Source organism: Carcharodon carcharias, chromosome 2 (assembly GCF_017639515.1).
Source record: "Carcharodon carcharias isolate sCarCar2 chromosome 2, sCarCar2.pri, whole genome shotgun sequence".
NCBI lineage: Eukaryota > Metazoa > Chordata > Chondrichthyes > Lamniformes > Lamnidae > Carcharodon > Carcharodon carcharias.
In genome coordinates, this window is record NC_054468.1 from 176,464,524 (window position 1) to 176,608,702 (window position 144,179).

The window sequence follows — 144,179 nt, forward strand, 5'->3', positions numbered from 1 at the left end:
TGTCTGCTCACTCGGAATCTTCTTGAACAGCTTCCAGACAACTCCCTTAGCTTCCCCCACAACTCCTGGCAGCCTTCAGGGAGCTGCCTCTTCCATTTTTTGAACACCCCGCCGGCTCCCCATTGGACCTGGAGTCCAACACATTCTGACCCCTGCACACGGGAAACACATCCAGCGGTCACGTTTCATGCTGGGCGGGCCTTAATTGGCCACCCAGTGTAAGATCACGTTCATAGCATGAATTCAGCCGGGAGCAGGTTTTACATCAGCTTCCAACTGCGCCAACATCAGACGCACCCCAAGGGTAAAATTTTGGCCATGATCAGTGAGTTCAGCCATAATTCTCTTGTGTTCTTCTTTTGTCTTCTACTGCACACTGTCTTCGTAAACCCTTCTCACCCTCCTCCTCCACTGTCCCATCCAACAATAAGTATGAGGAGCTCACAGACTTCCTTGGCACTAAGGCTGAGATCATTTGATCAGCTGCCTCTGCTGCTTCCCTCCCTCCCACTGGGCCAAACTTCCTCTAAAGCTTCTTATAGCTTAAATCCCGAGCTCATATCATTTTTGAGTTTCTCTCCTATCTCTCCTTCTGCCCTGCATCTCCGATCTTGTCTGTAAGACCCATCTCCTCCACCCTCAACCAAATTCCCACCAAACTACTGACCTTCTAACTTCCCTTCCTGGTTCCCATGCTATCTGACATTGTTAATGTTCTCTCTCTTTGTGCGCAGTTCCTCTGTCAATATCGCCCTCTCCTCAAAAAAAACCCTCGATCCCACCATCTTGCACACTGCTGGCCCGATCTTCGAACTTTCTTTCCTCTTGAAAATCCTTGGACATGTTGTCATCTACCAAATCCGTGCCAATGGGTTAAATTTTATGGGAGGCTGATGGGGGATCAGAGAAAACATCTGTTGGAAACTGACCAATTTTAGAAAAGGCCGCCTTGCAACGATAACACTCTGCAGGTGGCCTAAAGAATCCAGGGGTTGGACTTCTGACCATCATTGGAAAGGAAGCCCTGCCAATGAGAACTGCTATCCAATCGGATTGGCTGACAGCTCTTGCAATCCCAGCAGCAGCAGAACCCAACAGTGGGTGCTGCTGGGGTTGTAAGCAGTCCCATGAAGATCAAAGATAGACACCAGACCCAGATAAGTCCCAGGCTTGGGGAAGATTTGGGAACCCTAGCGAGGGGGCGAGTGTGAGGGGAAATTGGTTTTGGAGGCCAGACGGGGAGGCACAAAGGGGGAGGATAACATCTTGGGGTAGGTGCCCCTGATGCACACAGGGCTACCCCCCTCCCCAAAGAACATAACCCCCTTCTCGCCTTTTCACTGAATTTTTGAAAAAAACAGCTTTCCCACTCTCACCCCCTCACTTTCAGTGGCATTGCAGGCAGCCATTATATAAATACAAGTTGTTGTTGATATAGATGTCATCTTCATTAAAAAGTTGTGTCAAAGAAGGTTTCCCCCCAAACAATAGTTTCTGAAGTGAACCTGTTGAGAAAACCAAGGTCATCAAGTGAGAAACTGGAAGTCAAACAGCTTATTAAAGCTGACATAGTTCATGAAAAATATTGCATTTACATTCCTGGTGTACCTCAGAGACATTAATCATACTGGATGGAATGATTTGGTTACTATAGACAGCCGTATTTATTTATAATGGATACTTATAGGGACTAAAATGAACCTCTGCCAGCCTGCACTTAATTTAATTTATTATGTATTGGATCAAGATTTACTGTATTCTGCTCATTGAATCGATGTAAATATATGGTGTGTTTATGAAGTGTCCCTATGAGACTAAAATAATTGAATAAATCTTCATTAAACAGCAATAGAATTGTAGCTAATCCTGTACTATAATCACACCAAACTATACACATTCTGTTTATGTGGGAATGAGTAGGATTTCAGAATTGTTTCTATGTTTTATCAGGTTCATCACTGTGAAAATCTCCATAGAAATGCTTATATTGGATTTTTTATTGAATGCATAACCCACACACTTTAGTATGCAAAATAGTTGTTTAAGGGATTTCAATTCCAAGTCTCCAAGTTCTCAGTCTCTAACTCTGACAATCGATTCCAGTAACTTCTCTACAACTGACATTAAGGTATTGTGTTTGTGATTACTTGGTTTCTTCTTCCATTCCTTCTTAAATAATGGAATGACACTTGCAATTTTACAATCGAAAGACACAATCCGTGAATATAGAGATTTTGCATATTATGACTAATGTGTCTGTAACTTGATCACTTATTTCTTTAAACACTCTGGGATAGAAACCATCTAGCCTGGATATTTGTCTATCTTAAGTCCCATTATTTTCTCCATTACCAATGTTAAATCCACTAAGCTCTTCCACTTATTTTTAGAATATCTGGTATTTTATCATCTTCCTTTGCTGTGAAAACAGACACAAAGTACTCATTTAATGAGTCGTCATTTCCTTGTTATCCATTATAGTCTCACCTACTTCCGCCTTCAAAAGTCCAAATTTCTCTTCACTATTCTCTTTCTATTAATGTATTTGTGTAAATATTTACTTTTAGCTATGACACTCTGGCACATTTTCTTTTCATGTTACTTTTTTGCAGCTCTCATGACTTTATTTTTATCTCTTTGTTTCTTTAATGGCTTTCCCAGTCTGTTTCGTTTCCACCTCCCCTTACATTTTGTAAATCTTTTCTTTTACCTTTATATGGCCTCTTACCTTATTTATTGTCTGAGAATGCTGAATTAAGAAGCCTATTGGATCTTGGGCTCAATTTGGAGCTAGGCTACACAGAAAATTTCTAGAAGTTACCTAAAACTATCCTCACTATAAAAATTCATTCATTTACAACTCAGCTATGTTTTGGTGCTGAGTTTTTCAGTGCCACACATGCCTTTCCCCCTTTTCTGGTATCCATAATACATTCATTGTCCCATTTAAATTAATTGACCTTCTCCTACATTGGTGGGGTCAGGAATAAAAATTACTGGCAGATGTCCCCTTGGATTGTTGGTACAATTTGTCTTCTACAAATCGTCACTGTCCTTATTTAGTCCTTGACTTTCTAAGTGATTATTAAGTTTATTTTCAATGTTTTCCCTCTATTGGTTAGGCCTAGTTGCTCTATTCTACCTTGTCCATCCATTTCTCTCTTTTTGAATGGAAGTATTACATTGGAATCCTTTAATTCTCTGACACGAAGTCCATGTCCAAGGATGTTAGCTGTAATTAGAATGAATTATTGGCTACCCCAGTCTCCTGGAACTTGTTTGATTGCCATAAGGAGTTATAGAATCATATGGGCCAGGATTTCCCAGGCGGCGAGCTGGGGATGGGGCTCGCTCACCGACGTGTAAAATGACGCGAGATGACGTTGGGTGGAACTCCCAACATCACCCCACCTCATTTCAATTTTCAGTTCAGCAAGGGCTCAGCAGAATCAACTGTACGCCCAATGACCTGTCAAAGTATTTAAAGAACTTAATGGACCTGCCCGTCCAACCTTAAGGTTGGCGGGCAGAGGCAAACCAGGAGCCCTGGTGGGCATTGGAAAAAGCATGAAACCTCTTCCATGGGTGGGATGAGGTTTCATGTAGCTTTTTAAATTTTCAATAAAAGTGTTAATGAAAGTGATGGATATGTCCCAACTCATGTGACAGTGTCACATAAGGGGTCATGTCAGTGGAATTTTTTTTTCTAAAAATGTTAACATTTTAAAATTTGGCACTGATCTCCCTGAGGCCGCACTTAGTCTCAGGGAGATGAGTGCGCTCTTTCACGCGCATGCACGAAAGAGTGCACTCTTGGTTTAGGGATTCCCCCACCTGCACAGGGAGCGCATAATGCTTCCTTGTCGATGTCATGAAGGCCCGTCCACATAAAATGGTGGCCCCCCCTCCGATCAGGGGCGCCAATCAGAGCTGCGCCTCCACGCACCTACTCCTAAACTTCCCCCCCAATGGGGGGAAAATTCTGCCCATGACGATACAGCACAGAAGGAAGCCATTTGGCCCATCATGTATGTTCTAGTTTTTTCATAAAGCTGTCCAGTTAGTCTCACTCTCTTGCTCTTTCCCCATAGTTCTGGAAATATTCCCCCTTCAAATATTTATCCAATTGTCTTCTAAAAATTATTGAATATGTTTTCACCATCCTGTCAGGCAGTGCATTCCAGATCATAACAACATGCTCAGTAAATGTTTCCCCTCATGTCACCTTTGGTTCTGTTCCAAAATACCTTAAATAGATGTCCGCTGGTTACACTGATCTTTCTGTCACTGGAAACAACTTCTATTTATTTATTCTATCAAAACCATTCATGATTTTGAACACCTCTATCAAATCTCTCCTGTAGGAATTTCTCATTAACCCTGTGAGTCTTGGTTTAAACAAACTGAGTGGAATGATAAAATAAGCCACAGATACAAAACTTAATTCTTTTCTTTTTCACATTATTAAAACAAACATTACACAATCCCAATTTTACTGCAGAGGTTAAGAAAACTTAGTAAGTAAATTTAATATAAAATTCAGCAGCCAAAAAACATACAACCTTTGTGTGGAGTGTCCTGAACCAAGAATCAAGAACCAAGCAGCCTTTTCAAACTCTGGAGATTTCCACACACTCTCCACTCCTTCTTCAGGGATGGCTTCTCCAACTCCACTATTGTTTAACAACTTAGGTAAGCACTCCTTATATCCACCCACTTTTTCACTGCTTCTTTATCACTTTCCTTGCTTTGTTGGTTGAATCTGTCTATCAGCTCTGGGCATGTGTTCTCTTTTCATTGGTGATACAGTCTCAGTCAATGGTACTTATGATGAATCTTATGATCTTATGATCTTATGATCTTAATCTTTTGTTTCTACACTTAATGTTGTTTAAATTTATATCTGGTTCAACACTTCTTTCAGTCTGTTCTGCTCTTTGTTAATCTATAGGCCGATCACACCTTGTGTTCTGGTCTCATCCCTTTGCCACATTAATTTCCCTTACACATAACATCTTTTGAATTTTGCACTTTTGTTGCACATTAAACTTCGACATGATAGATTGAAGACAGCATTACTATTGAATTTATGAAGAATGCCACTTGTTCATGGTGGATGAGCATACCATGGTTAAACACACTGTGACTCAGTATGCTATCATCCAACAAAAGCAAAATACTACAGATGCTGGAAAACTGAAATAAAAACAGAAAGTGCTGGAAATACTCCATAGGTCAGGCAGCATCTGTGGAAAGAGAAAGAGTTACCATTTCAGGTTGATGACGTTTCATCAGAATTGGGGGAGTTAGAAATGTAATTTTCCAGTTCTAATGAAAGGTTATCAACCTGAAACACTAACCCCATTTCTCTCTCCACAGATGCTGCCTGACCTTCTGAGCATTTCCAGTTTTTACTATCATTCAACATTTCCCTTTAATTGTCTTATTCAATCAATCTCTATGCTCCTGAACTATTTCTGCTCCAAAGAATACAACTTAGACTAGTCTCTTGATAATTAAAATCTTTCATTCTTGGTACCATTTTAATAAATCTCCTCTGCACCCTCTCTGATGCCTTGATATCCTAAAGAGTAGTGACCAGAATTTGCAACAAAAACTGAGACCTAATGAGTGTGTAATGGTTTAGCAGTTGGCAAAGAATTTCCCAGAACTTTTCCTAATGTGACCACGTCTATTTTGTATTTTCCAGCAGTTTGCTTGGCTAGGCAGGTAGGCCAATAAGTAGGTGACTACAACAGGTCTGGATAGGGGAAGCTTAATGGGCAGGATTTTATGGCTGACGTGCGGGTGGCAGAACAGCACGCGCCATCGCGATATTTAGCTGGACGGGCATGCTATGAAGCGTGACCCGCACCTGCCATTAATTAAAGGCCTTGTGAAGGCCCTTAACTCGGCAATCGATGCTGATTTTGAGGCATCCGTGCAATCTTCACCATGGCGCACAGGCCCAGTGGGTGGCTGGGTAAATTACTTTTTAACAAACCTCATCCATGGGTGGGATATGTGGGCAAGAGGGGTTGTTAATGTTTTATGTGAAGTATTTATTGCAGAAAGTGTTTTAAACTTGCCTGTGTGATTGTTAGCAGTTCAGATCGATTTCCAACAGCTTTCTCTGTACTTTGAAGCTTCACTCACCAATCTGCAGACAGTAATCTTTCTCAGGCCTTCAGCTTTCTGGAGGCCTCCATTTAGCCTGGGCCTATGGGTCCTGACATCTCCACTGGAGGCAGCCCCTCTGAGGAGGAAGGGAGGGATAGAATAAGGAGGAGGCCTGGAGTGGACAATCAGCCTCCAGGGGAGCCACCTTTGGGAGGCCAGGTGCAGGCACAAGGGGTGCAGGGCCAAGAGGTTGTCCAAGGTGCAAGAGGCCGCAGAAGACACCACTATCCTGCTGCCAGGGTATACAGGCAGTGAAGCAGCTACCTCAATATGACTGAGGTGCAGTGCCGAAGGAGGCTCCGACTGTCAAGGGGGACAGTGAACTATATCTGTCAGATGATTGGCCCTGAGATCTCCCCTAACTGTATGGGTGGACACCCCATGCCAGTGGCTCTGAAGGTCACAGTTGCCCTCCACTTCTATGCATCTGGCCCCTTCCAGGGCTCGGTGGGTGATCTTTGCGGTGTCTCCCAATCAGCTGTCCATACTTGTGTCAAGCAGGTCACAGACGCTCTGTTCAGATGTGCATTGACCTTAATCCACTTCTGCTGTGACCAGGCAAGTCAGACACAGTGAGCCAGAGGCTTTGTGGCCATTGCTGGCTTCCCCCGTGTCCAGGGTACAATAGACTGCACACATGTGGCCATCAAGGCGCCAGCAGGTGAGCCCGGTGCCTTCGTCAACAGGAAGGGCTTCCACTCCATGAACTTGCAGATAGTGTCTGATCACAGGATGCTGATTCTACAAGTCTGTGCAAGGTACCCAGGCAACTCCCATGACACCTACATCCTCAGAGACTCCCTGGTGCCGGGTCTCTTCAGTGCTCCAGCACAGCTGGATGGATGGCTCCTGGGTGACAAGGGCTATCCTCTCAGAAGGTTCATGACCCCTCTCCACCATCCAAGAACAGAAGCTGAGGAGTGCATAGGAGCCACATCTCCACTAGGGCTGCGGTGCAGAGAGCCATCAGTTTTCTCAAGATGCGCTTTTGATGCCTGGACCGCTCAGGGGGTGCACTCCAGTACCCCCCAGATCATATCTCTGTGATAGTGGTTGCATGCTGCTCTCTCCACAATCTTGCGCTGGAAAGGGGGGACGCAGTTGACGATGAAGACCTTGATGCAGCGGATGCGGCTGTACATGATGAATCCAGCAGTGGCTCAGAGGATGAGGAAGCACAGGGCGATGATGAGGGGCAGAACGCCGACCCGCTACTACACCAAGGCTGCAGGGACATTTGGGACACTTTAATCCAATGAACATTCAGCTAGCTCCACACACATGGATCAGCAGAACCAGCATTGCCTGGCAATTCCACATGTGACACTTAGGCGCTATATTTTCCACCTCATCAGCTGCAACTAAGGGCTTAGTACAGAAATATCAATGTCCACTCAAACACTCATGAGATGTCTGTGAAACATACAAATGCATCAAAGGAAACACCCTCAGCCATGATCAGAAATGTGGACTTTATTGCCACCAAAAAAATGAACAAACGTCGCTCTGACGTTGAGAATCAAACATTTCCTAATCTAGGGCCAATACAAAGTCACCAGTGAGAAACACGTCTTGTGCCTAACGTGCTTTATGCTTCCGTTTGCGGGTGCTACGTCTAGGTACTGCACCATCGCTCGGAGTGGCTTGTGAGACAGCCTGCTGACTCTGCTGTCCTGTTGGCCTTGATGACCTTGGTGACCGTCCTCTGGCCCGTGGAGCCTGTGATGGCCCTGTCTGGGAGGGAGTGGTCAGTTCCAGAACTGGCACTTCCCCAGTTGTCACAGCTTCAATGGATGCAATGGTCACTTGCAGAGGGGCAGAGGAGCTGCTGCCCTCATCCTGAGCGCCCTAAGAGGAGCTCGCAGCGACGACAGGCAGCTGCTGTGCCGACGTGAGGTCACATTGGACCTCCCTGCTCACCACAGATGGATGGGCACCGAGCTGGGACACTTAATGCCCAGAAAATCTCCCACATTGGGAATGACCATTTGTGGCCATTAGCACTGTGAAGGCTTGCAGGTCAGAGCGTAACCCAATCAAATGATTCTCAATCTGGTGGAAGCCCCTCTCCATGAGAGTCATCAATCTCTCAATGGAGGAAGCCTGAAGCTCTGTCCTGAGGTTCATGCCATCACTGACACTCTGCCTGGATTCCTTCACCACAGAGGCCAAGTGAAGCACACTCTCATGCAACACTGCCAGATGCTCCCATGCACCCTGCTGCTTGTCCTGCAGCTGCTGCATGGCAGATATGTCCAGAGGCACATCATCACGGCTAGACTCAGCATGTGCCTGGTCCCCTGCAGTCCTCCGGCTGCTGGCGCCATCGGCACTCTCTGTCCGTGCCATCTCCTCCAGCGATTGTGAAGTGCCCTATCCACAGTGCCCCGGGACACTAGCCGATGGTATATTCCCCACCAATGTGGTAGTCGCCGCGCCGGTGCCTGGCTCGCTGAAATGATGTGACACAAGTTGCCAGTGATGCCCCTCAGGTGTGGAAGGGGGACTCTGGACGTCCTCCTGGCAGCCATGCGGTGGTGATGTTGAAATTAACAACAAGGACAGTGCATCAGTTAGCGTTCAATCAGTAATACCTTTCATCCCTTTCCCCCCAGGCTCATTATGTGCTCAACCTTCAAGAACCTAAGGAGACCAACATTGGTGGGATGATAAATAGTCAAGAGGAGGCCCAAACATTATACATGCATACAGACAGCCTGGTCAAATGGCCTAAGGAATGCCACATGGAGTGTTTTGTGGCTAAGTATGAGGTTAAGCACTTGGGCAAGACAAACAAGGCATGGGAATACATGAGAAATGGTAGCACCATTGAAAGTAAGGACGATCATAGGGACCTTGCTGGGCAGACCTGTTAAGGTAGCAGAACAGGAGCATGAGGCGTTTAACAAGGTCAAAGCCAGACTTGCCTTTATTAGCCGAGGAATAGAATGTAGGAACAGGGAGGTCATGTTGCAAGTGCAGAAAATGCTATCGAGGCCACATCTACACTTCTGCGTTCAGTTGTGACCTGCGCTTCATGGGAGAGATGGCATTGGAGTGGGGAGAGTGCAGAGGTACCTGACAGGATGCATGCTGGCCTGGAGAGTTGGAGTTATGAGGAAACATTGCAAACACTTGCCGTGGAGCACAGAAGATTGACAGGTCACATTATTGACCTTCATATCGTTATAAGGGGCATAGAACTGGTGAACAGATGGCAACTTTTCCCCTTGGCGCAGGGATGGCTAACGTGGCAGCATTCATTTATTTAAGTTGAGAAGTTGAGTGCCATGAGGTTGACAGGTGAGGTGGTGAGGACCTTTTGGACAGAGTAATGTGGGACGCCCTGGCTGATAGGGTGGTGGAGGTACAAACCCTCCTAAGATGCAATAAGTCTTTGGATGTGCGGCAGCGATGCCATGGCATGTTAGGCCATGGGGATAGTGGTCACAAATGGGATAAAACGACTTTGGAAGGTGCTAGAGATGCGCATCCTCGAGGGGATGAGGGACCTTTGTGTATGGCCGACATGTCTGACTGTATCAGTCTGTGAATGAGCTGTGTTGCAGCATTAACGATTGCAGCAACCATCAGTGCTTTGGATGGTGGGGAGACAGAGTGGATGGGACTGTGGGCCTCAAATACCTGCACCCCAGCCTCACCAACACCTGCCAACCTGGCCGCCTGCCTCCTCCCCAGCTCCATGGTCTGCTCCTCAAAGTTGGTGACATGCTGCAGTACGGCCTGCCCACCACCAGTCCGCAAATGCTCCCAGCTGTTGTGTTCTGTTTTTGCCTGCAGAACAGGGAAGAGCATTTATTGGGGCTGCTCGCTCATGTACTCTGCGCGCGCAGGCCACACCCCAACCACAGTGGCCCATCTGAGGCCTCCAGCGGCTCCTGTCCACACTACTAGTGATCAGTCCCCAGAAGATAATATGGCTGCTCCCAACACCCACCCCCAATGGCCGCCTTGGACACATTCGGCGTCCGTCACTTTGAATAACACATGGGTCTTAGCGCCCATGGCAAGGAGGCACAACTAGGTGCGGCACCAAGGCCACCACATGGCTCTTGGCCACGACACCTTGAGGCTTCCCTTCCACCATCTCATCACCATCAATAAGACATGTGTTGAAGTTCTGAGTATGTGTCTAGCAGCCTTCCCTGCAGGTGCCCCCAGACTACTCAAACACCAATATATACTGCGGGGAGAACCCATCTTCTCCTCAACCACTAAGGCTGATGTAAGCATGGTCACTATCTGTTTGCCCACCCAGCGTACGCCAAATGCCCCATGCAGTAATGACGCTAAGATGTAGGGGGGGTCTCAAAGGCTAAGGCTGGGTAAAATGGCCAAGGTTGACATGATACTCACCCTTCCAGAGAGCAACAAATCATTGAAGCATTGCGGCACTGGGTCCTTGTGCGCCGCACAGCATCTTGAGAGCTCATGACCTCCGTCAACTCCTGCCAGGCCTGCTTGGTAACATGGGGGGCCCTCCTCCTCCCATCCTCGGGAAACAAGACCTCCTGACATTCTGCAACCGCTTCGATGAGGACAGCAAGGCAGGCATCAGAGAACCGAGGGGCACAGTGGCCCCCCGCTGGCCTACCCTGCAGCCTGTCCCCCTCCTCTGCCCTGCCCTCCTCTAGAGCCCACTGTGCAGACTGGTCACTGGCCATGGTGAACAGCCTAAAGGAGGCTGCCTGGCCTTTCTTTATACAAGACTGGCCAATTCCCCATTGGAACCGTACACGCCCACCGCACTGTGAAATTCCCACTGTCCGCGGGAGTATGCAACATTGGCCCACCTGTGCAAAATGGCGGAGCGGCCTGTTTGTCCGGCAGAGATTGGCCAATTGGGTCGGGCCTGCCCACCCGACAAGCATAAAATTCTGCCCAATGAAATAGTTGTACTTTTGCTATCCTTATTTTCCTATGTTGAAAATGAAAGGAATCCTCATGATGTTAAAACAAGACAACGTCCCTTTTCTTATGCTCCCATTACACCATAAAGTGTGTTTCCACAAAAAAGATGGATTCTTATCCTGAACAGCTTTAATGCATCAGTGCACAACACATAAGCACACATTTTATTAAACAAGAAAATGAATATCAACATCAACACAGTTGGAAAATCTATTGGATAATTCAACAGATATTGTTACATAACCACAGAAATGATAAACAGATTTTTAGCTCCATGTGAATTTAATAACATGACATTAAATGATATATTTTTATTCTGTCCATTACAAGTTAGGAATCCACTTTTTGGTAAGATGTTAACCCTATGAAAAAACAATGAAGGAAATGCAATTAAGACATTGAAAAAAAACTTCCTGCAGGGAAATTTTAACCCAGCTATGCTGATAATTGTATTACATCTTTAGGTCATCTTGCTCAATGCATTAGATAGCTTTGCTAGCATTTTATCTGTCCAGTAGCTTCCAAATTATCATGTTAATAATATTTCCTGTATAATGCTGACCAAAATTGAAAGGATCCTCAGGGGCAGTAAAAGATTATCATCTATAGTGGTGAATATCTTTTCAGTAAAGCAGGTATGAACACTCTTCAGAGAATTGTCAATCTACAGTTCCTGTGCCTTGCTAGTTTCCCCTAGCAACTGGGGTTTCCACAGTGACTGACAGGCTCCATCCATTTTGTCAGTTTTTTTTTTGCCTATCTCTTTCAAGATTATCTGCCCTTTTATGTTTAACAGGCTTCTTCTGTTGTATAGAAAAGTACCTATTTGTTCCATTGATGTGAAGATGAGGACCACTACTTCTGTTAAATTTTGGCAGTGTTGAGTATGTAACAAACATGCTTCAATTTTTATTAGCTGTATCATATAGCAATCATATATAAAGAAAAACACCAGCGGATCTATGTTCTGATGCCATTTTTGACCCATCATTAGAGATAGTATTGCATGTGTATCAGCTTAAATTGGCAATTAATTTCAACAGGATATAGAGTTTCATATTTATCAAATACAGTTTTCTATTTATCAATAAAATGATATAATTTTAAGTTATTAATTATCTTATGGAACACATTGAGGTGCCAAAGTAATGAACACTGATAGTCACTGCTGACACAAATGCTGACCAAAGTAAAGTTAAAATACATACAAATTTAACAATGTATGTATCTGCTGCATAAATAATGGCAGATGTTCTAGAACAATTGCAAAGTTTTAATCTTGATTATAAGCTGCCCAGTTCTGTCTGTTGTGATATTATTTGAACCCTTAACTTCAATCACTATTTACTGGCAAGTATCCATTTTTCTCCATATAATTGCTTTAAAAAGAGTGACATGAATTAAAACAAAATTAGTCTTGATGACAATAAGGATGCAACTTGTGGATGAAAACAAAATAATATTGTGCATTGGATCTTTATAAAGTTCCTCTCTAGCTGATCATGCACCGAGAAGTGAACTGGAGTACTGGCCTATTCGAACCTCTTTTTATGATTTTTGACATTTTCCATAAAGATATATTTTTGATTTACCTGTTGCAGCTTTATTTACAATGTTATATCCCATAAAGCTTCATAAAGAGGATTGACTACTTGCAATTCCTAAATCAATAATCTCTGAAATGAAAGCCTCTCACTCAACACTGCCAAATATTTCTGTGCAGTTGCAGAACAAGTGTTCTGAAAACATTTAAGAATTTTAAAGTGATGTAGATAAGTTCTTCGTTTTCAAGGCAGTGCAGTTTAATTGACATTTGCATCAGTTTAGTATGGACAATCTGAGGATAAATACTGCAAGAGACATTCTTTCACTTATGTCAATACTGCAAATGACTGGAAATTACATTCAGGAATAAAGGCTATTTAGCATCATTTTACATTGTGCTCTTTAAAAATATATAAAATAATGTCCATTGTGCATAGATGTTTTCTATATGGGTAAGGATAATGAAAATTTGTTAATTGTTATGATGGTTAATTGGACCACATTAATCCTTTAATTGGTATAAATGTAAAAGAAAGGCCAAGGAATGTACCTGGTTGCCTACTGAATGGCATGTGTTACGGCACAGCCGATGGTGAATGCTAAGTTGTTCAAAGCCCAAAGGGAAACTTGAAACACCTGCCATAATTTGTTTTGCAATTTGTATAAATTTCGAAATGTGTGCCTTGAACTCAATAGTAATAAGACCACCAAGTCTTAAAGGTTTTTACCAAACTACATTAAACATTTATTAATAAGAGAAATGATTTTAAATATATACATAGATCTACAAATTACTACTATGATAACTTCTAAATCCCCTACTCAATCTAACTCCCAGTTATACTTTTGTTAAGGCAACATTGAGACACAGAGATTTTAAAAGACCCAGGCAAAGTAGCACACAATAGCCTGAACCACTTGAATTCAAAGTGAGTTTTCTTAACTTAAATTCTTTGCAAACAGCAGCTTGAGGCATAGATGTTGAAGGCTTTTCACACTTGTTAGATCTTAAAAATGCCTACCCTTACACACAGCCTTTCTTCCCTTCTACATATTTTCCCCTTTGAATGCAAATTCCCACTGTTTCACTATGTCTTTGGACTTTACCTGTCTGACAATAAAAATTTCTCATAGTGCTGAGTTTTACCAATAATCTTTGGCTAAAATAAACACAAGGGGCAGAATTTTGCCCTTGGCGGACAGGCGGGGCAGTCAGGAAGCTGGCCGCCACCCTCGATCGGCACCACACCACAATTTCACGCTGGCAGGCCAATTTACGCCCACCTAGCCTGAAACGTGAGTGGTAGCGCTGAGCGCTGCCCGTGCAGGAGAATGGGGAGTATGAGCTGGCCAAGCTCGAACTTCGCACAGGTGCTTGAGTGAACGCTGCATAATCTCCCTGAGAAACAATGCTGCCTCAGGGAGATGAAGAGATATTGAAAAAAAATACAAAAAAATAAAAATGTAATAAAACAGGTCCCATTATGTGACTGTCACATGATCAGGGACATGTTATTAATGAAAAATTAAAGATTTTATTTTATTTGCTTTGGAAACCTCATCCCACCCGGGGATGAGGTTTCCAAAAAAAACACAAGGGCAGCTTGGCCTTTTCGCCTGTCCGCCAACCATTAGTTGGACGGGCAGAAAAATTTTTAATTTAATTAACAATGGTCTTAACAGGCCTTTTAATTGTCGGCGGGCGCACTGCCAGCTCCTGTGTTCGCTTGCCAACTGAACTATCGCACGACTGCGCGTTGACGTCTGCACACTCGGCCGACATCAGCATGTGCCATTTCATGCTCAAGCAGGTCAGGTGTGCGCCCACCTGCCGAACGAAAATTTCTGCCCACTGTTTCTAAACTTCACTTGACTAGGTGCAACATTTCACTCCTTTTGAAAACAAGCTAGTCTGGTTTATTTAAAACCATGCATTCTAAATGTCCCCCATGTTTACTGTGTTTACATCAAAGCCTTCAGACCAGCTGCCTTTAATCCAATTAAGTCTCACACATATACACACAGACACATATAAACACAGATACCACTATTTTATAATAAAATCGAATATCATTATTATATCTTCCTGACATTTGCTTTATGAGACCTTCCCAAAGCAAAACAGAGAATGTATCTTATTTTGTATTTGTTTTTAAAAGGTCAGAAGCAGTGCAGAAGACTCAGCAGATCTTTATTCCTGGGTTCTTAATATTCATGCAGTCTAGAAAACCTGGCCTTTAGAGACAGATTTGACCTACCTAAGGGTCAGCTAGCATCTCTGCAGATCATAATGATAAGTTATGGAAATAGTTTAATATGTGAAGCAGCCTGATGTAGACTGACTGGCAAGGAATTGTCTTTCTGCTCACATAAATATTTTTCCCTGCAATAATGGGTTGGATCTTGCTGTAAAAATAACAGTATGTACACCATTTTAAATGCACTGATCAGCTTGTGAGTTCAGAGATCAAGAAATACACTGTGATTTGCAAGTTTCCAGGACTTGCTAGTTGATTTATAACGCTCTGTTGTCTGATGCACACAAATGGCATCTCACCCTTAGCCTCTCCATTATGTTTTAACAACTTGTTGGATTTGCACAACGCTTGTCCATTAAATTCACCACAGATTGTTAAGTCTGGTAATTAATAGTGTATGTACTTTTACTTATGTGATCATTGTTAATGCAATGCCAATCAACCTCTCTAGCTCAGAAATTAAACAATTTAAATGTAGAGGTTCATTATTTTTAAATGTTGAATTTTAAATTTTGATATTTAACTTTTGATTTTTTAATATTTTCCATTGCTTTCTTTTTTGCTCTGTTTTAATGCGATCTTTCTTTGCCTCCCTTTATTTGTTTTCCTTGCATTATAAAAATAACAAAATATGTTAAAAGTAATCGAAGTGCCTTGATCTGTTAACCTTATATTTAGGAAAGTTGATAATCAGTAAAGGAAAGGAAGGCTTTTGACTCATGCTAAGGTCGAGTTCCAGACATTCCTGTTGTCCCCACTACCAAGTATTATTCATCATGCTCATTTAAATAAAGTGCACAAAAATCCACGGTAGAACATGGGATTGGATCATCATTTAGATACAAAATGGGAACCTATGGCCAGAATTTTGATATTGGTGGGCAGGCGGGTCCCACCAGCTCAGTCAAAGGGATAAGCTTTAAGGAGCATGTTAAAGAAAGAAAGAGAGTTAGGGAGGTAGAGTTAGAGAGGGAGCTACAGAGCTTAGAACGTAGGCAATGGAGAGCACAGCCACCAATGGTAGAGCAATTAAAATCAAGAATCCATAAGAGGCCAAAATTAGAGGAGTGTAGATATCTCAGAGGATGGAGGAATTTAGAGATAAGGAGGGATAAAACAATGAAAAGCTTTGAAACCAAGGATGAGAATTTTAAAATCGAGGCGTTTCATGACCAGAAGCCAATGTAGGTCAGCGAACACAAGGGTGATGGCTGAATGGGACTTGGTGTGAGTAAGGACACAGGCACCAGCGTTTTGGATGGCCTTAAGTTCAGGATGGGTAGAATGTGGGAAGCCAGACAGGAGTGCTTTGGAATACTTAGGCCCGCTCGCTGATGCGTAAAATGACGCGGGGATATGACAGGTGTGTATCCCGACATCGCCCCGCGTCATTTAGATTTTCAGTTCGGCGGGCGCGCAGCTGAATCGGCTGCGTGCCTGCCGAGTTGTCAACGGCCTATTAAGGCCATTAAAAAACTAATTAACCTGATTGATGGACCTGCCCATCCAACCTTAAAGTTGGTGGGCAGGCCAGCAGCCCAGATGGGCCTTGGAAAAAGCATGAAACCTCATCCATGGGCGGGATCAGGTTTCATGAGGACATTTAAATTTTTATCAAATGCTTAAGTAAAAGTTATGGACATGTCCCAACTCATGTGACAGTGTCACATGAGAGGGCATGGCAGGGAAATTTTTTTATTACCTTTATTTCAACTTTTGAAATGGAGCCGATATCCCTGAGACAGCACTTTGCCTCAGGGAGATCTGTGCGCTCTTTCGTGCACATGCGCAGAACAGCACACTCCCAGCTGAGGGAATCCCGCCCTGCAACCAAGGGTGTTGATCAGAGGCCCACCCGCCCGCTCCTGCACTTCCCCCCTGATGGGGGGAAAATGTTGCCCTTAAGTCCAGCGGTAACAGAGGCATGGATGAGACTTTTAGCAGCAGATGAGCTGAGGCAGGGATAAAATTATAGGTGAATTACAGGATCAATATTTATTCTCAAAAATGAAACTGCCTTTTCAAGTAAGATTGTCTCTTTTTAAATTTTTGCTGACTTCTTCGACAAGTACATTTCCAGGCTATTCCATGGAATGGTTTAATTATTTTACATATAACCAACGTTAGAGTAAAGAGCCTGGTGGTCTGTGTTAGTCCTATGACTCTTTAAATTTTCCTACAATATTTGCCTGCTTTTGTTCAGGTTAACCTCATCAATGCTTAGTGTTGGTTCTATGATGATAGCTAGCACCCTAGAACTATACCATTTTTCCCAGGGCAGTTGTTATTTGTTATTAGACCTAATTCTTTATCATGATCCTTCAAAAATAACATTTCTTGGTGCAATTTGTAGTGACACGGGCCTGGGAATAACAACTTTAGGGAAATAACAACAATTTTGATTGTGTTATGTCAGCGTTGTGTTACCAACAAAGTTGAGGGGAAGAAACTATTATTTTTCCTATGTTATTAGTGAAAATAGCACTGAGAAGTGGTGGGAGAAAAATTGCTTAAGGCTTGTAACAAGGAAGTGTTCAAAGAACTTTGATAGCTCCTGTGAAAGCAAAGGCAGATAAAAAGTAGTCAGGTACCTGGTAAGAGTTGTGCAGAATGTCAGATAAAGACATGCAAACTAGATCAAGATAGCGATCCATACTGAAGGAAAATAGAAACAACTGTGATTGTCATGGCTTAATTGCGGGTGAGATGCATGAGAGGAAAAACATGTGAGTCCAGACATCAGCTGCTGCTTTGACCTAAGGGACAGCCTTGGCAAAAATCAAACCATTGTGATCTAATATAACTGCAAGAAGAAAGTGGGGACAAATAAGATAGCATCAGTAGTATCAACAAGTACTACTTTGGACCTGATAGAAATTATCTGAGTTTGTGGTCATGATTTAGCTGTTTGAGGCAAACCCAATATCCAGCTTCAAAGTGTGGTTCCCTTGTACATGTTTACTTGCCAAAGTACAATGATGTGAATGGATTGTTCAATTGTTTTCCTTTCTGTGCCTGTCATCTACCTGCTGCTAGCATTTTGCCTACAGTGAGAGAGGTGTTGGGTGGCCCGCTCACTCATGGGCAAATTGGGGCTCTTAAGTGGCCAGTTAATGGCCACTTAAGGGCCTCCTCTTACTGCCACTGAGATTTTACTTCTGGTGGTGGGTATCAGGGCCAAATAAACCTGTAAATTGGTAAAACCTGGCAGTCTTATTGCTGGGTCATGAAGGTCCCTCCTGTCTGGGTGCCCTGTGTCCATCAAAGCATACCCCTGCGAGCCTCAGATAGTTCACCACCCATCCTCTGCCTTTACACCCCCCTGCCCTGATGAACGCAGCTCCTCCCGCTTTTGCAAGAGTCTCCCAGACTGGCCCCTTTCATGAAAGGTCACAGAGGAGAAAAGTTAACTCTGTTTCTTTCTGTACAGTTGCTGCCAGAGTATTTCCATCACCTTTTATTTTTAATGGGGCATACACATGGAATTAAGGTTAAAGATGAAATATCATAAACAAGGTAAAACAAAACTTCGGAATTTTTTTGCCACAATGGAGAAATTTGACATTCTAAAAATATAAAGTTAATCTTTCAGGATCAGAGAGGTTGTTCATAAGTAATTATGAACTAGTGAGCTGGTACCAGTGCTCTTCTTGCCTGTTACCCTGGCTGCAGGGTCAGTTATACACAGTATATTACCACATGAAGATCACGCCTTTATGCTATCCACTAGCTTGCAGTTCTTAGGTGTCTGGAAGGACAAGGACACAAGGATGGGGTTTTGATGAGGGATGGAGGGAAAGTAAGAGGTGCATGCTTAAACCACCTGTAGCTTGCACATCACAAGAGATTGTGGGATGAGAAGTAAATGCTAAGTGGGACCTGGGGTATGAAGAACCATCATCTTCAATCCCGTAAGGGCACTTTTGTTAATGGTCCCGGCTGTCCACCCCAAACATTTTATGGCATGGACAACATATTATCAGGTTCAATTAGCTTGATAATGCCCACCTGGTCCCCATTTTATGGGGCTGAGCTCAGGGGGTGGGCGGTGAGGTGGTTGGATGGGTGCCTGCCCTATTAAATGTGCCCCCCCCCACCACCCCCATGGGAAACATGCCTGTCAGCGGCATATAAAATTCAGCTCAAGTATGCAGGTTAGCTTTAAGTGGTACGAGCAAGTATCAGTTTTGGGTCCCCTGCTGATGTGTTCAGGGTAGTTAGCACTGCCATTACACAAAAATCATATAAATCAGCAGGCAGCACAAACATACTGTGATATCTGCATTATGTTGAACTTTAATCACATATTGCAGTCACTGCACCCTTTTTCAGAGGCTATCCAATTTGACCCCTATGTTTTATTAGTGTTTTTGGTTCAGGAATAACTGTTGGCTAAAACACCTTGAGAATTCCCTGCTCCTTATAATAGTGCACAGGAATCTTTTAAATCCATCTAAGAGGATACTTCTGGAATAGCAAAATACTGTGGATGATGAAAATCTACCACAGGAGACTGTGGAGGCCAAGTCACTGAATATATTTAAGAAGGAAATAGATAGATCTCTGAAGTCTAAAGGCATCAAGGGATATGGGGAGAGCACAGGAGTACAAGTTTGAGATAAAGGATCAGCCATGATCATATTGAATGGTGGAGCAGGCTCGAAGGGCTGAGTGATCTATTCCTGCTCTTATTTTCTATGTTCCTATGTTTCTATGAAATAAGAACAAAAAAGAAGCTGGAAAATCGCAGCAGGTCAGGCAGCATCAGCGCAGAGAGAAATAGTTAATGTTTCAGGTCAATGACCTTTCATCAGAATGATCTGTCATCATTCTGAAGGGAACCTGTTTCTCTCCACAGGTGCTGCCTGACCTGTTGAGTTTTTCCAGCGTGTGTTTTTGTTCTTACATGAGAGATTACCTCTGTTTGATGTTGCATCTGAAATATGAAAATAGATTGCTAATTTGTATCATTAATGGCTGTCTTCAATCATTTAGAATGGTAATTATGTCCTGCTTATAACTTTGTAAATCATGTTGTTCACATGGAATGTGGATGGATTTCATAGCTTGAGAAGGAAGGGTGAAACTATTTTTGAGTTTCATTCCTTCTGTCTTTGCCCTAATGTCAGATTGTTAAATGTCCATCAGATACTCTCAACATATTTCAGTATGGTGTTGTTAAAGAATGATACTAGAGGGAGAGTGTCATCAGGATTGAGTATGATCTCCACCAAGAGGATGCTAAAGAATTTCTAAAATTCTCCTAGGTTGTACAAAACTTTGATTCTCCTCATCGACACCTGCACTTTGGTTCTTTACATGAATTCTTTTCTTGCAAAGGATCAACTGCAGTGATAAAAGTCACAAGTCAATGTCAGACAATAGGTCCACAAAAAAAAAATCCCGAAAGTTGCATCTGCAACCAGAATGGACGCCACTCCAATAGTGTTTGAGCCAGAGAACATTAATACTGTTGGGTACACAGCAGGAAATCAATATGAAGTTATTGATGTTTCAGCTGAGATTTTCTTTAGACAATATTTGCTAATATACAGGAAAGGAGTCCTTGGCACTGAAGATGGTTTCCTTTGCTGCATTTTTTTAAAGACAATTCTGCAGTTGTAATTTGATAGTATGCTGACTCTGGATCTTCCCTCGACTCCACAAACCTGACTTGGGAGAAAGCGCCCTGGGTGTTTTAGTTTTCATTCCGCGGAGGGAAGGGGTTGGGTGGGTGTTAACTGGAGTCGGGCCTGCTGTCCCTGGAAAGAGTTTGGAGCCAGCCGGAGGGGCTGCCGGGCATTGATGTGGGCTGTGTGAATTTCATTCTAATACTTAATTACTTATGAAACACACATTTGTATTCATAGCCACACATTTATAACGACCTGGAGCTGTAAATCAAACTGTGAACCGACAGGCACCCCAATGTAATAGGTTGTAGAATAAGTTTTGCAGTACTAATCCAATAATTGTTTCTTTTAATTTAAAGGGCAGGGGATTTAAATGCCTCAAAAGCTTGACAGTTTCACAGAGCTAATCCACTTTTTACGCACATTCACATCTATACTTATAAATCCCAAAGGGCACCTTACTTTACCCAAAGGTGTGCCTTACCTCTCCCAAATGAGTACTTGGGCATATACAAAAATGGTCCTTGGACCTAGCCAAAAGGGTACCCAACCTCTCCAAATAACTCCAAAGGCTTTAGACATTTTCCTCAAGGGTCTAAAGCCCACAAGTCATGTTTTGGACATCCCACTAATGAAAGTTAGGTCTGGGTGAAGGAAGCTGCACCTTATAATGTGCAGCTGCATCCGTGAACCACAACTACAACCCACCCAGATTTCCACCCATGTCCACCTCCCCCACCCCCCACCCCACGCCTGTCCCGCCCACACCCCCCCACCCCCCTGTCCCCACTGACCCCAGTGAAAATGGTGAGTGCTGTGTTTGGCAGCAGGACTGCTGGTATTGGGGCAATTTTGATTAAGCCATAAACCCTTTTCATCCACATGAGAATTCAGACCTTAGACTCAATCAGCAGATTGGAACATGTTGTCAGATAAGAAGTCATAATCAGTGCCACATTCAATGCTACATATAGCTGGTGTTGGCTGACTGTAGTTTTAAACATACATATTTGCAGGATTTCCATTTTAACAAAGCCATGGAAAAGCTACGGTGCAGAAAGAGGCTATTCAGCCCATCATGCCTGTGCTGGCAGCAAAAAAAAGAAAAAAGAAATGAGCTGTTCATTTTAAATCCCACTTTCCAGAACCCAGTCTGTAGCCTTGCAAGTTACAGCACTTCAGGTGCAGATCCAGATGTCTTTCAAATGAGTTGAGCATTTCAGCCTCAACCATCAATTTAGACAGTGAATTTCAGAGACCTCCCACCCTCTGGGTGAAAAAGTTTTCCTTGTGTCCCCTATAATCCTTCTACCAATCACCTTTAATCTATGCTCCCTGGTAATTGACCTCACCACTAGGGATAGGTCTTTCCTGTCTACTCTATCTAGGTCCCTCATAATTTTGTACAAGTCAATTAGGTCATCCTAAGGTAAATAACCCCAGCCTATCCAATCTTTCCTCATAGCTGCAATTTTTAAGCCCTGGCAACATTCTTGCAAATCTCCTCCGTACTCTCTCCAGAACATTTATGTCCTTCCTGTAATGTGGCGACCAGAATTGTATGCAAAATTTCAACTGCTGCCTAACCAGCATTTTATACAGTTCCATTATTACATCCTTGCTTTTATATTTAATGCTTCCTCCACCTGCCACCTTCAGGGACTTGTGGATACGCACTCTAAGGTCTCTCACTTCCTCAACCCCTCTCAATATCCTCCCATTTATTGAGTGTCCCCTTGCTTTGTTTGCCCTCCCCAGATGCATTACCTGACACTTCTCTGGATTGAATTCCATCTGCCACTTTTCCGCCCACTCAACCAAACAATTGATATTATTCTGGAGACAACAGCTATCCTCTTTACTATCAACCACACGGCCAATTTTTGAGTCATCTGCAAATTTCCCAATCATGCCACCCAAATTTAAGTCCAAATCATTAATATATACAACGAACAGCAAAGGACCTAACACTGAGCCCTGTGGAATGCCACTGGAAACCACTTCCCATTCGCAAAAACATCCATTGACCATTTTCCTTTGTTTCCTGTTGCTGATCTGCTTTCATGGCAGATCTTGTCAGAAATCCTGCAGTCAGGCAATTGGCATACAGTGGGTGGATGCCTATAAGAGTGTAGATGCAGCTGGGGCATCCTGAGGGTAGGACTGATGGGGGAAGAGGAGGAATTTTCAACAGATGGTAGTTGCTTGGGTCCATTGTAAGTGGGTCTGGGAAGAGGTGGGTGTATACAAAAACTGGGAAAGTTGCTTTCTCCCTTGTTTGCCCCAAACTTCCTTGATGTAAATCATTTCAATGTCTAGGTTTGTGGCACTCAAACTGGCCTACTTAATGTCGGTAAGCCCACTTCTGCCACAATGAACTTGCCTGCCTTTGCAATAATATAGTGGGTGGAATTTAATGTAATTGATGTGGATCTAATCTACAGGTTGGAGAACCAGTGGGAAGCCTGTGTGGCTTCTGAGTGGGAGGCCCAACCAAACTAAGCAACTGTTTGGCAGTTATCCAGCCAGGGTCTGGTCTTGCCCCGGATTCAGAGCCCCGGGGGCAGAAATCCCGCCTGCCTAGAGCTGTGGGCCAATCAGAGGCCGGCAGCTTTCCATTGCTGGCAGCACCACCCGGATGGAGCAATGGCGGCTGTCAGTGTGCTGCAGGGACTTCACCAGAAATCATTCTGGGATCCATGGACCCAGGGAGGGAGGGAGGGATTGGGGTAAGGGGGACAGGGTCGCTGGAGGAGGGGCAGGGAGTCAGAAGCAAGGGCAGGGACGGTGGCTTTAATCAGCCCACCTTGACAGTTACCAGCCCGTGTGGCCACTGACACTCTGCCTCTAGGGTCAGCAAGACCAACTCCACCCTGCACCCACCCACCCGGAACAAAAATTTTGTGTCCTGGGGCAGATTTTACCAAGTCGGAAAATAAAGCAGAATGGTGAATCTATGAATGAGACTCTTTCTTAAATATCCTATGGACAAAGGTTCAGTCACTGGGCAAGAAAATAATTGCCAGAATATAAATGATATAATGCTGCTATTTCTGGAAAATTCAAATTAGCATCCCTGTAAAATAGAAGACGTAATAAAAAAAATGTTTAACTGGAGGCAGTTGAGCAAACAAGACAAGATCTGAATTTGTGATAATGCAAATATACTTCTGCTTGCAACTGTGAGATCAACCAGATTTACATTTTCAATGTCTTTTCAATCATGAAAATGCGTGTAGTGTTTTTATGCTCTGATAAAAGCAGACGCAAATTATATTTTGCAATGCATCCTCATATCTAGATTTCACGTATTTTTTTCTTTGCAAGTGACAAGAGATAGGACAAATAAATTATGTCCAATTCTTGGTGTGCAAAGTAGTCTGCAAGGAGCTTACCAAAGCAGAGAGCAGATAGGGGTGGCCAAACTGCAGCCTGTGAGCCCTTTATAGCTCTTTTACAGATGGAGTGCAGCTTTACCGTGTTAAAAACCATATTTTCTTTTAAAGTATGGAAGGACATATACCATCTGGCCACTTGGAAGCTTGACCTGGATTTTTTTGAAAGAATCATAAGTTCACCTTTGGACTGGGAGCAAGAATGCCTTTTCCAAGAAATCATCTGACCAGCATGGTACTTGACGGGGAAGAGCTGTTTGCTTGTTTTTATTGCAATATTTTAATTGATGGAAAAATGATTTAAAGGCAAAGGCTAGTGATTTACTGGAAATAACATGACAGGGATGAGCTTTAGGTTTTGGACTTTGTTTTTGGAATTCAGTTGGGACTGAACTGAGAAAGTAAAAAGCTGCCCAGTTCACCTTCTCTTGCTAAAAATAAAGTGGTTGTCAGTATCCAGCTAAGAATCCTCATCTTAGCGGAACTTGTTTGCCTTTGGAAACTCAAAAGGAGATAAGAAAGATTGATCCAGCTATATTCTCCTCCACATTGAAGCTCTGTTGGTGAGAACCTCCAGACATCTAGTAGGACAAGCAGTCTGACTTCACATGCGGGAGCTCTAGATCGACAACATCGAAACCCGTCAATCTTTGTCCTTTATTTTATAAGGCCTATCCTCCAAACCTGATTTCTGCAGAGATCCTAACTGTTTGTCCTTTATTTGTTTGTGCATGCACGTGTGCGTACACATGCGTGCGGCTGGGGTATTTTTAAAAAGGATAGTTATACTTCCAGAGTACAATTGTATGTTAACCAGATCTTGAACTTGTTTTAAAAAATAAGTTTTGTTTTATAATAAATCAATCATTCTGAGTTTATTGAAAGAAGCCTGGTTAAAGTCTTTTATTCTGGATCTAACAGTAGCGAAGGTAAATAATTGGCTATTTTGGTGAGTGAATTAAACTTTATATTAATGGTGCAATCTGTGGAGTAGTGGGGCTAACCAATCTGCACATCCCTCCCATCTCAGTCGTAATAACAGTTAAAGTGAGGTGGTCATTAAGGAGATGAATCAGGATCATTCTGAAGAACTGGGTGGGATCTGGCTGTACATGCAGAACATCCATATTCCCAACTCTAACCTGATTGGTCCAGCCTGGTTTCTTTGATTCTGTAATGCAGAGGCCACACCCCCAGTCATTGCTGCTCCCACATGCAGCCTGCAGGGTGTCTTCCTGTGCTGGATTTTCTGAGTGGTGCAGCTTCAGCTGTTGGAGTCGATGCCATTACACTCGGGTGAGAGCAGGGCTGGAGGAGGGACTGAGAGTAGGGCTGGGGAAGGCTGGGGATGGGGTGGGCTGGGGTGGGAGAATGAGATCAGGGCCGGGGTGGGTGTGTGGGAAGGCCACAAGCACAACTCAGGGTGGGATGGGGGAGGCTGAAGGCTGAGAATCTGGGCCTGGGTTTGGGCCCCAACTTCTGACTTCTCTCCACTCCAGCTCCCCCACATCCAGTAAAGGTGGAGAAATCCAGGTAGGGTGGAGGGTACAGTAGGAGAAGGGGTTGAGTGAGTCTGGGGTTGAGTGAGGGGGGATAGCATGAGTGAGTGAGTGATTGGGGACTGAGTGGGGAGGAAGGGCACATAAATGTGTGCAATAGTAATAAAAATGTGTCTGTAAATGTTGTCTGTGTCTTGGGGTTCCTGAATTTCTGGAGATTATAGAATGTGGCTCTAAGGATCAGAAAGTTTGGCCACACTTGCTACAAAAATTTACAATGACAGGAATGTGGAAAGTGTCAGCTCAAAACATTTTTTGAGGGATTGAAAATGAGGAGATGTAATAACTAGTTGAGGGAATCTACGACCTTTAGTGTGGCATGTATGGAACAAACCACTTTTTGGCGGTGTGGCTACATCTTTGGGCAATGCTGTCTTATGTGAGGAGCTATGGGAGGATATGGAATATTAATAGCATTGCTAAATTGGCTGTTTCATACCAGGAATGGCCATATTTTAGCTTACTCACAACTAGATAATTTGCCTAAAGTAAGTTAAGTTATGGAAGTCAGTTGGAATTGGAATATATCTCCATCTAGGTTAAAGACTATCAATCAGGTTTCCATTTAGGGAACGAAGCTAAGTCACATTAAACAGGAATTCTACACCGTTGAAAGATTCACTAATATCATGGGAGCAATAGACCAAATGCAAATTTACATCTGCTAACTATTTGATTCTAAGCAAATCATCTGGAACAAGAAATGGTAATGCTCAGTGAACATATGAGTTGGGATGTAATGCCAACTCTTCCAACATCAATTGTCATTTCTAAATTCCCTGGTTTATTCCATGACCCCTACATTTTAGCTAATTCAATTCGAGCTGATATGTTTAAAATAAATTAAATTAGAGGAGATTAGATTTTCAGCTAAATGGGCAGAGATTGCTTAGCCGTTGAAATGTTGTATCATTTTCCTAACCGTCAACCTGGAAGGAACAATGACGACCATTGAAACTTAGTAAAGAGCAAGCTGGGGGCATTCGCAGCTTTCAGGATCAAAGGATTTCTCTATGCACAGAAATTTCTATGGCTATGCTGGGATTATTTCCATGCAAAACACTAATAGTGGGAAAATGTTTGAAACAAAACTGAAAAAAACTGGGTAATAGATAATCCAGAGCTGGGAGTCCAAAGTTCCTCTTGGCAAGATTTACATCACATGTAACCAGAATCATCACATTACTAAGGGTTCACTAATTGCACTTTTGGCACAGAAAAAGAATACCTCCATTAATCCAATACCTCTGGGCTGCTTTTGAATATATCCCAGAGAACATGTCAAATCTTGCTTCCTGCAGAAAGATTCTATTAAATATGAATAGAATCAATCTTTAAACTATAGCAATAACATGGTACAGAGGGTTTTATGGGTTTTATTTGCTTGGAAATGTTTGTTTTTATAAATGTAAACCTTATTTTTTTTGCCAATACTAAAGGTTTTTGTAATCATTTCTTTGTAATGATGTGATGTTTGTTGTGATGAATGAATATGTGCTTCATTTTAACTTCTCGGTCTGTAAGATTTTGTCTTTGTGCATTTTTGGTTACTATAAATATCTTTAGAAAATCTATTGGAACCGTTTAAAAATAATTACACCTGCACACAACTTTTGAAAATCCAGTATTTACATTCTCCACAAAAATATATTACTTTTTATTTTCTAAATGTCTGTCCCAAAAAATAATTTTTCTTGCTTTAAATAATATCCAAGTGTTGTTCACCCATCAGCTCTGCTTGCTGATCTACCCAGTTCTCAAACATCTCTGTTTTAAAATTCTTACCCTTGAGTTCAAATCCTTCCATGGCCTTACCCTCTCTATTTTTGTAATGTCCTCCAGGCCTACAACCTTCCAGGGTTCTGCGCTTCTCCAAACCTGGCATCCTGTCTGTCCCCTTGTAATATGGACTGAAAAGCCTGAATTGATGGTGTAACTGATTAATTTTTGGCTGCATTTTTAACTATAGTTATGCCTGCTATGCTATGCCATTGTACATATGGCATGACATGTTAGGTTTGATTGGCTACAGTTGAGTGTATTAGCTTGATCTTTGTAGGAACAGAAGGGTTAAGTGAGTGAAAAATAGTAATGGTCAATTCACCTGTGTAAGCAACCATTTAAACAGACGTGCATTCCTAAAGGCAGGATAATATGGCCAACAGCCTGTATTTATAAAGTTAGGTATGGGTTATTTTGTTATTGCAGACGTTTCTAACCATACCAATTTCAATGGTTATCAAGGCACTAACAGGATGGACTTCATTAAGAAAATCCTGAAACTACTTCTGATTTCATGGGGTTATCATTGTGGAAAGGGGAGCAGGGACCCTTGCAACAGTGTGAGAGATCCACCTGCATGATGCTTATCAAACATATGGAATGTTTGAGGGTCTTGTAAAAGTCAAAAAGGACATTTTAAAATAGTTTATAGGGACTCTGTCCATGAGGAGTGACATCACTTTTGACCACTCACAGAGCCGAGCATGCAGGGAGTAACCAATCCATGATCGCCACAGGTTTTGAACACATGTAGAGACGGGTATAAGAAAGGCATACCTTCCTTTGTCTTTTGCTGTACAGCTGGATGTTGGCCAACGCCTCAGAAGTTACATCCTTTCCCCCCAGGCATCTGGTCAGCGCTGCAGGTATGATCAGGAGCTAGGGTATTGTAAGTATTGCTCAGGGACTGTGTAAGCTTTTTAGTCTCCAGGTTGAGTTAAAGCAGAGAGCTGGAGGTGAAGTGCCAGAGTTCCTGTGGGTTTAAGTAAAGAGATGAGAGGCAAGGCTGGGGACTGTGTGAAAGATTCAGCTTTGTGGATATCACCCAGATAACTGGATTTGTAAACCTTTGATCTCATAGTTTAAAGTAATACAAGGAGCTGGACCAAAGAGGCTAGTTGTCCCGTAGTTTTTGAGGTAAAGCACAAACAGGATCAGGAGGATTCAGCTTCTTTTCGGTATTAATAAAATGAGGATACAACTGAATTGAAAGAGATCATTTTGTAGGTTTTGTTTTTAATTGATATGTCCTGCCTGGTGTTGTTTGCTTGTTCATCAACTATTAGTTGGCTATTCACGTCCTTGTGATTTTGGAACATAGTTCATTAAAATTAGTTCAAGAATTTTATAATCCTGCACCTTTGTCAATGTCATTATTTATCCTATTCAAGTCTGAATCCTCATAACACTTCAAGTGTTACACCCTGCATCCTTGACCTCACCATCGGCGACCATGTCTTCTGCCATCTAGGCCATGCCTTCAGCTGCCTAGGCCCTAAGGTTAGGCATTCCTTCTTCTTCACCTGTCTCCCCTCTGTTCAGACAATCTTTAAAATCTACCTCTTCGACAAGATTTTAGCTGCCTGTGCTAATTTCTCCTGCTTTGACTCTATGTCAATTTTTGTTAACTCTCCTGTAAAGTAACAAGAGATAATTTTCTACATTAAAGTTACTATCTAAATGCAAGTTGTTGTTGTTTTCTTTCCTTGGCCTACACCCAGGTGCACTGGATAAACTGGGCACAGTGAATCTCTAGAAGCCAGGTGGGTCAGGTTTCCAACTGTTCTTGTGTTTGTTTTTATATATCTGGTGCGCTACATGTGCTTCTCAAACATTTGCTCTCCCTTTTTATCCCTTTGTTTTTCCCATACCCCCACCTTTCCCTCCCACCTACCACAGAGAGTTGGAGCCATATTTGATGCTCCATACTTTTCATTACTGTACAGTTTATTGTATTACTTGGCTCAGTAGTTGCAATCTTACCTTTGAGGCAGAAGACTGCAGGTTCAATCCAGAGACTTAAACACATAATCTAGACTGGCATTCCAGTGTGATACTGAGGGAGAGGTTGGAGGTTCTGTCTTTTGGATGAGACATCAAACCAATGCCCTGCTGCTCTCTTCGATAATGTCTATGAATGTTATAGCTTTCCTTATAGTGACCACAAAAATAAGGGTGTGTATAAATGAGTGTAGCTATTTCACTTACATCTTTTCCCATTGCAGCTTTGTTAGTTATGTTGGTTTAGACAAACCCTGATTCTCACTTATTTTCATGGAGTCTTCCTGTTCCAGGGGCGTAGGTGTTTATTTTCAGCAAGATTAGTGTCTGCCCAGTACTGCTAACAAATGGATCATATTTTCAATCAGCAATTGGACTGCCAGAAGCAAAGGAAAGCAAAAGGGAAAAAAAAACCTAAATTGCCTAGATGACGACAAGCAAAAATAATCAAAGTCGAAAGGAAGAAAATAGCACAATTTTGAAAAGAAAAAGATGCTTTTTCTTGATAGCTTGGTGACTGTCACAAGACAATCTTATCAATGAACATAGTTGAAAAAATAAGATTTGATTTTTTTTCATGGGGCACATCTCATAATATTCAAATCCATGTAGTGTTAATTTGCAAACGTAATTTAGCATTTTTCTTTAAAAATAGAAAGAAGCATTTTTATTATGACTCAAACTCTGTACAAATCACCAAAGCTACATTAGACAGTTTGTAATTATATTTCTGTGGTCTCTTAGCCAAAAAGGATTAGATGAAGGGAAGCAAGAGTATTCCCTTGGTGCAATGTTACAAGCTGGATTTCTCTACAACACAGCAGCATATGGTACAAAACACGTGGTGGAGGATTTTGTTCATAAATAATATATTGAAATGTAAAATATGAGAAAAGGATTGCTCCCTTTGGAGAATTATACATTTAAATCCTGAATTTAGAACAAAGTAAGATTACATTTTTGGCTGAGGATAATTGTAAATGCATTGACAATTTTTTACATAGCTCATGTAGGGTGAACCCTTTCTCTGGATCAGTTCAAATGACAGAGCCTGTAGTGAATCTATTGCATCTTTCACTGTATCGGCTGCTGTTTGTAAAACAGCCACACTGCAGGTGGGCTAGTAGCTACAGCAGTATTCTGCATCATCTGCCCATAGATTTTAACACTATGTCTCCTGCCAATGCAAGGTGGACGTCCAAGATGGCCACCAATACCTGCATGCGCATGTATACTTGGCCGCATATGCACCAAATCCTATATTGTCATTTGCAAGAGATGCCATGCCGGTTGGAAGCTGTTCACCCAGTTTCTGGGCCCCATGGTGGGCGGGCAATTGGGGTGCGGCCTCCCTTCAGTTTCTGAGCATTGGGATAGGGAGGGAGGGGGAGGCTTCTGATCCACCCGGTGATAGCCGCAATTGCGTTTGCAGCTCCTGGATTTGTTTCTCCCAGTACACCGTGTTTAAGCACCAACAAAGCAGGTTTAACTACACACCATCCCTTCACATTTCAAAAGGTGGGCCTGGCAAGAACCCTCCATGACCCAAGCTTATTTATTTTTGTTTAGTTTAGCATCCTCAGAAATTCTCACAGCAATATTGTCAATTAATGGTTTTATATGTTTGATTTCCACTTTCCCAGGTCTCTAAAGGAACCCAGTGTAACATCAGAGGTGGTATACCTACCAGGCATATCAGGGCAAGCCCCATGTGCTTACCGTCTGGGATCCAGGCTGAAATCACAATCTGAAACTGCAAAGAAAAGGCAGGATTTTTAAAAAGTCTTTACTGTGACTCTCTGACAACAAAACTGCCAAGTTCAATGAAGAATGCTTTCCAAAGGGCCTGGCAAGTTCCCAGCCCTGTATTCCTCAAATGGACTTTCTGGCTTCTTTGGTAGGCACTCACATTATGGATGGAATCGTCCCAGATTTGCACTAAGTGTGGCCGCTGTGGTGGATTTTCATGCTGTATCATCCCAAACCCACCGCATTGTTATGTGTTCCCGGGAAACACGCTGTTTCCAGGGTGGGCGGTCTCTATTTCGCCCTCCACATCACCACCTCGCTGCTTTGTCACTCCGGGCACCATATTTAAAGTCCAGATGTGTGCACACATCTCAGTATTTCCAACCCATGACTACTGCAGGCAAGATGTCCACAAAAGGCAAAAAGACTGCAGCCCCCAGGTTTAGTGATGTGTCACTGAAACACCTTTTGGATGCTGTGGAGGTCTGCCTCGATGTCCCCTACCCCCGCTCTGGCTGGAGGATGGGCAATGGCGAGACCAACCAGGCTTTGGAGACAGTGGCATGGTAACAGTGCCAATGCTGCATAGAAGATGTTGGCCATCCAATGTAGATGAAGGATGAATGATCTCATGCGTGCAGCCAGGGAATGGCGACCATCTTATCACTCTAAACTCACACTCAAGCCCATCACACATTCACTGGCATCTCATTCACTGTCAGCTCAAAGGACATCAACACTCACTCTCTCAGACACACCCTCACATCCCCATCTGTCCTCATCTCCTCTGGAGACTGCCTCCTCAGCCTTCACCATCTTGAGGCCACTTGCACAGATCAACATGCGCCCCCACACACACCCTAGGATACCCCTCTTCCCCAGTACAGCCCTTACCCTGCAACCTCTTCCCTTGCCAGAAGCCACTTCTCCCCCTTCACCAAACAAGGCCTTGCCCTGTAACCATTGAAAAACCACCCACAAATGGCTGATTTGGTAGGTAGAGACCTGCCATGAGCCCCCCCCTAAAAGTGATGTGGTGCTGCCTGTGAAGCCTGGCGCTGATGACTGCGAGTGCTGAGCGAAGCAAGGTAGGCAAACAAATCTTGAAGTCCCGAGTGAAGTGCAACCCTCCAGGTGCACGTCGCTTATGTGATGATGTGAAACACGTTGGCGTGTTTTCCTGCCATCGTGTTGGACGGTCCAGCGGGGGAGATGATTCCAGCGGGAAGGGTGGTGGGGGGGGACGACAATTCCAGCGGGCAGGCCTAATAATGATATGCTGATGTATTACAATGAGGTTACCGACGTCTGGTGGCGGAGAATGATTGACGGGCCGAGTGGACAATTGCAAATTGGTTTTGCGCAGTTGTGAAACCAATTGTGCCATATTGTCTGCTCATGCACCAAACAGGCCCCATGCCGGTGGGCGTGGAAAATCCTGGCCTACGTCTTTAAGAATTGCAGATATCCATGTTCTTAGCTAGAAGTAAACAGCATCTTGATCCCAGAAAGTCCCCTGATGTCAGCAGGGGAGGTTGCCAGTAGAGGCAAAGTTGGCAGCTACCCTAGGAAGCACTCTACTGCAAATTCTTTGGTCCTTATCTGTAACTCAAATCATCAATCATTTGGAAACTGGAAGAAACAGCTCTCTTCAGTCTGGCTGCTATGGCAACAGCTTGAGTACCTGTAACAGAAGTTCAAATTGCCCTTAGCACTTCTGTCATGGGACTTTTATCAACCTTACTAATCTGGCTTGGGAGATGGTGGCAGCAGTGTTCAGTGCTAATGCCCTGCAAATGAGGACAGCCACACAGTGCTGCTACAGTCTCATCCATTCTGCCAGGGTAAGTCACTTTTCTCATTGCTCTCAACTCACACACTCACAAACCCATCACAGATCCACAGGGATCTCACACCTCAAGGGACAACACCACTAACTCTCACGCACATGCTCACATTTCCATCAGGTTCAGCTCCTCAGGAGCATGTGTCCTCATCCCGTCCATGTCTCCGCTCACCATACAAACATTCCATACAGTGCCATGTGTCCTGCTCATGCTCTCTCCATCTGTTTTCATGCAGGAGAAGCCTGTTCACATCAGTAGAAAGAGGTCCCAGGCCAGGGGTGGAGTGGCTCACATTAGGCCCCTCATTCACTTTGAGGAGTGTGCCATTGAACTGACTGGTGAGGATGTGGACAGTGCCTGCTGTGATGGTAAGGTCAGTGGCAAACACCCTTGTAAGGATCCTACACCACATCATCCCTTTCTCAACGCAACTGTGAGTGCTCTCTCTCCTGCTTTTGACTCTGCTGCCATGCACTACTTATCTCTACTTTTGTTCACAGGGAGGTCTGCCAAGTGATTGACACCCTCAGCCAGCCAGTCCCTCAGCTCCAACCATGTCCAGCCAAGAGGACTCCTCCTCCATTGATGAGCTGGAAGTAAGCAGCCTGGAAGACCTGTCACAGCTCTGACCGACACCTTGCACCAGTGCAGAGACACACACTTCGGTGGGACCCAGATCTGAAGCAGGCTCAGGTTCACAATCTGGCGGTCACCACATGGACACGCAGCAGGAAGAAGCAGGTTCAGCCGAGCTCCCCGACACTTGGATGACAGCTGGGGAGGAGGCTTCTGTGAGGTCCAAGTCAGATGATGAACCTTTGGATTTGGCCTTCCAACTCATCGTGGAGAGTCCGCAGAAGATGTGGGAGCCTCACACAGAGCTGTTGGAAGCCTTCAGCAGAGTGGATCACAAGTCGGAGGAGTGTGTCCACCTGCTCTCTGATGAAGTGGTGCCCACATGTGTGTGTATGGAGATCTCCATGGGAAGGAGGTTGATGCCATGGAGACCCTGGTCCAGCAGAACATGGAGATGTGTGCAGACCTGCACTCCATTGGAGAGCCATGGGTGAGTTCCTGCAGTGGCAATGCAAAAGAGAAACAAGGCACCTCAATGACCCTCCAGGTGCTCTTTCCCCTCAAGGAGTCAGGCTGGAGCCCCCAGGCACCCAAAGAGTGGAGGAGCAGAGCTGGACACCCCTGGGTGATCCACTCAGGGATCTCAGAGGCTGTCCTCCCCCTTCAAGTCTCCTTTGCCTGTGACCCCTCAACCTCATCCTTTGTCACCACAAAGGGAGCAGCTGGCTAATGAGTGATTCTGGAGGGAGAAGTATGTGTGTGGTAGGGGCTTTCAGAGCCTCGTGCAAATACTCTCACATGCACGCGGATCCTTCACGTCATTCTTACCTCAATGTCCTGAGCATTTTCAATGCTGCCTGCTGGGGTTCACTTTCAGTTGTCCAACTGAGCTGACCTGCATCTCTGCCCACCCAATGATCACACTCCCAGCAAGCACCTGATCTCGCCCACCAGGACTGTCATTTCACTTTCGATTTGGACAGCGTGGTCTGGATTCGGTTTTTTGTGTGCTTCCCCATCTTTTCCCCTCCCCCAGTCACCCATTTCCTATCACAGTTGACCCTCCTGGCATCACCTGCCACCTCCCCTCCATTACCTACCAACCATAGCCCTTTTCCTTCAGGGGTGTCCAGGTGAAGCATGTACATTCCCTTCCTTCCTGAACATCATACCGCCATCCACATTCACCTCCCTGACCTCCTCTTCCCACCCCCTGGGACCGTATCTGCCTCTGACTCCCCACCAACCACCCTCGCCGCCCCTTCTATCACTACTTTCAAACCCTTGCCCTCCCACCCTACTGCCTCATTCTGCCCTCGGTCATTTTCACCATCCCCTCATTCCATGCCCACCCCCAGTTTACAGACCCCTCCTCACACGTTCACCTGGACATCACCCCCTGGGACCCCTTCACCCTAACTTAATCCTCTCACCCGCCCCCGGACTCCCCCCTCCCACATAGTCCCTCCCCCTTCCTAACTCCCTCAGACACCCTTACTTCTTCTGTCCGTCTTAGTCCTTCTCCTCCCCTGACTCCTTCCTCCAGCCTAATTCTTCCTCCAGTCTTACTTCTTCCTCCAACCTGACTCCTTCCCCCTTTCTGACTCCCTCAGACACCCTCACTTCTTCCTCTAGCTTTAGTCTTCCCCCACCTCTTGACTCCTTCCTCCACCCTTATTCCTTCATTCACACTTACTCCCTCCCCTCTCCACATTCCTTCCTCCTCCCCGAACTCTCTCCGCTCTCCGCAGACTTTCCACCCATACTCCCTCCCCTCTACGTGATCCTTTCCCCCTGGAGGCCCTCCCCTACCTGGACTCCCTCCCCTCTCCACATTCCTTGCCCCATGAACTCCTTCCCCCCTCCGAACTTCTTCCCTTATAGCTCCTACCCCTCAGACACCTACCTCCCCAGTTGCCATCTTCTCTCCTGTTATCCCCTCCTCCCCCATACTCCCTCCCTCTCCCAATCTCAACTCCCTGACACCTTCATTCCCAACCTCGCAACCTCACCCCTGACACCTTCGTTCCCCCCTAGCCTAACCACCCCTGATGCCTTTTCTTCCTCCAGTTGATCCCAGACCCTCCTCTGCCACCTCCTCGACTATCATCCATTGTGAGAATCAACAGTGAATTTCCAACTTGCATGAGCTGCTTTACAGCATAGCCATGTCCATGAGAATCCGCCCAGCATGTCATAGACATTCCTCCAGGATCCCATTGCTGGCGGACTCCAGCATCTTCTGCTCCTTGGATGTCTGCGATGTGAGCAAAGCTGTGACGGTAAGTCTGAATCTTGCACGTCACGGTTGTCAAGACATGTTCTGCACTGAATTGTCTTCCCACTGATGAGGGTGGACGATCCAATTTGGGGTGGGGGGGTGGGGGGGGGGGAATGATTCCAGTGTGCTGGCCTTATAATGATATGCTGATGTACTAAAATGAGGTTCCGGATGTCCGATGGCGGGTAATGCAGCCAACCATTGGTGGGAGGAGCAGACAATCGCAAACTGGTTTCATGATATCGTGAAACAGATTTTTGGGCTTCTCGCCATACTGTCCGCTCACGCCACCAAACATGCCAGATGCCAGCAGGCCTGGAAAATCCCAGCCATAGAAACATAGAAAATTGGAGCAGGAGTAAGTCATTTGTCTTTTCAAACCTGCTCTGCCATTCAATATGATCATGGCTGACTGTCTATCTCAACGCCGTACTCCTGCACTCTCCCCATAAGCCTTGTCACCTTTAGAGTCCAGAAATCTAACTATTTCCTTCTTAAATATATTCAGTGACTTGGTCTCCACAATCCTCTGTGGTAGAGAATTCCATAAGTTCGCCACTCTCTGAGTGAAGGCGTTTCTCCTCATCTCAGTCCTAAATGTATCCTAAGACTGTGACCCCATGTTCTAGACCTCCCAGCCAGAAAAAAACATCATCCCTGCATCTAGTCTGTCCAGCCCTGTCAGAATTTTATATGTTTCAATGAGATCCCCTCTCATTCTTCGAAATTCTAGTGAATACAGGTCTAGTCGGCCCAATCTCTCCTCATATGACAATCCTACCATCCCAGGAATCAGTCTAGTGAACCTTCGCTGCACTCCCTCTATAGCAAATATCTCCTTTCTTAGCTAAGGAGACCAAAACTACACAGAGTACTCCAGGTGTGGTCTCACCATGGCGCTGTACAGCTACAGTAAGACATCCTTGCTCCTGTACTCAAGTCCTCGTGCAATAAAGGCCAAAATACTATTTGCCTTCTTAACTCCTTGCAGCACCTCCATGCTTGCTTTCAGTGATTGGTGTACAAGGACACCCAGGTCTCTTTGTACATCAACCTTTCCAAAAAATTCACTATTTAAATAATACTCTGCCATTCTGCATTTCCTACCAAAGTGGACAACTTTATACTTATCCATGTCATACTGCACCTGCCATGTATTTGCCCATTCACTCAACCTGTCTAAATTGCCTTGAAGCCTCTTAACACCCTCCTCGTTGTTCACAACCCCACCAAGTTTTGTGTCATCAGAAAACTTGAAAATATTACATTTGGTTCCCTCATCCAAATCATTGATATATATTGTGAATAGCTGGGGCCCAAGCACTGAGCCCTGCAGTACCCCACTAATCACTGCCTGCCATTCCAAAAAAGGCCATTTATTCCTATTCTGTTTCCTGTCTGCTAACCAATTCTCAATTCATGCCAATATATTACTCCCAATCCCATATGCTTTAATTTTGCACAATAACCTCTTAGCATGGGACTTTATCAAAAACTTTCTGAAAATCCAAATACACCACATCCACTGGTTCTCCCTTATTTATTCTGCTAGTTACATTCTCAAAAAGCCCCAGTAGGTTTGTCAAACATGAGTTCCCCTTCATAAACCCATATTGACTTGGTCTAATCCTGTTACCACATCATTTATAATAGACTCTAGCATTTTCCCTACTACTGATGTTAGTCTAACTGGTCATAATTCCCTGTTTTCTCCCTCACTCACTTTTTAATTAATGGGGTTACATTTGCAACCCTCAAATCTGCCAGAACTGTTCCAGAATCTACAGAATTTTGAAACCAACGCATCCACTATTTCTGTGGCCACCTCCTTTAGTACCCTGGGATCTAGATTATCGAGCCCTGGGGATTTATTGGCTTTCAGTGCCATTAGTTTCTCCAGCACTATTGTTTTAGTAATAGTAATCTCCTTCAATTGTTCCTTCTCACTAGACCTTGGTTCCCTATGGTGGAGTTTTACATCAGGTTTTTACAGTCCCGCTGAAGTCAGTAGTGTTTAGAATGGCTCGCTGCACATTATGGTCCCATCCCCACCATGACAGTGCCGTATATTTCCAGCCCTAGTATTTCTGGGAGGTTATTTGTATACTAATCTTCTTATCATCAATGTCTTCCTCTTCATACTTCACCATTTCTCTGCCTTCTCGTTCAAGTTTTGTGCATGGACTAGCCCCTAACTTATTCTTTAACTTCTTCAGGAAAATGTCTCTGCGCTGTCGCTTGGGAGGGAAAGAGGTGGTGTACGCAGTCAAATGTTGGCAGGGCTGAATGCACAGTAGCCTAGCTTCACGTCTCTGGAAACATTTAGAGTTGGAAAATGGGCAACACAACCTTTTCCTCTGAACAGAGTTCACGTCACTTTCAGTAGTGGAATAATATGATTTTGACATGTGGTTTACTGCCAAAGTCAACCTTTGAAATCGGAAGTCGGCCAGAATTTCATCTTGTTTTGTGCACTGAGTTCCTAGATGACTGATGAGAGCTATTTTTGCTCTAAGTGAATGTCAACAGAAGGAACAGTACATCCCAAACACAGACTGGGAATCTTGTTTTTTTTCAAATGAGACTTCAACAAGACAATGGGAGCCACTGTAAAAGATACCTTTATGGGTGGTTTATTGCAAGGCTTTCTTACCTTAAGCATGTTGTTCCCACTTATGGATATCTAGTTTGCATTGTTCCTATAGTATAAGGGTCTGGCACATATAGGGTTAATGTGGGACTGATTACAGTACTACCCACATAGTGATGTAAGAAGGCACATGATCCAGACCCAGGGTCAGTGCGGTGTTGTGCAGAGACATGTAAAGACCTAAGCATGGAGTCAGCTCCTAGCTTGTACTCTACTGTACATGCGTAAATAGTTCTAGTAGCTAATAAAGACTTACAGTGAACCTATAGAAGACAAGGAGACTTCTTTAAGACACCCTCCCAACAATTTCAGAGTTGCTTTATAAGTAGACAACATCTCTTTCACTAACAACCATGAAATCACTTCCCACTTCTCAATCTTTTGGATTGATTTATTAAATATTCACACCAAATGTTCAGACCATCTTAGCTGTGTCTTCTTGATCAAAGTTATCTATACTTGGTAAGTTAGTTTTTAAGAACTTCAGTATCAGGTGTCGTGTCTTGTCATCTGATCTATATTTGTTGTCTTAAAAAAGCTTAGGTGACTGCAATTCTGTTTCTGCATGTGCAGCAGTACAGCCACTTAATTTTTCATATATATCCATGCAAGGCAGTGGAACAGTGCACTAAGCTAGGATTTCCATGAAGTTATAGGTCTGGTAACTTCTTGCAACACAACTCACAAAGAATGCCCTACACGACAATGGTGAGCTGTGTGCTGCGTAACTAATCTGCATTACTGTACCTCACATCGTCCAAGCTATCCACAGGCGTGGAGATAATTACAGAACAGACAGGAAACTATTCAACCTATGCCACCTTAAATCCAAGCCAGCACCACTCCATCCTCACTCATTGAGCTTCAGTATGCAATGACGCTCGGGTGTAATCTCACTCAGAAACTGTGCTCCTGGTCATTGTTGACTCCTACTCTGAAGCAAATGAGAAAGTGAACCTTACAATAAACACTAAGGCCTGAATTTTGTGCGAGATGACGTTGGATGAGCGTGATTGGCAGACTGGGAGTAGATGGGAACCGTCCATTGACCATGATCAACCCACGACCGCGATTTCATGCTGGCTGGCCAATTAATGGCCAGCCAGGGTGAAATGCGGCTGGAGAAAGGTTCAGCACTGCCAGTGGTGGCGGGAAGAGGGCGGGCACTGACATCACTACGGGAGCTGGTGAGCATTTCCAGTGAGCTCCCTGAAGGCAGACAGATGCCTCAGGGAGCTGCAGACCTCCAAATAATAAAAGAAAGCATAGAAATGCTGCAAAAAGTGTCCATGAAACACAATCAAGCACCTGAAAGCATACCTCATAAAAGTGCTGTCCCCAGATGTTTCTTTTTACTTTATATCATAATGGAGATTTCATTCCGCCCTTGGATGGTGTTTCATCAAAAATGTAAAGACTGCCTGGCCGATTGACGTGTCCGCCAGCAATAAGGTTGGACGGGTCATGGTAAGTTACTTACAATTTGGCTGTTAATGAGCTTAATTGCTCGCTTAATTGTTGGCGGGCGCTCTTCCGACTTTTGTGTGTGCCACTGAGCAAAATATCGTGCGAGTGCGTGATGACATTGAGATGCTTCACCCAACGTTATCTTACGTATTGGGTGCATTCCTGTGGGATGTAAAATTCTGGCCTATGAAAACTAAGGCCTTCTTCTGACCAGTGCCTACAGCACAACATCTGCCCCCCAGCGATTAAGATCAATGGCACGGTCCTGAAAAATGTAGACCGTTCTCCATACCTTTGGAGCCTCCTCTCAACAATGACAGACACAAACCACAAAATTCATCATCACCACCAATGTGCGTTTGGCCAACCGAGGAAAAGAGTATTTGAGGACCAGGATCTCAAAGCCGAGACTAAGATCATAGTTTACCAGGAAACAGTGATCCCTGAACTTGGTCAACCTCCAGCAGGCACCTCAAAGCAGTAGGGAAGTGGTGCCTGCTGGAGGTGGTGCCTTCATAAGATCTTCCAAATCCGGCAGCAAGAAAGGCAGTTCAACAACTGCGTCCTCTACAAAGCCAATATACCCAGAATCGACTATCTAATCACTGAAAACCAGCTTCTTTGGGTGGGACATGTAATTCGCATGCCTGACACCAAACTCTCGAAGTAACTGCTCTACTCAGAACTTGGTCACAGCAGGAGACTACCAGGAGGACAGTGGGAATGATATAGTGATAACTCAAAACACCCCTGAAGAAATTAAAATCTCTGCCAGCTCATGGGTCTCCCTGGCAACCAAGTTCTGAGAAGTGCAGTTGTTTCAAGAGTCTGGTGTCATTCATATGAATGACATAAGAGAGAGATGAGGAGAATTTTTTTCTCTCAGAGGGTTGTGTGACTTTGGAAGTCTCTGCCTCAGAAGGCTGTGGATGTGGGGTCATTGATCATTTTTAAGGCAGAGATAGATAGATTCTTGTTAATCAAGGGAATCAAAGGTTATTGGGGTAGATGGGAATGTAGAAATCAAAGCACATGATCTTATTGAATGGCAGAGCTGGGTAGATGGGCCGAATGCCCTTCTTCTGCTCCTAGTTCGTATGTTTGTGTGTTTGTATGATCTTTTTGTCTGTTTTGTTTGCCTGGTCCACTTATTGAGCAGAGACTCTGAACTCCAAACACTCATTGAAGCAGATGGACTATGGCGGGTCAATGCCTTATTAGTTGGGGATACCAATTTGAGGTGGGTGGTGGCTGACCAATGGCACATAAAGGTCCCATCCCACCATCAGAAACAGCCTGTAGCATGCATTGTCTGTGCCAGTCGAGTTGAGTGTATGAGTTTAGAGTGATAAGATGGTTGCCTGGCGGATCTTTCATCCATTTTCTGCACTGGATGGCCGACCTCTTATTAAGAACGTAAGAATTAGGACTAGGGGTAGGCCATTCAGCAGCTCAAGTCTGCCCCGCCATTCAATAAGATCATGGCTGATCTGCCCCAGGGCTCAACTCCTCTTTCGTGCCAACTCATCATAGCCCTCACCTCCCCAATATTTCAAAAATCTATCTACCTCCTCTTTAAATACTTTCAGTGATCTAGCCTCCACAACTCTCTGGAGTAGAGAATTCCAGATGATCAATGCCCTCTGAGAGAAGAAATTCCTTCGCAACTCAGTTTTAAATGAGTGATCCCTTATTCTGTAACTATGTCCCCTAGTTCAAGATTCCCCCACAAGTGGAAACATCTTCTCAACATACACCCTGTTAAGCCTCCTCAGAATCTTCTACTTTTCAATAAGATCACCTCTCATTTTTCTAAACTTTAATGAATAAAGGCCTAACCTGCTTAGCCGTTCTTGATAAGTCAACCCCTTCAACCCAGGAATCAGCATAGTGAATCTCTTTTGAACTGCCTCCAATGCCAGTATATCCTTTCTTAAATACGGGGACCAAAACTGTACACCAACACCCTGTACAGTTGTAACAAGACTTCCCTATTTTTAAACTCCAACCCCCTAGCAATACAAGCCAAAATTCCATTTGCCTCCTTTAATTACTTGCTGCACCTGCATGCTAACTTTTTGTGTTTCATGCACAAGAACACCCAGATCCCTCTGTGCTGCACTTTTTTGGAGTATCTCTCCATTATAATAATAGTCTGTCTTTTGACTTTTCCTACCAAATTACATGACCTCACACTTTCCTGCATTGATCTCCATCTGCCAAGCTTTTGCCCACTCACTCAACCTGTCTATATACTCTTGCAGATTCCTTATGTCCTCACCACAACAAGTCTTCCCACCTATTTTTGGATAGATTACATTCTGCCCCCTCCTCCAAATCATTAATATAGATGGTAAATAATTGAGGCCCTAAAACTGATCCTTGCGGCGCTCCACTCCATGTCTTTCCAACCTGAAAAAGACTCATTAATCCCTACTCTCTGTCTTCTGTGCATTAACCAATCCTCAATCCATGCTAATACATTACTCCCATCACCGTGAGCAATATCCCATTATCTTCTTGCTTATCTGATTTCTTTGGGATGTTTATAGTGTCCTCTGCCATGAAGACTGATGCAAATATTGGTTTAAATTATCTGCCATTTCCCTGTTCCTTGTTATCAATTCTCCAATCCCAACCTCCAAGGGTCCCACACTCACTTTAGCCACTCTCTTTCTTTTTATAAACCCATAGAAGCACTTGCTGGTTGTTTTTATATTTCTTGCCAATTTACTTTCATAATCAATTTTCTCCCTTTTTATCAACTTTTTAGTCATCCACTGTTGGTCCCTAAAAAATTCACAATCCTCTGGCCTACCACTAGTATTTGCTGTTTTGTGTGCCTTAGTTTTTGATATTCTATTCTCCTTGACAACCTTTGTTAACCACGGGTGGTTCAACCTTCACATCGAGTCCTTTTTGACCGGAATAAATTTTTGCTGAGCGTTATGAAATATCTGCTTAAATGTCTGCCATTGCTCATCCACTGGCCTTCCCCTTAGTCTATTTTCCCAGACCACCTTAGACAACCCTTTCTCCATACCTCTGTAATTGCCCTTATTTAAATTGAGGACACTGGCTTGAGACCTGAGTTACTCACCCTCAAACTGAATTTGAAATTCTACCATGCTGTGATCGCTACCCCGTAGATGATCCATAATTATGATTTCTCTTATTAATCCCGCCTCATTACACATTAATAAATCTAAATTAGCCTGTTCCCAGGTAGGCTCTGCAAAGTATTGTTCTAAGAAATAATCCTTGATACACTGTACATGTCTTCCATGTTACCCCTGCCAATCTGATTTGTCTAGTCAATATTCAGATTAAAATCACCCATGACAATTGTAGCACCCTTCTTACACGCCTCCATTATTTCCCTGATGTACGCCTACAGTGAGGCAACTCTTCAGGGGTACAAAGACAACTCCCACCTGTGACTTCTTCCCATAAGCTATTCCTTATTTCCACCTAAACTGATTCCATAACAAGATCTATTGCACCTATATCACTACTCACAACCGCACTGATACCTTCCTTTATTAACAAAGCTACCCCACCTCCTTTTCCTTTTTGCCTATTTTTCCAGAACGTTGAATACCCTTGAATATTGAGTTCCCAGTCTATGTTACCCTGGAACCATGCCTCTGTAATAACTATCAAGTCATATTCATTAATTTTTATTTGTGCTGTCAGTTCATCTAACTTGTTACAAATACTGCGTGCATTCAGATAAAGAGCCTTAAGCTTTGACTTTTTAACCATTATAGCTCATTCTGGTCCTGATTTCTGCTGTACTCTTCTGCTTATATTTTCTGCCTCTTTCTGTCTACAACCCTAGTTATACAGTTTGTCAGGACACTAGTCCCAGCGTGGTTCAAATGAAGCCCGTCCCAATGGAACAGCTCTCTCCTTCCCCAGTACTGGTGCCAGTGTCCCATGAATTGGAACCCATTTCCCCCATATCAATCTTTGAGCCATGCATTTGCCTCTCTAATCGTATTTACCCTACACCATGTGGCTCAGGTAGTAATCCAATGGTTATTACCTTTATGGTCTGCTTTTTAATTTAGCCCTGAGCTGCTCGTAGCCCCTCAGCAGAAGCTCTTTCCTAGTCCTACCTGTGCCATTGGTACCTACATGGACCACAACAACTCGATCCTTCCCCTCTCACTCCAAGTTCCTCTCCAGCCCAAAAGAGATGTCCTTAACCTTGGCATCAGGTAGGCAGCACGGCCTTCGGGATTCTGTCTTTGCTATAGAGAACGGTATCTATTCCCCTAATTGTGCTATCTCCTATTATTACTACATTTCTCTTTTCTCCCCCCACTTGAATGGTGCTCTGTAACATGGTTCTGTGGTCAGTCCACTCATCCTCCCTGCAGTCTGTGCCCTCGTCCACACCGGGAGCAAGAACCTCGTACCTATTGGACAAGGCCACTGGCTGAGGCTCCTCCAAAGCTAAATTTTGGATCCCCATACCTGCCTTGCTCACAGTCACACCCTCCTGTCTCTGACCACGATCCAAATTTGATGTAATTAATCTAAGGGGTGTGATTGCCTCCTGAAACAGTGTCCAAGTAACTTTCACCCTCCCTGATGTGTTGCAGTGTCCGCAGCGCGGACTCCAGCTCAGTAACTCTGAGCCGAAGTTCCTTGAACAGCCAATACTTGCTGCAGGTATGGTCACCGTAGATTGCACTGGCATCCTCCAGCTCCCACATACTACAGCTGCAACACATTACCTGCCCAGCCATCTCTTTTATTTAATTCATTAATTTGGATGTTAAATCTTTTAAAAGTGAATTTCTTAACTGTACTCTTCAGCTGCAATAATGTCTCCTGATTTAAACCACTTGGCCAATCAAAAAAGGCACAGAAGAGAAAGCCACCAATCACCAACCAGTTTTCCTTTGATGTCACACTTGGGCTCTGACAGGTAGGAACAGGTCCTCCTCTCACACTCTTCTCTAGGTGCTGTAGATTAGTTGTCCCAGGGTCCTCCTTTTGTAGTCTACTGCATTCGTTGCTCCCAATGCGGTTTCCTCTACATTGGAGAGAGTAAACGCAGACTGGGTGACCGCTTTGCAGAAAACCTTCGGTCTGTCCGCAAGCATTACCCAGACCTCCATGTTGCTTGCCATTTCAACACTCCACCCTGGTCTCATGCCCACATGTCCGTCCTTGGCTTGCTGCATTGTTCCAGTGAAGCTCAATGCAAACTGGAGGAACAGCATCTCATTTTCCGACTAGACACTTTACAGCCTTCGGACTGAATATTGAGTTCAATGATTTTAGATCATGAACTCTCCTCCATCCCCACCCCCTTTCTGATCCCCCCTCTTTTTTTTCCAATAATTTATATAGATTTTTCTTTTCCCACCTATTTCCATTATTTTTAAATGTATTTCCATCCATTGTTTTATCTCTACCTTTTAGCCTTTTTTGATTCCTTCACCCCACCCCACCCCACTAGGGCTATCTGTACCTTGCTTGTCCTGCTTTCTACCCTAAATTAGCACATTCCTTAGATAATATCACCGCCTTCAACACCTCTTTGTCCTTTTGTCTGTGACATCTTTTGGTTATCTCCACCTATCACTGGCCCTCTATCCAGCTCTACTTGTCCCACCCCCCCTTAAACCAGCTCATATTTCACCTCTCTTCTATTTATACTTAGTTCTGTTGAAGGGTCATTCGGACTCGGAATGTTAACTGTGTTCCTCTCTGCAGATGCTGCCAGACCTGCTGAGTTTTTCCAGGTATTTTTGTTTTTGTTTTGGATTTCCAGCATCCGCAGTTTTTTGTTTTTTAATATGGTTTGACATGTCTGAGTTAAATTATTATAAAAGAAGAGCAGATCTGAGGTTCAGGGCTTCAGTCAGAAGAAGGGTCAAGTTTAGTTGCCTTAACTCAGGCCTATAGTCAACACCAGATAGACCAGCCGTGTTGGGGTTTGTAAGTTTCAGCCAAATCATAGTGATACTGGTCTGAGGGTTTTGTGAAGGTTTGGGGTGAAAACTTGGTGTTTTTGCTGGTACCTCGTAACTTGTGTCAGCCAATTCTTGGTGGTATTGGTCTGAGGGTCTTTTTCTTAAGGTTTCAGGACAGGACGTGCTGTTTTGCCTGTATTTTTTGTAAGATTTAACCGAGTCATGGTGAGTTTGTGTTGGGTACTGGGAATAGACTATTTTCAATTTTGGGTTTTGTACTGTGGGATTGTGGGTGATTCAATAAAGCAATTGTGAATTATCAGAAGAAACTTGTCTCACTGGTCATTCTGTTCAGGCCATACACTTGTGAATTTGGTGCCCCCAACTTGAGTGTGAGGAGGGTCTCTGAGGGAAAGGGGGATCCCCTACAAATGATTCTGCCCCTAGTCTTGATTCTTGTTGCAGTCTTAGGTTTTTTCTCTCTGTCCCTTCCTGCCACTCACTGAGCCTCATTTCCCATGTTACTATCCTCCTTTCTTACCTTGTCTCTACTCTTTAATATGCTACATCTCTCCACATTTGATCCCTTGCTCCCAATATTTAATTTAAAACCCTGTCTAATTCCCTAGTTATGTGGTTTGCAAGAACACTGGTCCCAGCATGGTTCAGGTGTAGACCATCCCAATGGTACAGCACCCACTTTGCCTAGTATTGATGCCAATGCCCCACAAACTGGAACCCACTTCTCCCACACCAGTCTTTGAGCCATGTGTTCTCTCTAATTTTATGTACCCTATGCCAATTTGCACACGGTTCAGGTAATAGTCCAGAGATTATAACCTTTGAGGTTCTGCTTTTCAATTTAGTACCTAGCTCCTTATACTCTCTGTGTAGAACATCATTCCTAGTTCTACCTATGTCATTGGTACCTACATGGGCCATGACAACGGGATCCCACCCCCCCCGCCACTGCAAGTTCTCACCATCTCTGAACAGATGTCCCGAACCCTGGCACTGAGCAGGCAACACAGCCATCTCTTTGCTGCAGAGAACAGCATCAATCCCCTTCAATATACTGCCCCCTACTAGCACTACATTCCTTTCAGGTCCCCCCACATGAAGGCTTTCTATACCATGGTGACATGGTCAGTTTGCTCACACACCCTGCAGCCCCTGCTCTCATCCAAACAAGCTGAGAAAACCTCATACCTATTGGACAATTGCAGAGGCTCACACTCCTGCACACCTGCCCTATGGGTCCCCTTACCTGCCTTACATGTAGACACACTCTCCTGTCCCTGACCACTGACCATATCGGAAGATCCTATCCTAAGCGGTGTGACTGCCTCCTGGTACAAAGTATCCAGGTAACTTTCTCCCTTCATGATGTGTCACAGAATCTGCAGCTCAGCCTCCAGCTCAATGACTCTGAGCCAAAGTTCCTCAAGCTGCAAACACTTACTGCAGATGTACTTGCCCAGGAGTTCCCATATGCTGCAGCCTTGACACATCACCTGACCTGCCATCCTTAATGCGTTTTAAATAATTACTTAATTATAATATTCACTTATTTATGTTGCCTTTTCAATATATAAAAAAGCAACATAAATTGCTTATATTTATTTTGAACTTTACCACCAATTTGTAAGAAGATGTCAACTCTTCAATTAGCAACCTGGAAACTCAGGGCTCCCTGAGAGTGGATCACTGAAAGTAAAACATTACGCATTCATCTAGCAGAGGGAAGAGTTCAGAAGAAACACATAAGCAAGATGTAGCCTTTGCTGTGAGGATCCTGCTGCTTTTGATGATAGAACCCTCCACAAATAGTTCAGAATGTGTCTTCTCTAACTATCTCTCAGCTCAGTTAACACCATGAGTTTCTACGCTCTAATGCTGTGCTCCAATACAGACGATAATAAATACCGATCATACGACTTGGCGATCTTTGACCTGGAAGCAGTACCAGCAGGATGGAAGTTAGAATACTGCAGCTATGTAGCACACATGTGAAAAGAAGAAATGGAAGAGCTGTGGAAGATCCAAGCTTGGAAGAACTTTGTGACTGAAACTGGGGTCTAGGAGTGGACTGCCTAGAAATTCTGTTCCATGTGCTATTCCAAGTATAATCTGTAGTTCATACCAACTGTTATTTGCCTGTTAATTCATATTTATTTTATGTTGATTCTGATTCATGCTGAAGTAAAAGTTACTAAAAGTGATATTTTGTTGGTAATTTCTCCATTTAGGGGTCATTCAGTAAATGTTATTTTATTTTACAGATCTCCATGGGATCATAACACGACTTACATATTAGAACTGATGGAAAGCTTCTTAACCTTGCCCATCTGAGATCCAAGACAAAAGCTACACCAAGCCTTCATCAGAGGGTGTTCTAGACTGATGATGCCACATTAGCATTCCATTGTCAGGAACACTTTTGGTGGAAAATGAGAAGACTCCCTCACGCCTGTAAAGAGTTTGGTTTGACCATCAGCATCAGGAAGACAAATTTCATTGTCCAGGATGTTGCCATACCATCTTCAATTAGCTTTAAAAATGTCATGCATGAGGCTGTTGATAGCTTCACTTGTGTAGGTTCCACAATCATCAGCAATCTGTCACTTGATGCTGAGATAAATAAGCCCATTTTAAATGTTGCAGCTGTTATGTCCAAGAGAGTTTGGAGCAACAACAGCCTGACTGAGAACACCAAACTGCGAGTCTACCAAGTCCTTAGTATGTTCCTGTAAAATAGTGAGATGGACAACATATGTTAAGCAAGAGAAAAGCCTGAACAGTTTCCACCTTTGCTGTCTCAGATGTAACCTCATCATCTCTTGGAAGGACAAGGTAACCAAACCAGAGATCCTGGAACATACTGATTCCATGTACATGCAGTTATCGCTAAGCCATCAACACCTGCACTGGCACGACTACATTCAGCAGATTGATGACGGTTGTTTACCCAAAGACCTTCTGTATGGTAAAGTGGCCACTACGTGTTGACCTCCCGGGTGTTGATATCTCCACTGTAAGGACACCTTCAAGTGAGATATGAAGATAGTGGACAGTGACACTCACAACTGCCAATGGCTGTGACCTCTGGAGTCTGACTGTCTGTAGAGTGTTGGAAGAGGCGAGACAAAATGGAAAGCTCTGCTGGCCGAGGAGAGAGCTCAGAAAAAAATCAGAGGCCAGCAAGTTCATCACCTTTTCAGCCCTTCATCGGCAGCAAATGCAACAGAGACCACCATGCCAGAGTGGGGCTCTAGAGCCACAGCAAGTGATGTTTAACACCGAGTTGACTACTGCGGTGCAAACCATCATCCTATAAGACAGAAGGCTGCCAAAGAAGAGAAATGTAATGAGAAGTCTTATGTGAGAGGTCCTGATAAGGTCATTAAATTTCTTATGGCAGTACAGCCAGATCCTTGGAACTATGCTGCTGGTATTGAGAAGCCAGACAACTCTCTCCGCTGTTTCTTGCTAATTTACTGGGGCACTGTTAGTAACGCTGTTCCTCACTTGCTGTATGAGTATTTCTATCTTCTCTGTGGATTCGAAGGTCCCTGGTCAACATCAGCAATATGCCATCTACTGACCACTTTTGAAAAATGCAGATCCCTTTCTGGGCTTCACACTGCCTTTAAGTGGCACCAAGCGCCTGGAATTTCTTGCCCTCCCCGATAGTGATCACTGTGAGCAGCTCACCTCTTGCACACAAATGAGTCTCAAACATAAAAATTGATGAGGGCTTCTTCGCTGATGACATGGGGTGGTTTGAACCAGATGCACTGCTCACTGCCCACCCAATCTACCCTTTAATGGAAATGGTTCCAGTATCCCATATACCTCCACGTTTCTCTCTCACCGTCTTATAATTCTGTCAACTGAGATTGCAGAATTAGTTTCATGACCCATTCTCTGCACCACTTCCAGGCCTTGGGTTACTTTATTCTATCAAAATAGGTGCACATTAAGCATTTGATTGCTGTCATTCAAAGAACCCAAATATTAATGGTTATTATGTGAACCCTGAAATATGTTCCCATGTAGTTTTTTTCCCAATAAAAGATCTGATTAATATTGTAACTATCAAATGTCTCTTGTTTATGTATTACTATTATTTGGGTACTGAGAACAGCTGAGCTGTATATCTGCACACATGACTCATGACTCAAACTGAAATGTTTAATACCGGGGAATCCAGTGCCATTTGTATTATTGAAAACTTAACAATCCATTTTGGTGGTATTCAATTTAAACGTATTTCAAATATAAAACATTTAGCAACAAAACTGATGTGGATGAAGATTTTACTTTCACATGTCTACTGAGTGCTTTAATGAGATGACATGAAAATGTTTCTTAATAGCTGTGTGAGGATAAGATAACATTTGAAATATGGTTATAAAAATTGGTTTAGTTGCCAATAGAATCACAGAATTCTCACAGCATCCAGCCTGCTGTGTCTGCACTGGCTCTCCATAGAGGTAAATCACAGAGTGCCATTCCCCACAATAGGATTTCTTTATAGGTAAACCAGTTTGGGACACATATTAAAATGAGTTTTGATATCATCCAATGCAATTGTAGGATTTATCAGTTTATCTTATAACCAAGTTCCACTAGTTTTACTGGTTCAACTGGGTCTTAGTATCTGATCAAATGTTGCTCCCCAAGTCGTCAGTGTTTCATAAATATTTTCACAGCCTCATTTCTTTGATAAAATACTTACACTAGTCACCCATCTATAGTTCACTCTAAGTTTTCTTATCAGAACATCAAAGGATGGAATAAAATATCTGGACTTTGATGCCATACTCAGTAAATCTAGATGTACTATTCAAGCTCTCATGTTCTTATGTTCAGGTCAATTAGGGCAATAAGGCAGAGAGATAGTCAGACTCTATTGGCGGAATCTTGTGCCCCTCAAATGGTGAATTTGGTGGAGGGGAGCATTTCATCAGATGGAAGGGTGGTAGATGGGGAACCCATCACTTTCCCATTTCCACCCCGATTAAGTCCATGATGGGAAGGCTTATGGACGGCCTTCCCCTTCTGCTGCCAGTTAAGGCCCATAAGTAGGCAATTAATGCTTACCTAAGGGCCTCATCCCACTGCTGCTGGCATTAACCCAGCAGCAGTGGGGGAATCACCGTGTGGGGAGAATGACAAACAAATCCTAGCATGTTTGCTTGTGGGCTCCTGGGTTCGGGGTTCCTCGTTCAAAGGCACCCAGTGCCTGATAACAAGGGACCTGGGATTGGGAAGGGATTGGCTCAATGAGAGCCACCCCCTGCCCTTGCTGCTGACCTCCCTTACCCCATTCCCTGTGATCCTAATCCCGCAGCCCGTTCCCACCATAGCTCAGCTGTGCCGGGGTCCCACCTCGATCTAAGGTCTTGGGTTGGTGTAATACTGGCAACAGCCACTGCTTCCCCAGTGGCGCTGCTTAGTACAGGAGAGTTGCCTGCCTCTGATTGGCTGTTAGCTCTCAGCAGTCAACTTGATCCCAGAGGAGGTCCCGCTGCTGGCTTGTTAAGTGCCTGAGTGGCAGCGGGCCTTCTCAAAAAGAGACAAAGCGGGGGCTCTCACTGGCTAGCAAGTGGCCAAGGTCCCCCATTGCTTCCATAAGATTCCACCCTACATGTGAGAAAGGAGTTGAAAGAAGATATCAGAGGGGAGTAGTTGCAAAAGGTAATGGGGGGAAGGAGGGAAGGCAAAGAAGAGAACAAGAATGAGTGGGGTGGGTGGGGGAAGTGGAAGGGAGATGGAGAAGGGGAACTGGTTAGAAGATGGAGACGAATGGTGAATGGGACTTTGTTTGCTATTAAGTGAGGGTGGTGGGGGGTGGGGGAGGGTAGTGCCAAATTTTGAGGTGCCGGAGCACTAAGCAAATGTGTTAGCCATATAATTTCCAAACCACTATTACATTGTTTTCTTATGTATTAATCATGTGAGTCTATAAAAGTCAGTAAAACTATGCTTTTTGAGTGAAAAATATTCATGCCCCCACTGCCACCAATCTCTTTCTCATCCCGCCCTATTTTTTTTTAAGCTGGTCTGTAAGGTTCTAAGCCCAGTGTTTGGAACCGTCTGCACCACCTTATACCAGGGCCCGGTTGGAGGTGCTGGAGTGCTGCTCCGGTGCACTCTGATAGCACGACACCCCTGAGTGAGGGGGAGAGGATTGTAATGAGCTTCCTCCACACAGACCAGCTTTGGAGCTCATGGTGGGAGTGACTCATTTAGCCTAGAATATACAGATATCACTGGTGGGCGGCTGGGGAGATGATTGAAGACTGACTGGTTCCTGCTTCTTCCTTTGCCAGATGGATGTTCACTGAGTTAACAGTCTTCTCAATCTAGAAGCTGATTTCACCTTGCTGTGCGTGACTGGAGGACGGAGCATTGGGAGTTTGGAATGGGCAAGTGCTGCAGGTGAGGTTACTGCAGAGGCTGGCACTTTTAAGGTTTGGTGAGCAATTAGTGCACAGGACAATGAATACTGAGTACACAAGTTGGAAAGATGAGTGAGGAGGACTGTCGAGCACTCATGGCTATGAACTATGAAGGTAATGCTCAACAATACGACTGATCTCTTCAATACAGTCTATTTTGCCATTACAGGGACTGAGGGTTGTGGATGGCAAAATGAATACACATGGGATATCATGGGATAGCACACGTCTGGAGCAATGTAGGGCTAACAGCTGAAAAGAATGCCTGTTGGTCCAGTGATTGGAACCACAGAGGAAGGAGGTGTGATCAGATGTAAATATCTAAGGATGAAGGCACAGAGAGCAGCAGACTACGATAGAAAATCATTCTTTACTAGGAGGGGATAGGAGACAATACAGACAGTACAACAGCCCAAAATCATATTTGAAGCACAATTTTTTTTAATTGTATGGAAGGGAAAATGAAAGCTTGGCAAAATAAACATTTAAAAATACAAATCAAAATTGACAAGCCTACCCAGTTTCTTCCTTTGCAGAGTAAGAAATCAATATGGTTGATTCAGAGTTCAGCTGCTCCAAAAGCTTACTCAGTGTACCCACAGCATCACAGACTGTTAATATCAATGGGAAAATCCCATTAAAAATAAGGCAAATAGGTGCTATCTGTACAGTCAACATGAAAAGCTTCAAAGGGAATGGTGACATAGGTGTTTTGAATGGAAACATGTTAGGATAGTGGCTATAAGTTTTAAAATAAATTTACTTTGATTTGGTTCTCGTTTCTAATTAAGGGTCGCAACATACTGCCCTCTCAGCTGGATGTAATTGAAAAACTCAATACCTTTAAAGTTTTGGTTGTTTTCTAATCTAGAGGGATGGGCTAAAAATTCAATAAGGCTGGTTCAAAGGCACGGGGATCACAATGCACAATTACCCTGTGCCCAATGAAGATGATGCAGGAAGCACACTAACTGTGTGCTGCCTGCCCCCTCAATGATTGTGGCATGCAGGCCAGTGCTAAATGCACTGCTGAACAATCTACAAACTCAGCACAAGGCCCAGATGCATGCAAAGCTAAAGCAACTCACAGCTAGCCTGTACTTCTGAAAGTAGCCTACATCTCTTCAAGGGGAGCTGCATTTTGGCATTAGCAGTTGGAACTATTTCAGAAAGTGTTTCTTACAATAAATAAAGAGCACAAGCAGATCAAAGGCCAATGCCACTTTCCAATGCACTATATCCTGATCTTTCACCCATCAGAAATCTCTAGTGCTCAGGACTCATACCTCAGGCTCAGATGCTCCACTTCTCCTTCAAACACTTACCACTGCTGCAGGCCTCATTCCCAGATGTCGCAGCCTTTACATACTGCCAACTATTCATTTACAGCATATTACCCAAACATTTTGCAACATATTTACTGACACTCTTCCCTCTTTGGAGGACAATGTGACATGTAACAGCAAAGGGCAGCAGAGAACCATAGGAAGACAGACAAGCTTAAATCTCCAAGAGCCCCTTGGAGGAGATGGAGCTGTAAATTATTGATGCTGCAGTGACTGAGGCCACTGCAACTGGTGTCATCAAGAACATCCAGAACGAATGTCTATTTCTGCTGTCTTCACCTTCTCAAATCTCACTTCACCATCATCCGGTAATCTAGTACGAGCTGTGAGCTGCAGATGGTGTGACCATGCACCTCTTGCTTTGCACCCAACACCCGCCCCTCACCCCAACCTTTCCCTTCCACATTTATATTTTCAGATACTCCAAGAACTGGTACCTGGCCAGCCATTAGGGCCCGAGGATAAATGATGAGAAAAGCAGGCTTCTGACAAAGAAACAAAAATAGAATTACCTGGAAAAACTCAGCAAGTCTGGCAGCATCGGTGGAGAAGAGCAAAGTTGACATTTCGAGTCCTCATGAACCTTCAACAAAACTGAGTAAAATTAGGAGAGGGGTGAATTATAATCTGGTTTAAGCTGGAGGTGGAGGGGATAGAAGTGGGGGGGGGGGTGGGTAGTGGTGGTTGTAGGGACAAGCAAGCAGTGATAGGAGCAGATAATCAAAAGATGTCACAGACAAAAGAACAAAGAGGTGTTGAAGGTGGCGATATTATCTAAGAGAATGTGCTAATTAAGAATGGATGGCTGGACACACAAGGTACAGCTCTAGTGGGGGTGGGGTGATATAAGACTAACAGGACATAAGAGGTATAGATTTAAAAATAATGGGGATAGGTGGGAAAAGAAAAATCTATATAAATTATTGGAAAAAACAAAAGGAAGGGGGAAGAAACAGAAAGGGGGTGGGGATGGAGGAGGGAGTTCAAGATCTAAAGTTGTTGAAATCAATATTCAGTCCAGAAGGCTGTAAAGTGCCTACTCGGAAGATGAGGTGCTGAACCTCCAGTTTGTGTTGAGCTTCATTGGAACAATGCAGCAAGCCCAGGACAGACATGTGGGCAAGAGAGCAGGGTGGAATGTTAAAACGGCAAGCGACAGGGAGGTTTGGGTCATTCTTGCGGACAGACCGCAGGTGTTCTGCCAAGCGGTCGCCCAGTTTGCATTTGGTCTCTCCAATGTAGAGGAGACCGCACTGGGAGCAACGAATGCAGTAGACTAAGTTGGGGGAAATGCAAGTGAAATGCTGCTTCACTTGAAAGGAATGTTTGGGCCCTTGGACGGTGAGGAGAGGGGAAGTGAAGGGTCAGGTGTTGCATCTTTTGCGTGGGCATCGGGAGGTGCCGTAGGTAGGGGTTGAGGAGTAGGTGGTGATGGAGGAGTGGACCAGGGTGTCATGGAGGGAACGATCCCTATAGATTGTCGCCGAGGGGGTGAAGGGAAGATGTGTTTGGTGGTGGCATCATGCTGGATTTGGCGGAAATGGTGGAGAATGATCTTTTGAATGCGGAGGCTGGTGGGGTGATAAGTGAGGACAAGGGGGACCCTATCATGTTTCTGGGAGGGACGAGAAGGCATGAGGGCGGATGCGCGGGAGATGGGCCGGACAGGGTTGAGCGCCCTGTCAACGACCGTGGGTGGAAAACTTCGGTTAAGGAAGAAGGAGGACATGTCAGAGGAACTGTTTTGGAAGGTAGCATCATCAGAACAGGTGTGACAGAGGCAAAGGACCTGAGAGAATGGGATAGAGTCCTTACAGGAAACCGGGTGTGAGGAGCTATTGTCGAGGTAAATGTGGGAGTCAGTAGGCTTCTAATGGATATTGGTGGACAGTCTATCACCAGAAATTGAGACAGAGGTCAAGGAAGGGAAGGGAAGTGTCAGAGATGGACCATGTGCAAATGCTGGAGGGGTGGAGATTGGAAGCAAAATTAATAAATTTTTCCAGGTCCCGATGAGAGCATAAAGCAGCACCGAAGTAATCATCGATGTACCGGAGAAAGAAATGTGGGAGGGGGTCAGAGTAGGACTGGAACAAGGAATGGTCCACATACCCCATAAAGAGACAGGCATAGCTGTTGTTGTCTGGCGCACTGACCTCTACCTCGCGGAGGCTGAACGTCAACTCGCAGACACTTCCTCCTACCTGGACCATGACCCCACCACTGACATCAAGCCATTGTTTCCAGGACTGTCACTGACCTCATCTCCGCTGGAGATCTTCTTTCCCCAGCTTCCAACCTGATAGTCACCCAACCTTGGACGGCCCACTTCTTCCTCCAACCTAAATCTACAAACAGGAGTGTCCTGGCAGACCGATCATATAAACCTGTTCCTGCCTCACGGAACTCATTTATCGCTATCTTGACTCCCTTCTCTCTCCCCTTGTCCAGTCCCTTCCCACCTATATCTGAGATTCCTCTGACACCTTACGTCACATCAAAAATTTCCTGTTCCCTGGCCTCTTCTTCACCATGGATGTCCAATCCCTCTACACCTCCATCCCCCACCAGGATGGTCCGAGGGTCCTTAGCTTCTTCCTCGAACAGAGGCCCGAACAATCCCCATCCACCACTACTCTCCTCCGTCTGGCTGAAGTTGTTCTCACACTGAACAATTTCTCCTTTAACTCCTCTCACTTCCTCCAAATAACAGGTGTGGCTATGGGTACTTGCATGGGCACCAGCTATGCCTGTCTCTTTATGGGGTATGTGGAACATTCCTTATTCCAGCCCTACTCTGGCCCCCTCCCACAACTCTTTCTCCGGTACATCGATGATTACTTCGGTGCTGCTTCATGCTCTCGTCGGGACCTGGAAAAATTTATTAATTTTACTTCCAATCTCCAGCCCTCCATCATTTTCACATGTTCCATCTCTGATACTTCCCTTCCCTTCCTGGACCTCTCTGTCTCAATTTCTGGTGATAGACTGTCCACCAATATCCATTACAAGCCTACCGACTCCCACAGCTACCTCAACGACAGCTCCTCACACCCCGCTTCCTGTAAGGACTCCATCCCATTCTCTCAGTTTCTTCACCTCCGTCGCATCCGTTCTGATGATGCTACCTACCTAAACAGTTCCTCTGACAGGTTTTCCACCCACGGTAGTTGACAGGGCCCTCAACCGTGTCCAGCCCATCTCCCGCACATCCGCCCTCACGTCTTCTCCTTCCTCCCAGAAACATGATAGGGTCCCCCTTGTCCTCACTTATCACCCTACCAGCCTCCATATTTATAGGATCATCCTCCGCCATTTCCGCCAACTCCAGCATGATGCCACCACCAAACATATCTTCCCTTCATCCCCCAGTGGCATTCCATAGGGATCGTTCCCTCGTTGACACCCTGGTCCACTCCTCTATCACCCCCTACTCCTCAATTCCCTCCTACAGCACCTCCCCACGCAAATGCAAAATATGCCCCTTCACTTCCTCTCTCCTCACCGTCCAAGGGCCCAAACATTCCTTTCAAGTGAAGCAGCATTTCACTTGCATTTCCCCCAACTTAGTCTACTGCATTCATTGCTCCCAATGCGGTTTCCTCTATAATGGAAAGACCAAACGCAAACTGGGTGACCGCTTGGCAGAACACCTTCGATCTGTCTACAAGCATGCAAGCATTACCCAGACCTCCCTGTCGCTTGCCATTTTAACACTCCATCCTTCTCTCTTGCCCACAGGTCTGTCCTTGGCTTGCTGCATTGTTCCAGTGAAGCTCAATGTAACCTGGAGGAACAGCACCTCATCTTCCGACTAGGCACTTTACAGCCTTCCGGACTGAATATTGAATTCAACAACTTTAGATCTTGAACTCTCTCCTCCATCCCCACCCCCTTTCCGTTTCTTCCCCCTCCTTTTGGTTTTGTTTTTTTCCAATAATTTATATAGATTTTTCTTTTCCCACCTATTTCCATTATTTTTAAATGTACTCCACCCATCGTTTATTTCATCCCACCCCCACTAGAGCTACCTTGCTTGTCCTAATCTCCACTCTTAATTAGCACATTCTTTTAGATAATATCACCACCTTCAACACCTCTTTGTTCTTTTGTCTGTGACATCTTTTGGTTATCTCCTCCTATCACTACTTGCTTGTCCCAACACCCCCTGCCCCTTAAACCAGCTTATATTTCACCCCTTTCCTATTTCTACTTAGTTCTGTTGAAGGGTCATGAGGACTCGAAATGTCAACTTTGCTCTTCTCCGCCGATGCTGCCAGACCTGCTGAGTTTTTCCAGGTATTTTTGTTTTTGTTTTGGATTCCCAGCATCCACAGTTTTTTGTTTTTGTCTTTATGTTTTTGTCACTCCTATCAATACTGTCATGGACATATGCAACTGCGCCAGGCAGGCCAGTCCAGCAGCTACGCCCTTTAGGACTCGGCCAGCTCGTTCAGTAGCGGTACTACTGAGCCACTCTGGGTGGGGGACTTCAACATTCATCAACAAGAGTACACTCTGTGCCCTTGCCACCCTCAGTGCTTCCTCCAAGTGGTGTTCAACATGGAGGAGCACTGATTCATCAGCTGAAGGAGGGCAGTATGTGGTAATCTTGCCCATGTTTGACCTGATGCCATGAGAGTTCATGGAGTCCAGAGTCGATGTTGAGGACTCCCAGGGTAACTCCCTCCTGGTTGTATACCGCTGTGCCGCCACCTTTGCTGGGTCTATGTTGCTGGTGGGGCAACATGCCCAGGGATGGTGATGGTGGTGTCTGTGACATCATCTGTAAGCTATGATTCCATGAGGATGACTATGTCAGGCTGTTGCTTGATTAGTCTGTGAGACAGCTCTCCCAATTTTGGCACTAGCCCCCAAATGTTAGTAAGGAGGACTTTGCCGGGTTGACAAGGCTGATTTCACCTCTTTTCTATTTTTCCTTAGTTCTGATGAAGAGTCATTCGAACTTGAAATGTTAACTGTGTTCCTCTCAGCAGATGCTGTCAGACCTGCTGAGTTTTTCCAGGTATTTTTGTTTTTGTTTTGGATTTCCAGCATCCGCAGTTTTTTGCTTTTATCTGAGTTTGCTGTTGTCGTTTCCAGTGTCTAGGTCGATGCCAGATGGTCCGTCCAGTTTCATCCATTTTTTGAGACTATGTAACGATTTGATGCATTGTTACATCTTGCACAAGTCGCACCTTCAGCCCTTACACAGGTCCGCTCAGCACACACACAAGGCAGGCATGCTTATCATCTGCTTTAGCATCTGTCCAGCTCACAGCCTGTCCATCTGTTTTTATGCAGCAAAAAATCACCCTCAACAGCAGGAAGAGATCCTAGACCAGGGTGAGATGGGGGGTGGGGGGGATGCCGGAGCTCAGGCCAATCATCCACTTTGAGGGGCAGGCAGCAGAGCTGGCCAAGGAGGGCAGAGACCATTCCTGCACTGATGGCAGGATCAATGTCTCAAAACAAGCCAGTGAGGTTCCATCCATTAGTCTATCCACTGAAACTGAGTCCTCTTTAAAGTAGGTGACTATTCAGCCAATCACAAATTATCTCTTCTCTTTATTACAGCCACCAGTGAGAAAAGGTGGAGGCACACAGCCAGCCAGCCCATCAGCCCCAGCCTTCAGGCCACCTCGGAGGAGGATCCTGAGGACCCACTAGATGTAAAACCATCACTGTGTTCGCCTGTACTCTCTACCAGTTGTCAGTGGGATAGTTTTAGAGCAGGCCCAAGGTTACCGTCTGGTGAGCAAAGCACAGATTTGGGTCCACAGCAGGCAGAGATGGGGATAGCCAAGGTCACTGACACTCGGAGGCCAGGCTCCTCCTGAGTCCGAGTCCAATGACGAGCCTCTGGAATTGACCCTCAGAGAGATGCTGGAGCTCCAAAGACAGGCAGAGGCGCAGCAGGAAGGGTTGTCAGATTTTGTTACCAGATTGGCATAGAGGATGGAGGAATCCATACAGGTTCCATCTGATGTTGTGGCACCGGCATACCAGCGCATTGAGATCACCATTGGAAGGGTGGTGACCACCAATATGACCTTGGTAGCAGTATGTGCTGGATATGCACGTGGACCTACACACCATTGCCATAACCATGAATGGGATCCATCAGTGGCTATGTGAGAAGGGGATGGGGCACCTCGATCTTGCTCCAGGAGCCCCTTCCCCTCAAAGAATTAGGGAGGGGCCCTGGCCACCCACAGGGAGGAGGACCGTCAGCCAGACACCCTGGGCTAATCCACTCAGGATGTCCCTGGGCTGTCCAGTTGGTCCCAGTCCCCTCGGCCTGTGAGCCCAGCAACTCCAGCTGCTCAGGCCAAGTGCGCCTGCACCTGAGCAGGAGTCCCAAAGCAGGTTGAAGCCCTCCAGGCCTTGGCCCTCCAGAGGATGCCCACCAAGGTCATCACAGATAACAGGGCATAGCAGTCAGCAGGCTGCCTCTACATCGGCTGCGGATGTCAGGGAAGCACCTGGATGTAGCAGTAGGGTAAGAAAAATTAAGAAATATTGAGATCACAAAGGTGGCATGGGTTTCACTTACTGTACATACTTTGCACATCTGTAAATACATTTTGCTTGCTGAAATTCTCATCCAGTGAAAGGCTCTTCTATCTGATGCAATGTTCCGAGTCCTACAAGTGTAACAGGTGCCCTCCACTTCTCACTTATCTCCCATCATGTGCCTCAGATCTATGGTGTCTCACACAATCTCAGTACAGTAAGTTGCCTTTCTGTCCACAGCAGCGTCGTGAGCAAAACCTCTTGCTCTATTGGCATGGTGGTTGAACAATGCATATCTTAGATTTGCATTAAAGGATCATATCATGTGTCCTCATGAGTAAAGGTTTTGCAGTTTGGTTTATTCCCCTAATGCCGCTGCACTGAAGACTGGTCAACGTGGACCTTATAGGTTTTAATGGTGACCCGCATTGGAGTCAGTCTAACTCGGTGCATCTTTAAATAGCCTCCATGTAACATCTGTCAGATTTAAGTGTGGGTTACATTTCAAGTAATAGTTGGGGACCTTAGGCACTCATGGTGGCCTGTAGCTTCACATCGTGACCATGAGTACAGCTAGACATCACCCCTATAATCGTTCCCATTTTCCACCTGCATGATGCAGAGATATGGACCCAGCTAGCACTTGATGACTCCTGAAATATTTGCTCAGCAGCAACAACTATGCAAGATCAGAGGTGTGTATCTAGGCTCCTGATGCTGGGATGATGCCTTGATGGGAGGATGCCATTCTGGACTTGAAGGTCTGGCGAGCGTAGCTTGACATAATCCCTGAGCCAGCTCTCTGATGGGCAATCGGCGTGGTTACCTGATTGTGACAATGTCATCAGTGTGCTAATTATCCTTGCATATATCTGAAACTGCTGGGCTGAAAATGTGGAAGCTTCAAATGGGGTCAGAGTGAAGCTCCACTACATCTGCTGTGTGCTCTTCATTATCAACAAAGGTACTAAACAATGCCTAAATGAAGTGTTGATATTTTCTGGCCCACAGATGCCAAGGCAATGCTGGACGTGAACTTGGAAAGCTCCATAAGGCGGCTAGGTCATGGGTGATTGTCAATGATCAGACAATGATGCTGCTGAAGCTCTCTCTGTACACACAAAGGTGACCTGTCTCGCAGGCTCACATCCATATCATTGCATCCTGAAGAACGATCTCAGTATGAAGGTGAGGCCAGAACATTATTCTTGCATGAGGGATGGCCTGTGGAGAGCTGCTGCAGTCTGGATGGAGATCAGGCCACAGATGTTCGGGCGAGACCCAGTGATAGATGAGTGTCCTCCTTGAGGTGCCTTGCAACGCTGCAGGTATACTGCCAGAGTGCACTGAGCTTTGCAGCTTCTCCTGTCTCTTGAAGGCTGCATAGGCAATGAAGTGTTGGTGTGATGCTTGAAATGACTGCACCATGTCAAATTTCTTCAGTGTGCACTGGTGGAGTTCTTAACCCAAAACAGACGGTCACATGCTGCATAGGCTGCCTAGCATTACAAGGATGAAGCCATCATTACTCAAGATTGTGACTACTCATTCTGAGATTGATGTCCTTCTGAGGATAGCAAAGAAAGTGTTGATGCCGAGGCAGCATGGAGGGCACAGGTGAAAGAGGATCATATGATCTATACATCATCATCGTCCTGGAACCTTGTAGTAATAAGGATCTCACAGGCACGCCTGCCATGTCTGGCCTATGCTATAACCTCTTTCTCTGGGGCCTCAACACCCCCAATCTCATTGAGCTCATCCCTCTTGACGGCCTCCACAACAGAGGAGACGTTCAACACCTCCAACTCTCCATCTGGCAAGTCATCCCCCCTTTGGAATGCCAGGTTGTGTAGTGCGCAGCAAGCCACGATGATGCAGGACACCCTCTAGGGAGAGTATTAGAGAGCACCGCCTGACCAGTCCAGACATTGGAAATGCACCTTCAACAAGCCACACTGGGTCAAAATCCTGGAACTCCCCCCTAACTTCACTATGGGTGTACCTACACCACATTGGCTGCAGTGGTTCAAGAAGGCAGCTCATCACTATCTTCTCAAGGGCAATTAGGGATGTGCAATAAAGGATGGCCCAACCAGTGATGCCCACATCCCATGAGCAAATAAAAAAATGGTCTTCTCAATCGAGAAGCGTGTCACAGAATGAGCCACATTGTGCCTCTCCTCTGAAACACTGTGAGGCTGTTGAACAGGTGTCATTGGCCATGTCTTTTGCGGGTATCCTTTGTTATCAATGAGCCTACCCTATATGTGGAAGTGCCTGGAAAATTTGTAGCACCTGCATGTGACTTGAGATGTAAGAGTCATGAGATCTCCCAGGGTATCTCGCACAGATCTGCATAATCTGCTTTTGGCAGTTACAGGTAAGCTGCACATCCAGCGAGTGGAAGCCTTTTCTATTAATGAATCAGAGTGGCTGCAGCCAGGGAACTCTTAGTGTCGCATGTGTGCAGTCGATGGCACCTTGCACCTGTGGGATGCTGGAGATTGCTGCAAAGCCTACTGCTCTGGCAGCCTGGCTGGCTTCACCCAGGGATAGCTGCCTTCATGTTTAGGGTGTCACTTGCCACTTGGATGCATTTATGATGGGAGGATTGTGATATTCTGCAGAATACCAAAGCGGAGCTCTGGAATGAGCCACTCACAAAAAAAGTTGACTACGGCGGTCACCTTTAGAGCCACTGGCAATGGATGGCCTCCCAGTCCCTGCGGTGTCAGATCCTCTGGAAGATTGTGGCAAATGTGAGCCACTACATCCCTTCACAAGTGAAGGCATCTGTGGCTCTGTCTCTCACTCATCTGCAAGTATGAGAGGCATCTTCCATTCACCCTTGGTCATGTCAAATTCCTCCGTGGGATTGGGATCTTCTCCCCAGCCTTTAGATTTTCATGGTGCTCTGCTGGCCCACATTCCTCAGGGTCAGGCTCTTCCTTTTGCCCTGCTTGGCAATGACGGGCCTTTCTTCCCCTCCTCAGTTCCATGAGTGCCATGAAAAAGACAGCGCTGCCTGCTGCCTCCACTGTCCTCTCCTCCTCGTCTCTGCGAGAAAATTGAACAGAGACATGAGTGAGCATAACCCTGTTCTGATCATCTTCCCTCACCAAGCCAGAGAACCATTGTGAAGTCCTTGGGCTGACCTTATTCCAGGAATTCCATTCCCAGATCCTCCATTGCAGCTATCATACAGCCTTAAGGGACACTGGAAACCAAACACACACCCCCCTCCCACCATAACCCCCTCCCGCCTCCACCCCCTCCCACCACTCCCTCCACTCCCGCACCCCACCCCACCCGCACCCCCCGACTCCCTCCCCTCCACCTCTCGCCCATCCCACCGAGATGCCGTAGGTATGGTAGCGCTGTCACAGAGCAGGCTGGATCTGGATGAGTACATCCAGGTGCTATGAGCCTCAGTCAGGGCACTGTCAGGCTGCCCTAATGTAATGATTGTGGTCATGTTAGGTATATAAAGCCTGAATGTCTTAGCTGCAATGTACAGAAGTGTTTGGAACTTTCTGCATATACACTTTAGCCATTGCCCCTGTATAGTTGGATCCTTGTCACCTTTGCACATTCCTCTGAGAGGGACAAATGGCCATTCAAATCCAATCAACATTCGGCCCCAAGCTGCTATGGATTTTTGCAAGAATACACCCCATGAGTTAAGGTGTCCAAATCCTTCAATTGGCGTTTGACTCTTCCTTACATGTCTCAGCTGAGCCTTGCTCTCCTTGTCCTGAACAGGAAATTATTAGGGTGCCTCATTAATTGGCTCAGAAGTGCAGTAGTCAACTCCTCCCACAAGTCCTCAGACACCTCCCCTAGTGTTTCTTTCCCTGGTTATTTTTCAACTGTGTTACTCCTCGGCTGGTGAAATGGTGCTACTCTGGTTCTATATGAGACTAGCTTCCAACCTCCCCCTAACGCCCGTGACCAATCAAGTCACCCCTATCATCCTGGAGGAGCATCATATGCAAGTTTCCCTCCCTCCGACCACTTTCCTTCCTCCCCCTCTAATCCTGCAGCCCACTGTAATTCTTGTAGATATCCCTGTCCTCTCCACTGAACCATTTTCAGTTGATGTCCCAATGCCCCATGTCAACCTGACCCCTCTCTGTCTTGAGGCTTTTTGCACAGTGACCTACCAAGACCACCTCCATGAGACCATTGAGTGCCCCCCTCTTAGTTATGCCTTCCCTGACTGTGACTGTGCCATCTGCGGCCCAATACCAAGCAGCCAACCCCCAGGACCAAGATGTGTAAAGGACTGGCCATATCCTGCACACAATGCTGTGTATGACTGATACTGGATGGACAGGCTCTCATCCTCCCTGGACTGGGACCAGGACTTTTGTGCCAGGCACAGCCTTGTAGCATGATGCATACAGCCCCAGGACTGCCTTTGCTTTCTGGCCCCGACTATCTGGTGTGCACTGCCTTTCAATTATGCCCGCTCTTACTTTGGCCCCCCCGACCCATTCATGTGTCTCTGTCCACCCCTTCCCTCCTGTGCTCCAGTCAGTTACCTCCCCCACCCCATCAAGCATGTGCCACATAAACCACTCCTCCATCCCATCCCGCTGGTTTTGCATGAGCAGCCTTGGCACGGTCTCGGAGCAGCCCCGAACGCATCACAGTGAAAGGTAACTCTTTCGAGTAAATGAGAGATGTAACTCTTTCGAGTACAAACCCGTTTTCCATCTGTTTCAGATGAAGTTACATCATTTGCCATTGTAAGATTTGAACTCTTGATAATCTTTTAAATGAAAACCAAATCAACAAAATTGGGATAAATCAGGCACAGCCCCTAATTCAGGTCAGCTGTAAAACCAAGGACAAAGTTTAAAGGAACCTTACAAACTTTAAATCAAAATGTGATTAAAGGGCTCAACAAAAAACCCCAGTCCCCACGGTGCTCACCGAGCACGGAAGGCCTCGAGAGTGTCAGCAGACACCGCGTGCTCCCTCTCCAGGGACATCCGGCAGCGAACGTAGCCGCGGAAGAGGGACAAACAATCGGGCGGGACTCCCCCGTCGATCGCCCGCTGCCTGGACCTGTTAATGGCCAACTTGGCCAGGCCCAGGAGCAGGTTCACGAGGAGGTCCTCCTCCTTCCCGACCCCCTTCCGCACCGGGTGCCCATAGATCAGGAGCGTGGGGCTGAAGTGCAAACAAAACATCAATAAAAGGTTTTTCAAGTAACTAAAAAGGGAGTGCAGCCTACAACACCCTATGTATACATGGTCCACGGACTCCACAAGACCGCAAAAAGGGCACGTGTCCTGAGAGTCCGTGAACCTATGCATCCTCTTATTATAGGGGACTGCTACATGCAACACCCTCCAACCCAGGTCCCCAATAGAAAGGGGGAGGACACCTCCGTAGAGGGCCTCCCATCAGGGGCCTCTGCCGCCGGACGGCAACAAGGCACACCAGGGCGTGTCCGGGCGACGGACAAGGGTGAGAAAATGGAAGGTGTGCAGCAGCAGTCCATACAAAAAGCCCCTCTTTGCCGTGCTAAAAGGCACAGAGGGCATGTCCCCGAGGCGGCTCATATTGCGGGGCACCAGCACCCGAGGGAGGGTTCGGGGCTTGGGGCCAATGTGGAATTCTGTCCGAACAGGGGAACGTTCAGACGGAAGACCACCGCGCACCTGGGCCACCTCAAGACCCAAAATAACGTCGGGTCCGAGCACAACCGTTCTCAGGTCTTGGATGGCATCGGCTGCGACCTGGACACTCACAGATGCGCGTCGCGCCAACTCCTGCGGGAGCATCCAGCCCAGTCCTCCGCCACCCAGCACGTCCCTGATCCTGGTCATCCCTGTGGCCACAGCCCTCCTCTCCGCCAACCACTGAAAAGGACGGAGGGGCGGATTCCTGAGCAGTGGCACTCTGACGATAGCCGCTACTCCTGACGGGGGAGAGCTGCGTCGCGAGGTGACCACTTTCCAGACTTTGATCAGGTCCTGGTAAAAGACGGGCAACGCCTGCAAGGAGCTACCGAGGCCCAGCTGTTCTATAAACAGGAGCTGCACGTCATAATTCAGGCCGTGCACCTGATGGAAAGGTATAACTCTTTCGAGTACAAACCCGTTTCCATCTGTTTCAGATGAAGTTACATTGTTTCATAGTTTGCCATTGTGAGATTTGAACTCTTGATAATCTTTTAAATGAAAACCAAATCAACAAAATTGGGATAAATCAGGCACAGCCCCTAATTCAGGTTAGCTGTAAAACCAAGGACAAAGTTTAAAGGAACCTTACAAACTTTAAATCAAAATGTGATTAAAGGGCTCAACAAAAAACCCCAGTCCCCGCGGTGCTCACCGAGCACGGAAGGCCTCGAGAGTGTCAGCAGACACCGCGTGCTCCCTCTCCAGGGACATCCGGCAGCGAACGTAGCCGCGGAAGAGGGACAAACAATCGGGCGGGACTCCCCCGTCGATCGCCCGCTGCCTGGACCTGTTAATGGCCAACTTGGCCAGGCCCAGGAGCAGGTTCACGAGGAGGTCCTCCTCCTTCCCTACCCCCTTCCGCACCGGGTGCCCATAGATCAGGAGCGTGGGGCTGAAGTGCAAACAAAACATCAATAAAAGGTTTTTCAAGTAACTAAAAAGGGAGTGCAGCCTACAGCACCCTATGTATACATGGTCCACGGACTCCACAAGACCGCAAAAAGGGCACGTGTCCTGAGAGTCCGTGAACCTATGCATCCTCTTATTATAGGGGACTGCTACATGCAACACCCTCCAACCCAGGTCCCCAATAGAAAGGGGGAGGACACCTCCGTAGAGGGCCTCCCATCAGGGGCCTCTGCCGCCGGACGGCAACAAGGCACACCAGGGCGTGTCCGGGCGACGGACAAGGGTGAGAAAATGGAAGGTGTGCAGCAGCAGTCCATACAAAAAGCCCCTCTTTGCCGTGCTAAAAGGCACAGAGGGCATGTCCCCGAGGCGGCTCATATTGCGGGGCACCAGCACCCGAGGGAGGGTTCGGGGCTTGGGGCCAATGTGGAATTCTGTCCGAACAGGGGAACGTTCAGACGGAAGACCACCGCGCACCTGGGCCACCTCAAGACCCAAAATAACGTCGGGTCCGAGCACAACCGTTCTCAGGTCTTGGATGGCATCGGCTGCGACCTGGACACTCACAGATGCGCGTCGCGCCAACTCCTGCGGGAGCATCCAGCCCAGTCCTCCGCCACCCTGATCCTGGTCATCCCTGTGGCCACAGCCCTCATCTCCGCCAACCACTGAAAAGGACGGAGGGGCGGATTCCTGAGCAGTGGCACTCTGACGATAGCCGCTACTCCTGACGGGGGAGAGCTGCGTCGCGAGGTGACCACTTTCCAGACTTTGATCAGGTCCTGGTAAAAGACGGGCAACGCCTGCAAGGAGCTACCGAGGCCCAGCTGTTCTATAAACAGGAGCTGCACGTCATAATTCAGGCCGTGCACCTGATGGAAAGGTATAACTCTTTCGAGTACAAACCCGTTTCCATCTGTTTCAGATGAAGTTACATTGTTTCATAGTTTGCCATTGTGAGATTTGAACTCTTGATAATCTTTTAAATGAAAACCAAATCAACAAAATTGGGATAAATCAGGCACAGCCCGTAACTCAGGTCAGCTGTAAAACCAAGGACAAAGTTTAAAGGAAACTTACAAACTTTAAATCAAAATGTGATTAAAGGGGTCAACAAAACACCCCAGTCCCCGCGGTGCCCACCGAGCACGGAAGGCCTCGAGAGTGCCAGCAGGCACCGCGTGCTCCTTCTCCAGGGACATCCGGCAGCGAACGTAGCCGCGGAAGAGGGACAAACAATTGGGCGGGACTCCCCCGTCGATCGCCCGCTGCCTGGACCTGTTAATGGCCAACTTGGCCAGGCCCAGGAGCAGGTTCACGAGGAGGTCCTCCTCCTTCCCGACCCCCTTCCGCACCGGGTGCCCATAGATCAGGAGCGTGGGGCTGAAGTGCAAACAAAACATCAATAAAAGGTTTTTCAAATAACTATAAAGGGAGTGCAGTCTACAACACCCTACGTGTACATGGTCCACGGACTCCACAAGACCGCAAAAAGGGCATGTGTCCTGAGAGTCTGTGAACCTATGCATCCTCTTATTATAAGGGACTGCTGCATGCAACACCCTCCAACCCAGGTCCCCGATAGAAAGGGGGAGGACACCTCCGTAGAGGGCCTCCCATCGGGGGCCTCCGCCGCCGGACGGCAACAAGGCACGCCAGGGCAGCAGCAGTCCGTACAAAAAGCCCCTCTTTGCTGTGCCAAAAGGCACGGAGGGCATGTCCCCGAGGCGGCTCATATTGCGGGGCACCAGCACCCAAGGGAGGGTTCAGGGCTTGGGGCCAATGTGGAATTCTGTCCGAACAGGGGAACGTTCAGGCGGAAGACCACCGCGCACCTGGACCACCTCAAGACCCAAAATAACGTCGGGTCCGAGCACAACCGTTCTCAGGTCTTGGATGGCATCGGCTGCGACCTGGACACTCACAGACGCGCGTCGCGCCAACTCCTGCAGGAGCATCCAGCCCAGTCCTCCGCCACCCAGCATGTCCCCGATCCTGGTCACCCCTGCGGCCACAGCCCTTCTCTCCGCCAACCACTGAAAAGAACGGAGGGGCGGATTCCTGAGCAGCGGCTCTCTAACGATAGCCGCTACTCCTGACGGGGGAGAGCTGCGTCGCGAGGTGACCACTTTCCAGACTTTGATCAGGTCCTGGTAGAAGACGGGCAACGCCTGCAAGGAGCCACCGAGGCCCAGCTGTTCTATAAACAGGAGCTGCACGTCATAATTCAGGCTGTGCACCTGACGGAAAGGTATAACTCTTTCGAGTACAAACCCGTTTCCATCTGTTTCAGATGAAGTTACATTGTTTCATAGTTTGCCATTGTGAGATTTGAACTCTTGATCTTGGGGTTACAAATCCAGTACCATAACCACTTGGCTATTTAGGCCAAGCTCACAGTGAAAGGTAGGTGAGCGCTGCACACATAAACCTCAAAACCACAAGTGAAGTGCAGTTGACCAGGTGCACATCTGTTACATCTGGTCTTGATTCACGTGGGTCTAATTAGCCACCGGTGTGGCCATTTGATTTGGTTGGGGAGGGGGCATGATTCCAGCAAGCTGGGTTTTTAATGAGCATTCATGAGATGCAAATGCATGCAAATACAATTCCTGACATGGGACGACGGCCGTGAAGCTCGGGACCGGAAAATTGCAAACCATTTTCAAGCTAGTGGGAAACTGACTTTTGGCCGCACTCCAAATTTTCCAGTCCTACCCGCCATGATGCCTGCCGCTGGCAGGACTGGGAAATCCCGTCCAACACCTCATCCTCAAACATTGTAGCATTCCCTCCCAACTGTATTGAATTTCTAGGAAAAGTTCTGTGCTCAAGCCTCTGGAGTGGAACTTGAACCCATGACCTTCTGACTCCGAGGCGAGACTTCGACCCACTGAAGCAAAGCTAACACCTGAGCTTATCTTCTCAATAAATTACTGTAGTTGAGAATTACAGTTGCTAAAATAATTAAATGAGGTTCTGTCTATTTATTGTACACCTTTAGAACAATTCATCTGAATTGGTGCATAGGATCTAACAATATTTGACAATAGGCTTGTATGTCAGTGTACATGTTTTTAACTGTCTAACCACAGGCAAATTCAGCAATTCTCATACTGTGGGGAAAAAGAGCTTTGATGTGTAGATTCATGAGTTGCAGTTTTACACACGCAAACAATATCTGCCAGGCAAGTATTCCAGCCCTTCTGGTGTTCACTGGCACACTTAGAAAATATGTTTTCTGGGTTAAAAATTTAATCATGAGCAAGGCTCATGATGCGTGATTAACTTGCGCCAATTCAGAGTAAAGCTGAAGCACGCAAACTTTATGCAGCCTGCAAATTGAAATGGTAGCAGCATGCAGCCCAGTGGTAAACATGCTGCTGAGTAGCAGAGGTCAATGCGAACACTTTCATCCCTGAGGACCTGGTTGCAGTGCTGCAAACTTAGTGTCCTGACACAAGTGGTTAAGATCAGTGAAATGCCATTGCCATGAACCACTAGCCTCATAGATTTCTCAATTCACCACAACACCTTCACTTATTTTCTATTCAGGACAATGCATTCTTCACTTTCACAGCTTATCACACACTTAGCACTACTGCTACCCTCACACCTATATCTCACAGTTTGCATACACTTCCAGTGTGGTAATCTGAAGCTCAAAACACTTTTAAGAGAATGTAAGCAGATTGACCATGTGATTGTATCACCCAATTGCTGTGTAGCGCGGGCTACATTGTTAATCAGTAGGTTTAGAATAGAGTTTGGTTAGAGAAGCACAGTTAGTACTCCATTACTTATGTTAATAAATAGCATGTGCTTTATCTTACAATGGTCTCTACACCCCCATCATGGGGAGAGGGTGGTGGAGTAGTAATGTTGATGGGCTAGTAATTCAGAGACCCAGGTTAATGCTCTCTGGACATTGGTTCAAATCCCACCACAGCAGCTGGTGGAATTTGAATTCAGTTAATAAATCTAGAATTGAAAGTTAGTCTCAGTGATAGTGGCCACAAAACTTGCATTGATTGTCGCAAAAACCCATCTGATTCACTGATGTCCTTTAGGGAAGGAAATCTGGCTTCCTTACCTGGTCTGGCCTACATGTGACTCCAGACCCACAGCAATGTGGCTGACTCTTAACTGCCTTCTGAAATGACCTAGTCAGGTCAGTTCAAGTGCAAGGGTAAAAAATGCTGGCTTTGCCAGCAATGCCTGTGTCCCATAAAATAATATTTAAAACATCATCTTAATTACCAACTCACTCACCAGTAGATAGGCGTGTATTCGCTAAGTAAAGTGACCCAAATGAAGGAACGCAACCACTGGCGATGAGGCAAAATATGACCAGTGGATAACACCAAAGAAAACCATGGAAATTAAACAGAAGTAAATCAGCCATACTTTGACAGGTGATTGTAAGTACAGCCTTCATTATAGTTGTTGAAGTTAAATCCCTCCAGTATGCCACAGTTTGGCCATATCAAACCATTTGATCAGGTCACATTACATTGAATGCCTTGCATTCTTCTTTTTGGCCAATGACATATTGGGGGAAGAGAAGAGGTGAGCGATACTCTTATCGACATGTGGCAGTAAAACATATGGCCTAATTCGTAGTCTAATGGCATTCAATGCCCCAGATTCCAAGAGCTTTAATGAGTTGGTAAATCTTGTGAAAAGCCACTTTCAGCCAAAACCCTTGGTAATAATGCAGTGTTTTAAATTTAATTTGAGGTGTTGTGCCCCTGGAGAGACAGAAGCTTGCTATGTAGCAGCCTTGAAACAACTGCCAGAGCACTGAGTTCGGGATGTCGAATAATGACATGATAAGAGACTGATTAATATGTGGGATTAATGAAGACGCCATTCAAAAAGGTTGTTGTCAAAAACAAAATTAGATTTCAGCAAGGCACTGGAGTTGACGCTCTCAATGGAAAGTGCAGTCAGGGACTCAGAAGCAATCAAGGGAGCAGAAAATGCCACCATCCTCCATGTCGGGAGGGAAGCACCAGTTAGAAATGGCGTGGAAGCGCAGGGCTCCATGGAAAGGCGGGAAACAGCTGCCATTAACAGACCAGCAAAAAGCAATGGTTTAACAGAGAAAACCTACAATAATAATGGCAGAAATGGGACCAAACAGCCTGCAAACGAACGACAATTTATAAGAATTGAATGTTTCTTCTGCCATTGTAATGGACACGTTATGCAAAATTGTAAAGACAGATTAAGATAAAACTTTAAGCAAAAAGGTAGAAATAGTGAAATCCACATAGGTCTTCTGGTTAGAAGAAACAGAGTCAGATATTTACTCTCTATGCAACTTAAAAATGGGTAAACCAGACTCAGTCTACGTGACAGTGAAAGTCAATGGGAAACCCATTCGAATGGAGGTGAATACAGGGGCATCCATGACTGTTATAGGGGAACTTACATTCAAATATCTAAAGACATATAAGTAAGAGGCATATGCAAGGTTCAACACAATATGGAAATCAGTCTGTTAATCTACCTCTAATATTGATAGCAGGGGAGGGTCAAAGTCTATTTAATCAGAACTGGCTTAAGGAAATAAAGTTGGAGTGGACTGAGATTTTTAACTCAGAATGAAAGATCTACAAGAATTATTACAGAATTATGCCTCTGTGTTCAGGGAGGACCTTGGAAAGATTCAGGGGCCGCAAGCTAAAATCCATGTGGATCCTGAGGCAACCCCCAGATTCATGAAAACAAGGCCAGCACCCAGTACACTGTGAGAAAAAGTTGATGTCAAATTAGACAGGCTGGAAAGGTTGAGAGCCTTCCAACCTTTACAATTTTCCGAATGGGCAGCACCGACAGTTCCAGTACTAAAGCCAGACTAGTGTGTATGTAGATGCGGGGACTACAAGTTGACCCCTAACAAAGTGGGAGACAAGACAGGCATCCTATACCAAAAATTGATGAATTGTACTCCAAGCTGGCAGGGGAAGCTGCATATATGAAGCTCAACATGAACCACACTTACCAGAAAATCAAACTAGAAAAGGCCTCTCAGGACTTTGTGACTATCAACACACATAAGGGGTTACACCAATTTACCATCTGCCTCCTCCTGAGCTGTTCACTGTACCCCTGGTAGCAAGAGCTGTGTCCTCATGATGTCTAGGTTGTAGGCAGTTCAACAGCCAACCACAAATTGGGACACCATGAGAAGTCTAGGGCTCAGGCCTTCTCCAGAGCTAATCAGGCAGTGGAACACTTCAGCATTGCAATGGTCTCTTAGCAACATGACTCCCATTGTACATGTACTGGCCATGTGTGGCTGGGTTGTAGAGTGGAATCATGAGCCAGCGGTAAAGTGGATAACCCTTATCTTCCAGAAGCCACTTGCCTGCTTGACGTGCTGGCAGAAAGATTGAGGGAACAACAAAGGGGCACAGAGTGAAAGCATCATGATTACTACACCAGGATAGCAGGCATTTAGCTGCCTGATGTGCTGACTGTGGTTGCACACCAACTCCATGTTCAGCTAATGCTACCTTTTTTTGTTGCTGTACATCTCAACATTAAAATACGATGTCCAGAACAGGTGGACAGTCAATGGTATCTTCCAACATGGGGAAACCCACTATTCTGGCGAAGGCAAATGCCTGCTGTGCCTGCTTGTCCCTGTTCAAAGAAAACACAATAAGCTCCCCCTCCAGGTATAAAAAGTCTCTGTCACCTCTCTGGCCTGAATTTTACCCTTGGTGGGCACTTGCAATTGGCGGGCCTGGGACCGGTCAGAAACAGGTACCTAACTGCGATTGGCCCAGGACCGTAATTTCACGCTGGCTGGCCAATTAAGGCTCATCCAACGTGAAAGACGTCATTTAAATGGTCAGGAAGGGCTGGGCGGGAGTCGGGGCCTGTTGGGTGCCAGGTCCAATGCTGACGCAGCAGTCAGTTTAAAAATGATAGAGGCAGCTCCTTGAAGGCTACCATGGAAGAATCATATTCTGCGGTCTGGAGACTGAAGCTCTGGCCTCAACAGCAGCTGGAGACACAGGCGGGAAGACAGGTCGAGTGGGCACTCGGCCCACCCCGGTTTTTGGGGGAGTGCCTTGCAGTGCACTTGGAGGAGATGGCTGCCAGGAGGGACACCCGCATTCCCAGAGATGGCAGGAGGAAGCCACAGCACCAGACTAAAAAAGCTTGGGAGGTGGTGGCAGCCGAGGTCAACACCCATAACGTTGTGCGGTGCACATGGATGCAGTGCCGCAAAACGTTCAACGACCTGCTGCGCTTGGCAAGGGTGAGTACCGTATTGGCATGGAACAGTGTGGGGAAGGTTTAAGGGCTGGCCATCCCCTCATGGAGCTGAGGGATGTTAGAGTCTGATGCCGGAGCTGGCCAAGGGGGTGAGCCCTGGCTGCTTGGACTGAGTGCCTTGCGGCTCGAGGGCCACAACTCAGATGTGCCTTGCACGGTGTTCCTCAACTGGGGTTGGCCAGGCTGCAATGGTGCTGCAGGTAGAGAGTGGACTAATCCATACTCCTCTGTCCTTTCAGGAGCAGACAAGCCATAACCGCACAGAGGTCACGGACAGGCAGTAGCCCTCCCAAACCTCCTAATCCTGAACAGATTTGAGCAGGACGCCTTGGACCTGGAGAACTGCCATGCAGTTGTTCAGTCAGTCATGGAGAGGCAGGGATGGCAGATATTGGTAACAGTGCAGTGCGCTGAGGTGAGAGTTTCAGTTTCCTTTAACATTCTTGTGTAGTCTCAATTGATAGGAGCCTCAAAATTGAAGTCCCCATTGATCATTGAAAGATGATGGCACCATGATGCAGATCTCCATTGTCTCCCCAGTGTGCCTGTTGTGGACAGTGACAGTGTGATGGCTTAAACTAATGATATGTCCTTATTTTTCCTTAGATTCACCAGCAGGCTCTCATTCGCAGGACCCCAAGAGCCACCCCTGAAGCCAGAGGACCGCCGGGCTTCAGTCGCACCTGTGTCACACTGGCCCTCTGAACTAAGCACCAATATAGAAACCAGCATTAGATCTTCGGCAAGAATCTTAGTGCACAGGGGTGAGGGCACTTCACACTTGCTTGAGGCACAGGTGGAAGCAGAACCTCAGGGTGCCGGCAGTCGGAGGACTGCTGGAGACAGGACCAGGCTGAGTAAAAGGCAGATGATGAGCCTCTGGAGTCGTCATTTCGGCGGCAGATGCTGGATGTCCAGCGGGATGTGTGTGAAGATCTGGTGGAGTTCCATGTATGTCATGGTCTCTGTTGTGGAGGAGTCCATGTGGAGCATCACTACTGTGTTGACTCTCATGTCCGAGTGCACTGCCTCCTCCATTGAAAGAGTGGTGACTCTCATGGAGAGGAAGCTCCAGGGACAGAATCAGGGGTCCCTGGGGTTGTGCTCAGACCTGTAAGCCCTCACACAGGTGATAACCTCAGGTGGTCTGAACCAGTGTGGGAGATGGATGAGGCACCCAGTATTCCAGCTAGGTGCCCGTCCATCAATAGCGAGCAGGGAGATCCAGAGCGACCTCACAAGCTGCTTGTCGTCTCCGCAGGCTCATCTCAGGGTGCTCTGGATGATGGCACCAGTTCCTCCGCTAGTGACCATGGCAGCTGATGAGGCTGCGATGATTGGGGAGATACCAGCCGTGGCATTGGCTGCTCCCTCCCAGGCGGGGCCAACATGGGCTCCACTGGCCAGAGAACAACCATCAAGATCATCAAGGCCAACAAGACAGCACAGTCAGTAGGCTGTCTCCAATGCTGGTGCCAGCAAAGGGGGTGGGCACCAAGGCTCAGCATTTGTAAAAGTAAGTTTAGGGCACCCTGAGCACGAGAGGGACTGTTCATGGGTGCTGTTATGTTCTGTAATGTTTTGTTTATATATTTACTGGTGTGGAAATGAACACCAGAGATGGTAATGTTAATTTGTTTTGAGTGTGAAAATTATATATATTTTGCTTTTGTTGTAATGGCCTGAGTATGCTTCATCTTTTCTTTTGGCGCAGGGCACGCCAGTATACAATGCTGGATGTGAGTAGCTTTAAACTTTATTGCACAGGCACTGAGTGGACTCTGGGTTCAAATGAAAGTGTTGTTTCAGATATCCAGGATGGAGGCGGCAGCCCTGGCATGAGGTGGAAGCAGATCTTTGGCAGCCTAGCTGAAGGAACATTGAAACAAGGTGTTCCTGGTGTCCCCGCCTCCCTGTAGGATACAGAAGTCTGCCTCCACACACTCAGCATTCTCCTCACTGTGCTCCTCTTCTGACTCACTACTGGATTCATCCTCTGTCGCCTGTGGCACTGCCTCAAGATCCTCTTCCTGCAGTGGATCCCCCCTTGCCAGTTCCAGTTTGTGGAGAGCATAGCATGCAACCACAATCAGTGACACCCACTCTGGGGGGTTATTGTGGTGCTCTCCCTGAATGGACCAGGCAACGGAAGCACATCTTCAGAAGACCTATCGTTCTCTTTATCACCACTGTTGTGGAGGCATGACTCCTATTATAACGCTGCTCTGCCTCTGTTCTTGGCAGAGAGGCATCATTAGCCACCTTTTGAGGGGATAGCCCTTGTCACCCAGCAGCCATCCATCCAGTCAAGCTGGAGCACTGAAGAGCCTCGGAAACTGGGAGTGTCTCAAGATGTATGCGTCATGGGAGCTGCCAGGGTACCTTACACAGACTTGTAGAATCTGCATCCTGTGGTCACACACTATCTGCACGTTCATGGAGTGGAATCCCTCCCTGTTGATGAAGGCACCCGGCTGACCTACTTACGCCTTGACGGCCACATGTGTGCAGTCAATGGCACCCTGGTCACAGCGGAACCCAGCAATTGCTGCAAAAGCCTCTGGCTCGCTCAGCCTGGCTGGCATCATCCACACAGAAATGAATAAAAATCATTACCCACCTGAACAAAGCTTCTATCACCAGCTTGACAACTGTGTACAGCTGATTGGGAGACCCCACTGACCTCTGGAAGGAGCCAGAGGCATAGAAGTTGAAGGCCACTGTGACTTTCAGAGCCAGTGGCATGGGGTGTCCACCCACACAGTTGGAGGTGATCTTAGGCCCAATCATCTCACAAATGGAAGTCACAGTTTTCACTGGAGATGTGGAGCCTCCTTTGGCATTGCGGCTCAGACATATTGAGGTAGCTGCATCGCCGCCTGTAAACTCTGGCAGCAGAATAGTGGTGTCTTCTGTGGGCCCTTCTGCCTTCGACTTCCTGCTGGCTCTGCCTCCAGCGGAGACCACAATCCCCAATACCAGGGTAACAGAAGTCAGTCTAATACCTGGAAGGGTCCACATGGTCAAAATCCTCCGGGAGCCTTGGAGACCCCAATTAGTCCTGAACTGAAGTCTGGAAGCGCTAAGAATGAAGCTCTGAACTGAGATGAAGCCGTCAAGTTCCAATAAGCAACCAGCAGCAAACTATTTCCTAAACTTCTCACTATTCACACTGGCAATGCTGCCGACTCTTTTTATCCCCCCTTGGATGAAAGTTTTGCAAAAAGTGGGCTGCCTGCCTGCCCATCTTGCCTGTGGAACGAGCGTGAAATCGCGTGGGTAACATAAAGTCAGGATCAATTTGGTTTTTAATGGCCTTAAGTGGCCTTTTAATTGATGGCGGCAGTGGATCCAATGCCCATGCGTGCCTGTCGACCTGAGGATTGGGTGCGTGAATGCAGGATGACATTGGGGCGCTCACCCGACGTCATCTTGAGCGAGCTTACACCCAACCAGGTCGGGCATGCGCCTGCCTACAAGGCATAAAATTCTGCCCTCTGAAGCAAAAATGGATGGCAACTGAGAGATTTTAGTTATGTCATCTGCTCCAGCCTAGCAGGATCCTGATGTGAAGAAATTCAGGGGCACAGTCACATTCACAGCTACTGGCAGTACTCTCCTCACCTTGCTTTCAGGCAGCAGATCTGGTTTCAATAAATGGCAGCGTGCTGTGAGAGGCTGCTTTGTAAAGCACAGAAGATGCACACGCTGCTCCTGCCTTAGGCTAAGGTTAGCAATGTGCTCCCAGAGACCCTAGATGAATAAGGTCTTCTTCTGAAAGCACATCTTCCCCTACTCCAACTCCCACTGGCAGCAGGTTGTCCTCTTCTCTGCTGCCTCTGACCAATCTCCCTCTCAATCTGCAATCCAAGGGGATTGCAGCCTAACACCAGTGACTGGAAGCAAGTGGTGTGCTCAGAACCTTTGTAGTCACGACCAAAACCTCTCCAAATGTAGCACCACTGCCTGCAGAATTCACCAACCGGAACCAGCTCATCAAAAAAAAACAAGCACTTCCACAAACTCAAACAGAACCAGTAGAAAGCAATCAGTAAACACCCTGCAAGTTGTTGATAATCCTTTTAAATAGTATAGGTGGGGCTCCTTCCTGCTGCTGAATGCATGTGCGAGATTAAGAGGTGAGTAGCAATGTCAAAAATCCAGCATTGGAGTCAAATCAGCGTTGCACGATGACTGATGTCACAATCTGCCTAATCTGCAGACATTTGTTGCATGGTTTTAATGCCCTCGTTAACACCCTCACCAAGATGGTGTCCAGCACAGGCCACACGGAAGTGGGTGCACATGGTGCATATGTCATTTTGGTAACAAAACAGTTGCAGTAATGCCAAAACCACAGGCCTTATGTATCCCAATTTTGCAGTTTTAACCTTTTATTAAATCCTTTGATGAAACCATTTGCTTGATACAGGTACCTCTTAAATATCTAAGAGATATTCACTGATGTTGTTATAAAGCTAATGTAACTTCTGTTCAAAATAGGAGCTAACCACTTGTGGGGATAATGCTCTGATTTTGCACTGAATTTCTAATATGTATTCCCTGAGGGTGTGGCTTTCTGCTGAGGCACAAAGTCAGAAAATTACCTTGTCGTGCACTGGAAATTCCATACCCATATGTGTCCCTCCCTACAATTGTCATGATAGGTTTGCAAATACTCCTTTAAATCACAGAATAACAGTGCAGAAGAGGCCCTTCGGCCCATCGAGTCTGTACTAACACGTGAGAAACACCTGACCTACCTACCTAATCCCATTTACCAGCACTTGGCACATAGCCTTGAATGTTACGATGTGTCAAGTGCTCATCCAGGTACTTTTTAAAGGATGTGAGGCAACCCAACTCCACCACCCTCCCAGGCACTGCATTCCAGACCATTACCAACCTCTGGGTAAAAAAGTTTTTCCTCACATCCCCCTTAAACCTCCTGCCCCTCACCTTGAACTTATGTCCCTTCATTACTGACCCTTCAACTAACAGCTGCTCCCTATCCACCCTGTCCATGCCCCTCATAATCTTGTACACCTCGATCAGGTCGCCCTCGGTCTTCTCTGCTCCAATCAAAACAACCCAAGTCTATCCAACCTCCCTTCATTACTTAAATGTTTCATTCCAGGCAACATCCTGGTGAATCTCCTCTGCACCCCCTCCAGTGCAATCACATCCTTCCTATAATGTGGCGACCAGAACTGCACACAGTACTCCAGCTGTGGCCTCACCAAGGTTCTATACAACTCCAACATGACCTCCCTACTTTTGTAGTAAATGCCTCAATTGATAAAGGCAAGTGTCCCATATGCGTTTTTCATATCCCCACTAACATGCCCCTCTGCCTTCAGAGATCTATGGACAGACACGCCAATGTCCTTTTGTTCCTCAGAACTTCCTAGTGTCATGCCGTTCATTGAATACTTCCTTGTCAAATTACTCCTTCCAAAGTGTATCACCTCACACTTTTCAGGGTTAAATTCCATCTGCCACTTATCTGCCCATTTGACCATCCCATCTATATCTTCACATAGCCCAAGACCCTCAACCTCACTGTTCACCACCCGGCCAATCTTTGTGTCATCCTCAAACTTGCTAATCCTACCCCCCACATAGTCATCTATGTCATTTATATAAATGACAAATAATAGGGGACCAAGCACAGATCCCTGTGGTACGCCACTGGACACTGGCTTCCTGTCACTAAAGCATCTTCCTGTGATCACCCTCTGCCTCTTACAACTAAGCCAATTTTGAATCCACCTTATCAAATTTCCCTGCATCCCATGTGTATTTGCCAACTGCACTACCCTCATCTACACTTGGTCACCTCCTCAAAAAATTGAATCAAATTTGTTAGGCATGACCTCCCTCTGACAAAGCCATGTTGACTATCCCTGATCAAACCTTGCCTCTCCAAATGGAGATAGATACTCTCCTTCAGAACTTTCTCCAATTGTTTCCCTACCACTGACGTGAGACTCACTGGCCTGTAGTTCCCTGACTTATCTCTACAACCCTTCTTAAATAGCGGAACCACATTAGCTGTTCTCCAGTCCTTTGGCACCTCCCCCATGGCCAGAGATGAATTAAAAATTTGGGTCAGAGCCCCTGCGATCTCCTCCCTTGCCTCCCTCAGCCGTCTGGGACACAAATCATCTGGACCTGGAGATTTGTCCACTTTTAAGCCTGCCAACACCTCCAATACCTTGTCACTCCCTATATCAATTTGCTCAAGAACCTCACAGTCTCTGTCCCCGAGTTCAATACCTTCATCCTCATTCTCTTGGGTGAAGACGGATATGAAGTATTCATTCAACACTCTAGCGATGTCCTCTGGCTCCACCCACAGATTGGCCCCTTGGTCCCTACTCTTTCCCTGGTTATCCTCTTCCCATTGACATACTTAACCTATATCTTGGGATTTTCCCTACTTTTACCAGCCAGAGCTTTCTCATATCCCCTCTTTGCTCTCCTAATTGCTTTCTTAAGCTCCACCCTGCACTTTCTGTACTCCACTAATGCCTCTGCTGATTTGCTTCCCTTGTGCCTGCTAAAAGCCTCTTTTTCTTCTCATCGTAACCTGAATATCTTTGGTTCTCTGGGCTTGTTACTCCTTCCTATCACCCTAGCATGAACATGAGAGAGACATCCTGGAGATTGTCTTCTTTAAACACTTCATTGTAATTTCTTAGCCTGGTGCAATGACTAGTTCTTGGAACAATTTATTCAAATAGCCCTGTATTTGGCTGCCGTCGACAACTTGATGATTGTAAGTGTTTGTATGCTGCAGTAGAGTATTACATAGAAACATAGAAAATAGGAGTAGGAGTAGGCCATTTGGCCCTTCGAGCCTGCTCTGCCATTCGTTATGATCATGGCTGGTCATGCAATTCAAAAGCCTACTCCCGCTTTCTCCCCATATCCTTTGATCCCTTTTGCCCCAAGAGCTATATTTAACTCCTTCTTGAAAACATACAATGATTTGGCCTCAACTACTTTCTGTGGTAACGAATTCCACAGGCTCACCACTCTCTGGGTGAAGAAATTTCTCCTCATCTCAGTCCTAACTGATCTACCCTGTATCCTCAGACTGTAACTCTGGCTCTGTATATACAAACTGTAAACCACAAAAAGACCTTAAACTATAAGTGATTAAAGTAGTAAATACCTTACCCACTACTTACCAGTGAATCCTTTCCCTTGTAGCCTCTGCTGCTGCAGCACACTCTGAAGATTTAAGAAGTTGGAAAGGAAGGATTAAATGCAAAGAGCACCTCATCCCCTGTGCACCGACTTCCAGCTTTGCACCAAATTACCAATACCCACTCTGGCTATGCCCCACCCAGGATGTGCTCTCTCTCACTATCTAGAAGCACACTGTAGTGTACTTCTAGATAGTCACTTTCTTAAATAGAGCTGAGTTGACTCACCACTAGTTAAGCATCAAATAGTAATTAACACCTATTCAGGCCCTAATCAGGCTTCAGGTGATTGACAGTTAACTGTCACACAGTCAGCTGAGTCAGCTACCTTATCAACCTTTTAACTAGACTACTGAACTTACAAAAATTAAAGAGAAATTAAAGAGAAAGACTTACCAGTTCAATTCCTGCTTTGCACCAAATTGCCAATACCCACTCTGACTGTGCCACACTCAGGATGTGCTCTCTCCTGTTCGTGTGCAAGTCTTTTTGAATAATTAATCCTGAACTGACCATGCCAGTCAGCTACATAACTGATCATCCCAGAGCACTCAGATCAAGTGACTGCATTTCCAACATTTTGTAGAATACTAGGGAACTTCCCTTTAGCTACTTATCTAATTTCAATTTGTACCACTGCTGCTTTCTTAAATATTGCCCTATTGCTGCCTTCATTAAGCAATTAGGCCAAGCATCTGTACTTTCACAAAAGTTATTCATCAATTCTCAGTCTCTTCTTGGAACAAGTAACAATAGAAGATTTTCCTTTTCTAAAAAATGTAAGCAGGGTGATGATGAAAAGTTCATAAAGCGCGTTTGGATGAATTAATTATTCAGCTCAGTGTTCTAGCTCAAAATTCACCATTTGGGGTGTGTTCATTTCAGCTGTGAATACTTGCGCTGAGCCAATATTTTCACGCTTTACATTTGCTCAATTACGCTTACCTGAAGCGACATACATTCATATGCAGAGATCCATTCTCTACAAACAAAAGGAATATGTTCAAGACTTGCATCGTTTTCAAATTACCCGGAAGCATGGGGAGCCTAAAGCACCTCCTTGCTTTCTTCATGGCAACTCATCAGCCAGTCAGTGTTGACTTGCCAACCAATCAGCACCCCTTTTCTCCTGTGGTATAAATTGCTGCGATTATTTGAAATTTGGCATTCTTGTGTTTGTCATGATGATTGCAAGGCAAAAAGCATCAGCAATATGCCTCTCTTTTCAGCAATATTCAAGTTCTGCACTACCAAGCTAAAATGTGTGACATGTTGTTCCAATGTACCGCAGTCCACTAGACAGGTCTGGTTGTTGATGTTCAATACAATGCTGCATGATAACCTTGATCATGAAGGATTTTTGCTGCACCCATCAATCATTCTGTTTTCAAATCAACTTTATATTGTGAAGAAATTAGCATTTTCACTCCAAGTAATTTTCTGACAGCCTGGAGAATTTCCTCAAATCTTTTGTTTGTATTTCACTAAGAGAGTATTGATGCAACAATAGTTTTACTCTTGTTGTCACTTCATCCATTTCAAGCCATCTGTTCGTTCAGAATCAGACATCCTTCATTGATTTTTAGTTTTCTTAGCATCTTCTCTGGAAGTTCTTAACCACTACCAAAAATATCCTACTAATGAGAGAGACACCCTGGAGATTGTCTTCTTTAAACACTTCATTGTAATTTCAAAGCCTGGTGCAATGACTAGTACTTGGAACAATTTATTCAAATAGCCCTGTATTTGGCTGCCCTCGACAACTTGATGATTGTAAGTGTTTGTATGCTGCAGTAGAGTATTACATAGAAACATAGAAAATAGGAGCAGGAGTAGGCCATTCAGCCCTTCAACCCTGCTCTGCCATTCATTATGATCATGGCTGATCATCCAATTCAAAAGCCTACTCCCGCTTTCTCCACATACCCTTTGATCCCTTTCACCCCAAGAGCTATATTTAACTCCTTCTTGAAAACATACAATGTTTTGGCCTCAACTACTTTTGTGGTAGTGAATTCCACAGGATCACCACTCTCTGGGTGAAGAAATTTCTCATCTCAGTCCTAAATGATCTACCCTGTATCCTCAAACTGTGACCCCTGGTTCTGGACTCCCTCACCATTGGGAACATCCTTCTTGCATCTACCCTGTCTAGTCCTGTTAGAATTTTATAGGTCTCTATGAAAGTTCCCCCCTCATTCTTCTGAGCTCCAGCAGCTATAATCCTAACCAACTCAATCTCCCCTCATATGTCAGTCCCACCATCCCAAGAACCAGTCTGATAAACCTTCCCTCTACAGCAAGAACATCCTTCCTCAGATAAGGAGTCCAAAACTGCACACAATATTCCAGGTATGGTCTCACCAAGGCCCTGTACAGACCAGGAAGATACAGGGTAAAGCAAAAAAGAAGAGGAGCCCAGTTCCCTCACTAAAACAAGTATTACAAAACTTGTGTATGCAAAAAAGGGGATGAATACTTGGGTGAGGCCCTCATTACAAGATTGGCTTGCCCTTGGGCAGATGGCAATAGTGTTGGCTGCACTCAGTAAAACTATATTATGGGACCATATCTACCAAAATAATTTTCAAACTTACTTACCTGAATCTGGAACCACATTTAAAGAAGACAGGTGCCACCCTTCCTTACCTGGCTTCTGATACTCCCCCACCATCATGCTCTCCTTCCACCCCTGCCTCCTTAACACCAGATCCCCAAACTCCAATATACACAACAAAAACAGAAAATGCTAGAACAATGCAGCAAGTTTAACAGCATCTGTGGAGCGAGGAACAGTGTTAACATTTCAAGTCAGTAAGACGCTTCTTCAGAGCTAAAGACAAGTAAAAATGTGATGAAATTTATACTGTTGAAGAGGGGTGAGAGGTGAAGCTGGATAGAAGACCAGCAATAGATGGGGGCAAAGGAGAGATTGACAAAGATGTCATGAACTAAAGGACAAATGGTAGTGGTAAGGGCTAAAGGAGGTGCTGACGGTGGCATAAGGATAAGAAAGCAAAATGTGGTAATAGCAGGACAAGGGTAAGCACTCTGAAAAGAACAACATGAACAAGTGACAGATGGCTCTTGGGGGTTGGGGTAGGGGAGGGGATGGTGGTGGGGAAAATAGATCGAAACTAGGATAAAAGATGGGCATAAAACAATGAATAAATGAATAAAAGTGAAAAAAATTAAATTAAAAATAAGTGGATAAAAAGTAAAAAATAAAATGTAGTTTCAATTTCTCTGCTCCTCTCACCCATTCTAACCTGTCTCTTTCTGAACTTGCCACACTCCGTTCTCTTATGCCCAATCCTAACTTTGTTATCAAACCTGCTGACAAGGGTATTGCTGTTGTTGTCTGGCGCACTGACCTCCACCTCGCAGAGGCTGAGTGACAACTCTCAGACACTTCCTCCTACCTCCCCCTGGACCAAGACCCCGCCACCGAACATCAAGCCATTGTTTCCAGGACTGTCACTGACCTCATCTCCTCTGGAGATGTTCCCTCCACAGCTTCCAACCTCATAGTCTCCTAACCTTGGACAACTCGCTTCTACTTCCTCCCCAAAATCCACAGATAGGACTGTCCCGATAGACTGATCATGTCAGCCTGCTCCTGCCCCACAGAACTCATTTCTTTCTATCTTGACTCCGTTCTGTGTCCCTTTTTCCAGTCTCTTCCCACCTACATCTGCGATTCCTCTGATGCCCTATGTCATACCATCATTTTCCAGTTCCCTGGCCCTAACCGCCTCCTCTTCACTATGGATGTCCCTCTACACATCCATCCCCCACCAGGATGGTCTGAGGGCTCTCCACTTATTCCTTGAACAGAGGCCCGAACAATCCCCATCCACCACCACTCTCCTCCGTCTGGATGAACTTGTTCTCTCACTGAACAATTTCTCCTTAAGCTTGTCTCACTTCCTCCAAATAAAAGGTGTGACTATGGCTACCTGCATGGGCCCCAGTTATGCCTGTCTCTTTATGGAGAAGGTGGAATGTTCCTTGTTCCAGTCCTACTCAGGCCCCCTCCACAACTCTTTTTTCAGTACTTCATGCTCTTGTTGGACCTGGAAAAATGTATCAATTTTGCTTCCAATCTCCACCCCGCCATCATTTTCACATGGTCCATCTCTGACACTTCCCTTCCCTTCCTTGACCTCTCTGTCTCAATTTCTGGTGATAGACTATCCACCAACATTCATTACAAGCCTACCGACTCCCACATTTACTTCAACTACAGCTCTTCACACCCTGCTCCCTGTAAGGACTCCATCCTATTCTCTCAGTCCCTTCACCTCTGTCGCATCTGTTCTGATGATGCCACTTTCAAAAACGGTGATCTGACATGTCTTTCTTCTTCCTTAACCAAAGTTTCTCATCCACTGTGGTTGGCAGGGCCCTCAACCATGTCTGACCCATCTCATGCGCCGCTGCTTTCACACCTTCCTCTCCCTCCCAGAACTATGATAGGGTCCCCCTTGTCCTCACTTTTCACCCCACCAGCCTCCGCATTCAAAGGATCATCCTTCACCATTTCTGCCAACTCCAGCATGATGCCACCAAAAGCATTTTCCCCTCACCTTGATGTCGGCATTGCATAGGGACCATTCCCTCCAGACACCCTGGTCCACTCCTCCATCACCTCCAACACCTCATCCCCCTCCCACAGCACATTCCCATGCAATTGCAGAAGGTGTAACATCTGTCCCTTTACCTCCTCCTTCCTCACCGCCCAAGGGCCCAAACACTCCTTTCAAGTGAAGCAGCATTTCACTTGCACCCCCTTCAATTTAGTCTACTGCATTCGTTGCTCCCAATGCGGTCTCCTCTATATTGGGGTGATCAAATGCAGATTGGGTGACCACTTTGTGTAACACCTTCGACCTGTCCGCAAGCATGAACCATACCTCCCTGTTGCTTGCCATTTCAACACACCATCTTGCTCTCATGCCCACATATCCGTCCTTGGCCTGCTGCAATGTTCCAGTGAAGCTCAACGCAAACTGGAGGAAGAACACCTCATCTTATGACTAGGCACTTTACAGCTTTATAAGCTTAACATTGAGTTCAACAATTTCAGACCATAAGCTCTCTCCTCCATCCTCACCCCTTTGTTATCCCTATTTTCAAAATTCATATTTATTTTTTATTTGTATCCACTTATTTTTATTTTTAATTATTTATATTTTTATTCATTTATTAATCATTTTATCCCCGCCTTTATTCCTATTGTCAACCTTTTTTCCCCACCAATGTCCCCTCCCCCCACCCCACCCCCCGCCCACGAGTCCATCTGTCACTTGTTCATGTTGTTCTTTCCAGAGTGCTTATCCTTGTGCTGCTATTATCACATTCTGCTTTCTTAACTTAATGCCACTATCAGCACCTCCTTTAGCCCTTACCACTACCATTAACACCCCCTTTGTCCTTTAGTTCATGACATCTTTGTCAATCTCTCCTTTGCTCCCTCCTATTGCTGGCCTTTTATCCAGCTTCACCTGCTCCACTCCCCTTAAACAGTATAAATTTCATCACGTTTTTACTTCTCTTTAGCTCTGAAGAAGAAACGTTAATCTGTCTTTCTCTCCAGAGGTGCTGTTAGACCTGCGGAGTTTTTCCAGCATTTTCTGTTTTTTGTTTCAGATTTCCAGCATCCGCGGTATTTTGCTTTTATCTCCAATATTCACAATGGTCTTCTCCATTCAGGTGTGGGAATGCACCCTGCACATTTGAATTTCAACTCCCAGTCTTTATTCAGTGAATTCATTTCAGGAAGCTTGACAATGGGGGCTCAAGGTTACCCAACGAGGAACAGGAAAAGAAAAAGTTAGGAGTAATTATTACTGAATCATTGGTGAACATATGTTGGTGTGGATAAAAGTGATGAGAGGATCAATTTGCTGTCCCATGGCCAGCACTATTAAATAATTTGCTGACTCTAAGCAATTAGGATTAAAATTGAGGAACAGTTACTTCTATGAGATACCACAGGACAGCTAGCACCTGCAGTCTTGCAACATCAGCAGCCGCTATTGCGCCAACTTGCTATTGTAGCTGATATGAAGGCTTTGCACTGCAATTTTCAAACAAGTTGTTCTTACCTTTCATTGCATTGAACCTTATGGAAAATTCCCAGCATGGAGACTTTCCATAACAGTCATGCATAAAAGACATTGTTGTGAGTGGTATAATAAAATAATTTATATTTTATCACTCTGTGCTGCTGAATCAGAGATTCTGGCCTGGATTTTCACCGAGTTGACCACATAACCAGGTTATCTGATTTTCAGGAGTGCCTTTAAAGGATGCGGGTTGTTTCCTGTCAAAAGCCTGCATCCAGCAATCCAGACCTGGCTGGCTCCATTATGGAGATAGGCAATTACTACTCCTCTGCAATTTTCATGGAGTTGGGCAATGTTTTTAAAGGTTCGTGGTTCACGAACCCTCAGAGGAGACATGTATCCTAGCATGAATGAGGGGAACTTTTAAAAGTTAAGTTCAAAAAGTCGTCCTCCTGCACCCCATGCCAAGCTATGTCTTTCTAGCCACCGCAATGGCCCCTCATGCCCCTTATGCCTTGCTATGGCACTTGCATGCCAATTGACCCACTATATATTGTCTAGAGCAAATGAAGCCTAGAGCGTACAGTGGCATGTATAAATAAAAGCTTTAACAATTTAATTCATTCATAACTTTCTCCTATATTGCAAAAAAAGCCATTTCACTACAAGCTGATAAAATATCAATCATCCAGACCCTTTAAAGTATCAATAACATAAATCACAAACCTTTGAAACCACAACTTTGTGTAAACAAACATTGTGAAATTGCCAGCAGAGATCAGAGGGATTGAGATGTCAATGAAACAAAAGGATGTAACTTCCGAGCACCAGGGCAGTGTAACTGAAGGGAAGGCCAAAGATGTGCTGGGGAACGTCCCCCCGGAAGTTCCTAGGTAAGGATTGCATGCCAATTGTCTGGGAAGTGCAAACTTCCGATGGGCAATTGCCCTACCCTAGGAATCATCTGAAAATTGTGATTTAAATTGCAAAGTTCAGATGGCTCCAACTGTGTTATGTCAATAGTTACCCAGAAAAGGTTAGAAGAATTAAAATCAATCCTAGCTCCTGGATAACTATTGTATAGACCAATACTGACTTCTCGATGGACTCCCCCAACACCCCTGAACCGCCCCCAGGGGCACCGCCTAACCCTCCTGACTGCTCCCCCCAACTGGGACTGCTCCCCACTACAGGGCTCCCCATCCCCCCCACTGGACTCTCCCAACCACCCCCCCCAATGGGACTTCAACCTCGCTATGGTACATCCCCCAATCCCTGACTACCCCTTCCTCCTAGGCCTGGCTTAACCTGAAACCCCGCCCCCCCCCACCAACTGCCTGCCCCTTTCCCACACCTCCTGCATGATGCACCCCCTCCCTGATTGACCAATACCTCCCACCCCCACGACTGGCCAACACCACATCCCAACATGTGATTGGCCGACACCAATCTCCCCTAGATGCCTGCCACCCCTACTGACTGGTGAACACCCTTCCCGACTGGCTGACCCTCTACAGCTTCAATCCCCCCTGACTGGCTGACTCCACCCTCCGACTGGTTGACACCTCCCCAACCCCTGACTGGCCGAAACCATCCTCCCTGAATGGTTGGCCTCCTACCCCCACAACTGGCTGACACTCTACAGCCCCATCCTCCCAACTGGCTGACCACCCCCCAACATCCCCACATGACTGACTGACCCTTAACCCCTCCCCCGCAACTGGCTGAGCCCCCACCCCCGAATGGCTGATGCTCCCCCACAACTGGCCAACACCCCACCCCCACCCGACTGGCTGACCTCCGGTCCCCAACGCCCCCCCCCCAACTGTATGGTTGACTCCCCCCCCCACCCCAGAGATCTCTGATCTCTGCTGTCAAGCTCACAATGTTTGTTTACACATTGTTAAGTGGTTTCAAATGTTTGTGGTTTTTGTTGTTGATGCTTTAAAGAGTCTGGATGGTTGACATTGTTATTAGGTAGTGAAATTACTTCATTCTCAACATAGGAGAAGGTTATGAAGTAATTAATTTTTAAAAACTTTTTAAAGAAACATTCCACTATACACTATAGGGCACATTGGTTTTAGGCAGTGTATGATGGGTCAATAGGCATGGAAATGCCATGGCTAGGCACAGCGGGCAGGAGGAGCCCTGGGGATGGGGGTTGGGAGAGTTTGGCATAGAAGGCATGAGGGGCCATAGGGTGGGAGGAGCCATGAAGTGACATGGATGGGGCATGTAGAATGTTTGGAGGGTGAGGAGGCATGAGGGGTGAGGGTTGGAGAGAATTTGTGTTTTTATTTTAACTGGGGCAAAGTCTCATGGCACCGAGGCCTCCACACCCAGCAGCCCCTGTGGCTATCTCCGCACCTCTCCCTGGGTCAGCTGGCCTGACTCCAGCCTAAGCCCACTCCCCACTATCTCTTCCCTGCCGGCAATGAGGATCCCACCTTTGTGGGGAGCTTTCTCCAGCGGTGGGCAGGCTAATCAGGAAACTTTCCCAAATCTGCTACCCGCCCCGAGGATAGAAATCCAGGCCTGCATTGCAGAATGGTATAATATATGACATTATGTTAAAAGTGTTTAATTAATCATCAATGAGCAACTATAATTTATTTTTGTAGATTATAAGGCCAATGTTATCCATATGGTTGCAATCATTTAGTTTTGTGGAGAAATCTCTCAAATGTTCACTGTCAAAACAATAATAATAAATTTTGAAGGCTGTGTTACACATGGGTTATTGTGTACTGTTTTCACTTCTCGAATCTGAGCATTCATTCTGGTATAATTAGAGGTGTTCTTCTGAGGCTGTCACTAAAATATATTATTTTGGCAAAGTGAAGGCCCACATTTAGTCTGTGTCATACTTGACTGGAAGGTCTCATACTTATGGGGAGGTATGGAAGTTATTGGGGGTGGTGGGGGCTGAAAACAACCCAAGAAACTGTCAAGACCAGGACCTGCAACTCCTGCTGAAGTTCATGATGGAACCTCATAATTATTTTCTTCTTCTGTTTGCTGTCCAGTAATCCAGCCAGGTGGGAAAACCAATAGCAGGGACCTTTGGAGTTCTATCCCAGCATTTGAGAGTGTGGAAGATCTGTATTCTTGCTGCTAAGTGGAGTTGAGATTGACCACCAGCAGCTGGAAGGAGAGAGGATATTGGAATTGGAACAGAGGAGATTGGCAGTTGTGGGGAGAGAGATGTGATTGATAGACTGAGGCAGAGAGATTCCTGGAGGGGTTGGAGAAGCACTTCTGCACCTCATGGCTTACAAGGAGTGCTGTAAAAGGAGAGCTGACAGCTCCCGCCTGATCACTTTCACTGCTTGGTTTCCTGTGTCACAGAAAACCAATTACAATCATGAATTATTTATGGGTATATTGAACTTTTGAAGGATGACTTGTGTGTTTTTAAAGAAATAGAAGCAAGGACACAGCAAAAGGTGGCTGATAATTTAAAGTGACCACTTTCTGGGAAACTCCTATGCGATTACCCTGACAGACCTACAGACCTGCCCTGAGAGAGCATGGAATATCACACCTGAAAACATGTCATGGGCTCCTTCAAGCAGAGATACTTAAAAGGGGGATAGGAAAGATGCAAAAAGACTGAACTTTAATCTCCTGTGGTTGTAGAGACAAAAGATTGGTTTGCACATCTCAGCAGCCACCCAAAAATCCATCTCTTGTTGCTTTATATCTCAGAATGTGTAAATAGTTCTGAGATGGATGCAAGATGACTATTTTCCCCTCCTGGAATATACAGGAAAAAATGAGTTAAAAAACTAGCTGCAGAGCAGTTCAGTGTGTGTTGGTATGCTCTGGGAGAGACAACACAAGAAGACCAACTAGTCACGCCTGCAGTTGCAGGTGAAAGATCTCTCACTCTCTCTGTTGCTCGAGGCAAGGCTCAGCAGAAGCATAATCAAAAAAGAAATAGGACAGCCTCTTCAACTACCCTGCAGAACCAAGTATCCCCAAAGCTAACTATGAAACTGCCAAAGTCAGCTCGACCGGAATAACCTAACCTAACAGCCGCAATGTATCACCATCTACGCTTCCTGGACAAGCCAAAGACTGGTTCGTATTTTAAATAAACTTTCATTTGGACTCTTAACTTTACATTTTTGATGTGTGTGTGTGTGGTGTGTGTGCTGCACTTATATTATTTTTTTTCTCGGGTTTTAGCAACTAATAAACTTACTCTTTCTTTGACTCAAGAAAGCCTGTTTAAATTGGCTCCTTCTAAAAAACAAATACATTTGGACTGGGAAAAGGCACCCACGGGTGAAGGGATCACTTTCAAATTAACCTTGTTGCAACCAACCGGGGGGGTTGAATAAAGAAGGGGATCTAGCTCATTCCTCCTCACCTGGGATCTAAATAAAGTTGGGGCCCCATTCAGGAAGTTAGCAAACTGGGGGACCTCACCTGGGGACCTGGTCATAATGAATTGCGAGCCCAATGCCGGGATAGTTCCCACAGACAAGCAAAAGAATTAGAGTGGGGAAAGTAAATTGTTCCTTTGAAGGCAATTTTTTAAAAATGCAAAATAGTTTTCTTGAGTCTGCCCTACTAAGGTGTAAAATGTCCATATTTGATGCCAGTGTTTTTACAGACAGAAGGGGCGTTGCTTATGAAAATTTAGCAGTTCTGTCTCTCGAAAAGTTAAAAGAATTAGTGAGGCACTTAGGATTAGAATTTCGCTTGAAAGCCAGAAAACCCAAATTTTAAAAGGGGTGGCAAATGGTCAACAGATGGGAATTGAGGACGATGAAACAGATAGAGTAGTGGATGAGGAATTAAAATTGGAGCAGCAGAAATTAGAATTTCAGGAAAGAGAGAAAGAGGAAAGGGAAAGAGAGAAAGAGGAAAGGGCAAGGAGAGAAGAGAGAATTTTAGGACGGAGAGAGGGAAAGGGAGTTTAAACTAAAACATCTCGAGCTGAGGGGTAGGAATCCCACTGTGTCCCTTGAAGATGCCACTAACTCAGAATTAAGGGCTGAGGCAATCCAGTTTGCTCATTTAATCTCTAAGTTTGATGAAGCAGAGCTGGACACCTTCTTTATCTCTTTTGAGCTGTTAGCACATTGGCCCTTATTACTGCAAAGTGCACTTTCAGGAAAAGCTCATGAGGTTTACTCCCTTTTACCTGAGGAAAGTGCCACTGACTATAAGGCAATAAAAAGGTCTATTTTAAGTCCATATCAGTTAGTGCTGATGGCATATCATCAGAAATTCCACACCCTCAGGAAATGGCCTGACCAGACGTACCTGGAATTTGAAAGGCTTAAGCAACTTGCTTTTGACCAGTGGGTGTTGGACATAAAACATAAGCCACTTACTAAAGCCTCTATGAAATAATTCTCCTTGAGGAGTTTAAAAACTCCATACCCTTCCCAGTAAGAACACACCCAGAGAACCAGATGGTAACAGGATTAGGCAGGTAGCCATACCGGCTGGTGATTATGAGCTGATCCACATACCCTTGTCCCAGGAGCAACCCTCCCGAAGTCACCCCAAACTAACTGGAAAAGATAGACATGAAGAGAGTGAGAGAAAATTGAGCACCCATGGGAAAGAAGAAGGTCCTGGGGGGCCCTCCTCAGGATAGAAAGGATGGTGCTGAGATGAAAAATGAGGCCAAGAAGCCTGTGTGCTTTAATTGCCGAAAGCTAGGGCACCTCCGGGCCAACTGCTGGAGGTTAGGGGGAAAACCAGTGGGATTTATTGGGGAACATACACCCTGTGCAAAGAATGAGAGTCAGTCAGAGGGCATAGCAAACCAGGCTATGGCTCTGACTGCAGCTGCGAATCCTTGTAGATGCACTCCCAAGAGTGTGAGAGAGGTTAAACAAATCCCTGAGAGTTACAAGATTCTGTATCCGAAGGAAGGGTGGCCACATTTCCCAGGGTGAGGCGAGTAATTCTAAAGTGAGACTGAGGGATACAGGGGCCAACCAAACTCTACTGCTGGGGAAAGGCATGACCTTCCCACCAGAGAGTACAATAGGTGCCAAGGTGTTGGTAAAGAGGATTGAAGGAGGGTACACGCCCATCTCCTGATACCGGGTGCATCTGGAGTGTGACCTTGTGACAGGACCAGTGACTGTGAGAGTCATCCCCAGTTTGCCTGTGGATGGGGTTGACCTGCTCCTCAACAATGACCTGGCAGGATTAAAGGTAATAGCATATAGCATCCCCAGTGGTCTTAGAGAAACCAACGGAGGTCAGAAGATAGAACAGCTGCAGGAGAAAGTGCCTGGCATTTCCCCTGACTGTGTGGTAATGCAGTCTGTGGCCAGACAAGCTTTGTCATTGGAGGCTGAAATGGCACCACAGACAGAAGACCCTATGGCCTGGTAATTTGAAACCTTTTTCGGGAGCCTAGAAGACCATAAGAAGGTAATATATAGATCTTCTTTGGTAGTGGCCCAGCAAATACATTAGTTCAGAGTGTCCACACTGAAGCTGAGGGAGAAGCTGTCCCTGAATTCTACTACGTTAAAAATGAGGTGCTGATGAGGAAATGGAGACTCTGTCATGGACCTGAAAAAGAAGAGTGGACTGTGATCCACCAGGTAGTGGTGCACCGAGGTACCATAGGGAAATATTACAGCTAGCTCACGAAATTCTGATGGCTGGTCATGTTGGTATATGCATAACCCAAGCCCACCTCAGCCAGCATTTTTACTGGCCACACCTCCACAGGGATGTAATGCTTTGCAGAACCCAAGCCTGCAATACCACCTGCAACTATGATTCCCATGCTGGCTTTTTGGGAACCATTCAGCAAGGTATTAATGAACTGTGTGGGGCCCCTGCCCAAAACAAAAGGGGGCCACCAGTATATCCTCACCATCATGGATTTGACTGCCTGCTTCCCAGAGGTTGTTCCCCTGAGAAGCACATCTGCCAAAACAGTGGTGTGGGAATTAACCCAATTCTTTACCATATATGGCCTGCCCACCAAGATCCAGTCAGACCAGGGCTCAAATTTCATGCTCAAAATATTCCAGGAAGTCATGACTAACCTGGGCATGACCAGCTCAAGTCTTCAGCGTATTACTTGCAGTCATAGGCGAGGGTGCTAGAATGGTACCACCAGACCCTAAAAACAATGATCAGGGCATACTGTCATGATAACCCCCCTGACTGGGACAAAGGATTAGGTTTTCTTCTGTTCACTTTCAGGCACTCACTCAATGAGTCCACCAGGTTTACTCCATTTGACTTAATTTATGGGTACCAAATGGGCCTCTGAAACGAATCAAGGAGAGGTTTTTTGAACAGACGGAAGAAGTCTCCATGTTGTACTATGTTTAACAGTGTTCCTGGAGCGACTCAAGAGAGCCTGTGATGTGGCCTGAGAACACTTAAAAATCTCCCAGTTATCTTCAGCTATGATGAAACAGGCAGAAAAACATGTCAGGGCCTAAGCCTTTCAGCCAGGAGACTATGGGCGGAATTTTCCGTGCCCCCTGGCAACGGGCGTGATCGGTGGTGTGAGTGCACAATATGATGTGATGGCTTTTACGATGGCATAAAGCCAGTTTGCAATCGTCTGCTCAGCCCACTGATGGTGGGCCGCGTTTCCTACCACCAGACGTTGGGAAACTCATTGTAATACATCAGCATATCATTACTAGGCCTGCCTGCCGGAATCGTACCCCCACCCCCATCACCGGATCGCTGGTCCACGTCAGCGGGAAAACACGCCGACATGTTTCACAACAGCATGTAAGCAAAGTGCATTTGGCAGGCTGCACTTTGAGGGGAACTCGGAGACGAGTGCACAATAACGTTGTGCAGTGCTCGCCAGGGTCACCTGTTGGACTTTCAGCTCTGCCGTTGAGACAACTTGAGGGGGGGAGGGGGGGAGGGGCAAGCGCAGCCCTGCCATTGAGGTGACTTATGAGGGAGGGGGTGGGTTGGGTAAGGGCCTGCCTTTGAATATAGCGCACAAGCATGCGGGTTGGTGGGTAGGGTGGGTGAGGGAAGTGGCCATGCATTAGGGAAACCTTCTAAGGTGACCAATCCTCTGCATCTCAGACAGTTCAGACACAGCCACATGGATATGAGTCGGGTTTCTAGTTTATCTGCCCACTCAAGAAATGCAAAGGCATCAAAGTGCCACCAAGTGTTCCAAATCTTTTCATCCCATCGCACACTCCCCCACCCACAGCACAGACTGCAAAGTCATGAGCATTTTAGCGATTGCAGAACAATTGGACAACTGCACACGTTGTACAATCTCCTCGCTAAAGCTGGCTGTAGAGCAGTCACTGCTGGAGGCACTCACAGCCTCCTGCAATGTCATCAGCTGGTTTGAACCAGTCTCCCCCATGGTTCAAGCTAACAGTGCAGCCCTGTAGTGTGGGTTAGGAGAATGCCTGCACCTGAGCTGAGAGCACTGCATGTAGTCCAGTGGGCAAAGCTGCCGCCAATTGGTCGGGTGGAGTGGGGCAGAGGTGGTGGGGATTCAGGCAGCCATGCAGCACACTAATCTCTGGCCATCCAAGTGGTGGCCAGCGCCCTCCGGAAAGTGTTAAGAGGCCTTCAGACTTAACTAGGCCAGGGTGTTTAGTACTCCCAAGTTAACCATGTGTCTCTGACTTTCATCCTGCAGGAGGAGTACATCAGGATCATGGAGCCTGGTGAATTAGCTGTCAGCCTACAGAGAGTGAAGACAGTGGAGGAGAGAGTGACTGAGGCTCCTGGCTGAGCAGAGGCAGGAGCAGCAACCTCAGGAAGAAGGGGTGGCTGGGGCTCCCACACACACTGCCCAAGAGCCACAGCGAGTCGTCGCAGGCCGGCGCCTAACAACACCCAGGGTCTATAACTGACACCTGTATTTCCTGCAGATGACCGAGGACCAGTGTCGCCAAAGACTGTGCATGTCCAGGGAACTGTTGCTCACATCTGCCAGCTACTGCACGATTGGGCGTCAAGGGGACATGGAGGGCATCCACTGTGAGTGGCCCTGATAGTAACCGCGGTACTCAATTTCTACAACAGTGGCTTCTTTTCAGGGGTCCATGTGAGACCTCTGCGAGATCTCACAAGTCTCCATCCACAAATGTATACATGAGGTCACGGATGCCATCTTCAGGGGGGTCACACAACTTTGTGCATTTTACCTGGGACTGGGAAAGCTAGGAATCAAAAGTGATTGGATTCGCCCAGATCTTAGGTTTCCCTCAGGTGCAGTGAGCGATTGACTGCACTCATGTGGTGTTCAGATCTCCGTCGCAACACATGATGAACTATATCAACCACAAGGGCTTCCATTCGCTGAATGTGCAGCTGGTGTGCGACCATCAGAAACGCATGCTGCAGATGTGCACACGGTTTCCAGGGAATGTGCATGACTCCTACATTCTCAGTCAGTCACAGATCCCTGGCTCCACAGAGGCTGCAGGATTGGCTCCTCTTAGACAAGGGCTACCCGCAGAGGGTGTGGCTGATGATAACCATGCGGCGGCCTCAGACTGCAGCAGAGTAACGCTATAATGAGGCTCATGTTGCAGCTCGCAACTTGATGGAGCAAACCATCGGGATGCTGAAGATGTGGTTCTGGTGCCTGGACCGGTCTGGTGGAGCCCTGCAATACAGTCTGCAGAGGGTGCCAGACATCGTCGTCACCTGCTGCACCCTTTACAACCTAGCACTGCAACAGGGAGATGAGCTGGCTGAGGAGGAGATGGAGGTCTCCGATGAGGAGGACGCTGACGAAGATGAGGTTGAGGAGCTCCTTGTAGACAATGATGATGGGGACAAGATCCTTGCACTGGCTAGACAAGGCAGGCACGCTCAGGAGGCCCTCATAGCTGCTAGGTTTGTGGAGGATGATGCCGACATGCAGTGAGGTGACCCCATAGATCCTCACATCGCATTTGTGCAAGTTTGACTCCAGTCTGGCTTATGGCAGCATGAATACCCTCTGTGGTAATGCTCCTGTCATTGAGATACGGTGGAGGCCATAACAATCATTTATTTGCAGAAGGTTGTTGGTGACATGCAGTGAGGAGACTCCATAAATCTTCACATAGCCTCTGAGAATGTCTGACTCCTGTCTGGCCGAGGGCAGCTCGCTTGCGCTTTGTGATCAGGGTCATATCATAGAAACGCAGCTATCAAACTTTAGAAGCATCTGATTCTTTGCCCGCCTTCAGCACCTGAGCCCTTCAGGACTGGAGCACAGTGTCACTGGTCACAGATGCTGAAGAGATGGGGCCCAGCCCCTTCTTAAAGGTGCTGAGAGCACATAGAGAGAATGAGAGAACTCTATGGCTCCTGCCCATTACATCCTGACAGCAATGACCAGCACTGCTGAGGTGCCGGCATCAGTAATATTTCCAGGAAGCATGAGGCTGGACTATGACTGTGGTCCAGAGGCTGCACAGAGCACAGGGAAGAGACCCTGGACTGAGACACCTGCCTTTATCTTGTGCAGAAAGGTTTCACATCTGAGTGACATGAACACTGCTCATCACTTCAAGGAGCTGTAGGCAGGGAGACATTCTTGAGAGTTTATTGACAATAGTGAACAGTATGTACAAGTGATTAACACCCATGCCCAGGCTGTGCAACTAATTCTTCTTAACTTTACTAACCTCTATGTCTTGGTGCTCCCTGGACATCCACAACAGAGGTGGAGGCAGTCTGCTGGCTGGTGTCCTCTGGAGGGCTGAGACATGGAAAACCACAGCCTGCTTTCAGAGTTCTGCTGTGTGGCATTGGCATCCTCCCCAGCCAATGGAGCTGGAGCTGATGAGGTCACAGGAAGACGGGATTCGGATGTGCAGGATACTCTTGGAGTCACCTGGGTGGATGGCCCCGGAGTACCCACCTGCTGATCCTCCTCCCTATGGGTGCCCGAGGGCCCCTTGCTGACTACTTGGAGCTGAAAGGGTAGCTGCCCAGCACCTGTCTCGTGTACACATTGTTGGAGGCCAACTATGGCCTCAGTGATGGAGTTCAGCCCGCGCCTGCAGTGCAGGATTGACATCCTGGACCAAGGTCTCCATGGCAGCCATTGCCCTACCAGTGTTGACCTCAGTACATTGGCATGCCGGCAATATCGCATCAGTCTGAAAGCGGATGGACTCCTCCATCGTGCATTGCAATCTGAGAAGTGCAGCAGACATCCCTTCCTGGCTGTGTTTTCAAAGTCGGTGAGGACATTGATTTCAGGCATTCCTCCACCAGTCTGTGACCTCTCCCTGTTGTTGTGTGCCAGTTTGTCCTGCATGGATAGAGGTGGAGAGAGTGTAAGCAGGGCGTTTTCCAGGCCAGATGATAAGTATTCCTGGCATGTATGGCTGGTGAGTGGTCCCACAGATGGGATGAGGACAATATTGGTGTGTGTGAGACAGTGAATGGTGAAGTCCCCCGAACCGGCAGTGAGTGACGGCCCTGTGGGTGTGTGATGAATTTGTGAGTGTGTGAGTTGAGAGTGATGAGAAGAATGACTTACTCTGGTGGAATGAAGGAGATCATTCATCCTCTTGTGACACTGGGTATTTGTCCTTTTTTGAAAGGCATTGGCTCTGACCACTACTGCCACCACTTACTTAGCCTGGTTGGCGACGCTGCTGCCAATCTGTCACCAGAGTGGGGGTATAGGACATCCTGGCGGGACTCCACTGCATCCAAAAGGTGTTCCAGAAACGTGCCGCTCAAGAGAGGGGCTGCAGTCTTTTTGCCTTTTGGGGACATTCTGTCTTCCATGCAGCAGCCGTGTCTGGATGTGTGCTTATGACTGGACTTTAAATATGGCACCCGGCGTGATGAAGCGGCGAGGTGATGAAGCAGTGAGGGGATGAAGCAGGCAGTCAGATGAGAGCTCACCTGCCATCGAAGCGGCGTGTTTCCCAGGAGTGCATAAATAATGTGGGTTTGGGACAATGCGGCATTAAAACCCGCCATTGTGGCCGGTGGGTAAAACATCATTTTACCCGCTTGCTACGCACTTAGTGCAAATCTGAGATGATTCTGCCCTACATGTTAGTGCTGCTACCAATACCAGGTGAACCCTTAAAAGCCCAGTTCAGTGGCCTGTACGGAATCGTAAAGAAGCTCAGCAAAATCAACTATTTAATTGAGGCCCCAGATAAGGGATAAAAGCAAAGTCTGTGTCATGTCAACATGATAAAGCAATATCACAGCAGCGAAAGAGACAAACAGGTAACGGTCTGTCCCATTGCCACTGACCTAGGGGATGAGGGCAGCAATGGGGATGAATTGGAGAGAGACGTCGATGAGGCCCACATTGAACCCCCTACTTCCTGGTTAACAAATACAGAGATACTAGTGAACTTAGACTCCTTAATCACCCACCCAAGTGCAGAACAGTGAGCAGACTTGATGAGGCTGCTCATTGCATTTAAAGGCTTATGCAGAGACAAGCCAGGCTGCACCACACTAGCTCTATATGATGTGGATGTGGGAGAGGCCCCTTCAATTAGGCAACATCCTTATTGTCCAGGCCCAGAAAAGCTGGCCCAGGTTCGGAAGGGATTAGCTACATGCTGGAGCACCAACTAATAGCACCTAGCAGCAGTAGCTGGAGCTCTCCAGCTGTGCTTGTGCCCAAGCCAGATGGCTCCACAACGTTCTGCATTGACTACCAAAAAGTTAATATAATGACCAGAGCCGATTCCTATCCAATAACCCTCCTCGAGGACTGCATAGATAGGGTAGGTTAAGCAGCCTGCATTACAAAGAAAAAAGTTACTCAAGGGATACTGGCAGGTTCCCTTGACTACTCACGTGAAGGAAATCTCCGCCTTCGTAGCTCCAGATGGGTTATGCCAGTGTCGAGTTATGCCATTTGGACTAGGAAATGCCCCAGCCATCTTTCAAAGGCTGTTGAAGCAGGCAATGGCGGGCTTATCCAATTGCATTGTGTACCTTGACGGCCTCCTAGTGCACAGTAACATCCGGGAAACTCACTTAGAGCACCAGGAAGCCCTCTTCCAGAAAGTACAGTCAGCTGACCTAGTGGTCAATCTTGCAAAGAGTGACTTTGCTAAGGCTCAGGTGACCTATCTAGGACACATAGTGAGTCAAGGAACGACACTGCCCAGAGCTGCAAAGGTACAGCAGTAGCCCAGTTCCCCATTCCCACCACAAAACAGGAAATCATGAGGTTCTTGGGAATGTGTGGGCTCTACCACAAGCTTGTGCCAAACTTCAGCACAGTAGCTGCCCCGCTGACAGACCTACTACAGAAAAAAACAAATGTAGTATGGACTGCGAAATACCAGACAGCTTTCAAAAAGCTAAAAGCCATTTTAATTTTAAACCTGTGCTTGTAGCTCTGGGCTTTAATCAAGCATTTAAAGTAGCCATCAATGCGGGTAACATCAAGATAGGGGCTGTTCTCCGGGAAGACAAATCATAGGTAGAAAAACCAATTGGGTACTTCTCCAAAAAACTAAACTAGCATTAGAAACTGTACTCCGTGGTGGAGAAGGAAACTGGCTCTCAAATACTTTGAGATATATGTCTGAAATGGATATAGAGAGACCACAGTCTATACTGACTACAACCCTTTAACCTTTGTGGAAAATCTTAAGACACAGATTGCCATAAAAACAGCAACAATCATGTACACAGTTGGTTAAGGATGCATCCCCATTTTTTTTTCACATTTAATACACCTGACCCTCCCCTGCCCATGGTGAGGTATTTACTATCCAAGTCAAAATGTTTTCTCTTGAAACTGTGTGATAAAAATGGAAAAAATGATCCATTGATGTTGGATCCTAGTCTCCAGTTTGTTGGACCCTGTTTTCATACTTGTTATAAGGGATGGCCAATTTGGTACTAATGATAAGAGTTGAGTAGCAGATGCCTCATAGGTAGAAACTCTGTGTTTATTTACAAAGGTACTCAACAGCAACTAAATATGTGCTTACACTTCAAACTCAATCTCTACACTACTGCTACAACTAACTACTGACTACAGACTGCTGACTACAGACTGCTAACCACAGAGGTAGCCCGTGCTACTCTGCTATTGGATACTACGATCATGTGATCTTTGATCATAACATTCTTCTTAAAGGTATATTACACATCAGATTATCATACCCATCCCCCTTTACTCAGAAATACATTTTATATTTACAATTACAATTTTCCCAAAGTAGCAAAATATTTACACTGATTAGTAATTTACAAGTTCAGTCTTTCTGGAGGTTTCTTTAAGCATGTAGAGCGTCTCAGCTCTACAGCTTCAGGTGCCTTGCCAGGCACATCCTTTTCCAGAGTTGCCTGAATATCAGGTGCTTTGGTGGCTCCTGCAGATCTGTATCCTCCACCCTTGAAGGAACAACAGACACATCTGTACAAGGTTGAGTTCCCTCAACAGGAAGAACTGATCCAGTTGTGAACACTGGTGGAATCATTTCATGGTGATTCATCTCTCTCTTCCTTAGATGATCCACATGTTTGCATATGACTTGGCCTTCCACCTTCACCTGGTAAGATAGAGGTCCAGTCACTGCACTTACTTCACCCAGTAACCACTTTGGTCCTTCTCCAACATCCTTCATGTAAAACTTTTCTCCCACAGTAAATTTCCTCTCGCGATTATGTTCCCTGACTCTTTTCCACCTTCCCCCCTAAATTTGGCATTATTAAGCTCAATCTCACCTTGAGACGGTGTTTCAATAATTCCGCTGGGGTGACACTTGTTGTTGTGTGAGAGGTGGTCCTATAATGGAAAATAAAGCGTGCTAGCTTGGTTGCTAGGGAACCTCCAGTTAATTTCTTCATACCAGCCTGGAATACTTGTACCACCCTTTCAGGCAGTCAGTTTGAGGAAGGATGGTACAGTGAAGTTTTTACATGAGTGATACTGTTGAGGCTGATAATCTGCTGAAATTCAGCACGCGTAAATGCCACGCTGTGACCAGAAACTGGTAGTCAGTTAATGGCAAAACTTTGACGTAAATTCTCAATTGCAGCAGGAGGCATTGGTGATTTCACCTCATGTATGTCCATCCATTTTGAGTGAGTATCAATAATGAGCAGAAACATCATTCCCATGAAGGTTCCTACATAGGCAATGTGTAACCGCACCCCAGGTCTTCCTGGCCACTCCCAAGGATGTAATGGAGCTGGTGATGGTAACTTTTGCAGTTGCTGACATTGCGCACAATTCTTCATTAAATTCTCTATTTCGCCATCCATCCCAGGCCACCATAGGTAGCTGTGTGCTATGGTCATCATTGGGGATATCCCTGGATGTGCACTGTGTAGTTCAATTAGCAATGGCTCTCTTTGCTTTGGAGGAAGTATCATTCATGCTCCCCACAATAAGATACCATCCTGGCTGGTTATTCCTTCTGTTAAAGTACGGTATCATTTAGTCAGATACAGGCTCTTGTGACCAACCAAGAAATACTTGTTCTTGTACTTGCGATTGAGTCCTCACTTGTCCAGTCTCTGACCTATCTAGCACATACCGGTGATGAATCTAAGAAATGTAACAAAAGTATAAGTTCTTGTGGAACTGGGACTTCCATATCCTTTTCTTGTAAAGGCAAACGATTAAGTGCACCGGCATTTGCAATTTGACTACCAGGTCTGGGTATGAAAGTATGTTCGCATGCTGCCAGGATTAAAGCCCATCGTTGCATTCTTGCTGAGGCTATGGGTGGTATAACACTGTCTTTGCTGAACAATCCTAGCAATGGTTTGTGGTCTGAAACGATAGTAAAATGGAGGCTGTGTACGTAGTAGTGAAATTTCTTAACACCAAAGATGATTGACAAGCCTTCTTTTTCTATCTGCGAGTAGTCCTTCTCCACTTTGGTGAGCTTTCTTGATATGTAACCAATAGGCCGTTCAGTGCCATCGTCCATCCGATGGGAGAGCACTGCTCCCACTCTGCAGGGGGATGCGTCACAAGTCAACGCCAATTCTTTCCTCTGGTCAAAATGTACTAATAGTTTGGACGAGTGCAACAATTGTTTGACTTTCATGAAAACATCTTTCTGGGGCACCTCCCAAGACTAGCATTGGTTCTTTTTGAGTAGATGTTGTAAGGATGCCGGTTACGTAGATAAATTTAGTAAGAACTGTCCATAATAATTGATCATTCCTAGGAATGATTTGAGTCCTGAGGCGTTCTTTGGCACAGTGCCTCTCATATGGCTCTCATTTTCTCCTCAACTGGGTGGAGCCCCTGTGAATCTACCCGATGATCCAAATATATTACCTCACTTGCTTTGATCATGCGCTTTTTTAAAAACGCACTCCAGCCTGCAAGAACTGTTTTAAGACTTCTTCTAAGTTTACCATGTGCTCTTTTTCAGTAAGCCCTGTCACCAAAACATCTAAATGGACTACAACCTGGTGCAGTCCCTGCATAAACTTTCTATTGTTCTCTGGAAGATGGCGCAAGCTGAGGAGACGCCGGAAGGCAATTGAATGTACTGGTACAACCCTTTGTGGATATTAATTACAATGAATTCCAGGTGGCATTATCTAACTGTTGATAAGCATGATTCATATCAAGCGTTGTGTAGGTGGTTCTACCTGTCAGCTTGGCATACTGGTCTTCAATTTTTGGTATGGGGTGCCTGTCTACCTTAGCTACTTTATTAAACGTCAATTTGTAGCCTCCACAAATATGGACGCTCTGGCAACTCACTTGTTCTCAATTGGAAAATTTCAGCCCATTGCAACTTGATCTCTTTTAGCCAGTTTTACCCTAGGAGGCTTGGCCCTCTGGCTCCTATTACCATCAAGGTTAGCTTTACCGATTGGCTCCCAAGGTTAGCTTTACTGATTGGTCCCAGTTACACTATTTATGTCTTTGGCTTGGATGTCATCACCCATGTATGTTATTAATTGGGCAGTTGTTTCTTCCAAATTTAATTGATGTTCGCCGTTACTCAGATATTTGTAGGTATGTTCCCCAATTACTGTGGTGGAAGCTCCTGTGTCCACTTCCATTCGAACAGGTCTACCATTCACTTTCATTGTCACATAGATTGGTTCTGTCTTCCTAACCTTCAAGTTATTCCAATGCATAATTATCTGAATCTGTCGCATCAGGCTCTTCTATGTTGTAGATCTCAGTTTTTTTTTCTTTTGTTTAAAAGTCTGCTTGACTCTTTCCTCACACTGTCACATTATGATAATAAAAACATTCTAGTTTTTAAAGTGCCAATCATTAAAAAATTGCTTGTTTCTACCTCTATTGATATTATTCCTTTTTTTCACTGCAAAGTCATTTTTTTCTCATTTTCCAGCTAGCGGGGGCTGTTTCCTTGCATTTTTGTGCCATTTTTGGCTGGGGCTTCCCGCCTGATGTGGAGGATGCTGCCATTTTGTGCACTCAGTATAACTTACGAATGTCTATCTGCACTATCCATTGCCAGTGCAACCTCTGGTGCCTTCTTAAAATCCAAATTTGTTTTGGATAATCATCGCTTCTGAATCGTGTCCTCATTCACACCACACACTAAACGATCTCTAAGCATATCACAATGCTCTGTTAATTGCTTCAAACTTGCCACATAGCTTGCAACCATCTCCCCTGGGCTCTAATTCTTGGATTAAACTTGAACATTTGCATCATTATTAAGGGCTTTGGTTGGTAATGGTCCTTTATCAAGTCCACTAATTCATCAAAATTTCTCAAGTCTGGGGCATTGGGTGCCGTCAAACCTCAAATCAAACCATAAGTCTTATTCCAACATTTACTTAAGAGGATCGCCCGCCTCTTCCCTTCTGTAATCTCATTTGCTTGCAAAAAGAGCAAGAGGCGCCCAATCGTCCATTGCTGGATTGAAAGGATCAATTCTTCCGAAATATGTCATGCTGTGAGGGAATTACTTCGGCAATTTGAACAGAACTCCTACTTACAATTGCTGTGCGAGATATAGTGTTGACTTTGTTTCTCTTGATTGCTTCTGTTTAACTTGTCTAATCCTCATTGCCAGTTTTTAAAATCCCAGTCACCAATTTGTTGGATCCTGTTTGCACGCTTGTTGTAAGGGGTAGCCAATTTGATATTAATGATATAGTTGAGTATTAGACACTTCATGGGTGTAAACTCTGTGTTTATTTACAAAGGTACTCAGCAGCAACTAAACATGTGCTTAGACTTCAAAGTCTACACTACTGCTGCTACTTAATATTGACTACAGTCTACTAACCACAGAGGTAACCCTCACTATTCTGGTATTGGATACTAAGATCATGTGATTTTCCATTATAATGTTCCTCTTAAAGGTATATTACACATCAGATTACCACAATTGATTTCTTTCTCCTTGCAAAGCACATAAATCCACCCCAAAAAATTGACCTACAACCTTGTTTTTCAGTATATGCAGCTCTGACTGGCAAGCAGCACAACCAGTATCAAAATAATATCTGCAATTTTTCTGTTAAATCTGACATGGATACCAATAGAGTATTCTTAATAGGCAATGGAACAAATTAATGTACAGGCTATCCTTGACTTTACAACGTTCAAGTTATGACAAACGGCACTTACGACCTTTATAAATTAACACCCTGTTTTGACTTTTCCACATTGGTTTCGACTTTACGACACCACGCCAGCAAACAAGTTCAAATGTTCATACGTGTGCATTGACGTTCTGTGCCATCCATCTCCCTGACTCAAGATGCTCAGATGCTGTTCCAAAGCCATTAGTACAGCACTGTACTATATTTCTATATGTATTTTTAGCTTATTATGTGATTTTTTAATGTCAATATGATTGCTATTTACGGCATAAATACATTAATGTTGCTACATTATTAGTCTATATTTGATTGAGTAAAGAATCAACAGGTGAAAATAGGCGATTAGCCTTGGTTCAGAAACAAATCCCCCATTTATAACTAAGGTAAAAGCAAAATACTACAGATGCTGGAAGTCTGAAATAAAAACAGAAAATGGTGGAAAACTCAGCAGGTCTGGCAGCATCTGTGGAGAGAGACTTGCAATGTTAACTCTGTTTCTTATGGAAAATCAGTTCCGAGTTATGATGTTTTGCCTTAGGACACAGTTTTCAGGACCCAATTGTGTTGTAAGTCCAAGGACTGCCTGTATCAATTCTTTTATGCTTGAAAGTGAAATTGATTTCAGACAAGGATGTAATCATTATCATTATGCCTAAAATACAAACACAGGGCAGAATCATCTGTGCCCTCTGGCATCGGGTGTGTTCGGTGACATGAGCGGACAATATGGCAAAAAGACCAGAAATCAGATTGATGACATAATGAAACCAGTTTGCGATTGTCCCCTCAGCCCATCGATGGTGGGCCACGTTTCCCACCATCAGGTTTCGAGAACCTCATTGTAATATGCCAGCATATCTTTATAAGGCTAGCCTGCTGGACCCATTGCGCACCTCCCCACCACCAGCTGGATCGCCCGCCCACATTGGCATCATTGCACCCCAACATGTTTCACAACAGAAAATAAAAGGCGTACACTTGGTGGGCTCCACTTTGAAGGGAACTTGGAGGTGAGTGGACAATAACGTTGTGGAGTGCTCACGAGGGATGCCTGTTGGGCTTCATGGTTGAGGCGCATAATGGATGGGATGCAAAGGCTGCCTTGTGATTGAGGCAACTTGGTGGGAGGTGGGGGTGGGGGGGGGGCACACCTGCTACCAGGCTTAGTGCAAATCTGGGATGATTCTGCCACTGGTATTTTACTTTTAAATCATTACCCCCTTGTCTTCCTGGTGTGCCTCATAAATCCCATTTTCCATTTGTCTGAGTAAACATCCATCACTTCCTGTCCCTCAGCAAGGGGTGCGACATCCAGAGAACCAACAAGAAATATTACACAGGGTGCATTTTCTGATCAGTTGCGCAGTATATTTGGGTGTAAAATGGCACAACAAATCATGAAATTGGCCAGAGATTTATGATGCTTGATCTCTGTGCATATTTAGGATTTGAATTTACGATTCACTCTCAATGGCCTTGGAAGCATCTTTTGATGTCTTTGATGTCATCGTTTCATTACATGATTTTATCATTTCTGTCCAGTTACTGTTGTGTCCTTCCCTCACCTGTAAACACTGGGGGTTCTTGGTTTCTAGATGCTGATGTCGATATAGTGATCAGATTAAAGAGACTAGAACCAAGATGAAAACATTGTCAGTCAAGCTATTTCTTTTCTCTTTGGTTGCCCCTGGGAAAACATTGCTTGATTGACAGCTCTGGCTCTCTGAGTTCTTCTGTCAATTTCACAAGGTTAAATGGTTTCAAGGATTTCTGGTTCTGTGGTTGATACTTTAAAGGTCTGGATCATGGACATTTTTATTGCCTTGTAGTGAAATGATTTTTCAACATAGTGGAAAGTAATGAATGAATGACTTTATTAAAGCTTTTTTTTTACACACCCTACTGTCACTATAGGGTTCATTGCTTATATGCAGTGTGTAAGTGGATCAATGGGCATGGAAGTGCTACAACTTGCCACAAGAGGCATGATGGGCCAGAGGGGTTGAGTGGAGGGGAAAAGCTTGGATAAGGGCATGATGGGCCAAAGGAGGTGGTGGGGGGCAGAACTTGGCATGGGGAGCATGAGGGGCTATAGGGATAGGTGGGCAGCCATAGCCTGGCATGAGGAGCACAAAGAGCCATGGGGATGGCGGAGGTGCCATAGCTTGGCATAAAGGGTAAGAGTGGCCATAGGAGGTGGTGTGGGCCTTCCCCTGGCATGGGGCATGAGGCGGACCTTTGTAACTCACCTTTTACAAGTTCCCCTCATGCAGACCAGAGTTCAAGACTCCTCTGAAGGGCCGTGGACCATGACTGTTTAAAAACCTGGTCTTACTCCATGAGAATTGTGGAGGAGTAGGCCATGCCTATGCCTGCAATGAAGTTGGTCAGGTTGAGAGTGCTGGATGTGGGCTTTTGTCAGGAACCAGCCCACACCCTTTAAAGGTACTGCCAAAAATCAGCTAGCTCATGAATGTGGTTTGGAATCCCAGAACTGGGAGCCGTCCATCATTTTTAAAGGGCTTCCGAGTCATCCTGTCTCAGTGAAAATTCAGCCCAATAAAATAGTCTGTAAAAGCAAACCAGAATGTGAAGCATGGCATTTGGTAGTGTTATGTCATTCATCTTTCCTGCTATGCTCAGGCCCTGGACCCTCTTGGTGCACAGTCTCCAGGTTGGAGGGACCACACTCCTGCAGCTGACTTCCTCAGCTACTTTCATCCACACCTGCTTAATTGGAGATGTTGTCCTCTTCTTCCCATCCTTAGGGGTGGTCACCTCACTGCAGTCCCTCAGATCCCATAGCAGGACCTCCGGGTAAGAGTGAGAGGCCTGAGGAGCAGCCTCCCCAGGTCTTCACTCCATTCTTGCGGTTGCTGCAGTTTCAAAAACCCAAGTGTCGGTGAGCCCTCGTAACCCATGTTGTGATCTCTTTATTTAGAAATCCTCCCTTTGACAGAATGGACACGTCATCCCCTCCACCCTCCCTGAGTGATCAGAGAGTCAGGAGTCGGAACGTCAGTGCTGTGGCTCTGGAAAGAGCCTTGGGTAAGCCTGCCCATGAATAAATCAGGTTCACAATCCATCTTTCTGTTAGGGATTAAGTGCGGAAAATTCCACCTTTTATATCTGTCTTCATGCACCAGTAATCTCTTAAGGATATTAGTATGGGATTAAAAACTGACAAGTCCCCTGGGCCTAATGGCCAAAACTCCAAGGTTTTAAGGGTGATTAAGGAGAAAGTAAATGCATTTGTTTTGATCTTCCAGAATACCCTAGATTCTAGAATAGTTCTGGCAGATTGGAAGATAGCAAACAAAATCCTGCTATTCAAGAAAGGAGAGAGAGAGAAAACAGAGAACTATAGGTCAGTTAGCCTAATAGGAGTATTTAGGAAAATGCTGGAACCTATTATTAGGGTTGGGGTGTCAGGGAACTTAGAGAGCACATCTTTCCTTAGGTAAATAAACCAAACAGTACACGGGACTCCAGCTATGTTCATACAAAGTCATATTGAATCAAGATGCAAGGTCCTATACAATTGTAGAAAGACTTCTTAAGGAGAAAATATGTGTGGAAGCGGTGTTTTTGATTCTCTGGGGCAGGTAACAATGGACTAATCCCTGCATGGCTGGGTATCTACACCCAAGGAATCAATACAGCCTGCATAAGACAGCATTGAAGCAGCAATATGTGAACCAAGAAATGCAACAAACGTTTGTTTGATTGTTTCCTGGGATGAGAGGACAGACCCAAGAGATTGAGTAAAGCAAGCCTATATTCCCTCACATTTAGAAGAATGAGAGGCGATTACATTGAAACATTTGCAGCCAGGGCTGCAAAAATCAGTTCTGCCTTCAACTGTTGCATCTAAAGGTTGTTTCAGATTACCACTGAGGGCATAGTGAGGGTGGGATTGATCTTCAGCGATAGTGAATCAGCTGCCTAATGTGAATGGCGCATATGCTTTGTGCACCATATTCATTAACGTTCATAGTAGCTTCTCCCAACCTAAAGTTATCCTGTTAAGGTTACTGAACTTCTATATAATCTGCTTCCAGGTATAAGGTGAAGAAGACTTATCTTCCCATTTCACTTGGGCTGCTCTTTTTGGAGGCCTGCAGTGGTCAGTGCAGAAGAAGCACCGCCATCTTAGCCTAGTTCCATGAGGAGATCTGTATGCCTCCAAATGAGAATGGACATCCTGGAAAGATAAGGGTTCTAGTTGGAAGGTGACAATGAGGAGGTGGAAGGTTAAGCCAGGGCGGTTAACAGTGATGGTGGATAGGGCATGGGTGACTAGGGGAGTGGAAATGATGGCAGAATGTATGAGAAACTTGGCTAAGACCATGTTTTTCAAATCGAAAGTGAGCGGAGCCCTGTGTTGGATGGGCATAGGTGCTGCATGGGATTGGGAGCAGTGGGTGGGCGGAAATACAGGTTAGTTCAGATGAGCAACTGAACGAGAACCCAAGCCGGCAGCATTGAAAATGCTCAGGACATTGAGATGAGTGTGATGGAGGAACGCTCCACATGCGTGGGAGAGTGCTTGTTTGAGGTTCCAGAAGGCTCTGGCACACACAAACTTCTCCCTCCAGAGTCACTTGTGGTCCGGCTGTGTGCAGCTGAACTGCTCGTGGGGGTGGGCGGGGTTTGTGGCGGGGCGGGGGGAAGTTGGTAATGCAGTGGGAGGGCTCACAAAATTTGCAAATGAAGCTGCAAAACACCATTACACATTATTCAGTGAAAGTGAACATACTTTCAGATTTGAAAGTGACAAAATGTGTTCACCCATGCAACCGCTTGTGATCAGAAATCCTTAACTATTCTCAGCCTAACACTTCTTCTAGTTGCTGCCCTGAGATCCACAGGAGAGATGGAGATGGCTTGTGCAATGGTTGCCCCTGTTGCCTCTGATGACTTCAGCCTGTATCCTCTGGTGAATCAAGGCCTTGAGGGCCCTGGCTTGCTTTGGCTGACCTCCTGTGGGCCAGCTGCTCCCTCTGCAGTGGACAAGGTTGAGTGGGTCACAGGCAAAGGGGACTCGGAGGGAGAGGATAGCCTCTGAGATTCCTGAGTGGAGAACCCAGGGGTGTCCAGCTGCCGGTCCTCCTCCCTCTAGCTGCCCGAGGGCCCCGGCCTGACTCCTTGAGGGGAAGGATCACCTGGGGGATGTCGACATTGCCGGTTTCCCTCTCATGTTGACACTGCAGGAACTCGCTCATGGCTACTGTGATGGAGTGCAGGTCAGTGCGTATCTCCACATTCTGCTAGACCAGGGGCTCCACGGCATCTGCCGTTCTTCACATGGAGACCTCCATATGCGCAGATGTGGGAACCACTTCATCAGAGAGCTGGTGGACACACTCCTCTGACTTGCTTGTCACCCTGTTGAGGTCTTCCAACAGCTCTGCGTGATGTTTCCATGCCTTCTGCTGACTGTCCACGATGAGTTGGAAGGCCGAATCCAGAGGCTTGTCATCTGACTCAGACCTCACAGGTGCCTCTTCCCCACCAGTCCTCCAGGTGCCATGGATCTTGGCTGAACCTGCCTCCTCCTGCTGCAGACACAGGTCCATGTGGTGACCACCAGATTGTGAACCTGAGTCTGCTCTAGAACTGGGTCACACCAATGTGTGTATCTCTGCGCTGGTGGAGGGTGTGGGTAAGCACTGTGATGGGTCTTCCAGGCTGCTTATTTCCAGTTCTTCAATGGAGGACCTGTCCTCTTAGCTGGAGGTAAGGGACATGATGGAGATGAGGGACTGGCTGGCTGAGGGTGTCGGTCACTTGGCAGACCTCCCTGTAAAACAAAGTAGAGATAATTACTGCACAGCAGCAGAGACAAAGCAAGAGAGAGCACTCACAGTTGCATTGAGAGAGGGATGAAGTGGTGCAGGATCGTCACATGGGTGTTCACCACCAATATCACCGCCGCCGCAGGCACAGCCCACATCCTCAGCAGCCTGCATGATGGTACGCTCCTCAAAGTGAGTGAGGGCCTTAATGTGGGCCCCTCCACCCTCGGCCTAGGACCTCACCCTGTTAATGTGAGCAGTCTTCTCCTGCTTGAAAACAGAGGGAGTGGGTGTGAGAAGTACCCATGGCACTGCGTGGAATGTTTGTGTGTTGAGCAGAAACATGGACAGGATAAGGACCCGAGCTCCAGAGGATATGAGCCTGATGGAGATGTGAGGCTGTGGGAGAGAGTTAGTGGTGTTGTCCCTTGAGGTGCGAGATCCCTGTGGATTGCGAGTGTGTGAGTTGAGAGCGATGAGGTCGTTGACTCACCCTGACGGAGTGGATGAGATCATTCATCCTCTTCCTGCACTGGATGGCTGACTTCCTCTGTGCTCCAGTGGTGCTGACCACTGTTGCCACCGCCTCCCAATGCCAGATTGGTGACTCTGGTTGACCTCTTGTAGCCAGAGAGGGAAAGAGAACATTGCGGCTGCCTTCCACTGCAACCAGCAGGTGCCCCTGAGAGGCATCACTAAATTTAGGAGCTGCTGCCTTCTTTGCTTTCGGGGCCACCTGTTGCCTGGAGCAGTCCAGGCCTGGAGTCTTCATTTACGGGGTCTGGGCTTCGCTGGCTCAGCCAGCATTTATTGTCAATTCCTAATTGCCCTTGAGAAGGTGGTGGTGAGCCACCTTCTCGCACTGCTGCGGTCCCTGTGGTGTAGGCAACCCACGGTGCTGTTAGGAAGGGAGTTCCAGGATTTTGACCCAGCGACAATGAAGGAATGATAACATATTTCCAAGTCAGGATAATGAGTGACTTGGAGGGGAACTTCCAGGTGGTGGTGTTCCCATGTATCTGCAGTCCTTGACCTTCTAGGTGGTAGCAGTTGTGGTTTTGGAAGGTGCTGCATAAGGACCCATGGTGAGTTTCTGCAGTGCATCTTGTAGAAGGTATACACTGCTGCTGCTGCTCGTTCGTGGTGGAGGGAGTGAATGTTTTTGGAAAAGTTGCCAGTCAAGAGGGCTGCTTTGCCCTGGACGGTGTCAAGCTTCTTGAGCATAGTGGGAGCTGCACTCATCCAGGCAAGCGGAGAATATTCCATCTCAGTCCGGGCATGTACCTTTTAGATGGTGGACAGGCCTTGGATGACAGGAGGTGAGTTACATGTCGCAGGATTCCTAGCCTCCTACCTGCTCTTGTAGTCACAGTATTTATATGGCTAGTCCAGTTCAGTTGCTGGTCAATGGTAACCTCCAGCATGTTGATAGTGGGGGATTCAGCAATGGTATAATACCATTCAAAATCAAGGGGCAAGGATTAGATTCCCTGCTGTTGGAGACGGTGATTGTCTGGCACTTATGTGGCATGAATGTTACTTGCTACTTGTCAGCCCAAGCCTGGATATTGTCCAGGTCTTGCTGCATTTGGACATGGACTGCTTCAGTATCTGAAGGGTTGTGAATGGTGCTGAACTTTGTGCAATCATCAGCAAACACCCCGACTCCTGACCTCATGATGGGAGGAAGGTCATTGATGAAGCAGTTGAAGATGGTGGGGCCTAGGAAACTACCTTCACAGTATCACAGTATCTTTACAGTGCATAAGGAGGCCATTCAGCCCATCGTGCCTGCACTGGCTCTCTAAAAGAGCATTCCACCTAGCCCCACTCCCTGCCTTATCCCCGTAACTTTGCACATTCTCTCTGTTCAGGTAGCAATCCAATTCCTTTTTGAATACCTCGATTGAACCTGCCTCCACCACCCTTTTAGGAAATTTGCTCCAGACTCCAGCCACCCTCTGGGTGAAAACATTTTATCTCACTTCGCATCTACTCTTTTTGCCAGTTATTTTGTTTCTGTGCCCTCTAGTTCTTGATGTTCTCTTGAATGGGAACATTTTCTCACTATTTGCCCTGTCCATACCCCTCAGGATCTTGAATACCTCTATCAAGTCTCCTCTCAGCCTTCTTTTCTCCAAGGAAAATGGTCCCAACCTCTTCAGCCTATCCTCACAGCTACAGTTCTTCATCCCGGGAATCATTCTTGTGAATCTTCTCTGTGCTTTCTCCAATGCCTTCACATCCTTCCTCAAGTATGGCTTCCAGAACTGGACGCAGTACTCCAGATGAGGCCTAAGTAGTGTCTTATACAAGTTCAACATGAATTCCTTACTCTTGTACTCAATGCCCCTATTAATAAAGCCTTAGATACTATATGCTTTATTAACTGCTCTCTCAACATGCGCTGCCATCTTCAATGACCTGTGTAGGTATCACTGAGGTCCCTCTGTTCCTGCACCTCCATTATAGGCTCTCCCTTTATTTTTTTCTGTCCCACCATATCTTTCCTACCAAAATGAATTACGTTGTATGCTCTGAAGAAGGATCATATAGATTTGAAATGTTAACTCTGTTTCTCTCTCCACAAATGCTGTCAGAACTGCTGAGTTTTTCCAGCATTATCTGTTTTTATTTTGCTTGCACCTCACACTTCTCTGCATTGTCCTTCATCTGACACATGTTTGCACAACCCACATCCATGTCTATGTCCTTTTGAAGTTCAAGACCACCCCCATCACAGTTGACAACATTTCCAATCTTCATATCTTCTGCAAATTTTGAAATCATGTCCTGGACACCACAGTCTGAGTCATTAATATATATCAGGAAGAGCAAGGGTCCCAACTGGATTCAATGGGAATCAGGGGGAAAACTCTCCACTGGTTGGAGTCACACCTAGCACAAAGGTTGTGGTTGCTGGAGGTCAATCATCTCAGTTCCAGGACATCACGGAGGAGTTCCAGGGAAACTCCTGGAAACTATTGTATGGGATAAAATCAATAATCACTTAGACAAGTGCAGGATAATTAAGGAAAGCCAAGGACTGTGCAGTTGTCACCCTCACTGATCCTGTCATGGACAGATGCTTTTGTGGCAGGCAGGTTTGTGAGGATGAAGTCAAGTATGTTTTTCCCTCTTGTTGGTTCCCTCACCACCTGCTGCAGATCCAGTTGAGCAGCTATGTCTATGTTCTTTGCCTATGTTGGACCTGATGACTGGGGAACCCCACTATAAGCTTTCCTCATATCTGAAAAACAATCATTTGTCACTACTTTCTGTTTTCTGTCACTTAGCAAATTTCTTATCCAAGTGCCTACTTTCCCTTTTATTATTTCATGACCCAGAATTTTGCCCACAAGTCTGTCGTGTGGCACTGTAACAAGTGCCTTTTGAAAATACATATACATCGCATCAACAGCATTTCCTTTATCAACCTTCTCTGTTACCTCCTCAAAAAAACTTCAGAAAGTTAGTTAAACATGACTTTCCCTTGACGAATTCATGCTGGCTTTCCTTAATTATCCTGCACTTGTCGAAGTGATTATTGATTTTATCCTGTACTATAGTTTCCAGAGGTTTCCCAACCACTGAGGAACTCCTCCAGTGATGTCCTGGGACTGAGATGATTGACCTCCAACAACCACAACCACCTTCTTTTGTGCTAGGTAAGACTCCAACCAGCAGAGAGATTTTTCCCGATTCCCCTTGACTCCAGTTTTGCTGGGGCACCTTGATGCCACAATCAGTCAAATGCTGCCTCGATGTCAAGGGTAGTCACTCTCGCTTCACCTCTGGAATTCTGCTCTTTTGTCCATGTTTGAACTAAGATTGTAATGAGGTCAGAAGCATTGACCCTGGCAGATCCCAAACTGAGAGTCAGTGAGCAGGTTATTGCTGAGTAAGTGCCACTTGAAAGCACTGTTGCTGACCTACTCCATCACATCACTGATGATGGGGATAGACTGATCGGGCAGTAATTGTCCAGGTTGGATTTGTCCTGCTTTTTGTGTACAGGACATACCTGGGCAATTTTCCACATTACTGGGTAGATGCCAGTGTTGTAGCACTACTGGAACAGCTTGGCTAGGGGCATGGCAAGTTCTGGAGCACAAATCTTCAGTACTATTGCCAGAATATTGTCAGGATCCATAGGCTTTGCAGTATCCAATGCCTTCAGCCATTTCTTGATATCACACAGAGTGAATTGAATTGGCTGAAGACTAGCATCTGTGATGCTGGGGACCTCTGGAGGAGGCTGAGAAGGACTATCCACTCAGCACTTCTGGCTGAAGATTGTAGCAATTGCTTTATCTTTTGCACTGAAGTGTTGGGCTCCTCCATCACTGAGGATGAGAATATCTGTGGAGCCTCCTCCTCCTCCTTTCATTGTCCACCAACATTCATGACTAGATGTGACAGGACTGCAGAGCTTATATCTGATCTGTTGGTTGTGGAATCGCTTAACTCTGTCGATCACAAGTAGTCTGTGTTGTAACTTCACCAGGTAGACACCTCATTTTTAGGTATGCCTGGTGCTGCTCCTGGCATGCCCTCCTGCACTCTTCATTGAACCAGGATTGATCCCCTGGCTTGCTGGTAATGATAGAGTAGGGGATATGCTGGGCCATGCGCTTACAGGTTCTGGTTGAGTACAATCCTGCTGCTGCTGATAGCCCACAGTGCCTCATGGATGCCCAGTCTTGACTTGCTAGATGTGTTCGAAGTATATCCCATTTAGTATGGTGGTAGTGCCACACAACATGATGGAGGGTATCCTCATTGTGAAGATGGGACTTCATCTCCACAAGGTCTATGTGGTGGTCAGTCTTACTGATTCTGTCATGGGCAGATGCTTCTGCTGCAGGCAGGTTGGTGAAGATGAGGTCAAGTATGTTTTTCCCTCTTGTTGGTTCCCTCACCAACTTCCGCAGACACAGTTGAGTAGCTATATCCATTAGGACTTGGCCAGCTCAGTCTATGTTTGCACTACTGATCCACTTTTGGTGATGGACATTGAAGTCCCCCACCCAGAATATATTCTGCACCCTTGCCACCCTCAGTGCTTTCTCCAAGTGGTGTTCAACATGGAGGAGTTGTGATTCATCAGCTGAGGAGGGCGGTATGTGGAAATCAGCAGGAGGTCTCCTTGCGCATGTTTGACCTGATGCCATGAAACTTCATGGGGGCCCGAGTCGATGTTGAGGACTCCCAGGGCAACTCCCTCCTGACTGTATACCACTGTGCCACCTCTGCTGGGCCTGTTCTGCTGGTGGGACAGGACATATCCAGGAATGTTGATGGCGGTGTTTGGGACATTATCTGTAATGTGTGATCAAATGAGTATGAATATGTCAGACTGTTGCTTGACTAGCCTGTGAGACAGTTCGGCACAAGCCCCCAGATGTTACTAAGGAGAGGTTTGCAGGGTCGGCAGGACTGGGTTTGCCATTGTTGTTTCCGGGTGGTCCATGAAGTAGCCATACGTTTAAATATGATGCCCAGAGCGAGGAAGCACTGAGGTCACAGCGTGGCGAGCAAATCCGAGCAAGCCACCACCACCCCCCACCCCACCCACCAGCGATCCAGCATTGTGTACCCATGGGTACATAACATGCTGTGTACCCATGAATGCATAATTAATGAGGTTGGACATGCCGGGAACAGGACGATACTGCATGAAAAGCCACCATTGTGGCGGCAGGTGAAATGTCCTTTATCCCGCCTGCTACCGCACTTTGTGCAAATGTGGGACAATTCCACCCTGAGCTTTAGATTAATATTTGCAATAAATTTCCCAATGTTGCAGCATGAATTATGTTAAGGGATCACCTGCATTAAAATTTCTACTCCCACTAGCAGGATACCTCTCTGCATGCATCTAAATCTACACTTTGAACTTGTAAATAATTATGATCAGAAGCTGATCCTAGAAAATATACATTTGATTAGTTTATTGCCATTTTGAATAAATTTGCATCAATTTTTAATAATTTGGGGCCAAATTACATCAAGGATCAATAATTAGTCACAGTGGATCCAACTAATGAGCTAAAAAACATGTGAAAGAACTAGACAACATTAACCTTATGCATTTGGATGCAGGGGTTGGCCTAGGCTGCTGCTTGTTAAATATATATATATATATATATATATATATATAGATATGTCAGAAAAGGGGCTTCAATTTCCTGCTCAATGTAGAAACTGACAACATGATGATGAATGTCTCCTGGGTACCGGGTAGGTTCTTGTGGCATAGACGTTGAAGGTGGCTGTGACTTCCTCTTCCACTGGCGCTCCAATGCAGATGACTGCTAGCCTCCGTGATTAACTTGAGCCTTATCATGCACAAGCTGACACTACAAATGCAAATCTACTTGGGTAGTTTGGCTTATGAATGGTTTTCCTCCTGTCCTGCAATCCTAGATTTTCTTCTCCTATAGGAGCACTGTGACAGAGCTGGCCATTTTATCTATGTTGTGCAAGTGAAAAATCCTTTGTATAATTCCTTGTGTCCACACATGCAACTTTTGTACATTTTTTTCTAATGAGAGTACATTACATATTTTTCATATGTCCTACGGAGGACAACGTCACATCTTTGTTAAAATACAACTTTAGCAAGCTTTTCACTCACTGACAATATCCTTTCTCCTACCCTTATTACAGTTATTTCAGGCTACAGGAAAACTGAAACTTATGATAATGACTGAAGAAAATTGCATAACTGCCTAACCTTCTCAATGTAGTTACAGCAACCATTTTTGTTAGACTTTACAGATCCAGGAAAACATCACCTACGTTTATCATCTGCACATCAATATGTAATGGGAAAAGATAGATTAAACTTACTTGAAATGTCAAATCGACATAAGAGATGAACTCACACAAAAAAAGCCTCAAGCGTAATGGAATTGATTTTTCCAAAGCTGTTTTTCATGCTATGTGGTTTTTAGTTTTTCTTTCATTTATACCTTTAAGGTAATAACTTGGAGCTTTTATGTGAGTAAATGGATTTTAATATAAAATGAAATTCCAATTTCATTAAAACTTTGAAAAATGAATTTAAAAAAAATCCCCTATGATGATTTTAATATTGAAGATATGATTTTCATTACAGAAATGGTATTACAAAGATTTTTGCTAGTGCTTGTAACAACACCAGAAAAGGTTGCATATTATTTTTCGTCAATGTGAAAAACTGCAGAATTGTGCTGTACATCGCTCTGTATTTGTTAATAGATTCCTAAAGCAGTGGTGCAAGATTAATATTCCAAGGAGGGCATAAACACTTGGTTCACCGGCTTTTATACCCACCATTTCAATGAATTCATGTAATTCTGAGGTTTATTTCAGGGAAAAAAAAACAATGCTTTGTTTTCTTATTTGGTACAAATTACAAATATCTAGGATTGAACTATGGATATTTGCTTATCAGACTCAGAAAACTGACCTGAGTTGGTTTTGATTGTTTGACGGTGTTCATTGTCCTAAATCCAAGAGCCTGGGGCTGAGGTGTAATCAAAAGTTGAGGCCCAGCCCTTTCAAGTAATGGAAGAGAGGCTGCAACTTCTCACACTCTGTATAAATATGAAAAACAGACTCCTCCATTTGCAGGGACTATAGATGGCTCAAGAGTCCATAAATCAGCTGAACTATCTAGCACACAGGACTGCCGCATGCATCACACCCCATGCCAAATCCCTGCTGGGCAAAGGGAGGACTCCTCCCCCACTGGGGACCTCTACCCCCTCCTGATGGCAGGATGGAATGCCATGGTGCATCTGGATAGCCAATAAGGGGGAGGAAGTGGAGAGTGTGAAAGGGCAGACCATGCAGGAAAGCCCCCTGATGTGTCTATGTGTAACTCTTTCAAGTACAAACACTTTTCCATCTGTTCTATTCAGGTGAAGTTACATTGTTTCATAGTTTGCTATTGTGAGATTTGAACTCTTGATCTTGGGGTTATAAGCCCAGTACCATAACCACTTGACTATCAGGTTCACAACAGAATCTCCAGTTAATGCCCACCACCTGCATACAACGAAACATAATTAATATTTAATTAAAAGTGAGTGGGTTTCAATGTCATCATATTTCCTCAGATAAGCTGTGCACTCTGACATGAACACTGTAAACATTTGATCCACAAACAACATGGGATTAGAAGCAGGTCCTTCAAGGAAATCAGCATCGCTGAGGTAACTGGTACCTCATTTCTCGAAGACTGCATCAATTCAGACTCAGCCACAAACCTCCACTCTCCTGAGACTGATGTAAAACCACACAGTGCAAGAAGCTTAGAATTAGCTATGAAAATCTAAGGATGTGGTAACATGTTATGTTATGTTATTGGCCTAGTAATCCAGAGGCCTGGACCAACAATTCAGAGAGATGAGTTGAAATCCCACCATGGTAGTTGGGGAATTTAAATTCAATTCATTAAATAAACCTGAAATAAAACGCTAAGGCTAAGTTTTTACCATGGAGGTGGGAAAGAGAAGTTTTGGGATCTGAAACCCACCTTCAGTGGGAATCTGTTTAATTTTATGATTTCCGTGTGGGTAAGCCCTTAGTTAATACAGAGTCAGGTTTTCCTGTCCATTTAGAACCAGAGGGGATGTGAATGAAGGTGGATCAGATGAAGATTGGGACTCATACTAAAATACAGGCAAATGAACATATGAATTAGGAGCAGGCCATTTGGCCCTTCAATCCTGCTCTACCATTTAATAATATCATGGCTGACCTGATTGTGGCCTCAACTCTACTTTCCTGTCTACCCCACCCCCCAAACCCTTTGATGCTCCTGTCAATCAAGAATCTATCCAGCTCAGCCTGAAAAATATTCAGCGACCCTGCCTCCACTGCTCTCTGGGTATAGAATTTAAACGCATTTATACAACCCAAGGCAGCCACTACCAAGGCTACTCATTGTCCTGAAGGAGAAATCTGCAGTTTGTGCCAAAACCTTTCACTTTACCAGTTGGAAGTCAGATGTCACAATGAGGCCTGGCACCCTTCTTTCATTGATGCCAATTTAGATCTAATGCTGAAGGCCATGAGGGAGAGCAGCTAGGTCCTCTCTAGTGCGTGCAATTATTTTAAGTTCCTACTTCACTTTTGTCTTTTGATTTTCTACTGTTCTATGGATGCTTCTTTGTGTCTTCCACTCTGAAGACAGATACGAAATAAATGTTCAAAGTCTCTGCCATTTCCTTGTTTCCCATTATTAATTCCCCAGTCTCACCCCCTAAGGAACCAATGCTCACTGTAGCTACTCTTTTTTTATATAATTGTAGAGTCTTTTACTGTCTGCTATTTACATTTCTTGCTAGTTTTCCCTCGTACTCAAATTTCTCCCTCTATTATTTTTCCTGATCCTTAGCTGGCTTCTGAGATTTTCCCAATCATCTGAGCAACTGCAGATCTTTGCAATATTGTATGCCTTTTCTTTCAATTTGATACCAACATTAATTTCCTTAATTAGGCAAGGATTTTGCTCCATTGTCCTAGAGTCTTTTTTTCTTCATGGAATATCTTGTTGTTGAGAATTTTGAAATATCTCCTTAAGTGTCTGCCACTTCTTTTCCATCATCTTATTTTCCCAGTCTGCTTTAGCCAGCTTTGTCTTTATATCCTTATAATTGTTTTTATTTAATTTTAAAACAGTAGTTTTAGACCCACGTTTATCACCCTTGAACTGAATGTGAAATTCCATCATGTTATGATCACACCTAACTAGAGAATCTTTTATGAGATCATTTATTAATCCCTCCTGTAGCTGATCCTTTGAAGGATCCCGAAGCAAAGAAGTTCAAGGCCACAATGACTTTGATGACCACTGGCAGGGTATGGCAACCAGTACTATGAGTGGGAGGTCTTCAGTGACAAGGGTACAGATGTCTGTGACCATCTGCCTGGATTGTTGCAGTCTCTTGCAACACTGGTTTTTGGTTGATCCTGTGTTGAAGGTTTGGCTTCTGTTGCATTCCTGCCTTTTTTTCCTCTCCTGTACTCTCCTGGTACCTGGGGTTCGGCCCTTCCTTCCCTCAATGCCGCTGTCAAAAATTGGTTCCCCAATTTCCAGGAGATGCCTTCCTTCTGAGCAGGTGGCTGCCCAATTGTCCTTGACAGCCTTTCCCCTCGCTCTTCTGCCCCTATGATGCCAGGGGATGCTGGCCCCATTCAAAGACCAGTTGCTGAATGCCCAAGCTCCCTGCCCTGTGGACACCAAGGGCACTCCCTGAACAAGTGCCCAGTTTCCCTTTGCCCTGCGAATCCTCTTATGGGGCCAGGGCGATGGCCTGGGGCAGCCATGACTGATTCTCCACTGTGTCCCTGGCTCTCCTCAGCTTGTTATGAAATTAACAGCTTCTAAAATCCATGTTCCCCTTTAAATATTCCATCCTCCCTATTCAACAAGCTCTAAAAGAGCTTTTGAACAAGTTTCATTACACTGATTGGGCAGGAGAATGGGATTCCCGTTCTGTCCTCTTTCCAACCTGTTGATTATTTCTGACACTGGAATCAACACCTTCAAAATGAGACGCTGCCTGGGCTCCAGCATTTTTGGGGCCCCTCTGCCTCCGTTCCTGCCTTCAGGGAGCCCAAAAATTCAGCTCCTCACATCAGTAATGGTGGCCATGAATTTAAGGGATTGTCATAAAAATCCAAATGGTTCACTAATTTCCTTTAAGGGAAGAAAATCTGCTGTCCTTGCCCAGTCTGGCCTGTGTGTGATTCCAGATCCACAGCAATGTGACTTGTTATTAACTGACGTCTTAAATGGCCTAGCAAGCCACTCAATCAAACCTCAACAAAAAAATCTAAGAAGAATAAAACTAGCAGGTCACCAGACATTGACGTAGGCACCACATATGACAAAGAGCCACCCGCCCCGCTAACCTCCGGAGATTTCTGTCAAAATCAGGATAGTTTTCCCACAGACTTGTCAAGCAACAGCCTGGTGTAGTCATGCTCATAGAATTATATCTATCAACCAACACCCCAGACTTCTCTAACACTATCCATGGATGTGTCTTGTTGGAATGGCAGACCAGACTGATCAGAGGTGGCACACATGTGGTCAGAGAGAGTGACCTGGGAATCCACAACACTGACTCTAGATCTCATCAAGTCTCAAGGCATCAGGTCAAACATGGGCAAGGAACCTCCCTACTGATAATAACATACCTTCATCCCTTATTCGGTGAGTCAGTGCTCCTCCAAGTTGAACATCACTTGAAAGTAGTGCTGAGGGCAGCAAAGGTACAGAAAGTACTTTGGGTGGGGAAATTCCATGTCCACTACCAGGAGTGCCTCCATAGCACCATGCTCGACTGAATTGCTTAATCTTGAAGCATATAGCTATTAACTGTATACTAACTGTATGCAGGGAATGGGCATTAACTTGGCTTCTGTTGTGCGTCTATAAATGGACACATCAGAGGGCTTTCCTGTATGTGCTTTTTGTGTACATCCTCCACTTCCTCACCCTTGTTTCTCACCACATTCCATCCTGCCTTCTGGAGGAGGCAGATGCCCCTGCTGGAGGGCTCTCTATGGGTGAGTCCTCCCTTCGTCCTTCGCGGATTTGCCATGGAGGCTGTTGTATGGGGTAGTCCTGAGCAATTGATGGTTAAGTCAATTCCTGGGCTCCTGCCACCTGTAATTTCTGCAGCCTGGAAGAGTCCATTTTTTAAACTTATACAGCGTGTATGAGGCTGCAGCCACTCTTCCATTCCCTGAAGGATCTGCCCCTCAATTTCTGGTTATACCTCAGCCGTCCGCTCCTGATCTTTGTCCACCCAGTGTGGGGTGGGGGGGGGGAGTGGTGAGGGGCGGTTGCAGTGGTGGGCAGGCCAGAGGATCTCCTTGTTGGACTGCTTAGGCCTGGTCAAGGTGGCCATTAACATTTCCAGGCAGTGGGCAGTCAAGGGGCTTGATCAGTGCCAACCTCTTTTCTACAACAATGGTTGGCACCCGGGTGTCCCTGGAGAGGCGGCATGCAGTGTGCACTGGTACGTTTGAGGCCTTCCATGACTGGTTAGACTGGAATGTATTAGCAACCCAGGAATGCCATTTTAATTTGATTTAATTTTCCCTTTAAGTTTTGTGTTTTTGTTACAGTGGGCTGGTGGTGTACCTTTCAAATGGGTTACTTAGTTATTTAAGGTCATTTCAAAAGAGATATAAATAGACACAGTCTAAAATTGGGGTTGGGGTGTTAGTAGGTGTATTTTTGTAATGGTTAGTTCTGTAAATAAATATATAAGTGCATAAAGATTCGCTCCAGATTTATTCTTCACAAATTGGCTTTCTGGAATAGAACAATAGCTACCAGACTGGGCCTGTGGTGAGTGGTAAGTGAACCAACAATCTATCCGTCATAGATGTATCTGACCATGACAATATTGATAGGAGTGACCACCACATGGTCCTTGTGGAGATGAAGTCCCATGTTCACACTGAGGAAATCCTTCATCATGTAGAGTGGCACTACCCCTATGCTAAATGTGATAAATTCAGAACAGATCCAACCCCTCAAACTGGACATCCGTTGAGGCACCATGGAGTATATGGAGCCATGGAGGCACCATATAGTAGGAGGCAATGGCATAATGGCATTGTTGCTAGACTAGGAATCTAGTGACCCAGGGTAATTCTCTGGGGACCTGGCTTCAAATCCTGCTGTGGCAAATGGTGGAATTTGAATCCAATTAAAAAAAAATCTGAAATTAAAAGTCCAATGAAACCATTTTAGATTGTTGTAAAAACCCAGGTGGTTCATTAATGCACTTTAGGGAAGGAAAGCTACTGTCCTTACCTGGTCTAGCCTATATGTGACTCCAGACTCACAGCAATGTGGTTGACTCTTAACTGCCCTCTGAACTAGAGCAATTTGGGATGGGCAATAAATGCTTGCCTAGTCAGCAATGCCCACATCCCATGAATGAATTAAAAAAGAAACTTTTTCACCACAACCTGTGACATTATGATCTAGCATTTCCCTCATTCAAACTATTACCATCTAGTCAGGAGATCAGCCCTAGTTCAATGAAGTGCAGAATGCCAGGAACAGCATGAGGAAAATGAGGTGACAGCCTGGTGAAGCTACAATACAGGCCAAATGCATGCTAAAGTGTAGAAAAATCATGCTCAAGCAGAATTAAGTGACCCTGCAATCACTGAATCAGATCGAAGTTCTACAGTCTTGTCACAGTCAGCCAACTACCAGGTGGCAGAGATTCTATGAACATCTCCAACCTGTCATGACAGTGAATCACAGCCCCGAATTACTTACCAACATATTGAACTTTTTAAGTAAGGCATGTGTTTTAAAAAGACCTACAAGCAAAAACTGGCTGAGAGTGTAAAATAACCACTTGCTGGAAAGTTCCTATGTGAATTATACTTGATCGACCAGTTCAGAGAGACCATGGAATGTTGCATCTAAAAAGGTGTCAAGGCCTACTTCAGGCAGAGATACTTGAAAGGGGAAGATGCAATGTAAAAGACTGAACATTAATCCCCTGTGGTTACTGAGACAATGGAGGCCGATTATCACATCTTAGCAGAAACCATCTCCTGTTGAGTGATATGTCAGAATGTGGGAATGTTCTGAGTTGAAAGGAAGCATACTCTGGACAATAGACGTATTTGTTTTATTTCCCTTCCAGGAATGCACAAGGAATGGGTTAAAATGCCAGCTGCAAACCTGATCTGTGTGTTATAGTTCTGGTGCTAGTGTGTGCTGTGAGGGTGACAGCAGAAGAACAGCAACTAGGCATCCCTGCAGCTTGCAAGTAAAAGTTTCTCCTCTCTCTGTGAATGGAGGCAAGTCAGCAAAGCCACAGTCAGAAATGAAGCAGGACAACTCCTTCAGCTAACCTGCAGAACCAATTGTCTCCAAAGCAACTGCTGAACTGGTAAAGTCAGCTCTACCGGAATCATCCAACTTAACAGCCGTAACGTTTCACCATCTACTCTTCATGGAAAAGCCAAATACTGATGCGTGTATCTATTTTTAACTTTTATTTTTGGACCTAACTTCTCATTTCTGTGTGTGTGTTGCATTTTTATTAATTTTTCTTTGTTTTTCAGTAACTAATAAATTTACCCTTTCATTGATTCAAGAAAGCCTGGTTAAATTGGCTTCTTCTAAAACATAAGTACATTTGGACGGGGAAAAAGTATCTACAAGGGAAGGGATCCCTTTTAAATTAACTTTGTTGCAACCAGCCAAGTGGGGTGGGGCAGAGGAGTGCCTTGAATAAAGAAGGGGAGCCAGCTCTTTCCTCCTCACTCTAGAGCAAAACAAAATTGGGGTCCTGTTTGGGAAGTTAACAATTTGGGGCATCTCATCCTGGATCGTAACAAGTTGGGCAACTGACTGGGGACTGGTTGTAACAATTCTCAACAATGTTGGAGCCCAACACGTGAGTGAAACTAACAAGGCTAAAACATTTGCAACCACCTTCAGCATATGGCACAAGTCAGGAGTCTGATGGACTATTGACTTGCCTGGATGAGTGCAGCTCCAACAACCCTCAGGAAGCTCAACACCATTCAGGCTACAGGAGCCCACTTAACTGGCATCTCAACCATCACGTTAAACATTCATTCCCTCCACAACCGTGGTTGCAGTGTGTATCTTCTATCATCTTTTTCAACACACTCCCCAAACCCATGAGCACTATTCCAGAAAGCACAGAAAGAGAAGACTCATGGAAACACCATCTTTCCAAGTTCCCCTCCAAATCACAGACCATTCTGACTTGGAAATATACCATTGTTCCTTCATTGTTGCTGGGTCAAAATCCTGGAACTCCCTACCCAATGGCACTGTGGGTGTAACTACGCCACAGGACCTGGAACAGGTCAAAAAGGCAATGCATCACCACCTTCAACTAGGAGACTATGATGAGCAATAAATGGCATCCACATCACATGAAAAAATACAGAAAAGTTTCACAAGGGATAGTCACAATGATAGGAAGTAGTTGTGGGACATAACAAAGAACAAGATAGCAGTAAAGTTGCAAATGTTTGGCAATTTGGTTTGTTAGCGTAATATTTCAATGGAGGCTCCTGTTCCTTTTTTTTACATGGTATTTGCAAGTGTTCTGTCCATGAGAGGTTTGTAGAGGTATCGCAGAACTGGATAATGGTCATTAAGTAAGAAGGCAATGGATACAACAACAACCAATATTTATATAGCACCTTCAACATAATGAAATGTCCCAAGGAGCTTCACAGGGCCATTATAAAACAAGCATACAAATATACATCATATGAATTAGGAATTGCAGTAGGCGACTCAACCACTCAAGCCTGCTTCCTCCATTCAATAAGATCAAGGCTGAACTTATTGCAACCTCTTGTCTACCGCTTATAATCTTTCAACTCCTTGTTTATCAAGAATCTATCTGCCTGCAAAATATTCAAAGACTCTGCTTCCACTGCCTTTTCAGGAAGGGAGTTCCAAAGACTCACTACCCACTGACAGAAAACAAAATTCTCCTCATCTGTGCCTTAAATGGGTGACCCCTTATTTTTAAATAGTGACCCCTAGTTCTAGATTCTCCCACAAGAGGAAACATCCTCTCCACATCCCCACTATCAAGACCCTTCAGGATCTTAGAGATTTTAATCAAGTTGCCTCTTACTCTTCTAAAATCCAATAGACACAAGCTTAGTCTGTGCATGCTTTTCTCATAAGACAACCCACCCGTTATTGGTGTTAGTCTAGTAAACCTTCTCTGAACTGCTTCTATTATATTTACACCCTTCCCTAAATAAGGAGAACAATACTTTACAGAGTACTCCAGATATGGTCTCACCAATGCCCTGTATAACTGAATCATATCTCCTGACATTTATATTCAATTTCCCTCACAATCAATGATAACATTCTATTAGCTTTCCCAATTACTTGTTGTACTTGCTAACAAGCCTTTTGTGATTCATGCACTAGGACACACATATCCCTCTGAATCTCAGAGCTCTGCAATCTCTCACCATTTAGATAATATGCTTCTCTTTTATTCTTCCTGCCAAAATGGACAAATTCACATTTTTGCACATTATTCTCCACTTGCTAGATCTTTGCCCACTTGCTTAACCTATTTATGTCCCTTTGCAGCTTCCTTATGTCTTCTTCATAACTTACTTTTACTTTCCTACCTATCTTTGTATCATCAGCAAATTTGGCAATCATAACTTTAGTCTCATCATTCGTTATTTATATAAATTGTAAAAAGTTGGTGCCCAAGTACCGATCCTTGTGGGCACACCACTCGTTACATCCTGCCAGCCAAAAAAAACTCATTTATGCCTATTCTTCTATTCATGCCAATATGTTACCCTCTGTACCATGAGTCTTAATTTTCCACAATAATCTTTGATGTGACACCTTATCAAAAGCCTTCTGGAAATCTAGGTACAGTATACCCACTGGTTCCCCTTTATCCACAGTACATGTGACTTCTTCTAAGAACGTCAATACATTGGCTAAACGTGATTTTCCTTTCACAAAACCATGTTGACTCTGCCTGATTGCCTTGATTTTTTTTCTAAGTGTCCTGCCATAATGCCTTTAATAATAGCTTCTAATATTTTCCCGATGACAGATGTTAATCTAACTGGCCTGTAGTTTTGTGCTTTCTGTCTCCCTCCTTTTTTGAATAAACATTTGCTATTTTCCAGTCTATAAAGGCCATAATGCCTTTAATAATAGCTTCTAATATTTTCCCGATGACAGATGTTAATCTAACTGGCCTGTAGTTTTGTGCTTTCTGTCTCCCTCCTTTTTTGAATAAACATTTGCTATTTTCCAGTCTAATGAAACCTTCCCTGAATCTAGGGAATTTTGAAAAATTAAAACCAATGTATCAATTATCTCACTAGCCACTTCTTTTGAGTCCACCAGAACCAGGGGATTTGTCAGCCTGCAGCTCCAACAAGGTGTGACACCGAGTCACATAAGGGGATTTTACGTCAGATGACCAAAAGCTTGATCAACAAGGTAGGTTTTGAGAAGTGCTCTAAAGGAGAACCGTGAGATTGAGAGGCAGAGAGGTATGGGGAGGGAATTCCAGAGCTTGGGGCCTAGGCAACTGAAGGCATGGGCACCAATGATGGACCAATAATGATTGGGAATGCACAGGAGGCCAGAATTAGAGCAGCGTAAATTTTTTGGAAGGTTATGGGGTTGGAGGAGGTTACAGAGATAAGGAGGGGCAAGGCCATGGAAGGATTTTAAGATATGGATGAGAAATTTAATATCAAGAGGCTGCTTAACCAGGAGCCAATGAGGTCAGCAAGTTTAAACAGCCTCTGTCTTATTCAAAGGGATAATCAAATGTTTGTTGTTGTGCAGATAGCATGTACCGTTCTAGTTGAAGAAGTTAATGATGATCCTTGCCTGAAGGAATAAGTTACCAGTATCAGATTGACCCCTGCCAATGGTGAAATTATGGCATCTGCAACAAACCACTATGATGCTCAATCTTTTTTCTACTCTACCTTTGGTCTCCCCTGACTTATCCAGGCAAATAAACATGACCTCAGAATTCTGATCTAATCAACTATAATATTTTTAGCATTCAATAGCACTTCAATGTTTGCCACTGAAGGTGAGTGGAGGTAATGTTTTCACCTCTGTTAGTCTGTTTGTCTGTAAACAATATATCTCAAGAGCTAATGGACAGACTTCAATGAAATTGGGCACCAGATAGTGTATGACTAAAGGAAAAAAAATGATCAGCTTTTGGCAAAGATGTGGATCCAGATTCAGATCCTGTGATTTTTTAAAGGATCCATTAACGTTGGGATATAGGATAAAATAACATTTTTTTTAAAGCTGTGGGCTGTTTCTGTTTGAATGTTGTTGATTGTTTTAGAATGTTGCAGAATGTCTCAGCTGCTGTGGTGAAATTTCTCAGAGATGTCAAAATGTGAGCAAAGTTTTCGGAACAGGTTGTTAGATGTGGATTGACCTGAAGCCTTCTTAGTGAGATGGAAGCTATGAATAAAAAGAGTTTTTTTCCTCAGACTTGTGGTTATAAATCAGGATAAAACCTTAATGAAGAGCTGCGTAATTGTAATAACATTGAATTAATAGAGCGTGATGGAAGTTTGCACTCTACTGAGTGCCCACTTTAATTGTTGAATCTGTTTTTGACCTATGCCATCAGAAGATATTATTGACCATCTCAATAAAGGGCTCACAATCCAGATACCCTGGATTGCTTGAGAATGGAAGAATCATGGCTGCTTTCTGAGTTGCAATATGAAGAAAGTGGTTACTTGCATCACTCACTATCTGTAAATTCAGTGCATGAATTCCCCTCCTATTCATGAACAGGCAACACCTTTATTGTCACATAGGCAGCATGACTAACATTTGGGGAAATCCAGATACATCAGACAACATTGGTTGCTGTCTCCCTATTTCACTAGGTCCACAGGGGAGTTAATGGGCAGAACCTTCTGCCTGCTGTGCAGGCCGGTCGGGAGCAGGCACGGAGCCGATCACCACCAGCGGTCAGTTGCACGCCGCCATTTTAAATGGACGAGCCAATTAAGTCCTGCCCAGTGTGACGCACACCTGGTAGCGCTCAGCACTACCTGTGCAGGCTGGGGCAGAAGGAAGAGTTGGGGCCTGCGCGCACGAAAGAGAGTAAAAATCTCCTTGTGACTTGGAGCTGCCTCAGGGAGATAAAGTTCACTTTTAAAGTTTGTAAAAAAGGAAAGATAAAAATTATTCAGACATGTCCCCTCATGTGACAATGTCACATGAGCTGGGACATGTTTATGAAGCATCAAAACATCTTTTATTCATTTAGTAAATACTTCATGAAACCTCATCCCGCCCTTGGGTGAGGTTTCATACAAAATGCAAAGGCCGCTTGGGCTCTTCACCTGCCCGCCAACCTTAAGGTTGTAGGGGCAGCCCTGTCAATTTGGTTAATTAGTTTATTAATGGCCTTAGCAGGCCTTTGACAGTTTGGCAGGCGCGCAGCAGATTCCGGTGTGCGCCTGCCAAATAGAAGATTGGAATGACACGCGGTGACATCGGGACGCATGCCCAACATCACTGCGCATTGGCATGCGGGGTCCGACAAGAAAATTCTGCCCAAGGAGTTCACAGATGTACCAGCCAGAGCATCATTTGCCTTCCACTGCTGAGCTGCTGAGTGATATGGCTAAAGACATCAGAGGTTGCTCAGAAACATCTGGATACATGGAAACATAGGGCTGTTGTCACCGGTACACCCACAGTAAAGCTGGCTTGCCAATTGTGAAAAGGCTGCAGGCCAGGCTACAACAGTTGGCATATTTCATTTCCAGCAGGCTCCTTAGACACTTGGCCTGAAATTAGGATCAGTAGCATTAAACCATAGAATGGATACAGCACAGAAGGAGACCATTCAGCCCACCATGTCTATGCTGGCTCTTTGCAAGAGCAACTCTGCTAGTCCACTCCCTGACCTATCCCCATAGAGGAGACTATTATTGTTTCTTTAGGTGCTTATCCCATTCCCTTTTGAAAGCCACTGTCAAATCTGCCATCACTGTGCTCTCCGGCATTCCAAATCCTAACCACTTGCTGCACAAAAAGATTTTCCTCATGTTGTAGTTGCTTCTTTTGCCATTAATCACTGTAAATCAGCTTTTCTGTATCTTGATCCATCTGCCAACAGGAACAGTTTCTCCCTATCCACTCTGTATAGACCCCTCATGGTTTAGAACACCTCTGTCAAATCTTTTTTTCGGCTTCTCTTCTGAGAAAAACAACCATTGTTTCTACAATCGATTCTCATAACTCAAGTTTCTCTTCCCTGGAACCATTCTCATAACTCTTTCCCGCACCCTCACTAAGACCCATCCTTCAGATAGCGTGTTGCCAGAATTGGACACAATGCTCTAGTTGAGGTTGAACTAGTGTTTTATAATGGTCCACCATAACTTCCCTGCTTTTGTACTCTATGCCTTTATGCATAAAATCCAGCTCCTGATAAAATATGAAACTTCATCCACTGGCGGAATGAGGTTTCCTGTCCATTTTTAAAAGTCTAATAACATTTTTTTCATTTTTATTAACATGTCCCATCTTGTGTGCCAACTATGGTTTGTGCACACATACCCGCCAGATCTCTCTGCCCCTGCAGCTCCTTTAGATTATATTATCTCTGTTCATTCTTCCTATTAACGCATCACCTCACTTTTCTTTGCATTGCATATGAACATACAAACCTGTAGGCCTGAATTTTACCCTTGGCAGGCGTGCGGGATCAACCAGCTCACTACTGGTTGGGAAATGGCCCCCAACCGCGATTTCATGCTGAACGGCCAATTAAGGTCCGCCCAGCGTGAACAGCATCTTCCCAATGGCTGGAAGGGCCGGGCGGGGGCCTTTTGGCTGCCGGGTCTAATGGCAACCCAGTGGGCAGTTTAAAAATGGGACAGGCAGCTCCTTGAAGGCTGCCAGGCAAGAACGTATGTTCAGCATTCTGAAGGCCGAAGTCATGGCCTCAAATGCAGCTGGAGACGCCAGGTGGGAGGGAAGGTCAGGTGGGCACTCGGCCCCCTGGTTTTTGGATGAATGCCTCACGGTCTCCTGGAGGAGGGACACCCTCATCCCCAGAGATGGTAGGAGGAAGCCACCGCACCTTACAAAAGAGCTTGGAGGAGGTGGCAGCCGAGGCCAGCAGCCACAATGTTGTGCAGTGTACATAGGCGCAGTGCTGCAAAAGTTTGAACAACCTGCTGTGCTTGACAAGGGTAAGTACTGTGTTGGCATGGAACAGTGTGGGGAAGTGTTAAAGTCTGGCTGTCCCCTCGTGGAGTTCAGGGGTGTTAGAGTCTGAGTGCCAACTGTCAATGATGCCAGAGCTGGACAAGGGGGTGAGCCCTGGCTGCTTGTACTGAGTGCCTTGCAGCTCGAGGGCCATGACTTGGATGTGCCCTGCACGGTGTTCCTCAAGTGGGGTTGGCCAGGCTGCAATGGTGCTGCAGGTAGAGAGTGGACTAATCCATGCTCCTCTGTCCTTTCAGGAGCAGATGACCCAAAAGAACATTGAGAGGTGGCGGACAGGCAGAGGCCCCACAAACCTCCTAATCCTTTCCAGATTAGAGAAGGACACCCTGGAGCTGGAGAGTCACCATGCACCTCGGTTAACCTGCCATGGAGAGGCTGGCTGTCAGATGATGGTAAGGGTGCAATGCACAGAGTTGAGAGGTGCAAACATTATTGTGTAGTCGTATCATTGATGGGAGCCTCAAAACTGGATTTCCCATTGATTATTGAAGGACGATGGCACCATGATGCAGATCTCCATTATCTCACCAGAGTGCCTGGCATGCATAGTGACAGTGTGATGGCTTAAACTAATGACAACACATGCACCCCGCCCCAACATACCACTTCCCCTCCCCATGGCCCCTTACAGCCTCCAATGCCAACTTAATACCAACTTATAACAACTCATGCTAATGCAACCCCCATCCTTTTCCCCTACACTTCTATGTCAACTCATCCAGTATGCACTATGGATATACCTCAGGAGCCATGTTGTGATGAAATAAAATAAAGTTCTAAACATCTATTGCAGCCTTTGCTAGATTAAGAAAAATATCCCCATTCATGAAAGCACATTTAAAACTTTAAAATTCCATCTTGTTCTTAATCCCTTAAGAAACAAACAGACTTGTATTCATAGCTGCATACCAAAGACAGATAACTCTTTAATAACCTCTTTGAGTTGTCAGTCAAACTGTGAATTTAGGAACCTCTGCTGGGATAATTATAGGTTTTGGGACACAGCCAAACATTATAATGACATAATGATATTCCTTAGGGTAATATCAATAAACAGCTATTGTAATTTCTAGGACAGATTTTTTTTTACCCCTCATTGACACAGGCAGCCTATTTTTTAATTTTCAAAGGGCTGGGAACTTAAATAATAGTGGACAAAATTGCGTGTGTCATGATTCGCACACAAAGAAAACATGAACTGAGCAGGACCACTTGAATTCAATGTAGGGTTTAAATAGACCTCATTTTCACTGTAGCAAGGGCCTTAAGTCACAGTGTGGGAGTTACAAATTTTTAGAGTAGGTGTAAATGTTCTTGAAGGGCAGAGAATGTCTCTGGAACTGTCAAGCTGTGAAATTATTTAAATGTAAAACTGCTTTGGAATGTGGCACTTTAAAGAGTGAATAGTTCAGGTATTTGTGGTGTGTCACGATGCACGACATGCTATGTTTGCTGTTGGAGTATAACCCAGATTCTGTTAAAGATCACCAAAGCCTGAATTTCACACTTGGCATGTGTGCCAAGTCAGCGGGATCGGAAGCGCATGTGGAATCTGCTCTGGTCTGGGGTTACATTGGAAACGGGATTTTATGCTGGATGGCCAAATAAGGTCCGCCCAGCATGAAATGCGTCTTTTGAATGGTCGGGAAGTGCTGGGTGGGGTTGGGAATTTGTTGGGCGCTGGGTCCAATGGCGATCCGGTGGGTCCTTTAAAACCGGCAAAGGCAGCTCCCTGAAGGCTGCCAGGGGAGAATCTTTGGAATCTGCCTAGGAGGCTGAAACAATGGCCTCATCAGCAGCTGGAAATATCAGGTGGGAGGGTAAGTCAGGCAGGCATTCGGTTCCCCCATTTCTCAGACGAGTGCCCCGCAGTGCTCGTGGAGGAGGCTGGTGTCAGGCGGGACACTCTCACACCTAGGGATGGCAGAAGGAGGCCACCACATCTGATCAAAAAGACTGGGAGGTGGAAACTGAGGTCAGCGGCCATGATATTGTGCGTCACACATGGATGCAGTGCCGCAAAAGGTTCAATGACCTGCTGTGCTTGGCAAAAGTGAGTACTGAGTTGTAATGGGTCAGTGTGGAGAAGTGTTAAGGGCTAGCCATTTCCCCATGGAGCTCAGGGGTGCTAGAGCCTGAGTGCCAACTGTCACTGACACCAGGGCTGGCTTAGGGGGTTAGCCCTGGCTGCTTGGACTGAGTGCCTTGCAGCTCGAGGGCTATGACTCGGATGTGCCCTGCATGGTGTTCCTCAGCTGGGATTGGCCAGGCTGCAATGGCGCTGCAGGCAGAGAGTGGACTAATCCATGCTCCTCTGTCCTTTCAGAAGATGAGCCATAACAACATTGAAAGGTCAAGGATAGTTGGAGGCTCCCCCAAACCTCCTAACTTTGAGGAGGTACGGGATGGATTCCTTGGAACTGGGGAGCCGCCACCCACCTTGGTCAGCCGGTCGTGGAGAGGCAGGGGTCTCTGACGAAGGTAAGAGTGCAGTGCACAGAGGTGAGAGTGTCAGATTGTGCAAACATTCTTGTGTAGACTCACTATTAACAGGGGCCTCAAACCTGGAGTCCCCATTGATTGTTGAAAGATGATGGCACCATGATGTCGATCTGCATTATCTCACCAGGGTGCCTGGCAAGCACAGTGGCAGTGTGATTACTCAGGGCAGGATTTTCCCATCGGCGATTGGGTCCCGCCTCCCGCTTGTCGATACGTAAAATGACGAGCGGTGATGTTGGGCGAAACTCCCGACATCACCCCATTCTTTTTAAATTTTCAGGAAGGTGGGGGCACAGCAAAATCAGCTGTGCGCCCGCCAACCTGTCAATGGCCAATTGAGGCTATTGACAGGGTCATTGAACTAATTAATAGACCGGTCTGTCCAACATACAAGGTTGGCGAGCAGGCCAGGAGCCCTGGTGGGCTTCAGAAAAAGCATGAAATCTCATCCACAGGCAGGGTGAGGTTTTATGTAGGTTTTAAAAATGTAATTAAACTTTTCAAAAAAGTTATGGACATGTCCCAACTCATGTGACAGTGTCACATGAGGGGACATGTCAGGGATTTTTTTTTCTAGTTTTAACATTTTCTATTGTACAGCCAATCTCTCTGAGGCAGCGCTTAGCCCCAGGGCATGGAGAGCACTCTTTTGTACGCATGCGTGAAAGTGCGCACTCTCGATTTTAGGGATTTGCCCCGCCCGCACAGGGAGCGCATAGCACTTCTGTGTGGACGTCACGCTGGGCGGGCCTTTATTGGCCCGTTCACGTAAAATGGCAGCATGCCCCCGATTGGGGGTGCTGATCGGAGGCGCGCCTTTTGCGCTCCCGCACTTCAACTTCCCCCCTCAACGGGGGGGGACATGCTGCCCTTAAACTAATGACATGTCCTTCTTCTCCCCTGGAATCACCAGCTTACACTCGAACATAGGACCCCAAAGGGCCACCTTAATACCATAGAACCTTGGGGGTTAAATGCACATGCATCACACCCCACCTCAGAATCAGGCACCAGCACAGATACCAGCGCCTCGGTGGGCATTAGATTGTCGCCTAGAATGTTTGTGCACCACAGTGAGGGCACTTCACACTCACTTGAGGAGCAGGTGGAGGCAGAGACTTCCCAGGGCGCCGGCAGTCGGAGGACTACTGATGGCCAGGATGATGCTCAGTCAAAGGCTGATGATGAGCCTCTGGAGTCATCCATTAGGCAGCAGATGCTGGACGTCCAGCGGGATGTGTGGGAGGATCTGGCAGAGATCCAAGAGGGTATGTGTGCTATGGTCTGTGTTGTGGAGGAGTCCATGCAGAGCATGAGCGCTGTGTTGACTCTCATGGCCAAGTGCACTTCCTCCTCCATTGAGAGTGGTGGCCCTCATGGAGAGGTAACTCCAGGGACAGAATCAGTGGTTCCTGGGATTGCACTCGGATCTGCAAGCCCTCACACACCAGGCAATGACCTCAGGTGGTCAGTGTCAGTGTGGGAGATGGATGGGAGCACCCAGTATGCCAGCTAGATTCCTATCCATCAATGGCAAGCAAGGAGATCCAGAGCAACCTCACGTTGGCGCATGACCTGCTCGTCGCTTCTGCAGGCTTCTCTCAGGGCACGCTGGATGATGGAAATAGCTTCTCTGCTTCTCTGCCAGTAACCGTGACATCTGATGATGCTGCAGTGACTGGGGAGATGCCAGCCGTGGCATTGGCCGCTCTGTCCCAAGTGGAGCCAGCACAGGCTCCACTGACCAGAGGTTGACCGCCAAGGTCATTAAGGCCAACAGGACAGCAGAGTCAGCAAGCTGTCTCCAAGGCCAGTGCCAGCGAGGGGGGAGCAGCAAGATGCAACACTTGCAAATGTAAGTTTAAGGCACCATGACCACAAGAGGGACCGTTCAAGGGTGATCTTCTGTTCTGCCAGGTTTTGTCAATGACCTGAATTTTCCCGTCTGTGATTTGGGGGTGGGGCCCGCTTGCCAATGGGAAAATGATGTGGGGTGATGTCGGGAGGAACCCCCGACGTCATCCCGGTCGCTTTAAATTTTTAGTAAGGCGGGTAAACAGTGAAATCAGCTATCTGCCTGCCGACCTGTCAATAGCCAATTGAGGCCATTGACAGGATAATTAAGATAATTAAAGACCTGCTCATCCATCCCTAATGTTGGCGGGCAGGCCAGGAGCCCCAGCGGGCTTCAGATAATACATGAAACTTCATCCATGGGCGGGATGAGATTTCATGTTCATTTTTATAAAGTCTGATAAAGTTTATGTCATTTTTATTAACATGTCCCATCTCATGTGACATTGTCACATGATGGGGACATGTTAATAATTTTTTAAGTTTTCTATTTTTTGACTTTTCTTACCTGTCATTAATCTCCCTGACACAGGACTTTGCCTCAGGGAACAGTGCACTCTTTCGCACGCCTGCCTGAAAGAGTGCAGTTTGACAGTTGGGGATTCCCTCCCCCGCACAAGAAGAGCATAGCGCTTCCTTTCAGGCAGGCTGCTGGGTGGGCCTTAATTGGCCTGCCCACTCAAAATGGCGGTGGGCCCCATTTCGGAGGCAGAGGTTGGCTGTCTGCCCGCCGCCAAGCCAGTGGGGCCCACCCACCATCCGAGGGCAAAATTCTGCCCAATATGTTTAATAGTGTGACCATTAACACCATATACTGCTATGTTCATTTGATGTGAATGTCAACAAGAAATAAATTTCACTTTTGTCTTCATGGCCTGAGTATGCTTCACTTGTTTTGTAGGTGCAGGGCACGCCAGTATGTAATGCTGGACATGAGTGACTTTAAACTTTATTGCACAGGCACTGAGTGGACTTTGGGTTCAAATGAATGGGTCATTTCAGAGATCCAGGATGGAGGCGGCACCCCTGGCATGAGGTGGAAGCAAATCTTTGGCAACCTAGCTGAAGGAGCATTGGATCAAGGTGTTCCTGGTGTCCCCGCCTCCTGAAGGATCCAGGCGTCTGCTTCCACACCCTCAGCATTCTCCTCACTGTGCTCCTCTTCTGACTCACTACTGGATTCATCCTCTGTGGCCTGTGGAGCTTCGTCAAGATCCTCTTCCTCCAGTGGATCCCCCCCTTGCCAGTGGCAGATTGTCGAGAGCGCAACATGTGACCACTATCAGTGACACCCGCTCTGGGGGGTATTGTGGTGCTCTCCCTGAATGGTCCAGGCATTGGAAATGCATCTTCAGAAGACTTATGGTCCTCTTTATCACTACCCTTGTGGAGGCATGACTCCTTTTATAATGCTGCTCTGCCTCTGTTCTTGGTTGGTGGAGAGGTGTCATAAGTCATTGTTTCAACAGATAGCCATTGTCACCCAGCAGCCATCCATCAGTCGGGCTGGAGCACTGAAGAGTCTCAGCACTTGTAGAGTCTGAGGGTGCCTTACACAGTCTTACAGAATCTGCATCCTGTGATCACACACTTTCTGGACGTTCATGGAGTGGAAGCCCTTCCTGTTGACAAGAGCACCGGGCTGACCCACTGGAACCTTGATGGTCACGTGCGTGCAGTCGATCGCACCCTGGATGTGTGGGAATCTAGGAATTGCTACAAAGCTTCTGGCTCGCTCAGCCTGGCTGGTATCAGTTGTACGGAAATGAATAAATGTCATTACCCACCTGACCAGAGCTTCTGTCTCCAGCTTGACGCAACTGTGGACACTGATTGGGAGATTCCACAAAGACCCTCCACTGAGCCCTGGAAAGAGCCGGAGGCATAGAAGTTGAGGGCCACTGTAACCTTCACAGCCACTGGCATGGGGTGTCCACCCACACAGTTGGAGGTGATCTCCGGCCCAATCATCTCACAAATGGAGGTCACACTCTCCCTGGAGAGACAGAGTCTCGTTCGGCATTGCACCTCAGACATATTGAGGTAGCTGCTTTGCTGTCTTTAAACCCTGGCAACAGGATTTGCTGTGGCCCCTTCTGCCTTGTACTTCCTGCTGGCCCTGTCCTCTTTGTGCCTGCGCCTCTCCCCCAACAGGTTGCTCCCTTGGAAGTTGCACTGGGACACCTGAGCTCCTCTCCCTTCTGCTCCTCTCTTCCTCCTCAGAAGAGGTGCCTCCAGCAGAGAGCACAATCCCCATTGCCAGAGTAACAGAAGGCTGTCTGACATCTGGAAGGGTCCACACTGTCTGAATCCTTTGCACCAATAAGTCCTGGAATGAAGCCTAGAAATGCTAAGAAAGAAGCTCAGAATTGAGATGAAGCTGTCAAGTTCCAATAAGTAGCCAGCAGCAAACTATGTCCAAAACTCCTCACTACTCACAATAGCAATGCTGCTGATACTTTTTATACCCACTTGGATGAGATTTTGGAAAATGTGGGCTGCCTGCTTGTCTGTTTTGCCCGTGACGAGCGCTAAATTACATGGGCAATGTAAAATCAGGTTCAGTTGGGTTTTTAATAGCTTTAGGTAGCCTTTTAGTTGATGGCAGGCATGGCTTCAACACCCCTGTGCACCTGCCGGCCTGAATATTGCAAACGGGATGACATTGGGACGCTTGCCCGACGTCTTCTTGTGCTATTTTACACCCGTTCGGGTCGGGTGTGTGCCCGCCCGCGAGGCGTAAAATTCTGTCCATGAAATAGGAGCAGAAGCAGGCCATTTGGCCCCTCGAGCCTGGTCCGCCATTCGATAAGATCATTGCTGATCTCTTTGTGTTTTGATTCTTTATCCCCATTCGTCCCCGGTAACCTTTCATTCCCTTGCCTAACAAGAATCTGTCTATCTCTGCCTTAAAAATATTCAGTGACTCCCGTCTCCACTGCCCTCTGTCATGTGTCTGCCCATTCCACCAGCCTACGTTCTTTTGAAGTCATTAAGTATCCTCCTCACAGTTCATAATATTTCCAAGATTTGCGAATTTTGAAATTGTGCCCTGGAAACCCTGGGAGATCAGGTTGTCCATGGGGTAAGTCAATTGAATTGGCTAAGGTTCAGTTGTGAATGAAAAAATTTGAACTGGAGGCGAGAGAAAAAGAGTTAGAAAGAGAATTGGAGTTGAAAAGGCCAAGGGCAGAAGAAAAAGAGAAAAAAAAAAGAGGGAGCTTTTCAAAGAGAAATGGAAATGCGAAACCTCGACCTCCAGAGGGAGAAGTTAGCAATAAAAGAAAGAGAGAAGGAATGAAAAGGGGAATACTGGTTTAAAAGTTTGAATCTTAAAAAAGAGGCCTCAGATACACAGGAAGGTTCTGATGATGTAAAAGCCTCTAACCCAAAGCCTACTGGGGAGATATTTAAATTTGTGCAAGCTCTTCCAAAGTTCAAGGAAAGGGATAAAGAGGTATTCTTTGCTCCGTTTCAGAAAGCGGCAAAGAAAATGAAGTGGCCAAAGAAATCTGGATATTTCTCTTATATAGTAGGTTGGTGGGTAGGGTAGGTTTATGCATCACAGTCAGAGAGGTATCTGCGGATTATGACGCAGTAAAAAGAAGGCTATTCTGAGTGCATATGAGTTGGTCCCTGAGGCATACACGCAGAAATTTTGGGATATGCGGAAGCAGCCTGGACAAACCTATATGGAGCTTGAGAGAGTAAAGCAAAGTGATATTGACTGTTGGATATGGGCATTAAATGTAGAGACAGCATATGAAGCTCTTGGGGAAATAGTTCTCTTGGAAGCGTTTAAAGACCTACTTCCTCCGGTAGTTCGAATCTATGTTGAAGACCAGAAGGTTAAAACCGCTAGATAGGCAGCAGACATGGCTGATGATTATGAACTGGTCTATAAATCCAAATTCTTTTTCCATCATCCCCGCAAAACCAAGAAGGATAGAATTAATTAATCCACACCTGTCCAAGTAACTGCTAATTTTGTCCAGGAATATCATTCCTCAAAGCTTTCCCGCCCTCAAGGTTAAACTGAGTGGCCTGTAGTTGCTAGGTTTATCAGTACAGCCAATTTTGAAAATGGATATAACATTTGCAATTCTCCAGTCCTCTGGCACAGCATCTGTATCTAAGGAATATTGAAAGATTATGACCAGTACCTCTGTAATTTTCACCCTTACTTTTCTCAGTGTCCTTGGATGTATCCCATCTGGTCCTGGTGACTTAGCAGTTTATCAACTTTAAGTACAGCCAGCCTTACTAATATTTCCTGCTTATCAATTGTTAGCCTCTCCAATATCTCAACTACTTCCTATTTTAGTATGCCTTCTTCCTTGATAAAGACTGATGCAAAATATTCATTTAGCACTTCAGTCATGACCTCTGCTTTCATGCATAAGTCTCGATTTTGGTCCTTAATTTGTTCCATCTCTCCCCTTACCACCCGTTTACTATTTAAGTACTTATATAAGAATTTTGGATTATTCTGGGTGAGCTCCTAATCTCTTCACATAGTCCCTCTTTGCTCTTCTTATTTTCTTTTTCACTTCCCCTCTGAATTTTTTATATTCAGTCTGCTCTCACTTGTATTATCAACTGACATGTGTCGTTATTCCTCCTTTCTTCACTTCATTTTATTCTCTATTTCTTCCATCATCCAGGGAGCTCTAGCTTCAATTGCCCTACCTTTCCCCATCATGAGAATGTACCTTGACTTTACCCAAACCATCTCCTCTTTAAAGGTAGCCCATTGCTCTTTACCATTTCTCCTGCCAATCTTTGATTCCAATTTGCAATGAAATCGACACTACTTCACAGAATGTGATAGAATAGAGCATTGGTGTACTTAAACAAAGCTTCCACTGCCTGGGCTGTTCTGGAGGACTTGGCAGGGCATATGTCTATATCAGTGGTAGTCTGCACAAGATCTCCATCAGGAGGGCACAGCCCTTAGCCATCAGCTATTAGGTGAGCAGTCAAGGAGCAGGAGGAGGAACAGCAAGAACAGGAGGAAGAGGAAGAATGGAGGTAACTGAGACAGTCCCTTTCTGTCTGGTCTGTCCTTGAAAACTCATCTGAATGTCACATTAGTAAGTGCAATCCCAAATTGCCATTCATTAACAGACCTACATCTTACCTACCCATTATCACTGGCTACCAAAGCAAACACTTGCATGATGCAAAAATAAAAGCCAGCAAAAAATAATCTTTCCAAACTAAATTTATAAATGAAATAATTTTATTTTGCACATGAAGGTCCTTAGTGGCTGTCTTGCGTTTGGCTTTGTCTGTAATACTTACCTGGAGAGAGAGTCAGCAGTTGGAGTACACCTGAAAGGATTCAGGGGCTCTAGGGAGAGAATAAGTTGAGGTCCAAGCATGGGGCCTATCATTTCCCAGGAGAGAAAGTTGGCAGCAGCTGTAAGCTTGAAAAGAATCGGGAGTAGTGTGGAGGGGACAAATTGAAGCCCAGGATCACTATGGCAGCAGAAGTGGACCGGGAGCATGCTCGAGTTTGAAAAAGTGAGAATCAAATCAAATTGTGACATTACAGGAAGGCTGTGAGTTGGTTGGCTGGTGAGTACTGTAGCTTTGTTTCCCTTTCTTCAAATTTAGGGAATTGGTCTAAGGAGATGGGAAATCAAAACAAAACAAGTTTTAAATAGCAGTTAGGTAAAACATTCAGTTAATTTCCTTATATTTAAGTTATATTAATAGAAGGGAGTAACCAGTGCGCCTTTCTTTTTAAGTAGTGAAGTTCATTAGTGGTAGTAAGACTTATTAACTAATGGCTAGAGGAACAACATGGCAGCTCCGACCTCCCGAGTGCACATCCTATGCTGTGTGGAAACTCCAGGATGCTTCCTGTGTCCATGATACCCACAGGAAATGTGATCAGTTTTAACAGCTCTAGCTCCAGGTTTTAGGGATTGAGCAGCAGCTGGCATCATTACAGTACATCTGTGAGGTTGAGATCTTTGGGGATAGCTTGTTTATGATCGTGGCCACTGCACAACTTTTAAAAGTATGCAGAGAGAGAGGGATTGGGCGACCAACAGGAAGTCAAGAAGAAGCTGGCAAGTAGTGCAGGAGTCCCCTGAGTGCATCTCACTCTCCAACCTGTATTCAGTTATGAATACTGGTCGAAGTGATGGTGCATTAGGGAATGCAGCCATTGCCAAGCCCATGGCAACACAGGTGGTTCAGCTGTACGGAAGGACATAAAGAATAGTAGAAGATTTTTTAAATTCTTTAATGGGATGTGGGCACCTTTGGCTAGGCCAGCATTTTTAAAAATTGAACATCCCTAATTTCCCTTGAGAAGGTGGTGTGAGCCATCTTCTTGAACCATTGCAGTCTATGTGGTGCATGTTCACCCACAGTGCTGTTAGGGAGGGAGTTCCAGGATTATTACCCACCTACAGTGAAGGAATGGTGATATAGTTCCAAGCCAGGATGGTGTGTGCCTTTGATGGGAACTTGCAGGTGGTGGTGTTCCCTTGCATCTGTTGCTCTTGTCCTTTGAGGTGGTAAAGGTCGCAGGTTTGGAAGGTGCTGTAGAAGGTGCTGTGTTGAGTTGCTGCAGTGTATTTTGTAGATTGTACCGTGCGTTGCTGGTGGGGGGAGTGGATATTAAAGGTGGTGGATGGGGTACTAATCAAACGGGCTGCTTTGTCCTGGATGATGTCAAGCTTCTTGAGTGTTGCTGGAGCTGCACTCATCCAGGCAGGTGGAGAGTATTCCATCACGCTCCTGACTTGTGCCTTGTAGATGGTGGACAGGCTTTGGGGATCAGGGGGTGAGTTAATCATCGCAGAATTCTAATCTCTGACCTGTTTCTGCAGCCACAGTTTTTAAACGGCTGGTCCAGTTTAGTGCTAAGTGTTAACCTCCAGGATGTTGATAGCAGAGGATTCAACAATGATAATGCCATTGAATGTCAATGGCCAATGGTTGGATTCTCTCTTGTTGGAGATGGTTACTGCCTAGCACTTGTGTGGCATGAATTATCAGCCCAAGCCTGAATGTTGCTGCACATGGGTACAGACCGCTTCAGTAACTGAGGAGTCACGAATGGTGCTGACATTGTGTAATCATCAGCGAACATCCCCACTTCTGACCTTATGATGAGGGAAGACCATTAATGAAGTAGCTGAAGATAGCCGGGTCTAGGACACTACCCAGAGGAAATGCTGCACTGATTTTCTGGGACTGAGATGATTGTCCTCCAACAACTACAACTATCTTCCTTTGTGCTAGGTATGACCCAAACCATTGGAGAGTTTTCCCCCTGATTCCCATAGACTCCAGTTTTGCTGGAGCTCCTTGATGCCACACTCGGTCAAATGCTGCCTTGATGTCAAGGGCAGTTATTCTCA